The sequence below is a fragment of the Phascolarctos cinereus genome, unplaced genomic scaffold (assembly GCF_003287225.1).
Source record: "Phascolarctos cinereus isolate Bilbo 61053 unplaced genomic scaffold, phaCin_HiC Scaffold_4;HRSCAF=312, whole genome shotgun sequence".
In the NCBI taxonomy this organism is placed as follows: Eukaryota; Metazoa; Chordata; class Mammalia; order Diprotodontia; family Phascolarctidae; genus Phascolarctos; species Phascolarctos cinereus.
In genome coordinates this window covers 140,664,056-140,785,951 of record NW_027555847.1, presented here as the reverse complement: position 1 = coordinate 140,785,951, position 121,896 = coordinate 140,664,056, and the positions used below count along the sequence as shown (strand labels likewise).

Genomic DNA, 121,896 nt, shown 5'->3' with positions numbered 1-121,896 from the left:
GAGCAATTTGTTATTTTAAATTCTTTTGAGATTACAATGTTTATTTATTCATTCTATATATATTCATCAGGCACCTGTTGTGTGTTAGTGTTCCATGATTCATAGCAATATGGTGCCACTGGGAGAATACTGGTGCTGGAATGATGGGCTTTTGCAGTAGCAAATACTCAATAATTGAAAACACTTCAACATGTACAAACTATATCAGATTGCTTACTGTCTCAGTGAGTGGGAGAGGAAGGGAAGGAAGGAGGGAAAGAATTTGAACTCAAAACTACATAAAAAAGTTTTTTAAATGGTCTTAACATGCAAGTTGGGGGGGGAAAGAAAACATTGAAAAAAAAAAAAGGAAAACACTGTTCAGTTTTCCAAAAGCAATTCTGCTCAATTATGGGCCCAGATCATTGTCTTAGCTCCAGCACCTATCCAAGATAGACAAGTTGATGAACTAATTCAATCAGCTGCTTGTCATCGGATGGATAATGTGTAATTTCACTCACTTTCTTTTTCTATGTAGATGGTTAGGCCAGTCTTTTCATTACTGCAGATTTCACAGAGGTTTCCTAGGGTCTTGGGGCTTATTGTAATACTTCAGTGTCATCTGTGAATAAGAAAATGTGAAAAATCTCATTTATTCTAAAGACTCAGCACAGGATCTTCTAGAGAGGATAGAGAAGCCTTGCCCTTGTTTACATAGATTATTGCTGGGATTAACAACTCTAATCCAAAACTCCCATCATTGTTTGTTGAATTGTGGAGGCCATCAGAAAGTGAAGTAAAGAAGAGACCACACACTTTGGACCAGGTCCTTGATCTTTATCTATACAGTAGGAATAATAATACTTGCCCTGCATCTATCACAGATAGTGCTGTGGAGAGGTTCAAAACTTAGTTCAGGCCCTCATTTCTTCTTACCTAAATTATTACAATAAACTCATCCTTCACACAGCTATTCTAATAATTATTTTTTTCTGTAGTAATTTTCCTAAAGAACTGTTGTATTCGTGTTACCTCTATACTTAAAATTTTTCCTTGGCTCCTCATTGCAGGTAGAATAAAGTATAATCTCTTCATTCCAGCATTAGTAACTTTAACTTGGAGTCCAATCTGACTCCAAGTTACCCGTCCATCTTTATCACATATTACTCTCCTTCACTGCCCACTCTAGACCTCCACCTGCCAGACCGAGTAATCTGGATCAGCGATCTCTATCTGCACCATTGAAAGAAGTGGGGAGCTGGGTAGTTTCTCCTCATCCTCTACAACCTACCAATGAGCAGCAGGAATGTAAACTAGCAATATCTGCAGCCACTGAAGAGAGCCACACAGTTATCCCTTCCCTAAATAACCCTCATTGACTCAATGCCCCGTTCCCAACAGGTATAGGATACTCATGTCAGCTGGATACTGACTCCAAATCCCTACCTCTTCCATTTTAAATATGTTATCTCATTTGATCTCAGTGAGGTAGGTGCTATTATTATCATCCTTCTTTTGCAGAAGAGGAAATTGAGGCTGAGAGAAGCTAAATGATTTTCATAGGCTCACACTGGACTTTAATACTCCACTTTAATACTCAAATCTACTATCCCCTTAGTAGGAGATCATCTGCCTACCATTACTCCCCAGGATACTCTGAGCCTTGCCATCTTCCCTGCTACTATCTTTGTCTAAATATTCCCTGGTCTTTCAATCTGTCATGAACTCAACATAAAATATGAACCAATTTTTATGTGTTCTATTCCCTAATTAAAATGTGAGCTCCTTGAGATCAGGGTGTGTCTCAGCTTTCTATTTGTATCTGCAGAGTTTAGTATAGTGCTTGGCACATGGTACCTGTCTTTCCAGTGTGAGCCTATGCAAATCATTTAACTTCTCTCAGCCTCAATTTCCTCTTCTGCAAAAGAAGGATGATGATAATAACAGCACCTACCTCACTGAGATCAAATGAGATAACATATTTAAAGCACTTTGCAAACCTTAAAGTGTTGATAGAAATGTTATTCCTACCCTCTCCTGCCCCATTCCTTTGTTTGTATTTAGGCGTTGCCCATTTCCCATGCCTGGAATGGACACCATTTGAATGGACCCACTCCACTCCAGGCCCAGCTCATATCTTGCCAAAGCTCCTCTCTTCATTCAAGATGCCTCCTACTCCCATAAGCCTTTCTAGACCTTCCTCCCCTCCCTTTCGCACAAGTGCTATCTTCTTCTTACATCTTATAGCACTCTAGAGCCTTTACACTAAGCTGAATATCTCCTGTATCACAGTTATTCATGTCTTTGATCTATTAGTGTATAAGCAGGACAGCAGAGTTGGGGAGGGAGACTGGTGCAGAGTCCTGAATTAAAATCCTGCTTCAGATGCTTACTATATGAATCTGGCTAAGTTGCTAAAACTTTGTCTCAGATTTCTCATCTGTAAAACTGTGGTGATAAGAGCACTCATCTCATAAGATTATTGGGAAGTTTAGATGAGATAGGTGTGTGATGTATAGCCACATATAGTTATGATCTCTTACTATAATATATCTACCTCAATACAAGGCCTTTTACATAGTATAGATATTAATACCTATTTACTAGAACAAAATTCAAAGCACTTTCTAAATAGTAAAATACTATTACCAGCATGTTACATGTGAAATGTTGATGAAGTCAAACTTTAAATATTATGAATGCTCTACATAAGAAGGGCTGGGTGAAGAATTTCTACGTATTTTGACATTAAATGGACATGTAAATTATTTGTAAAAATCCACTGGTCACTTGTGGCTTTAAAAAAAATTCAGACACCTTTAAAGAAACACCACCAACCAACCAAGCAGCGCTTACAGGTGGGTCTCTAGGGAAAGCGACTTGTACTTTTTTTGTATATTTAAATACTCGCTAGAGTTATACAACTTCGGGACCCAACCACCCTTCTGGTGGCTTCTTACCAAGTAGAAGAAAAAAAGGGGAGAAATCAGTCGCTAGGCTGAAGAAGCGAAACTACAATTCCCAGAAGGCACAGGAGCAGAACCCTTGCGTCCAATTACCCCGTCCTAAGCGCCGTGCGTGGTTCTTGTCCAATAACCACCCCCGGAAAGCCCGTGTGAGGAGCAGCGGTCCAATGAGCACCTCAAAATAGGCAGGGTGAGGAGGAGCCAATGAGGGGGCCAGTTGCTGGCGGAGGAAGACGCCAAAGACCGACTTCGAAGCGCCCAGTCCGGGCCATCTCCTCTTTTCCACCTGCTTATCCAGGTGTGGGAGTCCATGTCCCCACCTGGGAGCGCGCCTCGGTGAGCGCGCCCTGAAGCCCACCCTGGAGTCTAATGCGGAAAACGAACCGGAGCCTCCCATGGCGTCCCGTAGCCTCCGGGAGCCCCCTGTCTCCAACACGGACAGCGACACGGGGGACGAGGGCGTGCGCGGCACCTGTGATGACGCCTCCCTATGCAAGAGGTGCCAAGGGGCCCGGGGTCCTGCCGGGCCTTCGGGGTGGGGGTGGGGAGCGTGGCGGCGGCGGGAGCGCGGGCGAATGTGGTGGGGGGGCGGGGCGGGGCGGGGCCGGGAAGGGGCGGGGCAGGGCAGGAGGGAGCTGTCCCGGGGCATCCTCGAACCCCGCGCACCTCGCAGGTGGCCCAGGGAGTCCTAGTCTGAAACTCCATTCTCTGCACTAGTCGCATTTTGTCGTCTGTAAAATGACGAATTGAACCCACGCCATGCAAGAACTGAGGATCACAGAATTTCCGAGAGGGAAGGGACCTCGGCTGCCGTTAGTCAAAGACATATCCGAGTGTAAATTCTCCATTATGAAGCACCATGCAGGAGATTATATGTAGCCCGAACACATCACCAATCTAGGCTATCCATTCCATCCTCGGTCTGCTCTAAATGCTGCTCTGTTTTCTGACTTCAAGTCTAAACTTGCTTCTTTTGCAACTTCTACCCATTGAACCTAGTACTTTGCCCTGGGAGCAAACAGAACAATTCTAATCCCCATCCTACATGACAGCCTTTCAGATGCTTGGAGAAACCTATCATCCCCTCAGCCTTTTCTACTCCGGGTTAAACACTCACAGCTTCTTCATCTTATTGTCATTTGACATGGACTCAGAGCCCTTGGCTTTCTTATCCTCCTTTGGAGCACTCCAGCTTATTTATCAGTGTCCTTTTTAAAATGTGGTGACTAGAACTGAATATATTATTTTAGATATGGTCTCATTTGGGCAGGGTACAGTGGGACTATTACTTTCTTATTCCTCAAATATATGTCTCTCAAGGTAGTTCAAGATTGCTTTAGCTTTCTTGGCTACTTTATCTTACTTTTGATTTAAAATGCATTTATAGTACACTAATAGTCCTGAGTCTTTTTCAAATGGTTTACCATTTAGCCACTCCTTTCCCATCTTTTAAAGTTAATATCTTGATTCCAAGTATGACTTCAGAGTTAAGTAGAAAATTTCATCTTAGAGTCAGCCCCGTTTTTTTTCATCTGTCAGTGGTTTTTTTTGCATGCTGACTGTCATCCAGTGTGTTAGCTCACCCTCTAGCTTTGTGTCATAGTGGTGTGACCCTGGGCATTATTTTACTTCTTAGCCTCAGTTTCCTCATCTGTAAAATTGGAATAATAATAATAATAATAATAATAATAATACTTCAAAGATTGTGAGAAAAAGATCAGATAATATATATCAAGTACTTTGCAAACCTTAAACTGTTGTATAAATTATAGCTTATGAGGGATAGAGCCTGGATTTGTGATTTATTTGTTTAGGGAGATTCCAGGTGAGGAAACTCCCTTTACCCATAGAGGTAAGCACCTTTTCTGCAACTTAGTGTTAGAGAGTGCCCTGGAACACTGAGAGGTTAAAGGACTTGGCCAGGGTCACACATTCAGTTTATGTCTGTGGTATTCTTGGCTTCAAGGCCAGTTCTCCGTCCATTACTTCATGCTGCTTCTTCCTCTCTCCTTAGCTATATTTATTATTGCTTTCTCTATTATCTGCAGATTGGATAAATACCATTTATCTGTTTATTCAAATAATTGATCAAAATGTTTAACAGTTGTGAACACAGCACTGGAGACTATCTTCCAACCTGATATGGAACCATGAATGACTGTTAACTGTTCTTTGGGTTCTGCCATTCAGTCAGTGGCCAAGGGACTTATCTTATTTTTTTTCATCTTAAGTATGTTTGGTATGCACTAACTCTTGATTAGCCATTTTTATTCTTCTCTTTCCTCTGTGAAGGTCATTTTCTTGGGCAGAGAAAACAGAAATACAGTAGGAATTAACAGCTCTGCCTCTGTCTTCTGTCACTTACTGTTCTTTCTTCCCCAAGCAGCAGTTCTGTCCCTTTTTTGATTCTCCTCTTTCCTCCAGCATAGTTAAAAACACACACACATTTTTGACTGTCCTTGGCTAGCTTCAATTCATTTTGAACTTTAAAAATCCTGACGTTCTTCTCTCTCTTTTTTTTTCATTCTTAAAAAAATTTTTGTTACTATGAAAGGACCAAATATGTTCATGCACAAAGAAAAATGGAAAAAGAATATGAAACTATGAATTTTTCATGCAACTTTTAAAAAAATATATAATTCAATGTTAGTTTTAAAGCTGTTTTGCTAGTCTGTCTCTCAATTTCCTTCTGTTTTCTGCCTTGACACAACATTCTACATAAAGAATTGCTGTGCTTTGTATTCTTTGTATATCTTCCTTTTCTTCTTTCTTCTGTATATATTCTTTTAAAATCTTGGTTGGTTTGTGAATTCTCTTTGAATTGATACTTTTAGAAAAATTCTGTTTTTCTTCTTCATTGTATTTCTTTTTATGTCTCCAGATTTTAATTTTGAACTTGTTGGACTTGATTGGACTTGTTGATTTGAAGGTCCTTTATAGCTCTAAAAGTTGTGGTTTTCTGCATCTGGCATTTGGCCATTGGACCATTCTATGAGTCTTGGTGATCCTTTTTAAAAAAATGAGATCCTCAGATACTGAATCTCTGGGTTAGGCTGATGAAGAGTTGAGAGGGCAGTAGAATCATAGAATCTCAGGAATCAGCTAATCTCATTTGTCTCTGAATAAGAATTTCTTTTTCTAAACCTTTAGCAAGAGGGTCATCCAATCGTCATTTGAAGGCCTTCAGTGATCAAGAAATCACTTTGCTGATGCATCCTATTATACTTTTGGATAGCTTTAGTTGGAAGATTTTCCATGTAATGTTGATCTGTAATGCCTACCTAGTATTCTTAATTCTGCCCTCTAGGGACAAAGCAATACAAATCTTTTTTTTTTTTTTAAGAATAGTTTTTTGTTTATTTCTTTTGTTTTTGCATAGACCAAAATTTCCCTTTGAGATCCTTCCCCCTCTATTCTCCCAGAGAGCTATTTAAAAAAAAAGGAAAAGAGGAAGAGAAAAAATACCAGCAAAGCCGATCAATATATTGGGAGAATGTTCCACATCTGTAGATCCTCCATCTCTGCAAAAGAGTGGCCAAGCCGAAAGAGGAACTTTGGCCCTTTACTTTGGGGCCAAGCTTGTTCTTTGTTATTTTGTAGCATCTTCTGATGCCAAGTCCAGTGCTTTTTTCACACTACCATGCTACCTTTCATTATAGGTAGGTTGCAAGTATGTAATACCTGTTTTTATAGTGAAATAAATTAAATCTTTATTTATCTCAATAATAGCATTTATATAGTGCTTTAAGAGCTGCAAAGTTCTTTACAAATATTATCTTTTATTCATTTATTTTTTGGGCTAGGCAGTGGGGTTAAGTGACTTGCCCAGGGTCATGCACTAGTGTTAAGTGTCTGAGGCCAGATTTGAACTTAGGTCCTCCTGATTCCAGGGCAGGTGCTCTGTCCACTGTACCACCTAGCTGTCCTTCTCTTTTTCATCTTCACAAAAACTATAGGAGGTAAGTGCTATTATTAGCCCCATTTTACAAATGGAGAAACTAAGGCAGGCAGACATTAAGTAACTTGCTTAGGGTCACATGGCTAGTAAGTGTCTGAAATAGTTCCAAGTCCTGTGCCTCTACAGTGTAAGTCATTGTGGGGAGAATGGGAGTAATAATAATAGCAACTACAATTTATATGTAATGCCTACCAGGTGCCAGGCACTGTACTAATAACTACTTTGTAAATATCTCATTTGATCCTCAACACAACTCTGGGACAGGTGCTATGTTATTATCTCTATTTTAAATTTGAGGAAACTGAAGAAAACAGAGATTACCCAAGGTCACACAGTTAGGAAGTATCTGAGACTGTATTGTATTGTGCTGTCTACTAGACAGCGGTCAGCTGGGTGGCACAGTGAATTGAATGCTGGGCCTGGAGTCAGGAAGACCTAAGTTTAAATCCAGCCTCAGATACTTACTAGTTGTGTGATCATGGCTAAGTCACTTAACCTTTTTTGCCGCAGTTTCTTCATCTGTAAGAAGAATGATAGCACCTACTTCTCAAGGATGTTACGAGGATCAGATGAAATAATAATTATAAAGTACTTACATTAATGCCTGGTATATAGTAAGTGATTTAGAAACATTCCATATTATTAGTAGTAGTATCATCATCATCATCATCGAATGTAGAATGCTAAGCTGGGGGTTTAGTAGAACTAAAGTCCTTAGGTAGGTAGAGGTGGGATTGATATCTGTCTGAGAAGTATGTATTTTGGCAGCTGCCTGCCTCACAGTTGACAAGTTGAGAATCCTGGTAGTAAGCTGGCATACCTAAGAGACTTGGTAAAACATGGACTGTCTTATTCATGGTAGATATACATTTGGAATCAAAAAGTATTGTTTGAGTATGTGTAAATGCTCTCAAAGTTCTTTCTAGTTCTAGATTTCATTGATATCTGTGGACTGGATGCTGCCTAGTGCTGTGAAACGTTCAAAAGAAATGATACAGAATAGTTTTTGTTTTTAAGGACCTAACATTCTAATGGGGCAGGCTGAACCTTTGTATATAAAACAAACATCAGCAAAAATTAAATGCTTACTGTGTACCAGGCACCATACCTGGAGATGGAATGTTAAATTGTGGTACCTACAGTAAATGAAGTAGAAGTTTCACAAAAGGAGAGCTCATTGATAACTAGAATAAACAGCTGTTGTTGAGTCACGTTCAATTTTTCTTGACCCTTCTATCCTCCACTATCTTCCAAAGTCTGTCCAAGCTAGAGTAGACAGAGAAGGCTTCAAAGAAGAGGTGAGATATGAGTTGAACCTTATGATATGATGCAGGTAGGATCTAGATAAAGGAGGCTTTTTAGGTGTGGGACACATTAGAGTCATGGAGAGAGTTTTCAGCATGACATGTGTAGCCTTTGGTTTGTGAGTGGATCTGGCTGGTCATACTCCTGTCCAGATTGTGTATTTGGAAGTAATAGAAAATAACGGTGAATAGAAAGGCTGGGCCAGATATAGAGAGCCTTGAAAGCTGAATAGAAGATTTTAAATTACTTGAAAGGAGAAGGCAATGACTATACAGACATAATCTATATGAAATTGCTTGCCTTTTCAAGGAGGGGAGCAGGAAGGGAGGGAGAGAATTTGTGTATACATATACACACACACACACACACACACATATATACACACACACATTCTCTCACACTCTCACCCTCTCATTCTCTCCCTCTGTCACACATACATGTACACACACACACACACACATGAATGAATTGGGGAAGAGGAAGATGAGGAACTAAAGTGCTATGATGTGCCAGGCAATTTGTTTAAGACAAAAGTGAAATGGTTGCTGCCTTGAAGCAGCCTCTGTGTGTGTGTGTGTTTGTGTGTGTACACATATATACTATATACAGAATGAGTACAAGGTCTTTTTGAGAGAGAATTTACTGGTGGAGAAAAAGGAGGCCAGGAAAGTATAGGAGGTAATCTTTGAGCCGAATCTTGGAGGAAGCCAGGGATTCTAAGATATGTAGTTAAGAAGGAGGTACTTTCCTGGCATGGGGCACTGTCAGTGCAAAAAACCAAGGAAAGAGGAGTGTTGGTGTGTATAACACTGAGTAAGTTAAATGTTTGAATCACAGTACACGGAGAGGGGAGGAGGAAGACTGCAAAGGTAGGAAGATTGAAGCAGTTTAAATGACAGAGAAATTTATGTTTGGTCTTAGAAGTAATAAGTATCCACTGGAGTTAGAGTAGGAAAATTACATGATCAGATCAGTCCTTTAAGAAAATCACTTCCTGTTCTGTGTGCTGTATTCTAGCCAAACTACTCATGATCTCCCTTTTATGTATCATTTGTTTCCCAAACCTGTAATGCCTTCCGCATCCAAATACCCTCCCCCCTTTTTGGGTTGGGAGACAGGCAGCCTTCACGGATTACTGGTTGACAGTGTCACTGCACATTGGTCAGAGGTTGCAGACTGTATAAAGACTATTGGATTTGGCAAGTTGGAAATTATTGGTTACACTTTGAAAGAACAGCTTCGGTATAGTGGTGGTAACTGAATTACAGCAGGTAAAGAAAGGAATGAGTATATAGGAAGCGGAGATAAATTCAAGGAGTTTGATAGGATACTTCAAAAGGTAAAGTCAAATAATAGCTATATATATATATATATATATTTATATAGTGTTTGCCAATTTTAAGGTTTGCAAAATGCTGTATATGTTATTTCATTTGAACCTTACAACAACCCAGTGAGGTAGGTGCTATTTTCATCTCTATTTTACAGATGGGGAAACTGAGACAGCAGTTAAAGTGATTTATCAAAGCTAGCAAATACCTGTGGTTGAAATTGAACTCAAGATTTCCGAGTCCAGCACTATTCACTGTACCACTAGCTGCCTCATTTAGTTTTTCCTTAAAGATTAGAGAGAATTGAATTTTAAAAGGTGAAAGGGGAAGGCTCTGCTGGCAAGGGAGAAATTGAAGGTGTTCAAGAGGGAGGTCTAATTTTGGGCATGAAGCTCTTAGAAGAAGTGGAAAGGAATGGGACTTAGAATACTAATATAGTAGTTTAGTTTTTATTTTCCATTTGAATAAATATTCATTGGGGTATAAGGAGTAACCACTATGTGACAATAGTTCAGGACTCACTTATCTAGAAATAGGGTATAGTTAGAACATTTCTGTGAATTTAATCATTTTTATTGTTGTTTAGTTGTTTAATCACGTCCCACTCTTCTGTGACCCCTTTTGGGGTTTTCTTGGCAGAGATGTTAGAGTGGTTTGCCATTTACTTCTCCAGATCATTTTACAGTTGAAGAAATGAGGAAAACAGGGCTAAGTGACTTGCCCAGGGTCACATACCTAGTAGGTGGCTGAGGCTGGATTTGAATGTAAGGAAATGAAACTTACTGACTCTAGACCAGGTGCACTATCCACTGTGCCACCTAGCTGCTTCACATTTAAGAACAGTTCAGACTGTATTTCATCTTTAAAATATTCTTTCTTCTAATAGGGGTTTTTAACCTTTTTTTGTGTCATAGAAACCTTTTAGTAGTCTAGGGAAGCCTATAGATTTATTCTCAGAAAAATGTTTTTAAATGTATAAGATAGAATACATATGGTTACAAAGGAATTCAAGTATATTGATTATGCTTTTATGAAAATATAAAAAAAGTTCACAGACCCACTAAGTTAAGAACTCCTATAAATCTAGTGTTAAATAAGTCCTCTAATTAGTCTTGAAAGAGTTAATTCAATGTCCAGAAATATCCACATTACTGAACATAGTGTTTGCATATGACAAAATCTGGTTCTAGAATATTTGTTCATATTAGATTGAGTTAGATCTAGGAAAGAGAAACAAATGTCTTACCAAAACTTAACATTAAACATCAGCATAAACCAACTATACTTGCTTAGTAACTATGCTTAAATTAATTTAAGAAGAGAAACCTCTTCCTTTGTGCCTGGGAGGTGGTGGAAAGGATATGTTTATAGTTATAAAGTATATACATGAAAAATTTCTTGCAGGATCATCTGAATTTAGTAATATTAGGGTAAGAATTGGAACATTTAGGAGAGAAGAGCAAGTCTGGATTAAGCAGACTTAGTGAGATAGAGATGGATGAGAGAGCTGAGGAGGAGAAAGGCTCTAAGAGCTAGTTTTGAATTTGTGGTCTTCCAGGTCAGTTTGGTTCTTCCTCCTTTTTGAGCAGTACTGTCTCTCATAAGGAAATGAGACTCCTGAGAAAGTACACTTACTGGTATTTTTTGTTTTCTGTTGTTACATAATTTTCCCTTGAGTGGCATTAGCTACATCCTAGACACCTCAAATTCTGACAGTAAAGTTTTAATTTTTTTTTTTTACTAAATCTGCTGCTTTTTGTCATCTCTTCCAGGTTTGCTGTAAGTGTCGGTTACTGGCATGACCCTTATATTCAACATTTTGTGAGGCTGTCAAAAGAAAGGAAGGCTCCTGAAATTAACAGAGGCAAGTTTACCCTTGTCGTCAGTCGTTTGTTAAGCTTCTTTTTGCTTTTGATATTATAAGCCCTGGATGGAGAACTTAAATAATGGCTAAGAAAGACTTCTGTTGTCAGGAGAAAGAAGGGGACAGCTAGCAAATGTTCTTTGAGATAAGTAATTAGTGTCTCATCAAACTTTTAGACACAAAGATGGTGTTCTTAGGACCTCACGTTGGGAGTGCTCTCTGGTTTGCAGAATATCTGTGTGAGTTTGACAGGTTGTTCTTTGCCAACTTTTCTGTAAACAGCATATTCCATATATGATGGAAATGCTTAGAGCATATAGTTTGAGGTAAAATAATTTGGTTAAATATTAATTTGTCTTAAACACTAATAACTAAAATACTTTATAGTAATTATCTTTAGGTTCACAAAGTAGTCTTAATTCCCGATACAGTATTTGTTTATTTTGGTTAGAATGTCTTTGGATGAAGATTAGGATTTTTATTCTGTTGTTTTCCTCCACAAACCCTTCAAATCTATTTCTGTCCCTGAAGAAAAATTCCTTAAGACAAAAACCTCTTGTCATTTTCCAGGTGTTTTGTGAATCTAATGTGTTTTGTTTGATGGTCGTTTTATGTAATTTTATTTCTTTGGAATTGTCATAGGGTACTTTGCTCGGGTTCATGGTGTCAATCAGCTGCTAAAGGCTTTCCTAAAGAAGACAGAATGCAATTGTCAAGTTATAAATCTTGGTGCTGGAATGGATACTACATTCTGGATATTAAAGGTGACTTAAGTATAAATGCTTCTCATGGTCCCTTTTAAAGTGACATGGTTCAGAGGTTTGCGAGGCTAAGTATAATAATAATGTACTTTATGCCTGGTTAGGATTGATTAACATTCTGTGGCTTTGAAAGCACTTTCATAGACATTATCGAGTTTGATCTTCATGCTGTCCCTGTCGTGAGATGCTTCTGTTGTGATGCCTGAAACAAAGTAGTTACTTCACGCCATAAATGTTCATTGAACGAATGAAACTCCCTTTCATGGGGAGGAAACTAAGACACCAAAGCTGATTGGCCTAAGAGTATGGATGAGCTTATTCTTTGTATCTTTCACAGTATGGTGCATGTGGAAAGTACTGAAATAGTCCATGAATGTTGACCTCTTGCCCAGGCTCACATGACTACTGGTGGTTCCCTGTTGGGTATATTTTCGTTATACCAGTTCCTCTGAAGAGACTCCTGTTTAATTTTTATCAAGATTTGAAAAATTTCCATTAAGTTTTCTTAGGCATATAAAACTAAAATTTCCAGTGCCTAAGTTCACCATAACATCGTAGACATAAAGATGAATTTTAATGCTTTTTAAAATTTATACTCCCTCATTAATTTAAAAAAAAACACTTTTTTTTGCTGTTATGTTTTCCTGTTACTTTCCTTTCCACAAATATACTTCCACCTTCCCTTTTCAGAGAACCATCCTCTGTAAAAAAAGAATTTTATAAAGGGGAAAAAAGGGATTCAACAGAATTAACCAGCTGAATCTAACATTATATGTAATGATCCACCCATATCCATGGTTTTCCCTATCTCTGCAAAGATTTTTCATTAATTTTAAAAGTTTTATTGATTTCTTTGTTTTTTACATTCCAATTTTTTTTTGGTGAGGCAATAGGGGTTAAGTGACTTGCTCAGGGTCACACAGCTAGTAAGTGTCAAGTGTGTGAGATGGGATTTGAACTCAGGTCCTCCTGACTCTAAGGCCAGAGCTCTATCCACTGCACCACCTAGCCGCCTCCAATTATTTCTTAATATACACTCCCCAACCACTTCATTTTTTGTAAAAAATGTCAAGTAAAGCCAACCAATACAGCAACCACATCTGTCTTTCATATTCAACATTTGGCATCAATAGTTCTTCCTCTCCTGTCCCCATACCTTCCACTTCTGCAACCACTTGAATTTTCTACTGAGAGGAGGGAAAAAATGGTTCATTATTTGTGCTCTGGACTGATCCTTGCTTTTAATCTGTTTCATCTGCCTTTTTGTGTGGCGGTTCATTTACATTATTATAGTTGTATGCATTATTCTTTCTGGTTCTTTCTTCATTCTGCATCAGTTCCTACAAGTTGTCTTGTGTCTGAATTCCACTTTCTTATTAATTTCATCTTCATCTTTGTCTGCATTCTGTAACTAATCAGGATACTAAACTAGAATTAGAATACCTGGATTCTGGTCCTGAATCTGTAAGTGACTTAACAGTTAATTCTATTTCCATTTATTGGCCTTAAGTTCCTGAGATATAAAATAAGGAAAACAATACTAGCTTAATTCAAGGTTGTTTTGTGGATCAGATGAAATAATATATGTTAAAATTTCTTGAAAAAAATAAAAGTTTTATAAAAATTTGAAGCATTAAGCTAAAATGTTCTCTGGTTGTCTGAGCTTCAGACCCCTTAAGACTATTCTTTACTAAGGAAAACAATGACTTCATCATTCCCTTAAGTGTTTTTAACCTTTGTCCCTTCCTACTGTTTAGATGTTCTGCTTTTTTGATCTGCCAAAAATATGCCCTTTCTTTAAATTATCTCTCTCTTGTAGATGCTTTTTTTCTAAGACAATGCTTTCAGTTCAGTTAAAATATCTATTTCAGGCTTACTATCTGTATGACCATGGGCAAGTAATTTTTCCTCTCAGTTCCCTAAATAACTTTCTAAAATTATGGTGTACAGACAGTTGCTGACCTGCAAAGGTGGAACATGTTTTTTAAGGGTTGGTACTGTGGTATCATCATGTTGTCAGGTATTACAGCAATTGTTGCTTCTAACATGAGTAATACTTTATATCTTTAGTGGGTCATACACACTTTACCTTTGTTGGTTTTAGCATGACAGCTGGGCTGGTTGCTTTGTTTTTAATTCTCTTTTCTGAATAGACTCAGAAGGAAAGAATTCCTTTAAAGCCTCCATTCATATCAAGAAGCAACATTGTTTAAATAATTAGAGTGAAAAGATTACTAAACTAGGAGTTGAGAGGCCTTAGTTTTGTCTCACCTCTGCTTCTAGCTATGTGTATTACAACATATAAATATATTAGGTAAGTCATAGATTCCTGTTTTTGGTTCAGTTGAAAGTATTGAGTCTGAAATAAAAATTTATTCTATATGTGAACATTGGATTCTGTTCGAGCAGCTTTGGAATTGACACAGTTCCCTACAAACTTCTAGGCTAAAATCAATTTGGGGTTTCATCTGTGAACAGGAGAATACTCAGCTGTAACGGGAGCAAGACTGAGGCTCCGTCTTGAAGAGAAGCGGTATGTGCTGCTTCCCTGGGAAGGAAGCCCATTGTTGCTTATTGGGGCTGCCCTGAAGTACAGCCGGCCTTCACTGTGCCTGGCCTCAGACTGTTTGCCCAAAGTCTTGTTGCCTTGGCACCTCCTTCCTGGGGCCTATTGCCCCCCCTCCCTTTCATAGGAAGAGCTCCTTCTGATACTTTAGTTGGGATCGCTTCTGTGTCCCCACTCCCATTCCAACTGTTTCTGTCCTAGGTAAAAGAATTTGTAGTAGTATAGACCTTAGGTATTGCCCTGGTCACCCCCAAGATAAGAATGCAAGGTTCTAAATCTAGAAATACTGTGGAATGCTACATAGCAACAGTACATTACAGCTCACAGGTAAACATTTGACAGTGGAAGCACTGAGACTTAGAGAAGGAAGTGTCTTGGACAAAGTTATGTAGCTGGGATATGGAAGAGCCTGGGCTTAACCCTGCCCTTCCAATTCCTAAGCCCATATGCTTTCTCCAGCATCACCCTGCCTCCCTAGGTGACTTCTAGAGTCCCTCCAGTTCTGAGGTTCTGTGGTTCATTTTTTTTTGTATGAGGCAATTGGGGTTAAGTGACTTGCCCAGAGTCACACAGCTAGTGAGTGTTATGTGTCTGAGTCTGGATTTGAACTTAGGTCCTCCTGACTCCAGGGCCAGTACTCTATCCACTGCACTACCTAGCTGCCCCTCTGTGTTTCATTTTTAAGATGAGGAAGCAGCACCGCGGAGATATTGATTACTTCTCCAAGTTTATAAAGTTGGGAGAGAATTTGGTTTAGAACAGGGGTGGGGAACCTGTGGCCTCAAGGCTACATGTGAGCCTCTAGGTCCTCAAGTGCAGCCCTTTGACTGAATCTGAACTTCACAGAACAAATTCCCTTGATAAAAAGATTTGTTCTGCAAAACTTGGACTCAGTCAGAAGACCACACACAAGGACCTAAAATACTATGTGTGGCCTTAAGGTCGCAGGTTTGCCATCCCTGGCTAGAACCTAGGTCTTGATCTTCATCCCAGTGCTCTTTTTACCACCTCTCACTTTTTAAAAAAAAATTTATTAATTTATTTTGATTTATTGATAATCACTTCCATATGCTTTTGAGTTTAAAATTTTTCTCCCCCTTCCTCCTCACCACCCTCCCCAAGATGGCACACAATCTGATATAGGCTATACATTTACATTCCTATTAAACATATTTTCACATTAGTGGTATTGTAAGTAAAAACTAAAACCAATAGGAGGAACCATCAGAAAGAGGAAACAAAACTCAACAGAAGAGAAAAAAAATAGCAATTCAACTTTCATAGTTCTTTCTTTGGATGTGGATAGCATTTTCCATCATGAGCCTCTGGAGATGTCTTAGATCCTTGTATTGCTGGAAAGGGTTAAGTTTATCAATATTAGTCATCACACAATTTGGCTGTTATTGTGTACAATGTTCTCTTGGTCCTGCTCATTTCACTCAGCATCAGACCATACAAGTCTTTCCAGGTTTTTCTGAAGTCAGCCTGTTCATCATTTCTTATAGCACAATGGTATTCCATTGTATTCATATACCACAACTTGCTCAGCCATTCCCCAATTTATGGGCATCCTCTCAATTTCCAATTCTTTGCCATACCACCTCTCACTTTAACTGATTATTTGCCAGTAAAAGCTTCTCAACTATGAAGTGTTGAGAAAAGATTTTGTGAAGAGAATATTAAACATTTGCTGTCTATGGTTACTAACACTAAGGGGCAAACAGAAGAGATTTAATCTGCACTAAGAAAACTCTTCTGCATACACAGATGATGCCATTTCATCTTGTCTTCTCTAGTAGATTTCCCCCTCTTTCATCCTCATTCTCAAATAATCTTCAATCTCTACCTGTCTATTGGCTGCTTCCCTTTTACCTTTAAATATGCCAATATCTTCTCCATCCTCAAAAAAACCCTCTTTTGATCCAGCCATCCCCAGTATCTATTGTTATATCTCCTACTTTTCCTTGCTAAACTCCTGGAGAAGGCCTTCTGCAACTGATACCTCCACTTCTCTTTTTCTCACTCTTTTCTTTCTTTCTTTATTTTTTAGGCAGTTGGGGTTAAGTGACTTGCCCAGTGTCACACAGCTAGTAAGTGTCAAGTGTTTGTTCTGAGGCCAGACTTGAACTCAGGTCCTCCTGACTTCAGGGCCAGTGTTCTATCCACTGCACCACCTAGCTACCCCCTCACTCTTTTCTTTAACTCTGCAGTCTAGCTTCTGACCTTATCATTCAACTGAGACAGCTGTTTCCAGAGTTACCAGTGATCTCTCAATTGTCAGATCTAATGGCCTTTCCTCAGTTCTCATCCATCCATCTTGACCTCTCTGCAGCCTTTGACACTTCTATCACTCCTTATTCATCCTCTCTTTTCTCTGTATTTCTCTGACTCTGCTCTTTTCTGGTTTTCTTACCTGTCTTGTCACTTCTCAGTCTCTCTTCTGGATCTTCATTTTTGTTGTTCTTTCTGATAGTAGATGTCCTTTAAGGCATGTCTTAGGCCCTCTTCTCTTCTCCCTCTATACCATCTCATTAACTGCCATGGGTTCATCTATCTTTCTCTAGATGATTCTCAGTTCCAGGTATCCTGCCTATTGGATATCTCAAAATAAATGTCCTGTAGCATCTTAAACCCCATGTAACCAAAATGAGCCCTCCCCATTCCTAACATCTCCTATTACTGTTGAGGGTACCACCAGTCTCCCCCAGTCACCCAGGCCTGGCATCCTTGATTCTTTACTCTGCCCTCCCCCATCCAGTCTATTGCCAAATCCTGTGAATTTTCCCTTTGTAACATCTTTCATAAGTGCCCCGCTTCTTTCCTTTGACGTTGCCACTACTGTGGTATAGTCCCTCATCCTTTCATGCTTGGACTATTGCAGTAGCCTATTTGTTGATCTCAGTGCCTCAAATCTCTACCAAATCAAGTCAATTCTTTACTCAGCTATAAAATTGATCTACTTAAAGTACAGATTTGACCATGTTACACCTTGTTCAGTCAACTCCATTAGTTCCTTATGACTTCCAGAATCAAATGTGAAATCCTCTGTTTGTCTTTTAAATCCTTCATAACCTGGCTCCTTCCTAACTTTCCATTATTTTCACACTTTTCTCCTCCCTCCCCCTTCCATGTACTCTGTGATCCAGTGACTTTGGCCTCTTTGCTGTTCCTCACTCAAGACCCTTCATTTCATGACTGCATTTTATTTTGACTGCCTCTCTCCCATGCCTGGAAGTCTCTCCCTTCTCATATCTGTTTGAATACTTCTTGGGATTAATTTGGGATCCAGCTAAACTCCTACCTTCTTGAAGGAGTCTCTCCTGATCCCCCTTAGTGCTAATGCCTTCCCTCTTAAGATTATTTCTAATTTATTCTCTTTCTTGTTTGAATAGAATTGTTTACATGTTGTCTTGCCCATCATACTGTGAAGCTTCTTGATGGCAGCAGTTGTCTTTTTTTTTCCCTCCAGCTGATGCTTTCCCTTATCCTAGTTTCTTTTTTTTTCTTTCTTTTTTCTTTTTTATTTTAGGCACTTGGGGTTAAGTGACTTGCCCAGGATCACACAGCTAGTAAGTGTCAAGTGTTTGGTCGGAGGCTGGATTTGAACTTGATCCTCCTGACTTCAGGGCTGGTGCTCTATCCACTGCGCCACCTGGCTGCCCCAGCAGTTGTCTTTTGACTTTCTTTGTATCCCCAGTGCTTTGCATGGTGCTTGGCATGTAGTAGTCACTTAATAAATGCTTGTTGTCTTGACTTGTATTAATAGTTTGCATTTTTGTAACATTTCACAGTTCATAGATTGTTTTTATCTATGTTTTATAGATAAGGAAAGTAATATTCAGACGGGTAAATCAGCTCTCATGTGGTCAGAGATAAGTGCCAGAACTGGAACTTTATTTCAAATTCATTGCTTTTGTCACTAGGTGACATCTGCCTCTGATGTACTTTTTGTCTGCCAGATGATGGTTTACCTTTGAAGTGAGCCACTAAAGGAAATTTTGAAGTCTTTCCATATAGACATTTTTTACTTGTTTTAAATGGCTTATTTATTCACTTACCTGAAGGCAGAGGCCAAGATTAGGTGGTTCTTTATATTTGTAGGAGTCTATGAATCTATAAAGTTCTGTGTTTCCAACTCTGAAAATTATTAAAACTAGCACTTAGCAGCTGAGTAAGATAATACAGTAAAAGTCCCTCCCACCCCAAACCCCAAAGTTTGAGCAGGTGCCTTGGGTTTGGGCCAGGTCATTTAAACATACCAGGGTTTTACCTGGAATAGTTTTGATTCTGCTGCTTTCCTCTTGAAATTGGAGCATATTTTCCTTAATTTAGTTCATTTCTTCTTGATACTTTGCTGTAATATGTTAAGATTCAGCTTAGTTCTAAAAATTTATTCTACTTAATCATTTGATGCACATTTTCCTTGTGATTGGGGAAAACAGTGACAAAGAAGGGAGTGGAAAGAAATCAGTTTGACCTTAAAAACTTGCGAGATCATAGATGACAGAAACAGAACTGACTTCTTATTTCACAGTTGTTTAAATTGTTTCTTTTGCACTGATAAAATTTACTTTTCTTTTCAGGATGAAAATCTTCTACCAAAAAAATATTTTGAAGTTGACTTTCCAATGATAGTCACAAGAAAACTATATAATATCAAGTAAGTTTGATTACAAGAAACAACAGTAATAACTCTCATTTGTATCTTAAGAGAATAACAGCTATGTAGAACAGTGGCCTACAAAACTTTTCCTAACCTAGTTCTACAGTGCTATCCAGAAATAGTTGCACAAGGTAGGTTTTAATAGTCATCAGATTGGGGCAGAGGGGAGGGAGGAGGACACACAAATAATTTGAACAATTATATACTAAATTGTATGATACTGGAAAGAGGCATGGACACTGTTGATCTGGGGAACAGAATCGAGGCATGGAGGAAACTAAGCAGCTGCTTGTTTAGGTGTCTCTGAATTCTCAAACTTTTATACATCTCCACTAAGAACAACTACAACAATAATAACAATAACAGCAACAGCAATCACATAATTAGCATTTATATAGTGCTTCAAGTTTTTCAGGGTGCTTTACAAGTTCTGTTTGATTCTTACAACCACCCTATGAGGTAGGTGCTATTAGTATCTTCCATTTTACAGGTGAAAAAATTGAGACAGAGAGAGGTTAGGACAGTAATTATTGTCTGGGTCAGTGGATCTGGGTCATACAGCTGGTGTCTGAAGCTGGGTTTGAATTTAGTTTTCCTGACTCCAGGTCCAGCATTCTATCAGCTGGACTCATTATATTGCCTATATCACTATAGAAAGTATAGTGGAGACAAATAGAACATTGGGAACTAGTCTTAGCTTGCCTGTTTCTTAATTTTCTTATCTGAGAAAAATTAGAATATCTTTAAAAGCATGTTGTAAAGCTAAGATGAAAGTGCTTTCAAAGTTAAATTTCATCATAAATGCAAGGTAGCAAGAGTTTAAGGGAGCCAATGAAGACTGAAGTGGGATTATGAGGTGTTTAGTTATGAGGCCTTCAAGCAAGAGGAGATTTTGGATTCATTATTCTGATTTAGCATAATTATTGGAATTAGACAAACTTATTTGCTAAGTTGTTAAATTTTAAATGATTTTAAATGTAGATTGAGGAAGCTATGAGGATAGAAGGTTGGAAAACAGTATTTTTTATGTTTTTAAACTTTTATTGAAATTTTAAAAATATGTTTATTTCCACATTTATTCTTCCCCAATCTTCTGCCCAGAGAATTGTCCTTTGTACCAAAGAATTTTTTTTTAAGGAAGGAAAAAAACATAGCAGAGCTAACAAGTGCATCATACAAGTTTAACAGAATATAGTCTTCTACTTCAGCAAAGAAGGGATAGAGATACATTTTTTATCCTTTCTTTGCTGCCAGGCTTGGTCGGTATAATTATATTAGTGAAAAAACTTTATTTTCAAGTAAATTTCTACAGTAGCTAAAAACAGATGAAAAACTGAAAATGGGGAATGTGAGATTTAAAAAAAAACTGTTGATATTTTTACATCAGTTTTATTTCTCAATATCTCTTTCCTCTCTCTCTGTTTCAGAGATTCTTCTCTTCTAGCAACAACAAAAGAGCAAAACACTGTTCAGTAAAACTAACCAACATGTTCAATAAATGTCATTATAGGCAGGGTTCCACACCTCTCGTCCTCCACCACTCTAAGGAAGGTGCATTCTCATATCTTTTCTTTGCAGCGAGCTTGGTCATCATTATAATTTCACAGCATTTAGGATACAAAGTCTTAATAAACAAAATATAAATATACAGTAACATCTCATTTATCCATAATTATTGGGAAATAAGATATTCTTAAAAAGCACATTTCCTTACTAAATTTATTTAGAATAATCTGAACAATTCACTTCAACATTTATTAAGTGCCTACCATATACTACATGCAGAGGACCCAAAAACAAAAAAATAGTTCCTTCTCTCAAGGAGCGTATAGTTATACTGGTGGGGAATACAATACATAAGGTAGTCTGTGTTCATGAATTCCTGTCATAGGATTGTGTCCCAGATCAAAATACTTTCCTGGTTTATCTAGAAATGAAACCATACTTAATGAGTATAAAAAACTATAAAAGTTCTCTTTCATACACACACATGCATGCATGTACACACACACATATGCACACACATATAACAAAATTATATTTACACATAATTTAATATTGCATATAATATAACATGCATAGTCTATACATATTCAAATGTGCATAATAATAGGATAGGGAAGATATGGCAAGATAACAGTTCATCTGGAAAAGATTTGAAGGTTTAATGGATTTTGATCCCAATATAAATCAACAGTGTGATATGGCAGGTGTAAAAGCTAATGTAATATTGAAATGAATGAAGTCTAATAATGATCAGAGTAAGGAAGCATTTCACTGTACATTGCCTAAGTCATGTATCATCTAGAGGTTTTTGTCCTTTTCTGTGTGCCACATTTTAAGTAGGGCATTGATAAGGTGGAGGAGGACCTGAATGTTGAAAGATCTTGAGATTCTACCATAAGACAATCTAGTGACAAAATTGGTAATGTTTAGCCTGGAAAGGAGATATTTTCTTCAAGTATTTAGAGGATGATCATGTGGAAGAGGGAATAGACTTACTCTGCTTATCTCCAGAGGGCTGAACTTGGACTAACAGGGGGATGTGGCAGAGGCAGAATTGTTCTTAGTATAAGGAAATACATGCTAATGATCAGAGCTATTCAGAAATGGAATTGGGGCAAGGGGGGGTGGGTAGTGGTAAGGTAATGAATTCCAGAGATATTGTGGAGGTAGAATCGATAATTGGCTACTGGTTGGATGTTGGAGAAAAAAAATCTGAGATATCTTGAGTTTTACAAAACTTGGCATCTGGAAAGATGGAGGGAACCCCAGCAAGAATAGGGAAATTTGGAAATGGGATGGATATATGGTAATTTAATCCATGAGATTTGATGAGATCACCAAGGGATAGAATATAGAGAATAGAATCCATGGCTAACCCTTGAGGAGGGGGAGATCCTTGTGCTTAGGAATTGGGAGATGGATGATTTTTCAGCAAAGGAGACTGAGAAGAATTGGTAATACAGGTGGGAAAGCCTGAAAGGAGCAGAATCATATAAGTTGAAAGGTAATAGGATTTCTAAGGGAAGTAGGAATAGGGAGAGGGTCAACAGTTTGATTTAACAATTATGAGGTTGTGGATAACCTGGAGTTTCAGTCATAATGTTGGAAACTAGATTTCCAGGAGGTGAGAATTGGGTGATCAGTGAAGAGTTACTAGGGCAGAACGTTAGTTGGTTCTTGAAGAGGACCAAAATGACATCATTATGCTATAGTCAAGTATCATTGTGTCTGACTACGACTGATCAGACCAATATGAGCTCAGGATGCTGTACCACAGGCTGGGCACAAATAGTCCTTGTGAACACTTGGGGTAGATTGTCTGACTTTGTGCATCCTGCATTTCCTTTGAGCTGTTCCAATTCTGCTTTGCCCAGAGAACACAGCACCTTCTCTGATGTGGACACACCATGCTGAGCAGTCCTGTGCCAGTGTCTCCCCTATCACACAATCAATTCCAAAGTTCTTAAGAGAGACCTTGAGAGTGTCCTTGTATTGCTTTTTCTGACCATCGTGTGAACGCTTGCCCTGTGTGAGTTCTCCATAAAATAGTCTTTTTGGTAAGTGTATGCCTTGCATTGGAACAACGTGGCCAGCCTATCGGAGTTGCACTCTCTGAAGCAGAGTTTGAATGCATGGCAGTTTAACTTATTGAGGACAGGGGCTGTTTCATTTTTGCCTTTGTTTCTATAGTGCTTGGCATAGTTTGGCTCTTAATAAACATTTTTTGGTTGATTTACTGAAACATAACCAACAAATAAAAACAACTTCTCAATAAATTTAACTGTAAAAAGAAGAAGAAAAAAACAAGACAGTAACCTCATGGTGAATGTTTAAGGACAAAATCAACCTAGGATGCTTATGAGCAACATGGAAGGAGCCAGGAGATAATTTCTCATTGGAAATGAGAAAGACAGAGAATGCTTAAAAGGCAGGCAGGTAGTCAGGCTTCCAGGAATGATGAAAGGGAATCTCAAGATGTAAGGGACTTTTAAAGACCATCTGATTCAACCCTTTCATTTTACAGAGGAGGAAATTGATGCTCACAGAGGTTAAGTGATTTGACTTTGGTCATACAACTTGTGTCAGAGGTGAGATTTGAAACCAGGACTTGACTCCAGGTTCAATATTTTATTCACTATACCATATTGTCTCTCAAGAGATAGAGTTGGGAAAGGATTGGATCAAGGGCACAAGTAGTAGAACTGGTCTTGCCAAAGAGAGGCAGTATGGAAGAGTGGATAGAATATATTACTTGAAGTTGGGAGAAACTGGGTTTAGATACCAACTCTGGGAGATAGTGGGTGAGTCACTTAGTTCGCTTCAGTCAGTGTTTAAGACACTGTGTTAGGTACTGGGATAATAAAGACACAAACAAAATAGCCCTTGTCATTAATAAAGAACTTATTCTACTGAAGAATCTACCCTGAAAACAAGTAAGTATGGTGGAAGGAAAATTGAGGCGAGAGAGCATTAACAAGAGGGTAACTCAGGGAGGACTTCCCAGAGGAGAGAGCGTCTCCTCTGAGCTGAACCATTAGGCAAGACAAGGATTTCAAGAGATAGGATAGGAAGAAGTGAATCCCAGGGACAGGGGATGATTTGTGCAAATGTTTGACTACAAGATGGCTCATGTGAATGTATAGACTAGAGAAATTGAATATTGAGTACCTCTCTGTGCCTCAACTTTCTCATCTGTATGATAATACTGGTGGTAAGTACTCATCCCAAAATGTTGTTGTAAGAATCTAATGAGAAGGATATAAGGGGCTTGGAAAATTTAAAGCCATATAACAGTTCTTTTATTCTTCAAGGACAGGAAAAAAGAGGTGAGGAAGGTTGGGGGGGGCATGTTTGAAGGATCTTGCTGTTCAAGTAAGGGTGTGAAGGAAGATCACTGCATATGGCCGTTATTTTCTCCATAGAGTACAGGTGGAGTTCTCTGCTGAGGAGATGGAGAAGTATTCATTCTGTGAATAAACTGTTTAGAACTATCTAAATTTCTTTTGTTGTTATTCAGTCGTTCAGTTGTATCTGACTCTACATGACCCCCATGCACAAAGTCCATGGGGTTTTCTTGGTAAAGATACTGGAGTGGCTTGCCATTTCCTTTTCCAGTGTGTCCCCATTTTACAGATGAGGAGCTGAGGCAAATAGGGGTTAAATGACTTGCCTTGGGTCACACAGCTAGCAAATGTCTGAGGTCAAATTTGAACTCAGATCTTCCTAACTCCAGGCCTGGTGCTCTATCCACTGCACCATTTACTTGCCCCACAAATCACTTTTAGTTAGAGCTAAATTGCCAAAGCTTTTTTTTTTTTAAACCATTTGGGATAGGAATCTTTAAAATGTGCTAGACATGTCCCTGTTTTACCTTTTCTTGGCCTACATTATCAAACTGTGATACTTTGTGGCATTTTGTTTGTTCTCAGTGCAAATCTTTAGTCTGCTGTCAGAATCTATTAGTCATTGTCAACACAGGTTAAAGTAATTCTTATGGAATACAAAATTAAATTAGTTCCTGACAGTTAAGTTGAATAAACTAGAGGGAAGGATAGTGTTAATAATATCCCCAAAATAAGATCTTTTTGAGAGGACAAAAAAATACATAGATGAATGTTAAAAAATAATTATGCAGGATTACTGTTTTATGTGTTGTGAAAGATCAGCAGAGATGAGGAACTGTCCAGAGGTCTGGGGAGAGGCATGGAAGTAGGGACCATGACCACCATTCACAGATTGGAATTTAGTTGGAGAGAAAAAGGACAGTGGGGATTGAATGTACTCCTGTTGACTGAACAGAAAGCAATCTGAGTTTAATGATTCCCTAGACTCACCTTTTACATAAGGCAGATGTGTTGGTGTGTGGTTTTTATTTTGTTTTGTTTTTTTGGTGGAGAGGTAAGTCAGCGGTGGGAACAGTATATGTTCAGATCAATTCAGGAAAGTCTTCTCCATATTTTATTCAGAGAGAAAGGAGAATGTTTAGAGAAATCCAAGAGAATTGACAGATAATTTTAAAGATGCAGCTTTCTTTAGATATGTAAAAGCTAGAAGTGATCTGAAAATCAAAAGTACAGTTAGAAAACACTTGCTAAAGTAATCGTGGGCTTCTTTAAGTATAAGCCCTTTGTGGTAATCAAGGTGTGATTCGTTATTCCGGTGTTATAAATGTTACTTAACCTAAGCAGGACCCTTTTCTGTGCTTTCTGAGAGCTAGAAGAAATGAGAGCCCTTTGGAGTGATCCCTGCTTTTTAATACAGTGAAGTTTTCCTTGCTTCCAGTAGAGGGCAACTTTTATACTTCAGTCTTTCTGTGTAAATAAGCCATTTCTTTTTCCCCTGTCCTTTTTTCCACAGAGCCAAATCTTCTCTATCAAAACCAATCCAGGAATTACATCCAGAAGAATCTTTTCTACTAGGCAAGTAAAAATACATTATAGTATTTGTTAAATTCATTTTTATTTTTTGAGGTTTGCTGTATTTGGATGGATGTCTTTTATTTTGGTATACTTTTTTATTTTGGCATATATGGTATACATCCACCTACCTAGCCTTTGTGCTTCTGGGTTCATAAAAGCTCTTTTCACAAGTTATCTTTGTATACAAGTATGGGTTATTATGTAAATGACAATATTCTTTTGATGATTTTGGGGGTTATAGAATCTGCTATTGAAACAGTCCCTTTTGTGCTCCTCTCCTCATGAAAACATTTTGCTTTTTTCTCGGCCTTATATACTTTAATCAGAGATTTAAAATCAAGGTAATGGAAAAATGTCACTATTAGTTTATATCTTAGTGTAAGCACTTTGTTGCCAGTGTGGTATAGAGTGAAACGTATAGGATTTGGAGTTGGAGTATATCGACTGGCCACTTATTATCTGTGTATCCTTGGACGAGTCACTTAAATTTTTTAGTTATCAGTTTCTTCATCTACAAAATGAAGGAGCTGTACTAGATGATCGCTGAGGTGCCTTCTGCCTATAAAAATTTATGATTTTTGTCCATTTCTTGTAGGAATGTTTAGTTAGGTATAGTCACAAAAACATACTATTAATCTAACGATTTCAGTGTGTGTTCTTCCCTCTTAATACCCCAAATGTAATGTGATATATGTATATATAAGTGTGTATAAAAACTGGCCTTGGATTGAAGCTGACTGGGTGTGTGTGTGTATGTATAGCTACATCTACATATGTCGCTCTCTGGGTCTTTCTGTCCATCTGTCTGTCTGTCTGTCTCTCTCTTAGAGAGCTTATCTCAGAGCCAGCAAGACCTGAGTTCACTTTTTTTTTCTGAGTTCACTTTCTACCCCTGACACCTATTGGCTGTGTGGCCCTGGCCACGTCGTGTAATTTCTCCATGTACTCGGCAAATCTCTAAGACTTGTCAGTTGCAGAGAAGGTGCCAGCCTGCATTGGTAGAAGGTGTTCCTTCCCAGCACTTAGCACAGAACCTGCCATGTAATAGGTGCTTCATTGTTGTTTGTTGACTGCCTGACTCATATCAATGAAACCAGAGGTCTGGTCCTGAACCCTCCCCCCCCCCAGCACCTCTCTTTCCCCCTTACATCCACATAATTAAAATCAAGTGTTACAGTAAGAAACATGAAGATGGCCAAAGTAGCCTTCATTTTAGGATTTCTGGGATTGAAAGTGGAGAAGATAAAGTTGAAATTTTCAGACAATCCTTAGAATCCATGTAAATGGATACCACAGTGCTCTTTGTATAGTTGATACTCATTAAATATTTTGATTTTATATATGTGTGTGTGTGTGTATGTGTGTGTGTGTATATACACACACACACACACACACACACATATATATATATATATATATATATATATATACACACACACATACACACACGTATATATAGTTGTACATTTAAAAACTCTGAATGGCCCAATTTTTACAGTTCTTAGAAGGCTTTGCTGTAAATAGATGAGTGAGAAACCCTTTTGGTTAATGTAAAACTGCAAGTCATTGACATTTGACATTCACCTTGTTCTCTTGTGTAAAAAGAACTGTTGCGGGGCAGCTAAATGGCGCAGTGGATAGAGTACCGGCCCTGGATTCAGAAGGATCTGAGTTCAAATCCAGCCTCAGACACATAACACTTACTAGCTGCATGACCCTGGGCAGGTCACTTAACCCCGTTGCCTAGCCAAAAAAAAAGGAACTGTTGCCACAGCGTTTGCAATGTTTTTTAGTCTTATATCTTTGTACTTCTGAATAATTAAATTATATTTAGCTTTCATCCAGTCTTCTAATGTTCTCATTTGTAGTTGTCTAGAGGTTCAGTGGGCTAATTCTTCTTTCACAACAAGAAACAGTTGCATAAGCTGGCTTTATACAATAATAGGACCTGATAACAGGGGAACCCAACTTAACATCACACAATCAGTGTTTTTCCTAATAAGTAACGATTCAGATAAACCTGCTCTTGAAGGCACATACTTTAATTCACAACTTTCTCAGTGATTGCACTCCCAAATGGACTTCTAGAGGTAGTACTTCCTGAGTTTTGGAGCAGATAGCCTTGAATATTAAACATAGCCAGCTTTGTGTAAAAGAACTACTCTTCATGCCTGGTTTCCCCAGACTTTTTACTTTACCTTAAAAAAATTTTTTTTAAACTGAATACTCATAAACAAAAACAAAACAAAAAGCACATGAAATGAACAATGAAATATTATGTAAAAACTTTGGTCTTTGACAAAGTAGAACAAAATTAACTTAACGTGCCAAAAATGCTTTTACTTTGTCTTTTACCAAGTCTCCTGAAAGTTCTTCTTTCTTTAACTTGTGTTTCTTCCTTTTAAAATACACTAGTAATCATGCTTATAATTCTGGGTCTATCAGTCTTGCTTTACATATCTTTAAATATTTTTTTAGTTGCTCTGTAATTTTTTTACAGCAGTATAATCTATTATATCAAAATTTAGATGTTCTTTAATTGTTGGTCATATAGGCTGTTTCCATTTTTAAAAAAATTACAAGTGGAATGGCCAAGAATATTTTTATACAAATACGTACTTTGCTTCTTTTTTATAGAATGGCTGGGTGTAAAGTCATGATCATTTCTGTGACTTTTACTGTTCTTCCATAATGTTTTTGAGGCAGGTAGATATGTTAGGGGCTACAATGCTATACTTAGGAATCAGTAAGTCCTGTGTTCAAATTCTCTTCCATATATCTACTAGTTGTGTGACCATGGTCAAGTCACTTAACCTTTCTCAGACCCAGTTTCTTTATCTGTAAAATGGGTCTTGAAAAAAAATAATCTGACATCTTCCTCTCCTCCCTGGGTTGTGAGGATAAAATTAGATGATATTAGTAAAGTGTTTTGCAAACCTTAACGCACAATTTAAATGCTAGCTATTTTAATTTGTTGGTTTGGTTTATGATATATTAGGACGTCTTTTTCCCTGCAGCCTTGTTGTCATTGCATTTTATCATGTTTCTTGCTATTTTTGCCATCCTAACCTTCATCATTTCTTATATTTCTTATATATGATATCTAATATTACCACATTTATATTTATTGTTTATGGCAAAAGAATATATTTTTGAAGAATTATACACTCATCTAATAGTATTTTTGTTTGCTGGTTTTCCCTTATCAGAAACCAAGTTCAAGCCCCCTCATTTCTGTAGACAAGTTGAATTTATGTCAGCAAAATTCTAGCCTCCTGAGGCTTCTTAGAGTGATTGTTTTTGAGGTTTTTTATTTAATTTGTTGAGTAAGTATCACTGTGGTTTTGAGATTCTTAGTGAAAGATATATATTTGAAGTGAATAAATGGTATAGAATATGTTTAATTTTTACTCAGTGTAGGATTTATGCCATGCCTGTAATTGTTACTGTTTTGTATTAAATATGCTATAGTATCTTTTATAGAAATGCCATTTTGAATAGGTCTTTTCTCTCAGATAGTTCATGATGTTATACTTAGAGTTGGAAGAATCTTTGGAGAACAACTATTTACCCCTCCTTCATTTTAAAGATGAGGAAACTGAGGCCCATAGAATTTCATTTTTGGCCCGAGGTCACACATCTGGTTAACTGTCAGAGTCAGGATTTAAACCTTTGTGTAACTAATTTAGTACTCATTTCCGTGGTAACACTCTTTAGTATCTGAATTTTAATTCAGAATTGAATTGAATACCTAGAATACCTAGAAATCAAATGAAATATTAGAGTTCTCCTTTTATTTGATTTTTCAGTTAACAAACATTTTTCTATTTCTCTTTTACCTCACCCGCTCCCATTTAAAAGAAAAAAGAAACAAAACCCTTGTAGTGTGTATGCATAGTCAAGCAAAACAAAATACCCCATCCCCCCAAATGTGTATCATTCTGTACCTTGAATCAGCCAACTTTCTCTCTGAAAGTGGTTAGCATAGTTTATCATCAGTCCTCTGGACTCATGATTGGTCATTGCATTGATCAGATTCTGCCATAAACATATAAAAGCACTGATGTGCTCATTAGGAAAAAATTGAGAGTTTTTATTAGGCTTGAATGCTAATGTCTTCTGTTGGCTTGTTTAGAAGGAAGAGATGAAGAAAAAATTTTCATATTCACAGGTAACAAATTTTTTCCTGGTTAGAAACATAGAACTGAGGGCTCATTAGGTTGCTAAGGAAAAATTTCTTAAAATAACCCTAAACTTGGTTGGTTGGCAGTTCTTGGTCTTTCCAGTGATAAAATGAAGTCTCTTAAAAAATAAAATATTTTTGGTTTTATAATTGCTTTTTTTCCTTTTAAAATTTGATTCATGTTGTAATATTTTGCTTTATTTGCAACTACTTGGAAGGGTCACATTGTAAGAATTTGCATGTGAAATGAGGAAGATGGACTAGGAATATTTTAATAACTACATCAGCTTTTGAAGTTATATGTAGACTATCTGAGTGTACGTTTTATTTTTTCTAAAAATAATCACACTAATTATCCTAGTGTTTTACAAGGTTGAAAACTATGTCTTCATGTTCTATTAATTGACTGCTCCTTTCTCTATTATATTCTCTCTGCCCTCAGGTTCTAGAGAAAGTGTCCTAGCCAGGTATCTGGCTGCCTGGGTATTGGATGAGGTGAAAAATGCTAATGCCTAGTAGGCAGCTAAGGACAAAAAATCTTTGTTGATTTGGGTTATGTCATTTGTCACTACTCTTATTGTCACCTTCCCCACTTCCCAAGTTTAGAGAATTTCAGAATGTTACACTTGAGAAAAATTTTAGAACTTGAGAATCTTGGAGCTAGCATGGAACATAGAGGTGGGTGATCTGGACCATGCCCTTAATCGTGCGAGTGGGAAAATGGAAGTGCAGAGAGAGAGAGAGAGAGAGAGAGAGAGAGAGAGAGAGAGAGAGAGGGGCTCAAGGTGATACAATTTAATAGTCCACTAGGTGGCATGGTGCTGAGAACACTGGAATGAGAGTCAGGAAGACATGGGTTTGGATCTTGTCTCATACACTTAAGGGCTTTGTGATCCCAGACAAGTCATTGAACCTGTCTGCCTCAGTTTCTTCATCTGTAAAATAGAGATAATACCTATTTTCCAGGGTTGTTGTGAGGATTATTTCATATACATATATAATCACTTTACAAACCTTAAAGTAATATATAAATATTTACTATTATTAGTGACAGGACTAGTTATAAGTTGCCTCCTGACGATCAGTCTGTTCCTTTTTCTACTATACCACAATTCAGTGCTCTCTCTCTTCTCTCTTTACATAAGCTTCTTTGAAGAAAATATTTGCCACTGAAATGCTTTCAGCCATAACCTGCATTCTAAAGGTGCCAGAATTCATATTTCCCTTTCATATTATTTTTTGTTCTCTACAAGTAGAATTCCATTTTAACAAATACGATTATATCCTTAAAATAATAACAGTTATCTATAATAGAAGTATTTCTACATCCATAATGGTAGTCTTTAGTGACACTGCTTTTTCTGATGTGAGTGTGATTAATTATATACTATAATATTAATGGATAATATTTTATTGCATAAGTAATAAAAATCATGTTATTTGAATTTTCATTAAAACTCTAAAGAACAATAAGTTTTTGCAGAGCTGGGCAGTTCTGATTGAGTATTCAAGTTGTCAGTAATGGGTACTCTCTCAGGGCAACCCCAAATAGACAGATTCCTGGTAGAGCTCCAGTATGAATTTCAGCTGTCATCACCCAGATTCAAAAGTTATGCAATTCTCTTCCAGATAGTCTGTATCTGGAAATTGTATTCTTTTCTCCTTCCTCTTTTCCTGATAGTGCCTTTTCTTGACTTTATCCATTATGGTGCAGCTTTACAGTTAGCTGTTGTTACATCTGCAACTTTTTTTTTTTTGCTACAGATGTATATATGCTACAGTATGGATCTTAATGTAAAAATTATATGCGGATTAAGTAATTTTCAAGTTACTTATTTGGTTTTTCTTAAACTTAAAGCTTTTAGCAGCTTGTTCTGAGAAGTCACTGTTTTAATCTCTTTCCAGTTTAACTTTTTCTGTTCTTTTATGGTACCATTGGTTGGTTCCTCCTTTAGTGTTCTTCTCTATTTTTGATCTTATCATCCTGTTAGATGGTATATGTCGTTTCTGAAATCCATTCCAGGTCATCCTAAGTACAACATATACTGAGAATAAGATTTGTTAGAGCATTTAGCTTGCTAAAGTTTTTGTTGATACCTTTTGTTTTTAGCCATAATTGTTAACCCTTAAACATTCTCTATGCTCATTGAAGCCTCTTGAAAATAAAACGGCTACCATTGTATACAGTATTCTACATTTGTAGTTCCCTGTCTCTTTATTAAGTGAAGAGAGGTATGTTTCAGAGTTGATGAGCACTTTTTTTTAAAATGAAGTTATTTTGATTTATCAGCAATAACTTCCATAAGCTTTTGAGTTTTAAATTTTTCTCCCCCCACTTCCCCAAGACTGCACGAAATCTGATATAGGCTATACATATACATTCCTATTAAACATATTTTCACATTGGTGATGTTGTAAGTAAGAATTAGAACCAATAGGAGGAAACACCAGAAAGAGAAAACAAAACACAACAGAAGACAAAAAAATAGCAAATAGTATGCTTCAATCTGCATTTAAACTCCATAGTTCTTTCTTTGGATGTGGATAGCATTTTCCATCATGAGGTCTTTGGAGATATCTGAGATCCTTGTGTTGCTGAGAAGGGTTAAGTCTGTCAATGTTAGTCATCACACAACGTGGCTGTTACTGTGTACAACATTCTCCTGGTTCTGCTCACTTCACTCAGCATCAGATCATACAAGTCTTTCCAGGTTTTTCTGAAGTCTGCCTGTTCATCATTTCTTATAGCACAATAGTATTCCGTTACATTCATATACCACAACTTGTTCAGCCATTTCCCAGTTGATGGGCATACTTTCAATTTCCAGTTCTTTGCCACCACAAAAAGAGCTGCTATAAGTATTTTTGTACAAGTGGCCCCTTTTCCCATTTGGATGATCTCTTTGGGATACAGCCCTGGAAGTGCTATTGCTGGGTCAGAGGGTATGCACATTTTTATAGCCCTTTGGGCATAGTTCCAAATTGTCCTCCAAAATGGTTGAATCATCTCACAACTCCACCAACAATGTATTAGTGTTCCAGTTTTCCCACATCTTCTCCAACATTTATCATTTTCTTGTTTTGTCATGTTGGCCAATCTGATGGGTGTGATGTGGTACCTCAGAGTTGTTTTGATCTGTATTTCTCTAATCAATAGTGATTTAGAGCATTGTTTCATATAACTAGAAATGGCTTTAATTTTTTCATCTGAGAACTGCCTGTTCATATCCTTTGACTGTTTATCAATTGAGGAATGACTTGTATTCTTATAAATTTGACTTAATTCTCTGTATATTTTAGAAGTGAGGCCCTTATCAGAGACACTGGTTGTAAAAATTCTTTCCCAGTTTTCTACTTTCCTTCTAATCTTGGTTGCATTAGCTTTGTTTGTGCAAAAACTTTTCAATTTAATGTAATCAAAGTTATCCATTTTGTGTTTCATAATGTTCCCTGTCTTCTGTTTGGTCACGAATTCTTCTGTTCTCCATAAATCTGACAGGTAAACTATTCCTTTCTCTCCCAGTTTGCTTACAGTATCAGCCTTTATATTGATGAGCACTTTCTCAGACACAAAGTATATCGTATAAGCACCCAAAATAAAATCTGCCTATAGGATTTTAAACCAAAAATGAGTATGTGTAAGAAACATGGAGAGGGGAGAAAATACCCAGCTAGAGCTATTATGGCAGATTTCTTAGAGGCAGCAGGTATGACATATCCTCTTTCCTTAGCTGTGTGATTCACACATGGTGAGCACTTAATTAATGCTTTTTTATTGCCACATGGCATGAAGCTAGGATGAATAGTCAATGCATTATAGGGCTTTTCCATTTTTGTGTCATGGACCCGTTTGGCAGTCTGGTAAAGCCTCTGGCCCACTTCTTAGCATCATGTTTTCGAGCAGTTGAAGGAAATACTAGATTTCAAGTAAAGATGTAATTTGTTTTCCTGTCCAGTTTCATGGATACCCTGAAAGTCCATGGGTCCCTGCTGTAAATGAAAGATTCAGAACTCAAAAAGATATAGATGGGCTATAGTGCGGATTGAAACAAGCAGGATCAAATTAGTTAGAGATAAGTATGAAGAAGACAATTTTGTAAGGACAGAAGGGGGTGACACCAGTCTAAATAGAAAGCAGTTCATGTGGTAAAGATGTTAGGGTTCTATGATGTAGTCATGAAAAACCCTAATGAAATCTTAGATTATGTTAAGTATAGTGCTTAAAGCATATTTTCACATTTTCCTGTTGCATGCTGGGCTGTAGTTGGAGTTTTGTGTTCTGAATGGAACATTTTGGAAGGGATGTTGGCAAACTGGAGAGCACAGAAAGAAGAATGAGGTTGGGATTTAGGGATTGTCACTCCTGTCCCTAAGACTCTTCACTGACTCCCTATTGCATTAAGGTTAAAACATAAACAACTTAGCTAAGACTTAAAAGCCTTTTAATATGGCTCCAGGCAGCCTTTATACATTTACCTCATATCAGTATTCTCCTTTTCAGCCAAACCAGACTGTATATTGTTTCCTAAACTGATCATTCCATATCCCATCTCCATGCCTTTGCACAGGTTTCACAGGTTTGTCTTCTGGGCTTGATTTCACTCCCTCTTCACATTTCTCCTTTCTGCCTGGAATTCACTCTTTCTTAGAGCAGCTTTCTTCAAGGCTCAGCTCCCGTTACCTCCTACAGGAAACCTTTCCTGACTCGCTCAGTTGTTAGTATTTTCTTATTCCTCAAATTATCTTATGTTTACTTAGCTGTTTTCCTTGTTTGTTTTTTATCCTCCAGTAGAATATAATCTCTTGGGGGCAGAGGCTGTTACTCCTTTCTATCTTTGTGTTTTCTGTGTACAACACAGTTTGCTTATTGCATATTGAATTGAATTAAGTTGATTAAAGGAGCTGGGGTCCCTTATCCTGTTGGAAGGGAAGGCTTAGGTGGTCAGTATAATAGTCTTCAAATATTTGAAGAACTTCCATATGGAAGAGTGATTAACCTTTTTTGGGGGTGGAGGGGGATTGGTCCCAAATGGCAGAATTAGGAGTGGTCCAAATTATACCATAAAATTAAACAGTCATTTTTTGAAAAGCAATAGTTGTTTAAAACAATTAAACATTAAAATTCCATCTTTATTTTTACTAACCTCTAATTTGAAGTGCAGATTCTCCTCAGTGTAATAAAACACTGATTAAAGATATCCGGGGATGAAATGGTTTTCTTGGATAGGAAAGGGCCATTACCTGAGGTCTTCAGGCAGAGGCTGGATGGTATTTGTTGGAAATATCATAGATTGGATTTATGATTTGACCAAGGGCTGACCTGTGAGCTTTCTTCCAATTCTAAGATTCAAGTATTGTTTGATTCTGTGAACCTCCACTGTTGAAGACATACAATTTGTGAATTAATATCTGGTTTCTAAAACTGTTCTGGGAAGCCCTATAGTGGTTTCTGCCTTATGTGAATAAAGTTTCTGTAAGAAAATGTTAAAGTTAATATTTCTTCTAAAATTTTAACTACAAAGTTAAGAGTTACGTGTAATGTTTTAAAACATTAAACAAGTTTATATCCCCTATTTTGCTATATACCCCCTTTCCCAGGGTATTTAGTTCTCCAAAACTAAAATTTATGTATTGTGTTAACTTTATTTGAAGGCAAATGTTTTCCATGGTCAAGTTAATTTAGAAAATGAAAAATTTCTGGTTTCATTCTGCTAAGCAGCGTATCTGTAGTCATTGGAATTTTTGTTGTCTATATGAATTAATGAAGATAATTATAACCATATGATACTAAGCAAATAAAGTACATCCATGGTATTTGGTGTTTTTAGCTATTGCCCTAAATTTTGTAAATCTTCATCAACTCAAACACATTTTCTAGGGTTAGCAGGTATTTTACATAATATAATAAGCCAATAAATAACTAATGAATTGGATTTTTTTAGGCTTAGTGTCAAAGTTCACAACAACTGGCTAACATGTATTTCTGCCTTTTAGCAACATTTGAGGCTGTGTAATTTTGTCTTTTCCAAATCACAGTCCAGCAAGATTTGGAAGAGAACTCATAGTCCATCTAGTCCAAACACATACCTGAACAAGAATTTGCTGTGTGACATAGCAGACAATTAGTCATTCAGCCTTTGCTTGATGACCTCTAGTGATAGGGAGCCCATTTCCTCCCTAGGCAATCCGTTGTATTGTTGGTTGGGTCTAATGCTCCAGTTATTCTGGTTTTGTCCTTTGGGATTAACCAGTACAAAACTGATCCTTCTTCCACATGATAGTCCTTAAGATACATGAAGAAAAGTATCACATTTCTCCCAAGACCCCTTTTCTCCATTTCTTTCAGTTGATCCCACATATGGATGATCTTGACACCCTATACTATCCTGGTTGCTCCTTCCAAAAATGCAGCACCCTGAACTGAAAACAGTCCTCCAGAGGTAGTCTGACGGGGGTAGAGGACAATTGTGTTTTCACCTCCAAGTCTTGGAGAGGGTGCCTCTCAATGTAGTCTGATTGCATAAGCTTTTTGGACTGTCACATCACATCAAATCATGTTGAGCTGGAAGTCTTTCTTCTAAAAATGCCTGCTCTTTTTTCAAGAAAACTGCTTTCTGTCTACACTTCTGCATTTTGTACTTAGGAAGTTGATTTTTTTGAACTTGAATTTAAGACTTTACATGTATTACTATTAAATTCCATCTGATTAGGTTCAGTCCAGTGTTCTAGTCTGTCAGGGTATTACGTTGTTCCTTAAGCATGCCATTTATTACTTTATGCAAGTCATGGAAAAAAATGATTAGTAGTTCAGAGTGAGACACAAATCCCTCGATGACTTAACACAGACTTAGGAGGGTTCAGAATCCCAAAGTCTTATACAAGAGAACATGGAATTCACACCTAGGCAGTAAAGCAAGCCAGCTTTATTGAGGGAGAGACTCTCAAAATGAAGGGCAGTCAGGGAAAATGGAAATTGGTCAGGTCTGGTAAGCCCCAAGGTAGAATTGGGAACTATGCTGGAGTCCTGGAGGGAATGGGGCACCTTTTCCTAGATGAATAAAGTCTGTAGGTTTTTATAGGATTCTTATCTGGGTTTAGCAAGACCCGGCATTGGGGGAAGATATGGAGGATCTTGGACCTGGAATCTAGTGCAGATTTATGCTAGTGAGGGAAAGGAAGTCTCCTAAGCAATTGGAAGCAAATTGATATTCAGACTCCCCACTAGCAGGGGAAAAGGGCTTTGGGCCATTGCTTATGGGCTTACCCTGATGGAATAATGCAACTCAGGGGTTTTTGAGCTGCATCATATAGTAGGTCAGGGAGGCTAGTATGTCCCTTATACTAGTCAAATCATTAATTACTTACTTTTTAAGTCTAAATATTTATCCAGTTCCAAATCCACCTTATTGTCATCTAGAGCCCATTTTTTTTGTTTAGTCCCAAGAATGACCTGAAAGATTTTGTTAAGTACTTTGGTGAAATCTAGATAAACTATATCTATTGCATTCTCTTGACCTCCCAGTCTACTCTGATTTCATTAGTTTAAGGAATATCTAGTAAGGAACTTGTTCTTAGAATGCAGATTCCATCTTTTTTTCCCCCCAATTTACAGTGTTAGAGAGTTAAGTGACTTGACCAGCTGTTACACAGTCATCATATGTCCAAAGTGGAGCTTAAACTCAGGTCTTTGTGACTCCTGGGCCAGTTCTCTATCCTCTAAGCTAGTGTTGTCAAACTCACCTTTACCAGGGAATGCAAGCCAGATTCATATTAAAGTATAATTGGGAAATGTTAAACAAAATAAATAAAAATAAAACACAGTGTAGAAAGTTTTGATTTGCGGTTTTCTAAGTCTGTTTCTATTTGAGTTTGACACCAGTGCTCATGCTACCTCTCTTACTATTTAGTGATAAGGACAAGGATAGTGTCTGGACTTGTGGTTTTATTGATATAGGAAACTCCCTCTAATGCAAGTCAGACCCTTTTTTGAGAACTTAAAGTCCTAGACAATTCTCTAGAGCAGTTGAGAGGGTACGCTGCCCAGGGTCACACAACCAACTGGTCTAATTACCCTGTCAAAACAAGAAATGAAATTAGTTTGACTCAAATCAGCGAGGTGGTGTCCTGGTTAGACTTCTGAACTTGGAAGCAGGAAGACCTGAGTTCGTATCCTCCCACAGAAACCTCTTCCTTCTCCTTCTCTTCTTCCTTTTCTTGATAATTTATTTTTTATGTTTTTATTTATATTTTATGTTTCTTACATCACCATACTATCCCATGTGTCCCTTCTCTCCCACAGAGCCATTCCCTATGACAGATAGTATTTTTTTGGAGAAGAGAAAAAAAGTCTGCACAACTGATCGATGTATTGAAAAAATCCAAAAAACTTGTACAATGTGTAACACTTGTGGAACCTTCCATCTCCACAAAGGAGTAGGTTGGGAGTATCTTCTCATATCTCTTCATTTGAGTCCCACTTGATCTTTATAATTTTGTTGCGTTTACTTTTGATTTTTTGGCGTGTTGTTCTTTCCATTTATATTGTTGTAGTCGCTGGAATATTATTTTCTTGGCTTAGCTCACTTTACTCTGCATCAGTTCATATACGTCTTTCCATGCTTCTTTGTATTTACCATGCACGTCATTTCTTACAGCACAGTGGTATTCCATTACATTCACGTACATCCATGAATGATTAGTTTAGCCATTCCCTAATTGATGGGCATCTAATTTATTTCCAATCCTTAGCTATCGCAAAAAGTGCTGCTATAAGTGTTACGGAGTATATGGGGATTTTTTTCTTTCTTGGGGGTATATGCCCAGTAATGGAGTCTCTGGTTTAAAGGATATGGACATTTTAGTAATTTTACTTGAATAATTCCAAATTGCCTGTCTTTCTACATCCTGTTGAACGTTTACTGTTACCATTTTTGGTAATTTTTGCCAATTTTCAGGGTGTGAGGTGAAACCTTGGGGTTCTTTAAGTTTGCATGTCTCTTTTATTAGTGATTTGTGGTATTTTTTCAAGTGTTTGTGAATACTTTGCAGTTCTTCTTTTGAGAATTCTTTGTTTGTATCTTTTGACTGTTAATTTGTTGGGGAGGATCATATAATTTAAAGCTGGAGCAATCTTAGAAATCACCTAGTCCAGCTTTTTCATTTCACAGTTGTGGAAGCTCAGATCCCTGACATGAATAACTTGGTCAAGGTCACACAGATAGTAGGTAGCAGAGGCCAGATTTGACTTCTCCTTCTCCACAGACTTCCAAGATCATATTTTTTCACAATAATATACTATAATATGCTTTGCAATCTTGGCGTGTCATTCTTCTAGATATATTGATTTGAACTTATTTGGCAGAGTCAAAAAAATCTGTTGTTATTTCCATACTGCCTAGAATTTAAAAAACTTCTTGTTATCCATTTTTGTTCTGTCCTGTTCCAAAAATCATTCTCTCTTAGTTTTTCGATAGATTTGTGATCTCTGCAGTGTTGGTAATCCCTCTTCTGGTACAGATTGAATGTATGCATGCCTTTTTATTCTCTTCTGCTCTCGTCTGTATCGTCACATAAATCAAAGGTGTACAGAACATTCTAGGGACCTTTCTCTGAATCTTTGGACATTATGTGGCTATCAGTGCAGATCTTTCCATATATTTATCCTTTATAGTCCTTTATGATTGGCCTATTTCATTTTCTGTTCATGTATCTTTTTGATGTATAATTTTGTTCTTTAGAGAAGCAGATTAGGGGAGCAACTCTAGTCTTCTAGTCTTCTATCATCCGATATCATTATCCCTTCTATCTCGAAGCAGCAGTTTTATTCCTTTTTTTTTCCTTTTGGGCGAGGCAATCAGGCTTAAGTGACTTGCCCAGGATCATGCAGCTTGTAAGTGTTAAGTGTCTGAGGCCGGATTTGAACTCAGGTCCTTTTGACTCCAGGGCCAGTGCTTTAATCACTGCACCACCTAGCTGCCCCAAATTTTATTCCTTCTTTCACCCTCTTTTCTCATAAAGTTTTAAGAAAGCCTTAACTTTTTATTGTCATTTGCTTTCTTTATCAACTTCAATTCATTATGAACTTCAGCATTTCTGACACTGTTTTGGTAGTACTGTGCTACACTTTTGTATTTATCTTCAGTCTTTCCCTGCACCCATCTTTTGTACATGCCTTTTATAAAGTTGAAGTTGGTGTGTGAGTTCCTTGTTCGTCTATATTTTTCTCTTTTGACTGCTTCATTTTTGGTTTGGTAGTTACTTTCTTTTTTTAATTTAACTTAATTTTATTTATTTTGATTTATCAACAATCACTTCCATATGCTTTTGAATTTAAAATTTTTCTCCCCCTTTCTCCCCAAGATGGCACACAATCTGATATAGGCTTTACATTCACATTCCCATTAAGCATATTTTCACATTAGTGAAGTTGTAAGTAAAAATTAAAACCGATAGGAGGAAACAAAACTCAACAGAAGAGAAAAAAAAAAGATAGCGATTCAACTTCCATAGTCTTTCTTTGGATGTGGATAGCATTTTCCATCATGAGTCCTCTGGAGATGTCTTAGATCCTTGTGATGCTGAGAAGGGTTCAGTTTATCAATATTAGTCATCGCACAACGTGGCTGTTATTGTGTACAACGCTCTCATGGTTCTGCTCATTTCACTCAGCGTCAGACCATATAAGTCTTCCCAGGTTTTTCTGAAGTCAGCCTGTTCATCATTTCTTATAGCACAATAGTATTCCATTACATTCATATACCACAACTTGCTCAACCATTCCGCAGTTGATGGGCATCCTCTCAATTTCCAGTTTTTTGCCATCACAAAAAGACCTGCTGTGAATATTTTTGTACATGTGGGTCCTTTTCCCATTTGTGTGATCTCTTTGGGATATAGCCCTAGAAGTCCTATTGCTGGGTCAAAGGGTATGCACATTTTTGTAGCCCTTTGGGCATAGTTCCAAATTGTTCTCCAAAATGGTTGGATCATTTCACAACTGGGAATTCCTTTCTTGATTCATTGGTATAGAGCATTGAGTCTTGTGTGTACAAGTATAGTATAGCTAGCCAAGTAGTTTTTTTTTCTTTCTCCTATTTAATTTTGGCTAGTGGACTTTAATTTTCTATGCAAGCAATATAATGCTATACTGATAAAATTTAAGTAATAATTCTTCAGTAACTCTTGTTTCACCATCTATAGAGCTAATATTGTGGTTAGTTTTCTAATAGAGGAGGCAGCTAGGTGGTATAGTAGATAGAACACCGGGCCTGGTGTCAGGAGGACCTGAGTTCAAACCTGGCCTCAGACACTTGTCACTTACTAGCTGTGTGACCCTGAGCAAGTCACTTAACCCCATTGCCTAGCCAAAAAAAAGAAAGAAAATTTTCTAATAGAACTAAAGTATTAAATTTGTTAGTGCTTCCCTTCTCTCCCACTTCTTATTAAAACAGCATCTGGAATGCAAATGATTAAAGGAAGAATTGTTAGGAGGCATGTAGGGGATCTTAGAATTTTCACAGGCTTCACTGAATTGTTTGAATAATTTTTTTATTCTTTTTGGTATAAGTATTAAGCAAACACTTTATTATCCCATCTGATTTGTCATATTTATAAAATAGGATCAGTAAATTGGGACAAATGCTAGTGATGTAGTTGACTTTTTTAGGGGTTTATTTTTTAAAATAATGCAGTTGTGATCCTTCTCATAGTACTTTGCTTAAGGCTTTGTTAGTGATTCAATGCCAGTATATCTGCACAGCTTTGCAAAGTCTTTTTTGAAACCTTAATTGAGCATGCTTTGCTCCTTTGGAAATGTGAAGGTCTGGCTTTTTTTTGAGCGGTTAACTTGATTCTATTTTTTTAAAAATTCAGCTCACGTACTTACATATTTTATGAGCTATCTCTGGATTATGATGTTGCAACCTTTAGAATAATGGTTGGAATGGATCTTAGGTATCATCTAATACTAGTTTAACCATCCACTGAAATGTAGCAGTCCCTTCTACAGCATCTCAGACAGTTTCCTAGTCTTTGCTTGAATAATTTTGTGTTATCAGGCCTGTTCCATAGCGAGATCAGCTCTAGTTGTTAGAAAGCTCTTCCATATAATAGAATTTAAAATTTTCTTTATTGGAGAAGCATGAGAGATCACTTTGTCTGGCCCTTTCATTTTTTATAATAAAATACAATTGCTTTATTTCCCAAAATCAGATACTACCAGCTATTATGAGTTTAATTCATGCACCATTAAAAACAAAAGGAAAATACATTGTAGTTCCTTCACCTTGCAGAGGAGATAATTGAGTCATAGAGAAGAGTACATGATTTGTTTAGGGTCATACAGTGCTTTAATGGCATTCTTTCTCTTACTTCAGACTTCGTTATATTGATCTGAAACTTGCTTCCTTTAAAGTCTATTCTTTCATTCATCATTTTTTTTTTTACTGAACAGATATTTATTGAATGCCTAATATAACTCCTAACCCTTTGGTCCTGCTTTCACCCTCTGGAATACCACAACTTAGGTCTACTCCTAATAGTTCTTCCATATGATAGTTATTCAAATATTTGAAAAGTGTCATTGTTTTTCTCTTAATCTTTGTTTCAGGCTAAAAATTATCAGATCATTCAGTGATTCCTTTGTAATATCATTTACACATTCCCCCACTCTTCACCACCACCACCACCATGGTTGCATGCATTTGGATATTCTCTCTTATTTGGGAGGAGAGAAAAGCAGGAATCATTCTTTGCCCCTAATTCTCTCTGATGAGATGTAATCTCATGTGTATAATGAGGGACATGATCTCTCTGATGTTCTTTATAGAGAGAATTCTAAATTATATGATATTGAAGAGCTTTCTAGAGCCTTCTAATAGGATAAAGTACAGGTTCATTGTAGAATCTGATTGCTGAATATTTGTATCTTCCATATTAACAATTTTAGTGTGTTATGTGCATGTGCACACATATACACAGATGTATGTGCATACATATACCTTAATACCTCAAGGATCTGGAATTTTGTCAGTAAGAGTTCCTTTAATTGATGCCATTTGGTAGTTCTATACCTTGGTAGTCAGTCTTTTAGTTCTGTGGCTAAAAAATTAAGCAGTCTGTGGCCAGCCTGGTGAGGTGCTTTCCCTCATCTTAGCTAGGTCCTTCAATGACAAGAATCTAGTGTGTTCCTGGTTCTGTTCTAAAAAGATCTGGCCAGAGCTTATGTTCTGCTGGCAGAGACTTCAAGAGCCCAGGATTGCCATCACACCATGATGTGGCATACAAAAAGGACTATACTGAAAGGTGGATGTGTTTATAAATGCCTGTGCTAGTAAGTTTTTATACCTCACTGTGACATGGAGGTCAATTGTGGTAGAGCCTATCAAGCTGGAAAAGATCTTCAGATTCTAGATCAGGAGTTGGAAGGGACTCCAGGAGTTATCTCACCTAGTCCCTGATTTTATGGAACAGGAGGACTAGGGGAATTCAGTGGCTAGTCCAGAGTCCTGCAGGCATTAAATTTTTTAAAAAAAATTAATTTATTTTGAATTACCAACAATCACTTCCATAAGCTTTTGAGTTTTAAATTTTTCTCCACTTCCCTCCCCAAGACGGCACACAATCTCATATAGACCATATAAATACATTCCTATTATACACATTAGTGATGTTGTAGGTAAGAATTAGAACCAATAGGAGGAACCATCAGGAAGATGAAACAAAACACGACAGAAGAAAAAAATAGCAAATATGCTTTGCTCTGCATTCAAACTCCATATTTTGTTCTTTGGATGTGGATAGCATTTTCCATCATGAGTCTTTTGGTGTTGTCTTAGATCCTGGCATTGCTGAGAAGAGTCAAGTCTATCAAAGTCAGTCATCACACAGTGTGACTATTACTGTGTACAACATTCTCCTGGTTCTGCTCACTTCACTCAGCATCAGACCATACAAGTCTTTCCAGGTTTTTCTGAAATCTGCCTGTTCATCATTTCTTATAGCACAATAGTATTCCATTACATTCATATACCACAGCTTGTTCAGCCATTCCCCAATTGAAGGGCATCCTCTCAATTTCCAATTCTTTCAGGCATTAAATGTTAAAGACAGGATTTGAACCTGGGTCCTCTGATTCCAGTGTACCAAGTTTTTTTGAGAATGGCCCTAGCGATGAACTCTTTTGTCTGAGGACCAGTATAACTAAGTGCAGAGAGCCTCATCGATAAAGGATTGGCCTAAAAAAAAAATAAAGCATTGGCCACCAGATCATCTTTTTTTTTTTTAATGCATAGCACCTCACATCACTGTTCCTGTTTAAGTGTGGCACTCAGAATTAAGCACAATACTCTGGATGTACTTGACCAGCAGAATGTAAAATGGAACTATTAAACCTGTTTCTTTGAATTTTATTTCAACTTTAGCCCAAGAGTGTGTTAGTATGATGAAACTGCTAAAAAGCTCTTTCTTTTAATCCAGAGAAATATAAAACTTCATTACTAATTTGTTCTATGAATATTGAATAGTGGTGCCTTTTAAAATGAAATGTAGCAGCTGCTTAAACAGCCAAAATCTGCCTGCAGTATGAGATGGAAGTTAGATCGTGACATGTAGCTTAGCCTGTAATTTTAACATTGCCTTTTTACAATCACTTAAATTGGAATGTCCCTTGCTTATTCTTATGTTCACCAGTACTCTGCTTGTTAAAAGTGCTCTAATATCTTTTAATGATTTCAAATTATTTGGTAGTAGTTCTTAGCAAAATGTCTTTTTTTCCCTTCCATCCAAGCCAAACCAGATTCTTTCGGAGCTTTATTTTGATTGAAAACCAGCATTTTAAAAATAGCCAGGATTTAGTAGTTTTCCATATCACTTCTAAATTCTTTACATTTACTGGTTAAGTGGTAGCAATATGGGGAATTTCAGTTTTTAGCTTAACATTGCATTTGAGAATCTTTTAGTTTTAAATTCTAAGGGCTATTTTGCAGTTTTACTATAAAGTTTATACTGATCATTTTAATTTGGGGGGTAAAAACTGAAACATTAATTGTGTTGTTTGTGGAACGTAATGTATACTGTACTAGGTTTTAGACATAGATTAAATAAGACATAAGAGAGCTTTCTAATAGGGAAAGAATAAGGCATGTACAGGCATGCATGAGACAAAAGTTGATATGTGTAAAAGAGTGTTCAGAACAAAGTATTTTGATCCTTTCCTCTTTGCAGAAGTGGGGGATGATGGGTGTGGGATATTTCATATACTTTTTTTTTTTTTGGTGAGACAACTGGGGTTAAGTGACTTGCCCAGAGACACACAGCTAGTGTCCACTGTTTGGTCTGAGGCCAGATTTGAACTCAGTTCCTACTGACTCCAGGGCCGGTGCTCTGTCCACTGTGCCACTTAGCTGCCCCGATATTTCATATACTTTCAAACACAATTAATATGTCATTTGACTTTGCTTTTTTTCTCTCTTGTTTGAATCTTTGTTTACTGAGTAGGAGGAGGAGTTTTATATTCAGAAATGTAGGTGATAAATAAACAAAAGATGTCCATAAAAATAAGATTAAAAAAGATCAAGTGTTAAGTGAAATTTGTGCAAGAACTCATTTGAAGTTGGGGGCATTGGTCAAAACTTTATGGAGATGGTATGAGTTGGGTCATGGAACAAGGTATTGTAATTTTAGCAGGCAGAGATGAGAATTGTCCATTTCAAGCATGGAAGGGTTAGGAGTGGGAAGTATGAATAAAGGCAAGAAGGTTGGAGAGGGCAAGACTAGAATGAAGGACAGTCTAGTTTGGCTGGAGTGCAGACTTATGTGAAGAAAAGGGTTAGGGTGACACATAAGATTGGTTGGAAGCAGATTACAGAGAGCCTGAAATGCCATGTTAAGGAATATATACTTTATTATGTACCCAGTGAGGAGCCTGTGATCTTACAGTATAAGGTTTTTAAATAGAGTGTGGTATGGTCAGTGTGGTGCTATGGAAAGACGGCTTGGGCAACAGGATGAAGGGTGGATTAAGGCAAGGAGAGGGCAAGAGCAGGAGGACTGGTTAGGAGATTATTAGCTTACTCTAGGGTGATGAGAGTCTGAAGGAAGATAGCTTCAGTGTGAATGAGAGCAGGGCAATGGATGCCACGGCAAGTATTGAAATAGACTTGATAGCACCTGGCACCTGGTTGGATGATGATAATTCTTTACCTTTATTTAGGACCTTAAAGTTTATCAGGCATTATATATTTCTTATCTCATTTGATCCTTATGACAGAACTATAAGAGAAGTCCAGTAGATATTACTATCTGCATTTTACAAATGAAGTGGCTGAAGCCCAGACAGGTTAAGTGACTTACTATATTTATGTCACTCCTACTACATGTAGTGAGACCCAGACTCATTTTTTTCCTGATTCCAAGTCCAACACTGTGATGTAGTGTTTGTTGGCATTCATGCTGCCTTGGATTGTAGAATTTGTGAAAGCAAAGTCAAAGATGATTGTGCCTTTTCAAGCCTGGCTGACTGGAAAGATACTGTGATAGACTAGGGACTGGGACGTGAGGGACTATGGAAGCTAAAAAGAAGGTCCTGGGAGAAAAGTAAAAGGAAGGTGAGTAGAATTCTGAACTGCTGAGTTTAATAAGGTTTAGTGGGACATAGAGATGGAGGTTTTTAGCTGGCAGCTGAAAATGCAAGAAGGGTTAGAGCTAGAGATAGAAATGATCACTTACATTGAAACCGTGTAAGAGACTGAGATCACCAAGGGAAGGAATATATATAGGAAAAAGAATATCAAAAACATTGCCCTTGGAGGAGGGATACTGTTACTTAAGGGGTATGAAGATGATTAGGCCCAGCAGAGAAGGCAGAAAAGAGAAGCAGGAAAACCATGAGTGTGGCATATCTAGAAGGAAGACTGGTCAACAGTGCTCGTGCTGCAGAGAGGTCAAGAAGGATGAACGATTAAAAAAAAAAAGACCTTTGAGTTTGGTGGCAGCCAGGTAATTGCTCAGCTTGGAGAGAACAGTTTTATTACAGTGGTGGGAGAGTCTACATTACAAAGGGATGAAGAATATGCAGGTGATTAGGCTTTCTACAGTCTGACCTCTTATCTCATGTTTCTTCTTTGCTTCTGGTACTATTTCTTATACTTAAAATGTTTGTTTCCTTCTTAGAATTCTTCCTCATCTTTAAAGGCCAGTTCCAATCCTAACTCATTCATGAAACTCCTGGATCTGTTTTCTCAGCTCTCTTTAATAACAAACTTCTTTTTATAATTTCTTATAGCACTTAGTTTTGTAGCTTTCTAACATACTTGTGTAATTTGTTGTATCATAGCAATCTGTGTGTGTGCCCTATCTCTTTACTAGTCTGTGAGCTCCATGGGGAGAGGGATGACGTCTTATTTAACTTTGTTAATGGTATACATTTAACACTAAATGTTTGTTGAAATGGAGATTTCTAGAAGTTTTATCTATAAAGGGGAAGCAAGAGAGGGGATGATAGTTTGAGAAGGGAAGTAGGGAATTTATGAGAGGATAGTTTTAGGAGAGGTTGGGGCTGAAGATATAAATTGGTGTTGTATAGATTGCATTATTATTAAAACCATGGAAATGGCTGAAATCACCAAGGGAGAAGAGAAGAGAAACAAAGACTTCCCTGAACATATTTGTAGACTGAGGGAAACGAGCCAACAAGGAGAAGTGGAAGATGCTTGAGAAAGGGGGAATGATTAATAGAACAAAACCCTGAAAGGGGATAAAGAGCACAAGTAGAGATATTAGTTTTGGCATGGAAAAGGTAGTATCTCTTTCCCAGAAACTGGAAGGAGGGACACCTCAAGGTCTAGCGTCAAGGAGGAAAGGCATAGAAGAAGCTCCTTTTTGTTAGGTGGCTTCTGTCTTTAAAATAAGAGGTGGTATCATCTAAAGGCGGTGAGTAGTTTGGAGGATTAAGAGAATAATAGAAAAAGGAATAAGAAATAAAAAAATAGGATTGCATTTTAATAGTGAATGCTTGGTTGAGTTTGGCTAGCATGAATTTGCAGTAGAGCCAGTGAGTATGGTTTTGTGATAGCTTCAGCAGATGGTGAGAGTTATCCAGGATGAATGATGACCAGGAAGGCCCATGGAACTGAATTGTTAATGCTACCACTAGTGTCCTTATATTGCTAAAGTAGAAAGAACCTAGGTGCTGTCTCATATTCAGCCTGAAATACTTCCATCAGCATCATTATAATAGTTTTTGAAAACATGCTGTATATTCTACATCAGATATTATTTCCTATAAAAGGTCTCTGCATGCCTCCCGCACCTTGTCTGACCTCTGCATTCAATACCCTCCATCATCTGACCCAGTCTATTCTCTTCCATTGCTCCCAATACACTGGCCAGATTGATGTCTTATGGAATCATGCTTTTGTCTTGCCCCACTTTCCTCTACCCATATTGTCAAATAACTTTTGCTTTTCCTGATCCCTCCTCCCTACTCTTTTTTTTAATTAGTTATCCTTTTATGTATATATGCCTAATTTTCTTAATAAGACTTTTGAGGGTAAGGATCATATATAATCTACTTTTAAAATAGCCCCTATAGCCCTAGCATATTACCTTATATAATAATGATAGTAATAGCTAACATTTATTTAGTGCTTGCTATATGCCAGTCACAGTGCTAAGTGCTTTACAGATGGAAAAACTGAGGCAGATAGAGCTTAAGTGACTTTCTTAGGGTCACACAACTGTTAAATGTCTGAAACCATATTTGAACACAAGTCTTCCTTACCCCAGGCCTGGTACTCTATTCACTGCACCACCTATGTATCCCTTCTGTGTCATAGACACTCAAATACTTGTTGGCCTTTATTACTAATTGAATGTCTAATTGTAAAGGAAGTATTTTGAGAGCCCTAAGGGAATATGTAGCAAAAAAATCTATCATCAACTTTTACAATAAAAGCTACAAATTTGTTTGAACCATTTTGGTTTGGTCCTTTTGTATGTTTGATCTGTGAAGAATCAAAACCAAACTTCTCATTCTAATAAAATGAGAAAGTCAGCTGATTCTAATATACAAGTTGGTATTTTTGCCATGGCCTGTCAACTAAGAGTCAAAAGTAGAGTTTATTATGGATACATTTCCAGGGAGACTCAAGTTAGCACGGGGATTTAGGATTAGTAGCTACAGAGATAGTTGTCATAAGTTTATCTGTTAAAGAGTGTTTTTTTTTCTTCTTCGAATTTGTTCCTATGAGTGGCAAATTTTAAACAACTATTAAGAACAAATCAATGAAATGTATTTTCATAGTTTTAAGAGTTTATATTCCTTTAGGTTATTTAGTTGTTTATTTATCAAACATTTATTAAGTTACTTTCTGCAGGGTGAAACACAAAGGTAAGATACTAGTTTGTGGGTAAAATATAAACATTGAATAAGACTAGGTCCCTTCCTCTATGTTTTTTTTGTTGGTTTTTTTGGGCAGTTGGGGTTAAGTGACTTGCCCAGGGTCACACAGCTATTAACTGTCAAGTGTTTGGTCTGAGGCTGGATTTGAACTCAGCTCCACCTGACTTCAGGGCCAGTGCTCTATCCACTGTGCCACCTAGTTGCCCCCTAAACTTTTTTTTTTTTTTTGCTTTTTGGTGAGGCAATTGGGGTTGAATGAGTTGCCCAAGGTCACACAGCTAGTAAGTGTCAAGTGTCTGAGGTCAGATTTGAACTCAGGTCCTCCCGACTCCGAGGCCGGAGCTCTATCCACTGTGCCACCTAGTTGCCCCCTAGGTCCCTTCCTCTAAAGAGCCTCTTGGAATTTTGTGTACACATGTCACAATTAAAATGTATATTTTGAAACTTTTGTAAGAAACAGAAAAATCTATTTCTAAATTCTCAAAGCACATTTATAATTAAAATGTATTTCTCTTAGTACAAGAAGTTTGGAATGAATGCACACACATACACATACATACATACATGCATACATGCATGCATACATACATACATATATACATATAGAGTTGCATAGGCCAGGACAGTATTGGATAGGTCATATATAGGCTGCAAATCCCATCCTTTTTTTGTTCAGTATAGATTCCTGTTATATTATGACACCAGTCTCCTCTTCCCCATCTTCCTACCACAAGGCTAGTTTGTAATGAATTTTTTTGCTTCACTCCTGATCCATACCCTGAAATCCCTTTGGAAGAAAGCAAATGATAATCTAGATTAAAAGGGAGACCTGTGAAACAAACAAAACCATTTCATACATCAGGTTCCTTGAACCCATGTAATGTCACTCCCACAGATGTTAATGTTGTATATTGTGTTGCTTCTCCTGGAGCTCTGTGTGGTTTGTGTTGCTTTCTGGTGGTTGAAATAGCTCTAGGGTAGTGATTGTGATGGTCTGAAATAACCATGGGATAAAAGAGGGTAGGGGTGGGGCAGTTAGGTGGTGCAGTGGATAGAGCACAGTCCCTGAAGTCAGGAGGACCTGAGTTCAAATCCAGCCTCAGACCAGACACTTGACACTTACTAGCTGTGTGACCCTGGGCAAGTCACTTAACCCCAGTTACCTAAAAAAAAATAAAATAAAGTGGGTAGGGGAAATTTTGAAGCAAAATAGAACATATAAGTCTATTTTTGTTTTAAAAAAATTGTGGCAAATAAATTATTTTTAACATATATATGATTTCACGAATTTTATAAGGAGAAGAATCCTAACATAGGTAATTTCTTATACAACCGTGGTTCACATTGGAGGGATTACCTGTTTACCATACAAGACTCTTGGAAAAGATATACGTTTAGGAGATTGAAGGGCTTTTAAAATTAAAAAATATATATCTTTTGAAAAATATCTCACTACTTTAGAGAAAAAGTTGCATTGTTATACCTTTTTCTGTTTGCAGATGGACATGTCTTGGATTCAAATAGATTTGCCATTGTGGGAGCAGATCTCAGAGACTTACACAGCCTGGAAGAGAAACTAAAGAAATGTAACATGAATACACAGTGAGACTTTTTCTTTAACCTCATATGTATTTTGTAGAGTTATGCTAAGAAGTAAAATTGGGAGTAGAAGTACAGTATGATTATGATGTCATGTTTTTATTTCAGTGATCACTATCACTGTTTTTAAGTGGAAGAATTTGAAACTTTAAGAATTAAAGAAATGACTTGAATTCAGAATATAGCACCTTCTTCAATATAGCCAACATTTTATCCTTATAGTTAGTAATACTTGCTGATTATTTTTATTTTGATTAGCCTGCCCTTTTCACTTTGATCAGATTACATCCACCTGAAACATTCTTACATTGCTTTTAATGATGTTACGGTTTATAAGTTATGTTTTCAAAAATTATTTATTTATTTTTAGTTTTCAACATTCACTTCCATAAGATTTTGAGTTTTAAATTTTCTCCCCCTCCCTCTTCTGCCCCCTCCCCAAGTTGGCATGCAATCTGATTTAGGCTCTACTAATTCATAGTAAGCATATTTTCCTGTTAGTCATGGTGTAAAGAAGAATTAGAACTAATGGGAGGAACCATGAGAATGAAGCAAAAAACCAAGACCACAAAAGAAAAGGAGAGCAAATAGTATGCTTTGATCTGCATTCAGACTCCATTGTTCTTTCTCTGGAATTGGATAGCATTGTGAGTCTTTTGGAGTTGTCTTAGATCCTTGCATTGCTGAGAAGAGCCAAGTCTGTCAGTGTTAGTCATCGCACAATGTGGCTGTTAACTGTGTACAACATTCTCCTGGTTCTGCTCGCTTCACTCAGCATCAGTCCATAAAAGTCTTTCCAGGTTTTTCTGAAGTCTGCCTGCTCACCATTTCTTATAGCACAATAGTATTCCATTACATTCATATACCACAACTTGTTCAGCCATTCCCCAGTTGATGGGTATCCCCTCAATTTCTAGTTCTTTGCCACCGCAGAAAGACTGCTATAAATATTTTTGTCCATGTGGGTCCTTTTCCCATTTTTATGATCTCTTCGGGATACAGACCTAGCAGTGGTAGGCAGTGGTAGTTTTTGGCCCTTTGGGCATAGTTCCAAATTGCTCTCCAAAATGGTTGAATCACCTCCACCAAGGGTAGAAGCTGTGTTTTTCATAGTTTATCTTGGTCATGCAACTTTAGACTTTAAAGAGACAATGACATAGAATTGTGGAGTCTTAGAGTTGGAAGGGACTTCAGAGTTTGTCTAGCTTAGTCCTACCTTGACTGTGACCTGACTCTGACACTTACTACCTATAACCAGTTCAGTTCATCAAAAGTTTGTTTAAACACCTGTTGTATGCCAAGAGAGAGGCGGTATGCTATAAGTGGTTAGAAAGCCAATCTCGCAGTCAGGAAGATCTGGCTTATATCTCTGATGTACACTGTTGTTGTGGCCCTGTGTGTGTCACTCATTGCCACTCAGTGCCCTGATCAGCTCTCTGAGATTCTGTGAATCACACAACAGTTGTCCATCCACACTAGTAGAGGGAGTTTCCTCTGTGGGAGTACCTTAAACCAGTAAAAGCATCAGTCCTGACCATGACATGCAAAGCACTATGCTAGGCACTAGGGATTCAAAGACAGAAATGAAACACTGATTTCCCCTGATATCTGGAGTGTTTTCTCTGTTTTGCCTTTCTAACACTTTTAAAGCCCATTTGAAATGCCCACTCCTCTGTGAAACTTTGATCAAGGACAAAAATGAAACAGTTGCTTCCCTCAGAGGATACATGCTTCTGAAGGATATATCATAGCCATAGATGAGTTTAGGAAGGAGAGAGTATAGCTGGGGGTGGGGTGGGGGTGGACATTAGGAAAGACTTGTTAGTGGAGACAGCACCTGAACTGAACTGTGAAGGAAAATAAGACAGGTTATGCAAAGGTGTGAATATGGGGGGTGGAATGCTAAATTCCAGCAACAGGTAGTAAGCATGCTTGGCTGAAACGTGTGCACTAAAATAAATCAATCAGCAGGTATTTACTGAGTGCTCTGTGTATAAAACACTGTGCCAGGTGCTAGGAATATAAAGACAAAAACAAAACCATCCCTGCACCCCAAGGAGGATCACATTTCATATGTGAAGCAGGCAATATAGATATGTAAAATCAATACTAAGTAATATAAAGGGGAAGACACTACAGGCTGAGGGGATCAGGAAGAGGCTTTATGTGGAGGAAGGTGGTGCTTGAACTAAGCCTATAAAGAATCTAGGGACTCTAAGAGTTAGAGGTGAGGGAGGTGGTACATTCCAGGGATGGGGAACAACCAGGACAAAGGGATTCAGGAGATGACATTTTATGTGTGAGGAATAAGGAGAAAGCCAGTTTGGCTGGATTGTAGGGTGCATGAAGGGGATAATGTGTCATAAGCCTGGAAAGAGGATAGGACTGAATTGGGAAAGACATTAGATGCCAAATAGAGGAATTTGGCATGTAAATACCACAAGTCCTCATTATCTCTCATCCCCCATATCCAATCTGTTGTAAAGGCTATTGATTTCACCTTTGTAACATGTCTTAGATATGTCCCCTTCTCTTCTGATATCACCATCACCTTGGTCCAAGTCCTCATCACCTCATGTCTGGACAGGCAGTAGCCCACTAGTTGGTCTGCCTGCCACAGGTCTCTACCCACTGCAGTCCATCCTCCATTCAGCCACTAAAATTCAGATCCGATTATGTCAGCACCACCCCTTCTGCCATGCAATAAATTGCAGTGGCTCCCTATCATTTCCAGAATGAAATTCAAAATCTTCTGTTTGGATCCCTTTATAACCAAGCCCTCTTCTCTCCCTATGCCCACACAGCTTCCGGTCTTCTTATACCTTATACCCCTCCGTGTTCTCCTCATTCCTCATGACATTGGCTTTCTTGCTGTTTCCTAAACAAGACACTCCATCTCTGGGCTTCTGGCATTTTCTCTGGCTGTCCTCCATGCCTGAAATGTTCTTCCTTCTCATCTTGACCTCATGGCTACCTTGGCTTCCTTTAAGTTCCAGCTAAAATCTCATCTTCTATGGGAGGGCTTTCCTAATCCCTCTTAACTCTAATGCATTTCCTTTATTAATCATTTTCCATTTATCTTCTTTATAACTGGTTTATGCATCATTGTTTGCATATTGTCTCTTCTATTGGATTGTGAGCTGCCTGAGGGCAGGCACTGGCTTGCCTTTCTTTGTACCCATGATGCTTATTGACTGAATTAATATTTGATTCTGAGAGGCTGCTTAGAGTGGTGAATAGAATGTTGGACTTGGAGTCAGGAAGACCTCAGTTTGAATTCAGCCTTAGACATTTGCTGTGTGACCCTGGGCTAGTTACTTAACCTCTCCGTTCTTCATTTTTCTCATCTGTAAATGACTTGATGACATATATGGTCCCTTCTAGCTCTAAATCTGTGATCCAATGATCCTGTAATAGGTAGTCACTAGAGTTTATGTAATAGGGGTTTGGCCCAGTCAGACCTGGGCAACTGACTGGAGAATGGATTGGAGAAGGGAGAGACTGGAGACAGGGAGAATAGAAGTAGGTTAGAGTGTAATTATAGAGTGCTTGAAATGCCAAGCTAAGGAGTTCATATTTTATTCTAGAGGCATTAGAGAACCACTGAAGTATTTGGGGCAAGTCAGTGAAATGTTTATGACCATGTGGTGATTATTTTGGAAGCAGTGTAGAGTATGGATTAGATTAGAACAAGACTAGAAGTAAGGAGATAATTAGAGTGTTCTTGTAGAAATCTAGGGGAGAGGTGATGACAGCCTGAGTGAGGGGAGTGGCCACATGAGTGGAGAGAAGGGACCCCTACAGGAGTTGTGAAAGCAGAATCAGCAAGGCTAGAAAACTGATGGAAGATCAGGGAAAAATGAAGAATGGCCATAAAACTAGAGGCTGGGTGATGCCTTTCAACAGGAACAGTAAAATTTGGAGGATAGATAGATTTGGAGGGGGCAGGGAGGAGGAGAGAAGATAAGTTCTGTTTCAGAAGTGTTGAGTTTGGGCTGCCAAGAGGATGCCATATGGAAGTACTAGCAGGCAATTGATGATGTGGGACTGGAGTTATGGAAAGAGATTGGTGCTAGATGGATAAGTTTGGGATTTATCTATAGTCAACCAGGTTTGTGATAAGCATTTATGAAGTACTCATTTTGATAAAAAGACAAAATTGAGATCCCTGTTTGCTGCATAAAAATGATCATTAAAACCACGGGAACTGATGAGGTTCCCAAAGAAGAGAGATTGAGTCTCAGGAAATTCCCATGCCTAGACTGTGAGAGATGGATAATAATTTAGTATGGGAGACTGAGACGGGGTGATAGGATAGGCAGTAGAACCTGTTGAGCACAGTATACTCAAGAGAGATGAGAGCGTTTCTAGGAAGAGGCGATGGTCAAAGGTGTTAAAACTGCAGAGGTTAAAGAAGAGGGGGACTGAGAAAAGACATTCAGGTTTAATTAAGAAATGATTTGTAATCTGAGAAATTTGAGTCAAGTTATAGAATCAGAAGCCATATTGCAAGCAATTGAAAGATGAGTAGGAAGTGAAAAAGGGGGCAGTGAGTGAAGAAATATGAGTTCAACTGTGAAAGGGAGGAAAGCTGTGTCTTGATATCTTGAAGGGATCATAGTATCAAGAAAAGACTTTTTAAGATGGGGGAAATCTAGGAGTATTTGTAGGCAGAGGCCAATAGATAAGGAAAGATTGAAGATGAAAAAGAACAAATTCCTAGAGATGGGAAGAGATAGGATCAAGGACACAGTTAGAGGTGTAGGCCTTGTCAAAGAGAAGGACTGTGTCCTCCTCCGAGATTGTAACAAAGGAGGAGAGAATAAAATAGGGGAGAAGAAGGAGTGCGTGGTTGGCCTTTTCTCAGTAAAGTTGGAACCTGGACTGATCTGAGGGATTTGAGGAGGGAATACCGTAGGAGATTTGGGGAAAGAGAATGTGCAAGCATTGTGATGGTTGCTCATGGGAGAATAAAAGGTTTGCCTTATTAGCAAGAAGGTTCTATCTGAGGTTATTCTTAAATAGCTCTATAATCTCATTAATGCAGATTAGTCCATCGAGCCCTTTTCATTTTATGTGATGTTGTCTGTGTTTTTCTATAACTTCTGAACGAAGGATAAACTAGAGCCACTGGTATCACAGTGGATTGAATGCTGGGCCTGGAGTCAAAAAACTGAACTCAAATATGGCCTCAGATACTCGCTGTGTAACTCTGACCAAGTTGTTTAACATTTGTCTCAATTACCTTAACAGTAAAATGGAAATAATAATAGCACCTGCCTCTCAGGGTTATTGTCAGACTCAAATAAAATAGTATTTGTAAAGCACTTAGCATGGTGCCTGGCACATAGTAGATGCTGTATAAATGCTATCATCATCATCATTATTATTATTATTATTATTATTATTATTATTATTATTATTATTACTACTATCTTAATGTTTTGGAGGCTTTCATCTAGGCTTTTTTAATATTTTATGGGCACAAGTCCTAGAGTACTTTGCCTTTTATCTCTTATTCTTAACGCATGCCTTGATCTACCTCCTTTTTGGATCATATATTTCTTCTATGATAATCTTTTTCATAAATTATTATGTGTAGATTATCATTGGAAATACAGTGTAGGCTTTGTGACCACCTTGTATCTATCTCTCTTGCTCATTGAGTGACTTGATACTTGAATTCTTTAAAAAATAAAATTAAAACTCTCCCTTGCAGCAAGGAAGCTTTGTTAAACAAACCAAAACCCTGTCAGTGTCTTAACAATGTTTATTCAGTTGTAGGCATCTCTTCTTTGCCAAGAGGAGGGACATTCTTTTACTATCAGTCTTCTGAAGTCAAGCTTGGTCCCTGCATTGATCAGAGTTGTGATGTCTTTCAGGCTTGTTTTCTCTTAAGTTTTGTGGCTATTCTATAAATTGTTCACTTAACCAGGGATGCTTACTTCATTCTCTGCTAGTTTATGCATATCTTCCAAGTTTCTCTGAATTATTAATATTTTTACTTTTAGTTTATTAATATTCCATTGCATTTAATAAACTAATTAACAGTTTTTAAGTACCTACTATGTGTCAGGCACTGTACTAGGCTCTGGGTATGTCAATTCAATGACTTAAAATAATTTTTACTTTCAAAAAGCCTGCTTCAACATTGAAGACAGCAAGTAGATATTTAAGTAGTTACAGAATAAGTATAAAGAAACTAAATACAGAGTAATTAAATACAAGATAGTTTGAGAAGGGAGGCAGCTAGGATGGCACAGTGGATAGAATGCCAGGCCCAGAGTCAGGAAGACCTATTTCAGATCTGGCCTCAGATACTTACTAGCTGTGTGACCCTGGACAAATCACTTAACCAGGTTGCCCCAGTTTCCTCATCTGCAAAATGAGCTGGAGAAGGGAATGGCAGACTACTACACTATTTTTGCCAAGAAAACCCCAAAAGACTTGGACATGACTAAAAAGGCTAACCAACACCACCACAAGACTGTGAATCCAGAACTCAGAAAATTCTACTTCAGGCGTCTGGGTGGCTTAGTAGATAGAGCAGTGGACCTGGAGTCAGGAAGACCCAAGGTGAAATTCAGCGTCGGATACTTGCTAGCTTTAAGTCACTCAGCTCCTGTTTTGCCTTAATCCACTGGAGAATGACATTGCAGCCCACTGCAGTGTCTTTGCCAAGAAAACCCCATGAACGGTATGGTTCTGTACAGTTGAGACCTTACTGTGAAGAACTTCAAAAGGTAAACAGAGGAATTTACGTTTGATCCTAGAGGCTCTCCAGAGCTGCTGGAGTAAATTGAGTAAGAAAGTGACACGATCAGATCTGCCAGATATCTTTGGCAGCAGGGGAGGGAGACCAATTAAGAGGCCACTGCAATAACGTAAGCAAGAGGTAATGAGGGTCTGAACTAAGTGTAGCTGTGAGTAAAAATAAGGACTTGTGTGCAGGAGATATTGTGGAAGAAGAAGCAACGAGATTTGGCAGCTGATCGGATATATGGGATGAAGGAAAGAGAGGAGCTGAGAATAATGCCGATGGTGTGTGATGAAAACTGGGTAGCACTGATGGGTTTAAATGGTGACTTGTTGAGCCAACAGCCAGCGTGGCATTGTTCAAAGCACTCTTCACTTCCCAGATGCGATATAAATTATTCTCTTCTTCCTGTTAATTTCTGGACCTTACTTGCTGTCCATTTATCGTACCTGCCTCAGATATATAAGGCTGGCTATTTAAATGCCTGTCATGAATTGTTTAGTTAATCATTAAGGATATGTTATATATTTTTAGGCTTGATACAATTGGTATAATTCTATTCCCAAACAGGAGCATCTGAAGAAGTTCACTGTTGGTAGGGAAATCTCACTATTTGGAACTTACGTAGGCTATCCGCTGTGAAAATGATAAACACCTTTGGTGAGCCTCGTTGGTCAGTTCAGGTATCTGGGCTGTTAAATATCTGGTAATGGAGTCCCCAGATGCTTCTTTAAAGTTTCATTTGATTCTATATCCTTTGCTTGATTTCAAAATGACAAGTGATAACAAAAATACCCCAGCAGATTAGTAACTGGAATGCACTTTCAGCTCAAGGTCAGACCTGGTCTCTAAGGTGCTGGTTCAGCTGGGGTTCTTGATAGTGAAAAACATGATGTTTATGTGTTTGATGATTATTTAGGACTGAGGTGGTGTTTCTCACACTCTTCAGTGAAACAGGGTGGATGGAATAGATACTGCTTACACACATGACAGTAGATTCTGGGTCAGGGATGCCTTCACATCAGATCTCTGAGAGGGCCTAGATTAGGGCCTCATCTTCTAAGGTTCAGGGATTTAGAAAGGATGAGTAGGAGCCTTGGTGGCATTTACAGCCCTCATCTCTGTGGGCCTTCTGTGATAATGAGTAGCTAAAGTAGTGGCATTTTTTCAAATGGTTTGATGACAGAGCATAGAGTTGGTCTTGCCTTCGCACGTGATGGTGTATTCTGGTGCAAGGAAATGTATAAACCTGTTCACTGTGAGGGACCAGGTGTAAGCCACCTAACCTTACCAGGCAAGTGATCTATAAGTTTGGGGAAATTATTTCTGTTCTTAGCACCTCATTTTCCTTACCTGTAAAGTGAGTGGATAGCACCAGATGTCCAGCTTTAAAATCCTTTATTCCTAATTTAGATGATAGCATCCCAAGGGGTTATCTGTTCTTTTCTTAATTGCTTCCATCTAGTTCAACTCTTTACAGATGAAAAAACTAAGAGAAGGGAAGTAATTACTTAAAGTAAAGTTTAGGGGAAGAACTCAAGTCTTCTGAACTCTTTTCGCTGTACCATGTTGTTTCTTTATGTCAGCTGAGGTTTTTCCAGCTGATAATTTAGATATCAAACTTCTTCCATGGCCCATTTGGGAAATAAGCAGTAGCAAATGATTCATATCTTTTCTGAAGTATCTGTAATACTCCCATGTGTGGTTCTAAGACTGGAGGAAAACAAAGAAATAAAAATAATACATAGTTTTCTGTGTGCCCATCTTTCTACCATCAGCTGGTCCCATCATTTTTTTCTTTCTCTGCCATTTTGCTAAATGGCAGTTAACCTCAGTTATTTTGACTTGCATTTCTTACTGTTAGTGATTTGAAACATTCTTCATATGGTTGTTGATTGTTGTTTTTTTTTTTGAGAACTCTTTTAACTGCTTACTTATCAGGATATAATTTTTGATTTATTGCTATCCTTTGTTTTTATGTTGCTTAGATTTTACTCTGGGTTCTCTCTTCCCCCCTCTCCCTCACCTCTTGTAACAAAGAACTTTTTTATAAAGAAAGACAAAGAGGAAGGAAAGAAAAAAAAATCAGCAAAATTGATCTAACACATCCAAAAAAATCTGGCGTCACGTGCAGTATTCTGTACCCTTGGGCCTCCTCATCCTCTTCAAAGGAGGGGGTAGGGGAGTGTATTTTCATATCTCTTCTCTGGAATCAAGCTTATTTTTTATGATTTTGAAACATTCAGTTTTGTTTGTTTTGTGGTAATTGTTTTCATTCACATTGTCATCGGCTTATTGTTTTCCTGGCTCCACTTCTTTAGATCAATTTATGTAAGTTTTCCCATGCTTCTTCATATTCATCATGCTCATTATTTCCTGTAGAACAGAAATATTCCATTACATTCATGTAACACAATTTCTTTAGCCAGGGGTGGGGAAGCTGTGGCCTTGAGGCCAGTGTGTTCTAGGTCGTTGGGTGCAGCCCTCTAACTGAGTCCAAGTTTTACAGAACAAATCCTCTTTTTAAGGGGATTTGTTCTGTGAAGTTTGGATTCAGTCAAAGGGCCACACTTGAGGGCCTTGACGGCCACATGTGGCCTTGAGGTCACAGATTCCTCACCCCTGCTGTAGCCCTTCCATGATCATCTACTTTGTTTCCAGTTTTTTGATATCACAAAAAATATTGCTGTGAGCATTTGGCATATAGGGAGTCTGTCTTTTTATTATTGGGCTCTTTAAGGTTTGTGCCCAGCATTGGGATATCAGGTTTTAAAAGTTAGGGGCATTTTAATCACCTTATTTCTGTAATTCCAAATTGCTTTTCAGAATGGTTGTAAGAACTCTCAGCTTTTTCAACTTTAAAGTGTGCCTGTCTTGTGAGATCTCCTTCAATGTTCTTGTTTTTTCATAATCTTAGCCAATTTATTGGTTGAGGTGAAACTTCTTAGTTGTTTTGATTTGTGTTTCTGTTATTATTAGTGATTTGCAGCATTCTTTAATGTCATTAATAGTTTGTATGTCTTTTGAGAACTTGTTATTCACGTTCTTTGATCACTTCTTTTTAGGTGAATGGTTTTTGGTTTTACATGTTTGTCAGTTGCATATACATCTTGGATATCACACCTTTGTATTTGTAATAAAAAAATTTTCACAGTCAGTTACTTCCCTTCTTAATCTATTTGCCATAATTTTGCTTGTGTTAAAGCTTTTCAGTTTCATGTATACTAGGGCCATATAGGAGGAGCCTTGCAGTCCACTGAACCAGAGCCTTCCTATAGTACATGCAGAGTGATACGCCTGTTCCTTTGATGGAACTTTAAAGGGAATTAGGTGAATAAAAGTAATTTTTTGTGAAATATTTTAGTATCATAATAGAAGAGAATTAATAAGAATTTACTTTTGTGTTTGCTAATATATATCTCACTTATGTGTTCTTTCTCCACAATTAGTACTGTTTAAAAAATTTTTTATTTATTTGTTTTTAGTTTTCAGCATTCACTTCTATAATATTTTGATTCTAAATTTTCTCCCCCTTCCTCTGTTTAGATATTTTTTACCTTCTGTCTTACTCTGCAGCTATTAGTCCTTTGTGTCAGAGTCCTGGATGTGAAAAAGGAGAGGAACACAACAGACTAACCTGGATGGATGTCTCACTCCTGCAGCAACTTACCATAGAGCCCCTGTTTTGTCCCCTCATCACTTTTCTCCCTTCTGACCCCATTGTTTATCTGTCATTATCCATATCTCCCATCTGACCCCATTATTCCATCAGTGACTTGAGACTCAATCGTCACATTTCTGCTTGTTGTCCAGAAGGGGGAGGCATGTCCCTTATTCCCCAGTTGGAATTCTGAATGTATTTTATGTTTACTGAATGTAGAAATATTGAAACATGGTGATAAGACTTTGGGTATTTTGTATGTCAGAGATTTTTTGGAATGTGGTGAGCGACCTTTGAGGACGACGTACAGCACCGTTTCTGTGGGAACGTGAGTTTGGAAGGAATTCCAAATAACATAGTTATGTTGTTCATTCCGTTAGTAAGTTGGAGGATTGTCTCTAATCTTACAGTCTGTAACTTTTTTCCTTTAAAAATTTATTGGTCTCTTTTGTTTTTATATCACCTAAATTAAAAAAAATTTTTTTCAGCTATCTAACAAGCACTTATTTTCTTCCCTACTGAAAAAAAAAACAAAACAAAACCCCTGCAACAAATATACATAATCATGCAAAATAAATTCTCATATTGGCCATGTCCAGAAATGTGTCTCATTCTGCATATTTAGTCACTTACCTTTCTGTCAAGAGGTAGATAGTATTCTTTATTTAAAAATTTTTTATTATTTTTATTCTGAACTTGACAAACACCAATAAGCACAAACAATAATAATAGCTAACATTTATATAGCGCTTTAAAGTTTGCAAAGTGCTTTACAAATATTATCTCATTTAATCTTCACAACAGCCGTCGAAGGTTGGTGCTATTATTATCCTCATTTTAAAAATGAGTAAACTGAGGCTGAGAAAACTTAAACGACTTGCTTAAGATCAGATAGTTAAGTGTCTGAGGCTGGATTTGAATTCAAGGCTTTTTGACTCCTGGGCCAGTGCTCTATCCACTGCACCACCTAGCTGCCTATTGTACTTTATATACTTTATGCAAAGAATAAAAAAGTATTGTATAGAAACCATGAATCTCATTACATACTTTGGTTTTTTAAAGTATATATTAAATTCAGCACATTACTTCCAAACTCTTTCCTGATTATCTAAAATTCCTTCTGTGCATTTAAAAAACAATGCTTCATTGCCATGATTGCTTTCATTTCCGATTATATCCCTATTTTCTTCTACCCAGTGAGCCACTTGTAACAAAGATTAAAAAAGAAATGAAGAAAAAAGCAATTCAGCCAAACCATGTAACACATCTACTGAATCTGACAGCATATCAGCATATGCACAATAACGTTTTTTCCAAACATAAAACCATAACTAATTATAGGAGAAATGCTTAGAATCCAAGGAAGAGGATTCAAGAGTCTACTAAATAAGTGCCTTGGATTCATTATACCAAGATATCTAAGCTGAAGATAAGCTCTAGAATTTCCACATTGCAAAGTGCAATAATACCTATGTAAAAGAGGCAGTGTGTAACGGATGGAGAGCCAGGAGGGAAGCTGTTAGTGGGAGACCTAGATTCAGCTGCCATCTCTTTGTCAGTTCATGCAAGTTGCTTAAACTCTCGTTCTCTAGGCCGCTCTCAGACTGTAAGCTGCGGAGGTACTGGCCTGCATTGGTAGACGGAATTTCCCTGTTAGGGAGTTCTATGTATTAGTGAAATTGCAGATTCAGTCCCTAAGCATTTAAAATTCAAAGTTTCAAAATGAACGATAAGAGTAGGTCTTTAGTGTAGGTATAGTTTTTACAGATTTTTAAAAAACTGATTTTGAATCATTGCTTAATATTTAATTAAATTCAGCAGATGTTAATTAGGAAGCTACTATGTACTGGGCATTGGAAATACAAAGACAAAATGAAACCTTAGTCACTTCATTCTTAAAAAGGAAAACTAGCCCTATTTATTTCATAAGCTGTTAGGTTCAGGTAAGATAATAGATAGGAAACTGTTTTGAAAATTACAAAATCCTATATAGATATTATGTATTTGAATCACAAGTCCTTATTTGCAGCTTTGACCTCTCTCTTGAATTCTAGTCTTGCATTTTCAAGTGTCCGTTAGACATTTACATTTGGCTATCCTGTCACTATAAAATTGAATTTATCACCTTCCCCTCTTGACTCCTGTATTTAATGCTTCTTTGTAGTACCTGCAACATCTTATAAATACCTATTCTCAATATTTATTGATTGATCTTTGTGTTTAATATGTTGATAAAAAAAATTTCTTAACAGTAATTCCAGAGCCTTATAGGCAGCAAATATGACTTTAAGAGACAAGGCATCCAGTCTCAGGATCGTAGGATCTTAGACCTAGACTCGAAGAGACCTAAGATGACTTAAGACCTAAGAGACCAAGTCTGATGCCTTGGAAAGACCTCGATTATGTAAAGGAGCCGTAAATGTCTGTACCCAGATAAATATTGGGGTTTCTTCAATCAGATCATAGGGGAAATCACTGAGTTCGTTATTGCCCTCTTTCCTACGTATTCCCTCTGGAGCAAATGTGTAATCTGGGTGGAAGAGCTAACACTTACCATTCTCTCACTCTTCTGCATTGTCACCTGTTCAAATTGAGAGATGACATGAATTGGTCTTCTATGGTTTTTTGTAACCAGCTCTCTCACTGTTCTTTGTGTGGTTAAAACAAAAAACTGGAAGAAAGGAGAGTGGCATGTGATTGTTTAATGTAGTACTTAATTAAATTAGCTTTCTTCCTCGGTTTCTACAGTAAAATGAGACTTTTTACATTTTAAGTCTTTTGTTTGTGTGAACATGCATACCTTGTATTGTTTAATATTAGGTTAAATTTTGGATATGTAATAACCATAAATGTATTCATTAGATTATGCTGTGATGTACTTCATTACAGAAGGAGGAGCACTGGGTTTGAAACAAAAGACAGAACACCTGGCTTCTAATCCTAGCATTGCTACTTAATACCTGTGTGACGTTGGACAAGTTACTTCATTTTTTGGGCCTCAGTTTCCTCATCTGTAAAATTAGAGGGTTGACCAAATAGCCTCTAAAGACCTTTGGGCATTAAATCCTATGAGTCTATGCATATTTTCATCTAAAAATGGGAAGATTTTTATGGTTCTTATTCCTAATGAGCAACTTGGGCCAATTGGGCCAACCAACCTTGGTTTGTTGAACTGTGTCTGTTGATGCTGATCTCCACTCCATATTGCACCTGCAATTTTTTTTTTATTGTGAGGCAGTGGGGTGAGGTGACTTGCCTAGGGTCACACAACTAGTAAGTGTGAAGTGTCTGAGGCCAAATTTGAACTCAGATCTTCCTGAATCCAGGGCCAGTGCTCTACCCACTATACCATCTAGCTGACCCTTGCATCTGCAATTTCTAACAGAATCGTGACACTTCTAGGGAAATGTTCAAAACTGGTTAAGGTGGAATAAACATACTTGATGACTTCAGTATTTCAGGGATCCATGATTTTATCCATATGTGCACTGCCTTCCCCAGTGTAAAGCAAAACCCCTCCGTGCCATAGTAGATAGTTTTATGGGAAGCTATAACCAAAACCAAACAGAAATATTCTTGGATGGCTAACCTGCAACAGAGATGGGTTTCTCTAGACTCGGCTAGGTTCGCTCTCTGTTAATAGATATAAACCCGAAAGCTAGAAGACTTTACAACCTAGTAGAACTTGCCATAACTTGTGTTCTGCTGACAATAAAATTGAGCATCCAGGGTCACTAACATAATTAGATAATAGAATGAGATTTTACTGGCAATTAAGGGCCAAGTTGGCCCAAGCAATTTCAGGATATGAGCTATCCCAATGTTATTCTGGAAGATTGGTCCTAAGGTCAAGGATCAAAGACAGTTCAGAAGGTGGAGAGAAGATCTGAAGCTGATACAAGCAGAGTTCAGTCCAGTAGGCATTTAAATACCTATTAAATACGTGATAATATGCCTAGAAGAAAGTACTAGAAAGAATAGTCATTTCCTTCACAATTACATGTAAAGTGATAAGAGCAGGGAAATAGTAGAGGAGCATGTTTTGTCTACCAAGTACCTGATCATTCTTGTCTTGCTCTTTGTATTTTAATTTGACCATCTGAAAGCTTGTTTTTCAAGTCACTTCTTTTTTATCCCTTGAAGTTTTTTAGTCCATTGTCAAATCTTACCATTTCTACCTTCACATCATCCCTTGTATATCATGCTTCAGGTTCTGATCACCTCTCTAGTTTCCCTTCCTCAAGTTGTTTCACAATCCCACCCATTCTGCACTCAGTTGCCTAAGTGTTTTTCTTTTTATTCTTTAACAAAATTTTTTATTCTGAACTTTAAATACCAAAAACACTTTCTTCTTTCCATATAAACAGCTACATGAAACCATGCATCTCTGTTTCACATTCCTTTTTTAAAGTATATAATAAATTTTACGTATTACTTTCAAAACTGTCCTGCTTGTCTATGATTCCTTCTAAACATCTGTTCTCTTCTGTTTACTTTTTAAAATATCTTTTTTTGCATCATTATTGCTAGCCTCTCTGACCCTTAGTGCCTCACCCCCACTAAAAACCAATAAAAAGAGAAAGAAAAACAAAACCTTATAGACGTAGTCGAGCAAAATGAATCCACACAATGGCCTGTCTGAAAATGTATGTCTTTGCACCTTGTACCTGTTATCTCTGTAAGGAAGAAGCTACCAAGCTTCATCAGAAGTCCTCTGGAGACATGATTGGTTATATTGATCAAAATTCTTTTTCAAAGTTGTTTTTCTTTTCAGTGTTGCCCTCGGATAAATTGTTCTCCTGGTTCTGCTTTTTTTCATTCTTCAGCTGTTCACACCACCTAGATTTCTCTGAAATTGTGTCATCGTTTCTTGTAGTCCAATATTCTGTAACATTCACATGCTGCAGTTGTATTCCTTAGTTGTCTAAGAGTCAATCTAAGACATTCTCTTAGGTTTTTTCTTTTTTTATTTTTCCTTTCAGAATCAGGAATTTTGTTTTGCTTATTTCTGTTTTTTTTCCCCACCTCATTCTTAATGTTCTCTTCCTTATTCCACACCTCTGCCATCATTGCTTATTTGCTGAGTTTTATGTATTTCTACACACATGCCATGTGTGTTTTCAGCCCTCCTCTGTCCGTTTCAGATAAGGGTTGGGTTCATCTGGTGTCCACCTATTGCCTTCTTCCATGTTTGTACACTCTTCTTCTAACAACCCAAATTATAAAGAATAGCAAATTCCACTCTTTCCTTCCTCCTTTCCACACTAGCATATTTATTTTATACTCCTTTCACTTTTCCCTACTCCTCAGGACTCCTGGTTTTTTTTTTCCCCCTTGTTTAACTCCTTCAATACCTTTTGAAGACTTAAGGTTCTGAAGAGACACTTGTTTCTTTTGTACCTTTTAGAATGTTAGCACGACTCTGTCATATAGCACCTTCCAATTGATCAAAAATTTTTACTTTTTTAGGCTTTTTTTGGGCTCTTGTGTCTTTATTTCAAAGTTCTTACTCAGCTTTGGTCTTTTCAGGAGAAATGCTTGAAAGTCCTCTATTCCATTAAAGGTCCATTTCCCCCCTTAGCTTTGTCATGTTAATTATTTGTAAGCCTGTCTCTTTGGCCTTTTGAAATATTGTATTTCAAGATCTCTTTTATAGTATCAGCTGCCAGGTCTTGTATTACTCTAACTGCTTTTGAACTGCTTCTTTCCATATGCTTGCACTATTTTTTCCTAAATGTGGTATGGCTGTGGGACATTTCTTTTTTAGATTCCTTTCAGGAAGTGATCATTGGATTCTTTCTATGTCTTTTGACCTTCTAGTTCCAGTAAATTTGAGCAGTTTTTGTTATTTCTTGAAATATAATGTCTAAGCTTTTATTTTTAATCATGATTTTGAGGGAGTTCAGTGATTTGTAATTGATCTCTCCCTGACCTGTATATCAGATATAGTGTATCTTTTAAAAAGATATTTTTCAGTGTTTTAATTTTTGTTCCAGTATTTCTTGCTGTCTCATAGAGTCATTGATTTTTCTTTGGTCTTTTCTGGTTTTCAGTGAGTTCATTTCCTGGGTAACATTTATCACTTTCTCTTCTAAGCCATTTATTCTCCTTTTATTTCTTCCCTAATGATCTTTTCTTGCTCTCCCTCTCTTCCTTCCTTCCTTCCTTTTGTTCTTTCTCTCTCTCTTTCTTTCTTTCTTTCTTTCTTTCTTTCTTTCTTTCTTTCTTTCTTTCTTTCTTTCTTTCTTTCTTTCTTTCTTTCTTTCTTTCTTTCTTTCTTTCTTTCTTTTATTCATGTGTTCTTTGTGGGAAGTCTGTTTTTTCCTTCAAGTCTGCTTACAGTTTGTTAAAGAGTCATTTTTGCTTTCTTTTTGGAGATTGCTAAATTTACAATAATTTTTTATACTGGTTGGCATTTTCTTTGATTTAGTCATTTCTCCAGCTTTTGTTCCCTAAATGGGGCTTTGTCCCAGGACCAGACTCTGCACTCCGCTATGCCCTGAGTCCCTGGGATTCCTGTATTAACCTTCGTTTTTAAGGGTTAGAACAAGGATCACCCTGCATCTTTGAGGTTTAGGATCTTCAGGGTTCTCTCTGCCGTTGCTGGACGGTGTTAGCCAGCCCCTGGCCCTGGGCTGTCTCTGAGCACTGAGGGTCTGAGTGTTGCAGCTCTGCACTTGGTTTATTGTAGCTTCCACCTTCTGACAACCTTGGGGAAGTGAATGAATTTTTTGTCTACAGGAAGTCTCAAAGATTGTTTACTGAGTAGTATAAGGGGGTTCCTTTCTTCACTGATAGCAGGAAGCATCCACACAATTTCCTTGGGGAGAACTTGCGTTCTTGCTGCCACTGGATACAGAATCTTCTAGACTACAAGTATTCTGTCTCTGATTATGCTGGGATGCCATCCTACCCTAATGCTGTTGGAGAGGGCCCCTTCCTATTGCCCATGAGCTTCTGTCTGACATTTTATAAAATTCGGATGTGGGAAAAGTCACTTGCTATAGTTTGGCAGTGGATTTTTTGGTCATTATTCATTCTGGTGTAGATGTCGGGATTTTGCTTTTTGAGGGCTTCGTATTCTCATTCCTGATCAAGCCCTAACATGTAGGTCTGAGTGTTTTACCCACCTGTTCTTTGAGCTTCAATGTCCTCACCTCCAGCATTGAATGCAAAGTCTTCTGTTTGACATTTAAACGTTTTCATAACATGACCTTTTCCTACATTTCTAACCTTCTTATACCTTTTTCCCTTCCATATATTCTATGCTTCATAAATGTGGCCTACTTGCATTTCCTTAAACATAACCCCATCTCCTGTCTCCATGTCTTTGCAGTGACTGTGGGTGCCCTGTGCCTGAAATGCCCAGCACCTTTACCTCTACTTCTTCATTTCCATGGCTTCTTCAAGGCTCAGATTAAACTTTCCTTTCTACAGCCTTTCCTCATCCTCAAGTTGCTCCTTCTTTGCCCTTTCAGATTTCCTTCATTTATTCTGTATAAATCTAGTATTCCCTACTGAATTACATGTCGTCATCTCCATTAGAATGCATAGTTCTTGAGGGCAAGATCTTTGCCTTTCTTTGCATCCCCAGCATGTGGAACAGTGTTTGACACAGAGTAGGTGTTTAATGAGTGCTTCTTGACTAAAGGACTGAGGGCATGGGATTCAGTGTAAAAGGGGCTGATGGACATTAATTTCTTTTTAGAATTTTCTTTTTGCTCTGAAATGCCAGAATTTCCTTGAATGGTTATTTGCTGACCTGAAATCTAGAGCAGAATCTAACCTTCTAACTGAAAACCTAAATGTTATTTACTTGATTTTCCAAGAAACCATTAACTAATAAGTTAAGTTTATAGTATTTTCATAGCTGAAAGAGGATGGCTTAAAGGGGTATAAAAGTCTTTGTCTTTGAAGTAATGACAAGCATGGTTAGGGTGAACATAGTTTACTAAATCTAGAATATTTGAAATAGCTTTGAGCTTAAGAGCTGTGTTTCGGGGACGACAAGATAAAAATATGCCATCATTCCTGCTGTGTCTTAGTGAGTGGTTCTTACCCTGCTTCTTTCTCTTGTGACAGTCATATCTTGTGTCATTTGAAATTCAAATTATAAACCTTATTGTGGTGTAGGTGATCTTGGGTCTTAAGGGTCATGTCAGTGCAATGCACAATTCCTGACTGGTCTTTCTAGGCTGGAAAAGCATCATGAGGACAAGCCTAGCTCAGCCAGATAGATTACAAGTTAATGAATTTTTTGTCTACAGGAAGTCTCAAAGACTATTTACTGAGTATTATAAGGGGGTTCCTTTCTTCACTGATAGCAGGAAGTATCCACACAATATCTACATATTGTTGAAATTATGTAATATAACATTTTAAAATTTATTTTTCAATTACTAAGCATTTATTTTCTCTCCTTCCCCTGCCCCCAATTTAAAAGGAAAACGAAACCTTTGTAACATAAGCATAGTCAAACACAAAAAATTCTCACATTGTCTATACCCTAAAATGTATGTCTCATTTTGCATCTGAAACTATCACCTCTCTTTTCAGGAACAGGAATAACATAAATTATCAGCCTTCTGAAATCATGATTGGTCATTACGTCTTGCAAAGACTAACTTTGTTTGCCTTTACAACTTTTTTGTTTTTGTACAAATTGTTCTTCTGAGTCTGGTCAGTTGACTCTGTATCAGTTCATGCTATCTTCCCAGGTTTCCCTGAATCCATTCCTTTTAGAATTTCTTATGGCAAAATAGTATTCTGTTACTTTCATGTACCATGATTTGTTCAGCCATTCTCCAGTTGATAGGCACCCCCTTAGTTTCCACTTCTTTTCCACTACAAAAAGAGTTGCTATTATATTGTTATATTTTATTTTACAGGTTATTTGCCTCTTTCCTGTCTTATCCCAACTAAAGTTCTTTTGCTAACTGAACTTGCTTCTTTTTAAAAGAGCTAAGTTATTGAAGGCTTTAAAATTGAACCTTGAATACAGAACAGGGAGTTTTAAAACAATTTATTCAGAAAGGGTAACAAAAACATAAAAACATTTTCTTCCCTTATACAAAACACGGTGTTTCTGTCCTTGGGATTTTCAGCATGCAGTACTTATATAGTTACCTTAGGAAAAACAAAAATTAAAGAAGTTGATGAAAGAGCAGCTAAAACAATCAAGGAGATTTCTGGAGGGGAGGGTCCCTGTTACAGCAGGATAAAATAAGCTGTGGAATCTGATATTTGGAGATGAAGGCTGAGAAGGTGTAAGACTGACATCTTATGCAATGATAAAGAATAAAGGGTGAGTATCAAATATTCATCAAATACAAAGGTATTTGAACTAGAGGGCATCCCTTGAACATGCAGAGGAATAAGGTTAGGAAAGTAAAAGGAGAAATTATTATAACCAGGGAATTGGAATTCATTACCCCTCCCCTATAGTTAGTACAGGCAGGAATTAAGAATATAATTGGAAAGAGTTACGTTCATAAATAACCCATATTGGGTTATTAAGAGAAATCAGAATGTTTTTATCTACACGCACACCCCCTTAACATTTGACTTTGGTTTCAAGATTCCTGTGCCCTTCCACAGTAAATGCCTTGGTGCTTCTTTCTTTGAGTATTTAAGCAATATGAGGTAGATATCAACAGCAGGCAGTTTTTGCAATATCTTTAGAAAGAATTGTGTTGTTATTACTATTCCACATTTACATTCTTCTGCATGTTAGTATGATATATTTACTAGAGGTCCTTCAAAAAGGAAAAAAGACAAAAATATAGTTGAAGGAATTTTTGTTGTGTTTTAGTTCCAAAGGAAGGATCTCATCTGTCTTAACTAGCTGTTTCTGTGCTTCAAAGATTCTGTTCTTCTGTATACCTTATTTTAACCCTTCTGCTGGGACTTTTTGAATTAAGTTGCTGGCATTTCTTGAAGTCACACATTTATTAGGGTTGCCTGCTTCTTCCCTTTCTCCTCTCCTTGTTCACTATAAACATTCACTGTTGGGAAACTAGAAGATTATTTTTATTCAGTCTTTTCATATTTCTGCTGAGAATCTGTTTTCAGTTAGTCGTACTGACTTGGCCTGAACTAAAAATGGTAACTTAGCTCCCAAAGCACTCAGATTTGACTCTGTAGTGAATGGAGGCTGTGTTTTGGAAACCATCAAGTTTTTAGAGTCTAGGAAACTCAGCTGCTCTTGGCTAACTCTCTTGCAGTGTAGCCTTAGTGTCTCTAATCGTGTTTCTTCATTTGTAAAATAGGATTCATAAACATTGCCTGTTAAAACAATAGTGAAGATCTGTGTGACAGAATCACAAACTCGTAATTAGGCTCTCCCAGGGCATCTCATCTTACTCTATCTTCCTTTGCTTGAAGATCTCTCGTTGGAGGTAGCCACTACCTTCCATAGAGACAAAAGGGGTGGTCTTTCCCATAATATAACAGTGGTAAAGATGGAGTGCTACTGGGGGGTCTAGTCAGCATTCCTACTGTGCAGGACTTGGAGCCTCAGACCTCTTACTTAGGTATATAAAGCGTGTCGCTTCTCTATGGATCTGGCTCACTCCTGCACCCTGCTCCTATACCCACAAGTTAAGTTCCCAGTGGTAGATCACCATCACCTCATGGTTACCTTCAAAGGTTCTAGGAGTAATCCTGTTGAGAAGGGAACATTTCTCCTACTCAGCACTCTAGATCTTGAACCCCGATCCAATCAATGGATGTCACATCCTTCCACCAATGCGCTCTATATCTGTGGTGAGGAGTGGGCACCCCCTTATAGGAACCTGGCAGGGAAACATAAGGAATGAAAACCCATGTGCTTAGTTAGGGCAACTCACAGTTCTACAGTCTTCAGTATTACTGATCCATTCAGGAACAACTACATCATATGAAGCTGCTTCTCTTTTCACTGCTTGACTGTTAATCCTCACCACTCTTCAGCTAGGGAAATCTTTGCTACTTGGATAAGCCCTTTTAATTAACCATCTACCCTTTAAGGAACATTTAGAAAGTGTTAGCTCTTAATAAGAAAAACGGTTCCCATTAAGTTAAAGAATTGCAAGGCTCGTAAAATCAGCTATCTCTGAGTTATAGTTATTCAGTTATCTGAATGCTGCATGGTCCACTCACAACTGTGTTCTCAGCAGCTCAGTTCAGGTTCATTCTTCAAACAAATTCACCAGGATAAGCATAGAAACAACAAAATCTCTTGCTGCTTTTCCTTCTCTATCCAGAGGTGGCATTAGAGAGCAGCTAGCCCTTAAAAAAGCTTCACCTTCTCCCAGTTCTGCGTAGCATAGCCGGCATTGGAACTTTGGGCTAGTGAAATCAGGTCTTTTTCTGACCAGTCAGGAGTCACTCAACTAAAGCCTTGTTTCAGTTGACTGGCTCAGAAGCTGGCTAGTCTACCCTGTACCTAAACAAGAATCCCTACCAGGTTTTGCTTAGAAGCCTTTTAGAGAGGCAGAACAGAACCTATTACTTTCCATGGCCACTCTTGGATAGTTCTGATTATTAGGAAGTTTTTCCTAAATAAAATCCTAAAACTTCTGCCTGTTGTAGTTCTGTTTCTTGGGCCCTAGCAGAACAACACTGATCTCTCTTCCACATGACGGCCTTTTATCATGTTTTTTTTCTTCACACTAACCATCCCTAGTCTTTTCAGGTTACCTTAAAATGGCATATTTTTGGAACCTACCATCTGACCACCTGCTTCTGAACCTAGTTTAGCTTATTAATGACCTCTGTAAAATGTGGTACCCAGAACTGGACAGTCTTCTAGACGGAGTCCAGCAGAACTGTGCTGGATGGCATGTGCATCTTAATGCAACCTAAGATTACCTGAATTTGGGGGGGGCTGCCATATCATTTGACTCATTTTGAATTAGTTCTTTTTTAGACAAAATTCTGTTTGTCCACACTTACTCTCGTATTACGGAAATTGATTTACTTGAACACATGTGTAAGACCTGATATTTATTCCTATTAGATTTCACCTTATTAAAATTAACCTGACATTTTAACCATCCTGGCTTTGTCATTCATTGTGTCAGCTATTTCTTCCAGATTTGTGCTAAGGATAGGAGATAGATACATATACATAGATACACATACATACATGCATGCATGCATGCACACGTGCATATACACACATTTACACACATGTGTGCCTTGGTTGATGATAAAGGTTCAGCAGCACAATGCTAACCACAGACCTCTGGTGTGCCCCATTAGAGGTCTCCTTCCAATTTGACATTGATCTATTAATGATTATTTATATTCCTTAGAAGTGTTTTCTGGATTTCTTGTCACAATGTCGTTTTGGCCTAGAGATGGGTAATTCTCAGATCGACAAGTCTTAGGAAATTCTGTCATGTTCTGTCATGCCCAAGGAAGATAGCAGACTTCTCTTGTTATCACAAAATGGCTGGTTGATTCAGTACCACTTAGTAGAGAATCCCTTACTACTACTATTTATCCCTTTATTTTCTGACTCTTATATGATCTGTTATTATTCAGAAGCTTCTGTGGAGCCTCACTGCCTTTCTTTGAAATTATACTTTTTTTCCCTTTCCTTCTTCTTCTTTGTCCTCGTCGTCATCATCGTCTTCTTCTTCTTCTTCTTCTTCTTCTTCTTCTTCTTCTTCTTCTTCTTCTTCTTCTTCTTCTTCTTCGGCAAAGCAATTGGGGTTAAGTGACTTTTCCAGGGTCACACAGCTAGTAAGTGTCAAGTGTCTGATCTGAGACTAGATTTGAACTTAGGTCCTCCTGACTCCAGGGCCTGTGCTCTATCCACTGAGCCACCCAGCTGTCCCTACTGCCTTTCTTTGAAAGACAAGTAGCTGTTTACTCCTTTCTTTTCTCTTGTATGTCACAAAATTTGTTTTTCTCCATTTTTTTTAGAAGCATCGTCTTTAGTCCTCTTTCTTCTACTAGTAACTCTTGTGGCCAGTTCCCCAGAAGAATGTATTTTCCCTATTTATAAAATGAGGAGATGGATGATGTCAATGCTTTCTTCCAGTGCATGTTGGAAAGAACCCATAATTTGAAATTAGAGGATTCAAACACAGGTTCTCTCACTTTTTTTTCTTTGTTTTTATATTGTTGTGCTGCCATTTTTAAAAGAAACATTTCTTTCTTTCTGATAACCTGTAAAGTATGGAGGTATTCCTCAAACCTTTTTATGTCTTTTCTTCTAGGAGGGAGGTTTACTTGGAACGTAGATGACAGAGCAAGGAAGACAAAGTTTGCTATGGTCCCATTATTTTTGGAAGCACTATCCTTAGTCCTTTCTCTTTTGCTAGTTCCTCTTTTACCACTTAGGTCGCCTAATTTCCCTGAGCCTTTTCCTCATCTGTAAAATGAGGGGATTCAGCACCATTGATGTTCCCTTACACTTTCAAATCTATTGTACTATGATTATAGCCTTTGGTTTTATATGTGGAAGGATTCCGCAAACTGAGGTATCAGGTAACATGTGATGAATCATTTCCATAGCTTATTATTTCCATATATTTCCACATAGTGGAAGCCAGGCACAACTGTTGACAGATGCTTTTACTTTCAATGATATTTATTTATTGTGATCAGATTTACTATCATACTTTGATGCTTGGCTAAATCCTACTAGTTTTCTTGTGATATGAACTGCCCTCTGTTGGTCAACATGTGTTAATCCGAATTGATTAAAATAGCTAAATTTTTTTTTTTCCCCTCTCTTAAGATTACCAACTCTGCTGATAGCAGAATGTGTACTGGTTTACATGACGCCGGAGCAGTCAGCAAGTCTTATAAAATGGGCAGCCAACACCTTTGAAACAGCGATGTTCATAAACTACGAACAGGTAACAATCTGCAACAGTACGGACTTTATGCAAGATGCCAGGGGGCATTTATCCCTTCCCTTCCTTGTTTCTCCTTTTCCATTTTCTCTATTTTCTCTATCAATATTCTTAGGTGTTTATCATCTTAAAAAGCTGCTTTCCTCATACTGTTGACTCTTCTGTTACAGTCAACACTAATCCCTTCTTGAAAACTTCTTGTTGTAGATTCCATGACACTTTCTTTTCTGATATCAGGTGATTCTTTATTTACTGCTCTGACCTTCTCTGTCTCCTTTACTGACTCTTACTCCTACCCTCTGTCTGTGCCTGTCCACTCAGATTGTTTCTCTTCTGCCCTTACTTTGTCACTGAGCATATCTGACTTATTTTATCCATCATCTTTTTGTTTACTTCCAAATCTATATCATTTGCTATGGCTTATGTTCCAGTCCTATATAGCCATGTACTACCTGGATTTTAATTCTGACTTTTCCAGTGATTAGCTGTTGGAAATTAGAGAAGTCAGTTAACTTTTTTTTATTGTTTGTAAATTGTGGAGGTTCACTTTGTATTCTTTAAGGTTCTTCTCAGCTCTAAAATTCTTTGTTTTGCTACCCAGAAGGCTTACCAGCACCTCAAATTTCACACATCTGAAATCAGATTTCCTCCTGTGACTACTCTACGCTTACCAGTTCTGACTTCTTTGCCTAATTTTCCCATTTCTGTCATTGGCAACATTATTCTTCTGGACTAGAAGCCTTTAAGTTATCTTTTAATCTCCTTCCTTCATCCTTAATATCTTCTGTGCTATATCTAGCTTTTTTCCAGGTCCTTTGAATTTTTTGCAGTAGCTCTAAGATTTTCTTTTTTATTCTCTTTTGCTGCAGCTCTAGATAAGATCATTATCTTCCTAACTGATCTCTCCTATTTAATCCTCCTAAAAGACTATTTTTATCGCATATCTTTTTTTGTATTTAAAGACCTATTGCCAAAAGAATCAAATCTAAAACTCCCCAGTTTGGCTTTCAAGACATTCTATAAATCATCCCCATCCTCTCCAGCTAACCTTATTTTCTACTAAATTCTTCTTGAGCACCTCCATTCCACTGAGGCTGCTTGCCTTATTGTTCTCTGTCCTTACTTTTGTGCTGTGGCTCAGATTGTTTCCCACTGCATGGACTGTCCTCTCTTCTCTGCTATCCAAATTCTACCAGTCCTTTAGAATTCAATTCCACCTCTTCTACCAAAGCCTTCTCTATTACTATATGTAATCTATACTGTATGTAATCTCTTACTATATGTAATCACTATACAATGTATGTTAACATATTGATTATTGTTTATAACTTTCAATTTAGGATTTTATTTTCTACTCCCTTGTGTCATATTATTGTCCAATTCCACAAATATATGTCTTGTCTGTCTAATTAAATTATAATCTTATAATCAGAGGCTTTTTATACCTCTCATGGACTGTAGCACAGTGTCTTCAAGCGTTAGGGGGCTCAGTAAATACATGATTGATCAACAGTTAGCTCTTTAAGGAACTTTTCTACTCTTTTTGTATTCCCCATAGTGCCTGGCACTGTGCTTAATAAATATTTGAGTAAATGCTGAATACTTCAGTAGTAGTTGCATGTTTTAAGGTTGGATTTCCTCAGGTTATAGTGTGTGCTTTTTAATCTGAGTTAGATTCAAGTACTTCACTGATAGAAACACTAGATTTATTAATCTGAATGGAAAATTTAAAAGTTGTGAAGTATAGGTGCATTATTTTGTAGGAAAATAATTTTCTAGTAGAAATTAAGAATTGTTACTTTAAATAGAAATAATCCTCTCATAGTGAATCCTTGGGAAAATATAATAAGGAGGAAAATGTTTTGAGTCTTTTGCCAAAATTTAATTATGTTTAAAGGTTTTGCTTCCTAATGACTTCTTAGTTAAATCTGAGTATTTTTGTTGGAGGACTTACAGTTTTAGGCAGTAGGTTTGGACACATCCAAGTGTGAAAAGTGAGAGCTCTGTTCATGGGTCTGAAATAAATATTCAATAAAAACAAATTGGAGTTTTTAAGCAGTTAGCGATATACCTGTAATGGTAATATGGGCTTTTGGTAATGATAGGTAGATGTGGGGTTTTTTTTTCAATGAATTTTGGATTAAGGTAGACAGTCATCTACTTGAGTGTCATGTCGATTAATAGTCTTCTTATTGAGAACCTCAGTAGAGGGGACTGTGGGTTGAAGAAGTTTAAGGCAACCATATTACTTCATTCATGGGAAATGCCAGTTTGTAATTTGTCTACCTAACATTTTCCACTATTCCTTAACTTAAAATCCTTTAAAATCCTTCTTGTAATGCCTTGATTTTCTCTCTTTCTAGGTTAATATGGATGATAAGTTTGGGCAGATCATGGTTGAGAACCTTCGAAGGCGACAGTGTGACCTGGCTGGAGTTGAAACCTGCAAATCTTTAGACTCTCAGGTTGGAACAACAAACATTAATATAGTTTTTGTTAACAAAGGCCAATTTCCCCTTCCCAGATAAAATAAATTTAGGAATTTCCTGAATACCTAATTTTCAGCGCAGTCTCACATCCATATAAACAAAAGAGTATATAGCATAGTAGCTGTTAACAATATTTTTCTGCAGTTAATTTCATATATTTCTAGCTAAGTCCTATAACCAGTGTACCTTTTATGGATAAAGACACAGTTAAATTTTCGTGGGAAATTTTAAAATTATTGTTATAGTGAAAATGTGGTGTAGTGAATGGAGAGCTGCCCTTAGAGCCAGGAAGACCCAAGTTCAGGTCCCACTTCTGACACATAATGGCTATGTGATGCTGGTTAAATTATTTCACCCTTCAGGGCTCTAGGCAAACTTCTTTAGACCATAAGTCACAAAGGAGGTGCTGACCTGCATTGCCGAGGGAAATTTGTAATCAGAGAGTTACTTCCCTATACTTCTGAAACCACAGGTCCATTCCCTATACCTCCCCTATAGTGAAAGTACCTTTGTGTGTGTATGAAAGATATACCTATTTTCTGTCTAAAAGCTTCATATACTTAGAAGAGTGCTATTTCATAGTGCTGAGCATGTGTAAAAGGACTGAGGAGGATGGGAGACTGGTTTCTAAGAACCAAATATGTGAAAGTCAGACACATAATGGGTTGGAGCTTTTTTCTGGGCTGTTGTTTGTTGAGATACTTTATTCATTAGACCCTCTCTTCTGCAAATAATCTATTTTACTATCAAATACTCTAGCCTATCTGAATTTTTATTCCCAACTCTCCACCCAGATAACTATGCTGGTTTCTTTTGCCTTCATTTATTGACAAGCCCAACTTGACGGCTATTCTTTCTCCCGTTCTTGGCAGCTACCTGGGAAATATGCCTTATGATATTTTTATCCTAGAGATATTCTCATCTGGAGGAAACCTTTCTTTGTGAGCGATTATTTCCAGATAGCAGCCCCCAAGACAGCCTTTTTAAAGGGAAATCATGTTAATGGTAAACATATTCCTCTTTTTAGGATGTATAGTTTCTAGTCCTGTCTACCACTATCCCTGCCCATAATCATGCCAATTTGCCCGTCACTTCTCAACCTATCCTAAAAAATATCTGCTTTAATTTTCAGACACCTATTCTAGAATTCCTTTGGATTTAAGACTTAAAACTTTCCTTAAGTTAAGTCCCTCTTGGATTTTCACCCTGTGTGTCCTTCTTCCTATCTTCCTGATAATCCACTTATTTTCAGTAGAATTACTACTTGGACATAAAAAAACATACCATTATCTTGAAACCATTGAATTAGAAAGGACTGTAAAGATTGGCTAGGCTAATCTTTTCATGTTACAGATGATGAAATTGAGACCATGATAGATGAAGTGATTTGCTTATGACACTGCTAGTGAGTTGGTGAACTGTCTAAAAGAAACTTTCAAAATTGTTTTGATTTTAAGGAAATTAACCATGGCCATGTCACTTTTAACATATTGAGAAATTTTGGTTGTATGATCAAGTATTATATCTTTGCTGTTACTACATCCTGGCCAAATTGCAGTTGTTTGATCATTGAATTGATTAGCAAGTATTTGACTTCCTCTATGTAACCATCAATTTGTAAAAAAATTATGGAAATGTTTTGAGAGATTTTTTTTACACCCTCAACTCTGACTGGATTGCATGAGGAATCTAATTTTCTGCTCCTATGCATTCCAAATCCTAATTTGCTTTGTCAAGAGTGCAAGGTCAGAACAAGACAGTCCTGCTCTTTGTCTTTGTCATGTAACTCAAGCTTCACTGTTGGAGGAAAAACCTCTACAGAACTGGTTGAGGCTTCACAATGCAGTGACAGGAACCAAGGTTCTCTGCTTAGCCAGGAATGGTTAGAGAGATGTGGGATTGGAAAAAAAGTTTCCTTGTGGGTTACAGAATTGTCGAAACATTGACAGGTGCCCACATACCTATGCGCTCCCCTCATTTTGTGTGATTGGCATAGATGAGTCTAATTTAATATTTCTCTTTGTCTTATGGGGAATCATGTCAATAAGTACTGAGAGTACTGATCAACAGAAGTTGGCACTACTGCCATGAGGGAATGTGAAGAAAAGATGTAGGTACACCTCTGAAAGGTTTAGATGATCTCTAATGTCCCTTTAAACTTGGATATTCTCTGCTTCGATGGAGGGTATATCTAGAGAATAATCATAGATCTCATTTATAGAGCACTTTAAGGTTTACAAAAATACTTCCCTTCCAATACCTCTGTGAGGTAGGTGTTTGAATTATGATCCTTATTTTAACAGTGAAGTATCTGAGTCTCACATAAATTAAATGACTGTCCCACCTAATTCATACAGCTAATCAGCTGAACCTGAGGCATTAATCCGGACAACAATATGAAGCAGTTTCTAATCAGGTATTAATTTGTATGGTATGAACATTGGGGACTGTTGGAATTCAGAAAGCAATGATCAGTAGGGGCTGGAGCAGATTCATGAAAGGAGGTAGTTTCTCAGGAAACTCATGATGATTTAAAAAACTATACATACTCTCAGTAGAATGCAAGCTCCTTGAGGTCAGGGAGTACTGAATTTTTGTCTTTGTATCACACCATCATCTATCACAATGCATGTAGTAGGTGCCTAAGAGTGTTTGAATCGAATTGATTTGTATGTTGGTTCTATTTTATCTGCACTTGCACATTCCAGAAACAGCGTCTGCTGTCAAATGGTTGGGAGAAAGCTTCTGCTGTTGACATGATGGAATTATATAGCAGTCTACCCCGAGCTGAAGTGAGCAGGTATTGACACCGTCTTTTTTTTGTAAGTGGAAATCTCTTCCAGATGGCATTTCTTTGGTAGTTCGTTGTGTATTTGTACTGTGTAAGTTTTCCTCTATTAGAATTTATGACTGTCAGCACTCCCCACTCCAACACACACCTTATTTCCTTGTTAAATCTTTTAATGTGAAAAGAACGAAGAAGATTGGTTTTAAAATTAGTAGCCTGTTAACTTAAAGGAAACTTCTCTAAATATCTCTAGAGAATTCATTAACTATTATTTGAGAGAAAGTTTCTGCCAACCAGACTTTTGTCGTTGTTTAGTTGTTTACAGTTGTTTCTGACTCTTTGTGACTCCTTTTGGGGTTTTCTGGGCAAAGATCCTGGAGTGGTTTGCCATTTCCTTCTCCAGCTCATTTTACAGATGAGGAGACTGAGGCAAATAGGGTTAAGCGTCTTGCTTGGGTCACACAGCTAGTGTCTGAGGCTGGAATTGCATTCAGGTCTTCCTCACTTCAGGCCTAGCACTCTATCTATCAACCAGATTATTTCAGTCAAAATAAACAGTCATACATGGAAATATCCCAAAGCAGTACTTCGAATGGACGTAATTAGTAAATCCCCTAACTTCTATAAAGTCACCAGTAGTTTTAGCTGAGTCAGTCAGTAGCCCTTTATTAACGGCTATATGTACATCATGTGCAAAGCACTCTATTAGGCTTTGGGGGTACAAAGCAGGGCAGATCAGCCCTTGCCCTTAAGGAGTTCACGTTCTAATCGGTATGAGCTCACAGTTTTGCCCTGAGTGTCACTAAGGAAAGAAAAAGAATTATAAAATCTCACAGTTAAAAGGGACCTTATGTATCAACTAGTTCACCCCTTGTTTGATCCAGTTGTGCCTTTTCAGCATTTTCAACAAGTTGTCATCCAGCCTTCACTTGAACACTTCCTGTCTCTACCTTCATGAGCAGCTGTTTACATTTTGGGACAGCTCTAGTTACTAGAAATATCTTCTTTTTTTCTTATATTGAACTAATGTATGCCTCCCTGCAATAGTTCTGCTTTCAGGGACGATGCAGAATAATTCTAATCCTTCTGAGTGACATCTCCTGTTATGTATTTGGAGATCACTCTCTTGTTTCTTCTTAAAGTCATGTCTTCTCTAGCTGAGTTCTTTGGAATATCCTCACCCTCCTGGTTGCTGCCTGTTTATCATTGTCCCTCTGAAAAGGAACACAGTGCTTCAGAAGTGGAGTGACCAAGGCACAGGACAGTGAGACTATCCTCTCCCTAATTCGAAGCACTCTACTTTTAAAATCTAGGGACTGGAGTCTATGGAGAGATTTTTAGTTTTATTACCTTTAGCAGATGTGTCCTGCTTTCTTTCTTCCTGCCTTTTTACCATGATGATTTAGGCATGAGGAAACTTGCTCCTTTTCCTTCAGCAAGTAATCTAGAAAAAATAGACTTTTCTACCTAAGATACCATTAAATACACATCTACTGATCTGTCTTTTGATTCTCTTCTTAGAAGTCTCTTTTCAATAATTTGAGTAGCATCCTTGGTTTATAAGAAGTTTATAGAATTAACTCTTTTCCTAGAGTACTTCCCCTCTCTCGCTTTCCCTCCTTTCATTCCCCCAAGTCAGCAATTGTTCTAGCCCCTGCTATATGTACAGGCCCATGCTAGGCACATTCCCAGTCTAGGTCCTAGATTCTCAAGTGTGAGGATGCAGCCAGGGGGCAGAGTGGATAATGTGCTGGGCTTGGAGTCCTAAGTTTGAATCCTGCCACAGACACTACTGTGTGACTCTGGACAAGTCACTTCACCTCTCATCCTTAGTTTCCTCATCTGTAAAAGAAGGATAATAATATCACCTATTTCACAGGGTTGTTGTGAAAATCATGTAAGATAATGGGTGTAATGTGCTTTGTTTATTTTAAGGCAATGCGTAAATGCTAGCTATTGGCTTTTATTTGCATGTGACTTTATAAAAAATGTTATATTGCTGCTCTTTTTCTCATACTGTTATCACCTCCTGTTGACTCATTCACCTCACCCATTAACACCCTCCCTTGTAGGCAAAGTACAGCTAAGCAAAACAAATATACGTATTCACTATGTCTATAGTACTTATAGAGCGGACCTGTTATTATTAAACGGTGAAATAACAGTAATCCTGAGATTAAAGCAAATGGTGATTTTTAAATGAAACATAAAAATAATAGTTCATATCGTGTATTAAGGCCTGGAGAGCATTTTGTTCACAATAGCTCTGTGAGGCATGTAATATAAGCCCCATTTTATAGATGGGAAAATCAAGGCTCACAGAAGTAAACTGACTTGGCTAAGATCCAATGGCTAGTAAGTATCAGGGCTGGGAGTCAAAAGTAGGCCTCCTCGATCTTGGTCTTATTTTCTCTCCGTTACCAGTGTGGCCTTTTTCCTTTGCTTTGCCCTTATGATGGAAATGCAGTAGTGCTTTTTGGACCCCTATGGATACTGTGTAGACAACTGGCTGGTTCTCACTTCTGGTAGAGAGCACATCATATCTCTTCCTTTATGCTGCCATATAACAGTCACTTTCTTCTAAATCTTGTGTTTTATATTCTTGCCTTTTGTGGGCTTAAGCTCAATTCCTGTCCACTCTACAGACCACAGATAAGGGTGAGAGCTTTAACAGGCAAGTGGTGAAAGAAGGGTCCAGGTTAGCAACTGCCTTTACATCTGGTGCCCTGGACTATGCAACCTTTCTGGTTCTCTGAGTTAAGTTGCTGCAGATGTTCTCATGTGCAAGTGGTGTTTCAGTTATGTCCTATCCAGTTCAGTGGCTTCACTAATCTCTCTTGTTAACTGCCTTGTGTGTTAAATTAGAAATTGTGTTAGAGATAATTCACGCGGCAACCTTATCTAAAAATACAGTAAGATTTGTTAGTGCGTTCAAGATAAAGAAAATGCCAAGTTAACCAAGGCTATTCAACTGAATTCTGCTTTCTAAACCTGAAAACAAATGTTAGGTATGCTTCTCTTCATCAAAATCTTTCTGGAATCTACAGTATCAAGGGGCAGAGATGCCATACCTTTTTATTTCTTTAAAGCTGTCATCTGTCTTTTGGTTCTACCTCCTGTGGCTTCATGTGTTCCTTGGGAACTGCCTTACCTCTTTTATGCTCCTCCCCCTGCTCCTCTGTGTGCCCTGTTAGGAAGCATCTTCCTGGATCCTGACGCCATTGCTGCTGTTGGTGTGTCCTGCTAATAATGCAGCCTCTTCTATAGCCTGATCCTGTTGATCAACCAGTCAATACAAGTTAGCCAGATTCAGTGGAAGAAGCAGTGTCTGGAGTCTGAAGACCTCAGTTCAAATCCTGGCTCTGCCGCCTGCTCCTTTTAGCAGGTCACTTTACTTACATCTTGGAGCCTTCTTGATTCCTCTATAATCAGAAGGTTGGATGAAACAGTCTTTGAGGTTCCTTGCAACTTTAAATCTGTGATCCTAAGTATTTATTTAAAACCTACTATGGAGTTCTGTGACCACACAGTACTGAAAGTTGTGGGAGATATAAAACGAGTATTAAAATCCTTACATTTCTCTAACTCCCTTAACAGCTAGTGGCATTCCCTAAGAACAGAAAAGTGACCATCATTGCCTTGGAAGCTTGCTATAACACTGTTTGCTCCATTGCTGCATTCAGTCTAAGATCTGTCTTGTACCACCTCTGACAGTGTTTAATGACTACCTAGAGGACTTTGTATTATGTTTCTTTATATGTCCTGCAGAATTGAGCTCATGGCTTCATGGTACACACTCAGTAAATATTTGCCATCTTAATGGGTAGTTTGTTAGTGTCTACCTTCAGGGACGGGGCTAGAGTATTTAAATTCCCATAGTAACTGGTCATTAAGAATTTTGGTTGGTAAATTTAAAAAAAATTTTCTTTGCATCCCAAATTGGAGAGAATATTATGAAATATTATCTAGAATATAGCTTTGTGAGACCCAGATTCTACTGTAAAAATAAAAAAAAAGTATTGACAGTTCCTAGAAAAGATACTGAGCTACAGGATTATGGTTAGATTTCTTCAAGTCTTATCACTGAATCAAGAAACAGGGCACCGAAATTGTGATGGTGTAGTAACAGCAGTAAAAATATCAATAAAAATAAGTAAAAAAAAATAATAGCAGTAAAAAATGCTTTTTATGGGCTTGATTTACATTTATTCCCATTTAATCCTGAGAATAACCATGTTATAATAGGTATTATGGGTCACTCAGCTTCTCTGTGCCTCAGTTTTTCTTATCCACAAAATGTACAAATTATAGAATCATGATTTTACAGAAGAGAAGCTCAAAACTTCAGAGGCATAGAGTGCGAAAATGGCCTTTTAAAGATCAGAATGCTAGTAATGCCTGAGCCAGGATTTGAACTCAGGCTTTGTGATTCCAAGTCTAGTGCTCATTTTCAGACTTTCTGCGAATATTTTGTTTTCAAAACAGTTGCATATATAGTTATAATAACTGAATTTGCTGCTAAGAAATTAAACACTTAAATTTACATCCTGTGTAGACAGACTCAGGAAATTAGTGTTACAGGACAGTGTTTAAGTTTAAAATCCTAACTGTCTTTTTCCTTATTAATACGCATTTATGAAAGAAAAAAAAATCCACATTTACATTGTGCAAATGCTTAGAAAAACATGTTGCATTTTAATATTTAGGTTTTTAACCTAAACATTTGTAACAAAAGCCCATTTCTATTTTCCATGTTTGTACTCCTGTAAACATACCCATGATGTAATTTTTTTAGAAAATAAAAGTTCCCTTTTCCCCCCTAATTACCTAGCTTGATATTTAAATAAATTTTGCTTTCAAATGGTACACATGCATGGAAAAAAAAAGTTTCACTCTTTGTAAATAAACAAATTGATAGCTTTAGACTTAGACTAAAAACAAAATTATCTTACAGGATAGAATCGCTTGAATTCCTTGATGAAATGGAGCTTCTTGAACAACTTATGCAGCATTACTGTCTTTGTTGGGCAACAAAAGGTGGAAACAACCTAGGTAAGTTATTATGAATAATAATAGCTATCGTTTACGTAGTGTTTTTTACTTTATAAACTGCTTCCTTCGCACCACCATCCTGTAAGGTACGTAGTATGAGTAATATCCTCTTTTACAGAAAGCAGCAAGGATTATAGCATTTTTTGTCTTTGTGTGTGCACTTCGTAGCACAGTGCCTCGAGCTTAGTTGGTGCTTGGTAAATGCTTGTTGATAAATTGGTTCATAGAGAAACTGAAGCTCTAAGAGGTTAAGAGACTGGCCAGTAATTGTACATCAAGTATGCCTTGGAATCAGGACTCAGATGGGGTCTTTGACTCTAACCCCAGTGCCCTTTGTACTAAACTAAACTACTGATGTTTGTTGACTTGACTATTCAAGGAGGCCAGACAAGTGGAATTTTCCTTTAAAGACTGCAAGCACTTGAAATACTCTAGCCATGAAAGAGTGTAAAATTCCATTATTTTGTCTTAAAGGACGCTGGAATGCTCTGTTCAGGAAAGTATAGGTATCCTATCAGAGACCTGCCTGATTTGGAGAATTAGTTGGTATAGCCTTTGCACCCTACATATCCTTGTGGCCCAGAAAGAGGGGAGCTCTTCAAATTGTCCCTAAAAAGGAAGATTTTCAGGTCCAATGCCCATGCTCATGTGTGGGCACTTCTCAAGTGGGAGGGCATAACCTTGGCAGTAATTAGAGACCTTTTATTGGGAACTCAGAGGAGGGATAAAGAGACTTCTTCTTGTCGTCACTTGATCACACAGATGCTAAGTGGCATTGAGGTCAAGTGGCAGTAACCGGAATGATGATATAAACACTTTATATGTCCCCTGAGAGAGCACTGACATCAGTGGAAAGGAAAACTCTATTATGTGTAATAATTAATGATGATGATGATGATGTTGTTAGGATAAGAGTCTGGACCTGTAATTTCAGTAATGTAGACTAGCAATGGTGTCAAACTCCTAAGAGGTATGAACCAGTTTAAAATGTATTTGGGAAATGATTAATAAAATAAATAAAAATATAATACAACATAGATAATGTTAATTTGTGGTTTTCTAAATCAGTATGCTGCCCTCAGGGATCCATTTCTACTTGAGTTGACATTACTGGTATAAAATTCCAAGATGAGGAAACACCTTCTACCAAAGAGGGTGGTACCTTTTGGTTTTTTTAATAGCAATTTATAGGATGAAGAGTGGCCTAGAGCACTGAGAGATTGACTGAGAGTCCCAGCGTCCCAGCAGACCCTCAAGAGCTGAAGTGAGACTTGAACTCAGGTCTTCCTGACTTTGAGGCCAGCTCTCTATTCACAATACCATACTGCCTCAATGTTGTTAGTATTACTGTAAAAAAAATTAAGCGCCTAATGGGATTGACATTGTTAATAACTGTCCAGGATTGTTTATATTACAGTAACAAAAGTAATAATAGCTGCTATTTATGTAGCACTTCATTGTTTACAAAGCCCTTTACCCATATATTACCTTCTGATTTGATCTTTACAGCAGGACTATGAGGTAGTTAAGCAAGTGCTATCATCTTCACTTTACACATGAGAAGGCATAAACAGCATGCCTTGCCCATGGTCACACAGCTGTTAGTTATGTCAAAGGCCGTAGGTCTTTCAGTCAGCCAGCATCTGTTAAGTGCTTACTAAGTGCCAGACATCATACAAGTGCTAGACCTACAAAGAAAAGCAAAAACAGGTTTTCTATTCAAGGGATTTACATTTTTATGGGTGGAGACAATATTCAAAAAATTATTTCCATACAAAAGTTTTATACACACAGAGCAAATGGGAGGTAATGTCAAAGGGAAAGCAGTGGAGAGGGGTAAGGTGGGAGGACTGGGAAAGGCCTCTTGCAGAAGGTGGGATTTGAGCTAAGTTGGTAAGTGGCACAGTGGTTAGCTCTCTGGGCCTGGAGTCAGGAAAGCCTGAGTTCAATTCCAGCCTCAGACACCCCTAGCTTTGGATATGGTCCACATAGTTTTGTGATTTTTCTTCAGCTCCATTCACCAGCATTCAAATAGGAGCCAAGACTAGAAGGTGGAACCTTGACAAGGCTTAATCAATGTTAGGAGTTAAGGGATTTGAGTGTCTAAGACAGTGTATAGTTGAGCTAGTTCTCTAAGGTATTGAAATAGGAAAAGGTGGGGAGTATAGTCATTGCAGGGGTGATGACCTGGGAAAGAATTGAGGGGTAGAGGAACTGGAAGTCATGGTGAGGACAGAGAACAGGGTTGGGTAGTAAGGCATAGGGAAAGATGGAATAATAAAAGGTTATGATCAAACAAAGGAGTTTTGGAGTTAATGAACATGGAAGTGTCATGTCAGACTTGTGGGTGATGGCATCATCAAGGGTATGACTATGTCTTAAGTATAGTTGAGGAGTGGGAGGTCATGGGAGGTATGTAGATCGAGGAACTTGGAAGTTAAGGTGTTTGAGAGAATATCAGTATATATGTTGAAGTCCCCTAGTGAGACGGGCACTGAACTTATTTAGGAAGGAGAGGAACATCCTCGGTGTCAGTACATCACAGCTGCTAGAATCTTAATTGGGTGATAAATTTGGATTGAGTGAACTTTAAAGGAGGAGAGATTGCTGAGTTATGGTGTCAATGAGACAGTTTGAAAGGGGCAATTTGGAGAGCAAAGTATTCTGATAACTCCCCAAGCAGCTCTGCGCAGTGCAAAGAGCATCACCGTGAGGTCAAACTAGTATTCATGTCCCGACTGTGCTGCCTGTGGAACCTTGTCCAAGTCACTTAACTTCGCTAGGTCTCAATCTGTGAGATCTATTCTAGCTCAAGAACTTAGCATTCAAGTCCCAATCTTTTTTTGCTCAGAGTCCTTTGCTCTTTCCACTCTGCAGTACTGCCAGTATGGATAACCATACAGGATGTAGCTTGGGCCCCAGGAACTTAGCATTTGAGGCAAAATCATCATGTGGATGGACCTGGGCAGTTTTGTTTTGTGTTCTGTTCAACAGAGTTGAATAAAAATGTTAGAAGAAGCATTTATTAAGTACTTAAAATATGCCAGACACTGTTCCAGGAGCTAGAGATACAAATAACAAGCAAAAGGAAAGTCACCACCTTGAAGGAGCCTCTCTATTCTAATGGCAGCTGATGACACATAAAGAGGAGTTGAAAAGTCAGAGAGTGGGGGTGGAGGAGGAAGGAAGGAGAGGAAAGTGCCAGTGCCAAAGTCTGAAGATTGAGGTAGGGAGTGGGAGTGGTCTGGATCTTTTCTCAAAATGGAAGTTTTGAGAGGAACACACCTGTGGAAGAGGGGGCAATAGGAGTGGTGGGAGAAGGCAGCTGAGGTGTGCTGGCCGAGTCCAAATTAGCTGTGAATGGATATTAAAGAATTAACATATATAGGCTATGGAAGTGTTTCCCCTTGGAGACATCATGGTTGTTGGGAACATAAATGGGAAATGAAATTATTTATTTTGCATTTACTGGGATTTATCACCAGCATGCATATCGCTGCAGAAACAAAGCCAGCAAGTGTTAACATGAGTGGTAACATGCTTGCTAAGCAGGGACATTTTCCCTTACTGGGTTCCTTCTTGGAAACACTGGTGAGGACAGTCTGAACTAGAGGACAAATGACAAACAGTGATTAAAACTGTAAACAGCAGGAATAGGAGGCCAAGTTTACTAAATCATAAAAATTTAGGTAACATATGGGTTAGGATAAAACTAAGAAGATGGACAGTAGTAATAATGGGCACTATATTACTGTTTATTTAAGAAGTCATACATCCTATCAAGGGGAAATTAGCAGTCTCTTAACCAAATTTATATTCTTACTGGACAAAAGAAAGAGTGAGGAGGAATGCTATTTCATAAACTGTCAAGAGTTTTAATACAAATTCATTACTTTGACTATATGGAATTCAAGCTATTAAAATTAGTATAATACTTATAGAATTAATAGAAATCACCTCTCTAAGTCCTCGTCTCTAATCTGTTTCTTCTTAAATAGCATTAATACAGTGCAAAAGCATATTTATCACTTTTATTTTTCAGCTTCTCTAGGTTCATCTAGGGCTAGGTTAAAGACTGTCCTTAATGTCCACATATGAAGTTTGGAAAAGAGAGTTTTTTCCCAACTGGAGCACAAAAGTCTTATGCTATTGAAAACAACTTCAAGCCTATGACATTATTGATTGTAGATTAGAAGCAAAATCTTTGTATCCAATGGATACTTTCTGTGACTAGAATCTGTTAACATTGGAAGTTGCATATGTATCTTAGAAGAAATCTCACCTATCTCTAGAGTATCCCTCAGTAGAAGTTTTGTATCTGTGAACGTGTATTGCACCTTACCCAGCATTGCTACAAAATACTGAATGTTTTCTTACTCCCTTTAAGAACCTGACAGATTTGCTTTGGCTCTATCAGCCAACTCCACATTTTAGGAGCCATTTAAAAGATTCTTTTTTTCCATTTAAAAGGAAAGAAAAATTCTGACAACAAATGAATTAGCCTTCCTTTCGCTTTGGTACTCATATACTGTCAGACCTGGAAGATAGATTTCCACACCCTTTGAGTGGATCTCCTCCAGAGGACTTCAGGTGGACATAAATAAGAGTTGCATAGTATAAGAAGGCAAGATGGATGGGTGTATTGTGCACCTTTACAGAGCTATTGACTGAACAAATTGATTAAACTGTCCCAAAAATCTTAGTGCAGTTTTAGGTTTTTAATAACTTCAGAAGTACAATTACTACAGACTTACAGAAAACATCATTTTAAAGCTTTTTGCACTTACTTGATTTAGTGAATTTTGAATAATTTTGATTTTTTATTTCAGTCCCTCTTAAAGCCAGGATTATAAATGCAATCCTTCCAGTCACTGAGTAGGAGTTGATGAAAGTTTTTACAAAGACTAGAGTGATGGATAGTCCAAGATGGTGGTTGTGTTGAATTTTAATAAGAAACATCAGTATCTTAAAATTTTAAATAACTTTTAAAATGTTGTAGTATTTATATTTACGATGCTATTAAAGCTTAAAATTCTACTAAGACTTTTGAGACTCTGTGTGTATGTGTGCACATGTGCATGTATGTATTTCATGTAGACATACATAAAAATCTATATAGTGAAAATCCCACTAGAAATACTATGTACCACAGTGCAAATGTTGCCATGGTGACCCAGCCCCTAGGTTTGTCAAATCACATTTTAGACTTTCTCTTGTTTCTGTCTGTAAAGCATGAATATTTAATACTGCATGGTTATAGTGGAAAAATGTGACCTAGAATTCAGAAGACCCTATTTGTATGACTAATCTTGCCATTAGTTATCTGTGTGACCTTGGGAAAAATTACCACATATCTTGTCTTCAGTTTCCTTCTGTGTAAAATGTGTTTTAGATTAGGTGACCTCAGAGGTCCCTTCCAGCTCTAACAATGAATTTGTGAATGACCTGCACAGTGCCATGTAGCATATTGTTGATAAAATACAAAACAGAATCCGAATCTCCTAAGTAGACATGCTTCTTGTTTTTAATCCTTAAATGATTTGTTTTTTTCTCCCCAAAGGTCTCAAGGATATCACCTACTAATAATTTCTTCAGGGAAGTTGTTGAACCAGAAGCCAAAGCTACCATCCCTTCCACGGAAGAAATGCTTTAGAGCTTTCTGCGGTGAAAGAACAGTGCATGTACACATCTCACTCTCTTCAGTGTCACCCACACTCCCAAAAGACTCAAGTAACCAGTGTTGCTGGGGATGTTTCCTGGTGTTTTATTGTGTTAATAAAACTCTCTCTTGCCTTTATGAGAAGATTTGGGCTTTTCTGTTGCTCCTTGCCAGAAGCTGGTGTTTGAAATTTTCAGACCCAGAGTCCCCATTAACAAAGGTTGCTTTATCAAAAGAGAACGATCAAGTTCATTAGCTGTTATTGCTCTTTCACTCTGAATCTGTGGATCTCTTTTAAATACATTTGAGCATAGCAGATTTATGAGCTATGCCTTGGGCTACATTTATAGCTAAATAACTGTTTGCCAAGGGGTCAGTGTTTTGTTCATTGGCTTACTGGTACAATATGGCATCTTGATTTCTCAGTCTATGAAATGATCCATCTAGAAGAAGGCTGCCAAAATTAAAACACGTTTTTGAATTTTTGGACCTGACTGCTTTCTGGTGTTGTTTTCTCTGAGGATATTAGATGGTCTCTGTGTCTTCACTTCAAATGTTTATTCTTCTTTTATTCCTTTCTCTCTGATATTTTCAGATTTCCCTTTCCATAGTACTGATTTTGTGTATGCTTTTTTTGCTGCTTAATCTCTCAGAAAGCCAGGTTATTCATTCAACAAACATTTACTGAGCATTTCTTTTGCTTAAGGTCTTGTGTGCAGTTCTGTTAGGGAATACCAAGGAGTATAAGGCATGTTTCTTACCCTCCAGGGACATATAATCTAATGAAGTCCGGTAGGAGCTAAGAAGGAGAAAGCTAAAATATATAATTTTTTAAACCATTGAAACCTTATCCCCAAAATGAAAGTGTTATTACATATAGGGGCTCAAAAACCTGACTGTGGCCCAGATTGACAGCTAAGAATCAGTTGCAAAGTATTTTACTGCCCAATTTATTTTTATTATAGCCCAGCCAATGGCTCAGTGAAGAAAAGAATATAAACAAATGACTAGTATCAGTTGACCTGGTTTTTTTGAGCGAGCTATTACTGGAGCTCTTTGCACTGAGTTCTATAATTCCTTTATCTAGTATTGCTTTAGCTTTTTGTAATCACAGTTCAGTTTGCACAATAATAGAATAAATTGGAAGGGATCTTAAAGGTCATATGGTCCAACTCATACCTCGAATTTAAAAAAAACAAACAAAAAACAAGTAGTCATTCAGCCTTTGTTTGAATTTCTCTGATGAGGAAGAACCCATCATCTCTTAAGGCAGATCATTCCACTTTTGAACAGCTCTAATTACTAGGAAATTTTTCCTTGTGTTGAGCCCAAATCTGCCTCTTGGCCACTTCTACCCATTGTTCCTAGCTTTGACTTCTGGGACCACTGCCCTCTGCTGGGAGATACAAAGATGAAGCAAGATATGGCCCTTGTCTTCAGGGGGTTTATAGCCTAATAGGAGGAATAAGGCAAATACACAGAAGTCTGTAATACAAATTATGCTATGAGAAATGCATGGAAAAGGTCCCAAAAAAGTATGAAATTCAGTAAGGGCTAGATCACTTCTTATATATGGAGATGTCAGGGAGGGCTTCTTTGAGGAAGGTACTTTTGAGCCAAGACTAAAAGAAAGGAAGTATTTCAGGAGCCAAGATGTGGGGGAGGGTCTTCTAAGCATGGGAGGGGTAGGTCACAGAAAGGCGTGACGTGATACTTGGCTTTGTCTTTTTCATCCCATTCAGATCAATGTGCACTTAATGTTACGCCTACTATAGGCAAAGCATTATATTACATACTGTTCAAGCAGAGAAGATTTGACAAAGACTTTTGTGGCCTCAGCATTTTCATATTCCTGTGGACAATCTTTCTGACACCCTAGCCAGGGATGGGGAACCTGTGGCCTCGAGGCCACATGTGACCTTCTAGGTCCTTGGGTGTGGCCTTTTGACCCAGTCCAAGTTTTACAGAACAAACCCCTTTATTAAGGGGATTTTTCCTATGAAGTTTAGATTCAGTCAAAGGGCCGTACTTGAGGACCTAGAGGGCCACAGGTGGCTTTGAAGCCACAGGTTCCCCACCCCTGCTAGTCTTTGGTGTTTTTATTTTTTTAGGCAATTGGGGTTAAGTGACTTGCCCAGGGTCACACTGCTAGTAAGTGTCAAGTGTCTGAGGCCGGATTTTTACTCAGTTCCTCCCTGACTCTAGGGCCGGTGCTCCATCCACTGTGCCACCTGGCTGCCCCACTCTACTAGTCTTATACTTTCTTGACAAGACGTAAGTATTGTTTTTAGTCAAGGGTGCCAGAAATTCAGAAGGAACCTGTGTTTTGTCCGTTCCCATTTTTCCCCCAAGAGAAAACTTATGCAAATTAAAAACAATAACATTTTCATATTTGTTATTTATATTGTATTTGTTATCATTTATTATATTTATTATTATTTTATATTTATAGCTTGGGTAGGAGTAGGTGGTACCTTTCAGTAGCACACAACAGCATAGTGGGAAGAGTATTAGATTTCTATAGAGCTTTCCCCCCACTGTTCTAGTACTCACCCAAGTTCTTTTCGCATTAATGTATACCAGCAAGACCCAGGTTCGTGATCACCATACAAATATTGTTATGTTTCTCCCATAGGACTGATATATTAATGCTTCTTGCTGTTAGGTCAATTGAGGAATTCTTCCTGGGACTTTGGAATTTAGTCAGGTAAGCATTGGATTTAGTCCAGTAACTTGGATTTGAGTTTTGATTCTTTACGTTTCCTTGCTGCTTGATCATCGTTTGAGTTACTGCTGGGCTCATACTCAGTCTTCTTAGCTTTCAAGACCTCATAGAGCAATGCTTGCTGTCTTAGCTTTTGAAAATTCAGGATAATTTCCCCCAATATGGTGAATTAGACTTTAGTGAATCCTTATTAGGGTTAAATCCTTCACTCATCCTGGCTCCCTTCCTGAAGTAACAAGTTTTCCAAGGCCACATTTACTAGGTAACTTTCCCAATATGATAAGATTTGGGAATAGGACTTCAGTGGAGGCTATTTTTCCTTATCAGGGAAAAAGAAATTATCTTTCACTTGCCTTGCCTCCCTTCTTGGAGACACAAGACTTCCAAAGCCATACTTAGTATCTATTCTTAATCTTTGTGGGCTTCCGGGCAAGAGCATGGCTAAGCTTGAAAGCTTACTGCTTTGACCTGCTCATGTGGCTTCAAGTGTCTTCAGTGAGGTACTCAAAGTGTATCAGAGAAACATCTGCTTCTCAAAACTGTCTTTTCTCTCTTAACATTCCCTGCTTTAAATTGCCTCTCAGGAGGCATTTATCTTTAAAGGAAGAGAAACTTCTTCCATTCCTCCAAATGGCTTGGCTGTCTTCCAAGTCCTTGTGTCCTTAGTCAGATGGAAAAGAGTGAGGAAAAACATCATGGAAGCATTCATGCAATGTGACATCTTGAGATGGTCTTAAATCATAGAATTTCAAAACTCAAGGGGTCCATAGTGATTACCTCCCTGATTATATAAATGAGAAAACAAGGCCAAGTGATTTGGCCCAGGTAACAACAGCTACCCAGGGCAAAGTTAAGACTAGAACCCAGATTTCCTGGCTCTGTGATCAGTATTCAGTTGGGCAGCGTGGCTTCAATATACCTTCATTTTTTGACATCCTGTTTCTCCTTAAAAGTATAGATATTAGCATATAGTAATTTTGTAACCAATTTTAGCATTTAGCATAAACCTGTCATACACCTTTTTGCATAATTACTTAAAAAAAAAAAAAGGAAGCGTAGAATCTGACCTCAGAGGCCATCCTAGGCCCCCCTTTAAAAAATTATTAGGTGCTCAACATTAAACAGTAATACAAACCATGTATAAATTGATTTCAAAGCATAAAGCATCCAACACTTTTTACTTTCTTCCTCTAAGTACCCTTCAAGATTCTTTGTCCATTCATTCTTTTTTTCCCTATGGTGTGTCTCTTTTTAGATTCAGCTTTTTTAATTTTTTTTCCACAATTATTTCACAAAGGTCTTATGTCTTTCATCTTAATTACTTTCATAGTATTCAACTACAGTTATGTACCACTGTTTAACTGTACCCCTATTATTGGACATTTATGAGTATTTTCCAATTTTTGTTTTTGAAGTTGCATATGTTACCATGAAAATATTTGGACTGACAGCTCCCCCCCCTCCATTGAATTATTGGATCAAAGAACAGGATTATTTTCTGTGCGTGCATTGCCAGATTTTTTTCAGAAAGATTATGCAATTTTGCAGTTCTCCTGGCAATGAATGAGTGTGCCAGTTTATACAGTGCTGCCAGAATTTTGTTACTTTTAATTGTTTTTGCCAATAACAACAACAAAAACTATTCAGATATTTGAAAATTCACCTAAAAGTATATAGAGTGTATATAAGGAGAACTGTAAAACTGTGGTAACCAAAATAAAGGAGGACCTAAATAACTAGAGGGACATTAAGTTGTTCACAGATGCTTTTGATTAATAGAATAAAAATGAAAATACTCATCAATGAATGTATATATTTAACATAATACCAATCAAAATACAAAGGGGCTTCTTTATTTAACTGGACAAAATTACAGTGAAATCTGAAAGGAGAAACAGGTGGGTAAGAATATGAAGGGAGACACTTAAAAGTCAATGTACTTCCTTGTACTGCAGATTTTTAAAAGAATTACAAAGTGAAAATTTAGTAATTATTGCACTTATGTAGCGATTTAAGGTTTACAAAGTGCTTTACAAATATCTCTTTATCGTCCCAACAATCCTGGAAGATAGGTGCTATTATTATCCTCATTTTGCAAATGAGGAAACTGAGGCAGGAAGAGGTTAAGTGACTTGAACCAGGGCCACGCAGCTGGCAAGTCTTTGAGACCAGATTTGAACATGGATTTTCCTGACTCCAGAACCAGTACTCTATCCACTGGGCCACTTATTTAAGAAAACTGCATAGTACTGGACAAAAACAAAACAAAAAACAACAACAAACCCAAAAAGATCAATGGAACGGAATAGAAGTAAAAGATGTTTACCCAAGTGTATAGTCAGCTCTTCTGTCATATGTGTTCCTAAAAATCACTGTGCTATGCAAAATTGTACAATAAAAGCCATGGGGTTTATAGGAGGGGAAAAAAATTCCATCAACAACGCATTAAAAAAAAGATAACCTAATAAAAATAACAGCATATTTTTATACACATTAAATGGTTAAGAAATAAATCCTACAATAAATAACGGCTGTGTCTATGACTTTTGGCTACTGTTCAGTAGGGCTTGGTGTGGCAGAGTCAAAGGCTACATACAGGTAAGAAAGCCTCCAGCAAAAGGGCCTAGCCATAGTGGAAGTGAAAGGGGCAGACAATGGATGGGTATGGACCATATCTTTGCATCAGAAGATATACAGTAAATCAATAAATAATACATTTGCTTGTGGAAGTGGGCATCAGAAGGGTTACAGCTTATGAGTTATTATGAAGTGATGATGGAAAGTTATAACCACCATGTGTGAATGGATATGGTTTATTGTCCTCTTGTTTCGCTGATGAAATTGCACATAGGCAAACCTAAAACTCTCTTTACATTCGTATTATTCCCTGATATGTCAATCATACTGAAACAAACTCACATTTTCAAAATAAGTGTGATAGCAGAACTGACTATATATAAGATTAGTGTTTGACAAGCTTTTAGATGATGCTAATTAGGTTAAAGTTTCTTTATTTAGCATGTGTACTTGGGAAAATTGGTTGTTGGTTTTGTAGGAAAGGCATAGAGAGCCACATCTGCAACATAAGGATACCACTTTCACCACCCACCTCATTCAAAGAAAGGATTTTGCTTTCTTTAAATATATATTTTTTGGAGTATAGCACTCAGTCCTGTCCTCATTAGGGACATGGAACAAGTAATTCATACCTTAAACTAATTCATACCCTAAACTCTCCTGACATTGTCTCAAAATAGCAACTGCCTGTTAGGTATCTTGAATTAGAAGCAGTCCTGTAGACCTCTTAAGCTCATTGAGACCAAAACTGAACTCACTATCTTTACCCTCAAGCCCTCTCCTCTTCCTGACTTCCCTACTACTGTTGAGGACACCATCATCCTCCTAGGTTAGGCTCCTAACTTAAGTATCATCCTCAACTGCTCACTTTTCATTGCTTCTACCTGCCACTATGTTGTTTGTTGCCAAATCTTGTTTATTTTACCTTCATAGCATCCCTTGTATATGTTTCCTTCTCTCCTCTGCCGCTGCCACTGTGTGTATGTGTGTGTGTTTTAGACAGTATTCTGTCTGGTATGTTTTTTTGATATTTTCAAAGCATCATCATTAATCAGATACTCTATTCACCACACCATTTGGGCAGCCAGATGCTCTGCTTTTTTGCAGATCGGTAAACTGAAGTATCCAAAAGCTCCTACTAGGTCATTGATGGAGCTGAAAGCAGAGCATGGAGGTTCCCATTTTCTCATCCTGTCGTCTTAGTCTCAGCTCTGTTCTTTGCTAAAGAGGTTCTGAGCCTTTGCAATATTATTTGTCTGAGGCATGATTGATTATTGTGGAACCATCATAGAAAAGATATGAAGTTACAAATTAAAGGCAGAAACAAAGCGTATTAGAAGCAGAAAGAATCTTAAAATATAGAATGCAGAATGTCAGAGCTGCTTATATTCCTATTCCCAGTGTTTAGCACAGTGCCTGGTACATAGTAAGCATGCTTGGAAATAGGTCTTTAGGGGTCATCCCATCAAGAATGTCTAGTTCTGATCCTGTGTACTATCCACTTCCAGGGAGATGTATGATTTGACCTCTTAATAAAAGGCACGTACAACCAAAGGCTTCTGGTTGGTCCTCACATGCCTTACCCATATGTATCAACAGGAGTTGGAGGGGCAGTGTTGAAGAGGAAGAGCTTCCTATGTAGCTTTGCCTGTAGGCTGAGTCTATAACAGGGGCGGGGAACCTGCAGCCTCGAGGCTACATGTGGCCCTCTAGGTCCTAAAGTGCAGCCCTGTGACTGAATCCAGACTTCAAAGAACAAATCCCCTTAATGTGGCTGCGAGACTGTGGGTTCCCCACCCCTTGCCTGTACAGTTGGAAATATGTGGCTAGCAGTTGCCTTTATCAGGACAGTTAATAAATTGCTAGTAAACCACAACATTATCTATGTGAGCAAAGAACTGCTGGTCAGTCAGGGAAATCTTATTTTCATATTGATTGGCCACCATCAAAGGAATTTCATTCCTTCTTTATCACCGAAGAGGTTCTCAGGTGTTGGTCACAGCTAGAAAAGAGACCTAGAAGATTGTGTACACCATATTGGAAACTGTCTTGGCTGCAGCCCTGAGTGTGAAGATCAGCAGAACTCTGTTACCTAAAATTCACTATCAGTAAAAGCCACTGAAATCTTGTAATGACTTTATAATAGAGTTCATCTTTCAGCTTAAGGTTCAGGCTGTGACTTCCCATGGAAGAAAACACTGCAGAGAAAGAGAACAGTGAATCCCTACTTGCATTTATGGTGAAGACACATAAACAAGAACTTTAACTAGCTTAGAGATTAAATGAAATCACAGAAAATCAGATCATGGGACCGTAGATTGAGAGTTGGAAGGAACCTTGGAACCTAGATTATAGAATATCAGTGTGAGAAGGCATGTTAGAACCCATCTAGTGTGTCTCTCATTTTACAGATGAGAAAACTGGGCCCTATGGTATGTAAGTGATTTACCCATGGTCGCACAGCTATTTAGTAGTGGTTGGATTAGAATCCAGCATGACCTAGGCTTTTCAGTGGATTGTAAATCCAACTGTATGGAGGCAACATGATGGAATAGCAGCCAAAAGGTTATTTCTGTCTTAGGGTACATTAAGTGGATGAGATAAAAGGAATAAGGGTGTGATAGTTGGTAATCAGACTGCCTCTGGAGTATTATGCATTGATAACATTTTCTCCCTCATTTTCTTAAGGTTTTAGGCATTTAGACAAAACAATAGATCAAATTTGTGTATTTCCCAGGTATCAAAGTTCACACTGAAACTTTGACAGATCTGGGACCTGGTTTGAGTAGGCTCAAGCCATGGATATGAGGAAGCATTGGGCAAAAAGATAATTAGCCGTGTCTAGAAGTGAAATAGGTTACTTCAGGAGCGGGTGGGTTCCTTTTCACTGGCAGCTTTTAAGCAAAGACTAGAAGGTCATAGGCATGTGGTAAAGGGAGTCTTTTTTCAGGTATGGGCATATCTGGGTGGTAGCCAAGATCCCTTCTGACTCTGAACTGTGATTCTGTCCCCGCCTTCAAGTTCGTTGCCCTTTCTGCTACCTAATTGCGAATAATACAAATTACATAGACAACACCCCAGCTCAACTTTCTGATTTTCATTGGTTCCTTATGTCTCTCTCGTCAGAAAATTCACTTAAAGCAATAACAATAGCTATGCTTAACATGGATGTATTTATGGCTATATAGTATCTTACATCACCTTATTTAATTTGATCCTTACAACAAATCTGTGAGGATAGATAGTGCAAGTTTTATCATCCTTTTCTTTTCAGAGAGGTGAAGTAACCAAAATGATATAGTGGTAAGTATCTAAGTGAGCACTCCAAGCTAAGGCTTCTGATTTATCCCTGGAATATGGTGGAAGGAGAGTGGAAATTAGAATCAGAGGGCCTGGGTTCAAATTATGGCTCTTGTACTTACTACCTATGTGACCTTGGGTGTCACTGAACATTTCTGGGCTTCAGTTTTCTCAACTGTAATATGAAGAGGTAAAATCAGATTTTTTTTTCCCCAGTTCTATATTTATGATTCCAAATTCCTAAGCAGCATATCACCTCCCAAGTAATATAATGCATTTCGATTGCACAAATTTAGTGTCTATAATAGGAAAAATATACTCCTCCAGTGCCTTGGAGGTCAGCTTGGGCTCTCTGGGGCAATACCAGTAGGGAAGGCTTTGACTGCTTGACTTAGTCTTGCTAAATTCTGAGGGATCCACCACTGAGTTGGTCCTAAGGAAATGAATGATTTTGCCTAGAGTCTTTCACAAAGATCATCTGCTACGGCATAAAGAGCTGCCTTGGGACCCTGAGAGTGACTTGGCCAGGGTCACATAGCCAGTATATGTCTGAGGAAGGACTTGAACCCAGGTCATGCTGACTCTGAAGTCAACTCTTTATCCATTGCACTCCAGATGTTACAAATGAGGAAACATGGGGAGCTGGGTTCAAATTCTGGCTCTGCTACTTACTATCTGTATGACCTTGGGAAAAATCACTTTGGGCCACTTTGGGCCTTGTGGTTGTGGTCTGCATTGGTGGAAGAAGTTCCTACACTGATGAAATGACAGATTCTTGAATACTGACCCATATCATGATATATATCTTTGATATGTTTTAGTGTACAAGGTAGGTTCTCAAATGCTTTGAATAAATGAATGAAAATGCATTTGTTCTTACTATGTACTTTGTGATAGGCACTGAGGATATAAATAGAAATATAAGACAATCTGTTTTCAAGGAGCACACATTTAAAAACAAAAGTCGTACGGAAAAGTCCCATGGTCCTTAGGGAGCAGTAACAAAGCACATGGCAATGCATCGTCTCTAACACTGATGATGGCACTTACTATGTGCCAGGCACTGTGAATAAGTGCTTCACCATGAATATCTCACCCTCACAACAACCCTGGCAAGTAGGTGCTATAATTATCCCCATTATACAAAAAAAAAAAAAAAGGAAACTAAAGCAAAAAGAGGTTAAGTGACTTGCCCAAGGTCACACAGCTAGTAAGTATCTGAGGCTGGATTTGATTTCAGGTCTTCCTGACTCCAGGCTCAGCATTCTAACCACTGTGTCATTTACCTGTTGTTTCCACTGATAAAATTATACCTGTCTCTGATGTTGAACCATTTGTTCAAAGACATTGTTGGTGAAAACTTTTTTTTTTTCCCCTTGGATCTCAGTAGTTGTGGCTGCAGCCCCTAGAAGCAGTTGCCAGGCTGAATCTCCATATTTCCCAGGATGATGGCTGCTGGGTCTCTGCTGGAAGCAGGGCTGGTGAACTGGAGGGCACTGATTCTCATTGGGTTCTTGGGTTTACTTGCCTGTTAGTTGTGGTTGGTATTGGTGGTGGAGAGGAAAGTGGGTCCCTTTCCCATTATGATTTCTCCCCTCAATGATGGTTGTGGAGCCCAGGTTGGAAGCAGGACCAGTGGCCTAGAGCAGGACTTTTTTTTTTTTAGTTTATTTATTTTTAATTTTCAATATTCACTTCCATAATATTTTGAGTTACAAATTTTCTCCCCATCTCTCCTCTCTCTCTACCCCAAGACAGTGTGCAATTTGATATAGGCTTTATATATACATTCATATTGAACCTATTTTCACATTCACGTTATAAAGAAGAATTAGAACCAATGAGAGAAACCAGGAGAAAGAAGAAACAAAAAAAAGGAAAAAAAAGTGCAAATAATATGCTTCAATCTGCATTCAGACTCCATAGTTCTTTTTCTGGATGTGGACTGCATTTTCCATCATGAATCCTTTGGAGTTGTCTTGGATCCTTGCATTGTAGAGCAGGGCTTCTTAAACTTTTTCCACTCCAACCTGCTTTTCCTGTTTTGTTTTTTTGTCAACTTTTGTTGGTGTTGTGTGGCCTGAGGGCATGCACAGTACAAAGTGTGCATGCTTTGTGCTCAGAACCAAGGCTGCAGTGAAGTTGCATGATGCAACACAGAAAATCACTGCCAGAAACACCCTGGATTCTTTATGTGTTTGATTTTTTAATTAATTTTTGGTCATTGCGCATTCAGAAACCTTTTACTGTTGCCAGATTTTGCAATTTAAGAAGTACTGGCCTAGAGAGTAGTATTATTCCCAAAGCCCTTAGATTCAGTGTCCTGGGCTATCACTGTTGAGGTCTGAGTTAGATGATGGTCAAGGTGGTGGTGAAGGTGGTTCGACTTGCCTGGCACAAGCCATCTTTTGTCTTTCCCCCAGGTTGCCCCAGTGTTTTAGCTGGGCTTCTTGAGGCAATTGGTCAGTAGCTGGTTGGGATAGCTGGCCCCTTCTCTAAAGAAGTCATCGTCTTGGGTAATGGATGTGAGGGCTGTGCTAGATGTAGGCCTGGAGCACTGCCATTCCCAAGACGCTTAGGTTCATGGCATAGGTATCAGGAGACGTTGGAGATGAGTTGATATTCAAGGTAACATTCAACTTTTTATTAGTGTAGCAGAATTTAATAGGAAGAACTCTGAACTGGGAGTGGGGAGATATGGATTTGAGGTGCTGCTTCAGTATCTACAAGTTAAATATTTAATCTTGGGCAAATGCTCCCTCAGCCGGAGTCTTTTGTAAAGACTCTCCTAGAGCTAAACTTCTTTGTTCTATTATCTAAAATCACTTCCAGGTCTGACACTACATTTCATCCAATATTCATTCCATAAGCATTTATTAAGTATCTGCTCTATACCAAGGACTAAAGATACAGAGTGAAATATGACACAGTCCCTTGCTTTCAAGTTTACAACACATGTTGTATACAAGATCTCTTCTGGCTTGGATACTCTGTTCCAAGGTCTCTTATGACTTTGAAATTCTATGCCTTAAGTCCTGTTGAAGTCTCAATATTCACTGTATCTCAGATTCTATGGCTGATTGATTTTTATGTGTTTACTTGAGGTATATGTGTTTTAAGGACCAAGTTTTCTTGAATCTCATAGTGGCAAGGAAAAAAAATCTTTGGTATCCAGCCAAGGAAAAAAGATAGGGGTAGTGTGAAAATGAGCATTTTGAAGTAACTATGTGCCAGGCATTGTGCTAAGCAATATACAAGCAGCTCATTTGATTCTCACAGCAACCCTGTGAGGTTGGTGCTGTTATTATCTCCATTTTATAGGTGAGGAAATTGAGGCAGAAAGAAAATTAGTTACCAGAGGACTAGTTACTAAACTTATCTAGAGTCACATAGCTAGTAAGTGTCTGAGATCAAATTTGAACCCAGATCTTCCTGACTCCAAGCCCAGAACTCTTAATCCACTGTGGCTCCTTGCTGGCTCTAGGAGGGAGAACAGGGACTTGGTCTAAATTAGGAGATTAACAACTCTGCTGGTCACATACTTATTTCACTACTAGCTCTGTCTCATCTTACCCCTAATTCTACCTACATCATTAGCTCAATGGTGACACTTTGTTTTAAAAGATAATGAGCAAGACTCTACTTTGAGCACCATTTTTTATTTGAGTATCACCTGTACTCTTTTGAAAATAATCAAAGGTCAGGAAGGCAGGCAGCTGGCAAGGATAGGAATCAAAGAAAGCTTTTTAAAAAAATGTTTTATTGATGGTCCTTAAGAAATTATCACCTCCCAATGACTCTCTACTCCACATCCCCAGTGGAACCCTCCTTTGTAATAAAGAAGTATTTAAGTGAACAAATCAACACTTTTGCTATGTCTGACAACGTATGTTATATTCTAAACCTATAATCTACCAGTGAGGAATAGTGGATAGAATTCTGGGTTTGGAACCATGAAGACCAGGGTTCAATTCCTACCTCAGATACTTGCTAGCTATATGACCATTAGTAAATCACTTAACATGTGTGAGCCTCTGTTTCCTTATCTATAAAATGAGAGGATTGAATCGAAGTCCCTGCCAGTTCTTGATCTATGAACCTAGCTCTATGCCAAGAGGCAAGAAGTACATTTCTGAAATCACCATTGGTCACTGTGCTAATCAGAGTCAGTGTTATTTTCCCTTACAGTAGGGTAGTTGCCATGTAAATTATTCTTGGGGGAATTGTTGCTGAGAGGGAACTTCAGAAATTATCAAGCCAATAATGTTTGAATGCTGTAAAGGATGTTATATTAACAGATCTGTCTAATTTGATCAGGCCAGCTGCTCCATTTAGCACAGCAGCTTGCCCCTAAGAGGCGCAGAAGTGGTAACATAAAGACCAACATGCATGTGGCACTATATTGTTTACAAAGCACTTTAATTTATTTCTCATTGGATCCTCAAAATTAGCCTGTGAGGTATGCAGGATACAGACAAGTAAAATGGTCAGAGTCCAAAGTCCAAGGCACAGTCCAAAATGAACAGGGAGTCTTTATACACGCTGAGGTCCTATCACCTCCATTTTCTATATGAAAAAACTGAGGCTGAGAGGTTAAACAACTTGTCAAAAATTCCACAGCTAATAAGTGATGGAACTGGGACTGAAACCCTGAGTCAGTTCTCTTTCCACTAGACTTCAGCAGCCTCTCTGACAGATAAATTATTATTATTATATCTTATAGTTCCTATTCTCTGACTTCATAATATATATGTACATGTATTATATATATATATATATATATATATATATATATATATATATATATTTTTTTTTTTTTTTCTTGCCTTTTCCCAAAAGCATTCTAGTGTAATGGAAAGAACACTGGACTCTAAATCAGAATTCAAATCCTGATTCTGTTCCTGTGCAATCTTTGGCAAATCACACAACTTCTCTAGACCTCAGTTATGTGATTGCGAAAGACTGCACAGTTGCAGAATCAGAATTTGAATCCTGAACCTAGTTCTTAATTATTAAATTGTAAATTAATTATTTATAATGACTAATTATATAAATTAAGTATTAAATAATAAAAGAGATTAGACCAGAGGATCTCTAAGATCCCACCCAGCTCAAAATTGAGGTTATTAAGAACAGCTTACATTTCTATAGTGCTCCAAGATTTTATGAAGGGTTTTAAGTTCATTATCTCATCTGATCTGCAAGAATCATGGTGCTTATTGCAGCAGGACATGTTTATCTCCATGACTGGGGACATTGTAGTAATAGTTTACCTCTCCCCTGGGAATACCTGAGGAATGAGTCATCATGGAAAACTTGGGGCAAGTGGAAAGAGTTAGCAGTCTAAGCAGGTGGACTTGATTGTTTGTTGGCTTTGGATCCAGTTAGCCATCACTTCTCTGAAAGTTAACTGAGAGCTGGCATTGTTTCTCGGATGGGAAATAGGAATTAAATGCACAGAAGAAATGAGACCACAGGCTGTGAACCAGGAAAAAAAAAAAGAACCATTCTCTCTGAACAGTCAAAGGAAGCTAGTGTCCCATAGAAAGACTCCTGGTAAAGATGGCACCCACCACTGGAGGCGACAGGCCCACTTGGGGTATTAGGATAAGATGTAATATTATAGCAATAAGGGAAGGGTTGAGTTTTATAGATGACTAGGACTATCATAGTTATCTGTAGGTTTGTATTCTACCTTTTACTAAATTATATGTTCTTTGAGGACAGTTACTATGCCATCTCTTCATCTTTGTTTCTCCAAGTTGGCACTGTCCTGCTCATATAGTAGGAAAAGGTTCCACATAAAGTTGGAATAGTATAGTGAAAGTTTAAGAAACATTTGTTGAATTTAATTTGTTTAATTTAAAGTAGCCTTAATAATTGGCTATTGATTATGAATCAAAGAAACTGAAAAGGATAAAAGCAAATCAGAAGTGCAGTTTAATAAACATTAATTGAGATACACATTATGTTTAACAAAGTCCTACTCTAATGTCTTCTTGTGGAATGGAGGGACCTAAGGTTCTTGAAGGCTACCGGCAGAACATAAAATTTGGAAAATTCTTCCATGTTGGGAAGACTTTCAACAGACAGTGTCTGCTCTCTGAGGACAGACCTAACTAAATTACAGAGATGCTTATCTCCAGCAGGATGGCCAATTGGTGATGAATGAAGAATTCCATAGGTTGTCATAGCAACCAATGAAACAAAGAAAAATTAAAATGATCCACAATCCTGTGTGGGGCCCTTTTCTCCTTCTGTTGTGACAGTGGCAGAGTCATAGGAAAGGGGCAGAGTGCTAAGAATCACACTTTTTGAAATGTCTACAAACAGTCACTTAGCTGTTAGTACTCTAAATGTGAGATCCTCGTCCAGTAATGAGTGGATAGACTATAAGAAAACTGTCATATCAACAGTGACATTTTTGCTATAAATGAAACCAGAAAATATGAGCTGCCTTAAAAGTTCTCCTATAAGGTATCTCTCATGCATATGTCAAAATCATGTAAGATCTCTCAAAAGATAAGACCATGGTGACAACTTTGTTCAATAACCCTCTACTTATTAAAAATCAAGCACAAGGAGAGGTGTGCTTGCCAAATGTGTGTGCTGCTGCCATGTTGGATTTCCAAGGCAGAGTGCAAATTGAAGAGAGGTTCCTTATATCTTCTGAGGTCCTTCAACCACTTCCATTGGCAGATGATGTTTGCCGGCTAATATCTCAAGTGGACTTATGGCCTTCGGTGACAGATCATCATCTTTACTAGCAGCCCACCAGCTCTCTTTGTCAGGAAAGCATTTCTCTTTTTTGCCTGGTTCATATCCTGGGGTCTCATTTCTCCTATGTGCTCAGTTCTATTTCCTTCCTGAGAGACAATACCAGCTTTCAGGCAGAGACAATACCAGGTCAAGCAGCATTTCAGAGATGCCCAAATGAGATCTGTAATCCATCAGAAAAATTCAACCTGACATGGGCAAAACTAAATGAGTGAAAAGTGCCTCTTGATCTGGCTATGATTTGTGTTTGGAGAGGTAACACATGGAATGTAGGGCCACCACACCTTGGACAGGCCATGCAGATGGACAATGAGCTGGGCCCAGAATTAACAGGAGGAGGAGGATGAGATAGATTGCTTTTGTGAAATGAACCTATGATCCTCAGTTATAATATATGTATATATATATATACACATACACACACACATACATACACATACACATGTATCCATATCTATATCTATATCTATATCTATATAGCATGTTCTCTTTTCAGTTTGAAGATCTGAACTGGAGACAATAAATTGTGTCTGCCCAAAGGGTGCATGATGATGGGTGGAACTGGGCTCTGGCAGATACTGAAGAAGTCAGTAAAGTTGGATGAGAAGAGAGAGGTGGTAATTGAGAAGAGACTTGGGAGGCTTTTTTTCCCTTACGTCACATCGGTAAGATGGTTCAGAAAAATGAAATAACCCGTTGTCTTGACTGAGAAACTGGTGGATGGGCTGAGAGTGCTAAAAAGATGGCAACATCATGAGGAATGTCTGGAAGGTAGAGAGTGATCATAACCATGTCCCCACCCCTCCGCTTTTGACCTAAATGGGGCAGCAGACTGTAAGTGACTCTGGATTCTTCTGTTCCTTTGAAACTGATGACTACTCATTTAAGGAATTCCATTTCATTTTCCTCCTTTTAATAAAACTTTCTTCAATAATATTATGAACTGCATGCTCATGCACTTAAGGGCAAGAATCTGGTCTAGTGCATCGAGGAGCTGTAATGAATATTTGGATAGAGATTATGACCTAAGAGAATGAGAAAATTCTTTGAAAAATACCTGGAAATTTTAATTCAGGAGACAGTCTCTGATACAAGGATTGCATGAGTGTTTAGGAAAGGGCCTAACAAAGTGGTAGGAGAGATTCTAAGAAGGAGATATCACTTATAGATGAGGATACCGGGGAGTGCTTCATAAGAAGGTAGGCCTGGACTACATCTTGACTGTATGGGTAGGGAGCCATAGAAGTGGTAACTATATGGCCCTTCTCCATAGTACCCAGCCAAACTTAAACTGTCTCTTTTGTTGGCCTGTCTTACGCATCTTATGTCAAAGCCTTCTCTCAGCTAGATGTCACTTGGAAGCAACCTGATAAATTAACAAAGACCAAATTTGTATTACCCTAGACTACTGGTCATGGTCTTGGGGAGGAGCTCAGTATTCTAGCCTATTTTTGAATCCTGATTCTATCATCCAGTGCATTAGCTATTCCTCCCAGCTAGTAAGAGTGTAAGGCTAGATTTGAACTCAGGAAGATGAGTCTTCCTGACTCCAGGCCAGGCACTTAATCCACTGAGCCACCTAGTTGCCTTTAGACAATAATTACAACTTATAAATTGAATTTCCATTTCAAGGCTTCCCATTTTTCATATGGATGGAGCTATAGATTGCAGATCTTCAGGGAATCCAGCATCTCTATTTCTGCATATTAATTTAATTCAGCAAATATTTATGAAAAGCTTGTGCTATCTTACAAGGAACTGTTCTCAGTGCTGGGAATTAAAAAATGAAACGAGACACAGTCACTTCCTCTAGGAGCCCCCTATTTGTTGGGGAATGACTGTAATACAAGACATGCTGTCAGGGAGACAATATGGTGTAGTGGATAGAGTCCTGGACTCAGAATCATGAAGACCTGGGTTCAGGAATGCCGAAGTTAACTCCAACCACTTCTCCCCTTATAAGAGTTGACTTAAATTTTCAGCGTGATCATCTGTTTACACCTCAGAAACTGCCAAATGCTACAAATCAAGGCTTGATTTATTATTTTGTTGCTTGTTTCTACTTTTTACCAGCATCTCCCTGCCTGGTTTCAAATCCCAGCTCCAAGATTGATTAGTTTTGTGACCTTGAGCAAATTACTTCACCTTTCCAGATCCTCAATGTCTCCATCTGTTAAATGGAGATAATAATACCTGTAGTGTGTGCCTTGCTGGCACTAAATAAGAGAATGTATATGAAGTGCTTTTCAGATGTTAAAGGGCTGGGCAAGTGTGAGTGATCAGTGAGTACACAGGGGAGATCTCTCCTAGCTGGTGGGAACAGGGAATCAGGGAAGGCTCTATGTAGGTCATAACACTGGATCTGGCAGAAGAAAGAGTGGCAGATTTGGAATCAGAGGACCTGGGTTCAAATCTTAGCTCTGCCACCTAATATCTACATGACCTTTAAGAAGGTCAGGTCTTTAAATCTCTTGAGCTTGAGTTTCCTCACATATAAAATGGGGGGTGGGGTGGAACCAAAAGACATTTGATGTCCTTTCTGTCTCTAATTCTGTCTATAATCCTATGAACAGACAAAAATTTCAGAAGAGATCACTGTAGGCATAAGGGATGACCTGTGAGAAGGCAGGATAATATTGGGGAATGGCTAGTATTCCAGTTTGGCTGGAATGGAACTCCATGAAAGACAGAAAGGTAGCTTGGAGCCAGAATGAGCGTTGAGAAGGTTATTTTGTAGGTATAGAGAGGCAGCCTGATACAGGAAATGGAGAGATGGCCTTGGAGTAGAAGACCAGACTTTTGGGAGACCTTGGACAAATCATTTTACTTCTCAGGGTCCCTTGGATCTCTTTAAATCTAAGTGGCAGAGTAGGATCCAGGCTGCATTAACCCGCTGTGGTGACATGAATTTGCTCACCAAGAAGTTCCCTGGACCAATGAAATCGTGTCTGGTCCAAAACAAAACAAAACAAAAAAGAAAAAGGACTTTTAGGATAATAAGATTTAGAATTCAAAGGAATTGCATCTATATGGAATACCCATTGGTGGAGGAGGGGCTGAGAAGAGGCAGGGAAACTAATTAGAAGGCTAATGATAATAATGATAGGGAGATAGATATATAAAGTATTGTTCATTATTTATTTATAAATTATTATTTATATGTTTACATATATTCATGTACCACCTCTCTCTCTCCTCCCTCTCTCTTCTATGTGCTAGGCACTGTACTAAGTGCTAGGAATATAAGTACCAGCATAAAGAAGACAGTCCCTGCCCTCAAGGAGTTTACATTTTAATGGAGGAAGAAGCATAAAAGGGAGCTAGGAAGATGGGAAGGTGGCCCGGTGTCCCCATGGATTGGTCCAGGATTGAAGAGAGCATGATGGCTTTCATGGGTGCTTCTTCAAATGGAGGTCCAAGGAGGAACCCAACAAGCAGAAGAAAGGGCAGTAGGGATGGAGAAGTGGGAGAATACCACTGGGGCAGAGGTAGAAAGGCGGTCTGGGAAGCCATGGGCCAACATTTAGGTAATATTTTAAGGTTTACAAAATGCTTTACATGCATGATCTCATTTGATCCTTACAACAGCTGTGCACTATTATTATCCCAATTTTACAGGTGAGAAAACTGAGGCTACAAAAGGTTAAATTACTTGGCTGGGGTCACACAGTAAGTATCCAAGGTAGAATTCAAACCCAGGTCTTCCTAACTCCAAGCCCAGCACTTATGCAACTATATCTCTCCTAAAAGTAGATTGAATGAAAGATAACATGAGTCTACAATTGAATAATGGCATTGACAATGGAAAGGAAGGCACTGATGCAAAACAAACTGTGGAGGCAGAATTTATAAGACTTGGTGACTAATAGTGCAAGCTGTCTTCATATTGGTAGTGGAAAGTGGGCTTTAATGTAGGTATAGGTAAAGATAGGTAGGTTGTAATTAGAAACTTCTGTTCTTATTTAGAAGCTTTTCTTTAATAAAATGAAGTGTAATGATTGGATATGGGATTTAAGGATGGTGGTGGCTTCAGGCATGGGTGATAGCAATAGAAAAGGAGAAGTTCGCAGAAGGAGTAGATTTTTTTGAGAGAAGATGATGAATTCTGTTTTATGCATGATGAGTATTGGCTGCCAGGAGGACATCCAGGTGGGAGGTGGTGGTGATATTCACTAGGAAATTGGAAATGTGGTATTGGCGCTCCAAAGAGATGTTGCAGCTAGGAATATAGGCTCCTAGATTTAGAGGTGGAGAGGACCTTAGAGGTCATCTTGTCCAACCTTCTTCTCTACAGATGAAGAAACTGAAGACCAGAGAGATCAAGTTCTTTGTCCAATGTCACACAGATTCTCTAACTCCAAAGTCTTTGCTCTTTCCACTGTACTTATGCTTTGAGAATATCTACAGGAGTGTTGATAATTGAAGCCATGGGATTGGGTGAGTTGGGCAAAACAGAAAGTAGAGAGAGAAAAGACATGGTGGCTTTGAGGGATACAAAAAACAAATATTTAGGTACTAGGAGAAGGAAAAGAATCCAGTGAAGGGGAGTGATTGTGGAGCAAGGAGAGATTATTGGTGAGCAGTAAAAACCAGTTCAAAGCAGTCAAGGAAGATGAGGACTCAGAAAAGAAGACCAGCAGATTTTTGCATAATCAGATCATTAATGACTTTGGAGAGTGTTGTTTCAGTACAGCTAAGGAAAGAAAAAGCAGATATGTAGGGAGACATGTAGATACAGATATTAAAGAATGAGTGGGTGGTGCGGAAGTAGGAGCACAATATGTACACTGTTCTTTCTAAAAGTCTGGCAGTGAATGGGAGGGGAGAGAGAGGATGATAACAGGGCCATGGGAAAGATTCCACTTGTCCCTCCCTCTCTCCCTCCCTTCCCTCCTCGTTTGAGAGATGTGACCAGTTTGTTACAGTGAGAGCCTTGGAGTCAGGGAAACCTAGCTTCAAGTCTTGCCTCTGATACAGACTGGCCGTGTGGCTCTGGGGCCAGTCTCTTAACCTCTCAATGCCTCAAACAACTCTCTAAGGCTAAAAGTCATAGGACAGTTGTTGATTTGCATTGATAGAGAGAGTTTCCTCACAGAATTCCCTACGTTAATGAAATCATGGTGGCCCCACCCCCAAGTGAATATGTTGATAAGTAGAGGGGAAGGTGCCAAAAGAGAGGGAGAAAATGAAAATGAGAGTGCGGATGTTTGAAGGAGCAAGGTCTGAAAGGATGGGGTAATATCAAAGCTGATGGGCTTACTTTTAACAAGGGAGAAGACTAGCTCTTTCCCTGAGGTTTGAGGGAAGGAAGACTGGATGGGTAAGGACAGAGAGGTTTTAAGGCTAAAGGAAGGGAATTAAGGAACTCACAGTAGATGTTTCTGCTAAAATGGAAAGTATGGCTGTCTGTGGTGACAGACTGAGAAAGAGGAAGAGATGATATCCAAGTTGGGTTCTCTGAGAGAGGTAGGGATGCGAGGTCTGAGGAGAGAGGGGAATGTTTGGAATGACTGTTGTTTGGAAGGTGATAAAGTCAGGTAGAAAGGAATAAAAGGATTGCTCGGTAGTAGTGAGAGCCCAGTTGCGGCTAGATAGGAGTGGACTCAGTAAGGATAACTTCATTAATCTCTCTAGTTGTGCTCCCCAGCTTAGGAATAGAAGCAGAGAAAGCAGATGGTGGGTGGTATTGAGACGCAGAGGATAACTTGGGGGGGAAAGGAACTTTGGGCATTAGAGTAAAACCAAAGGAAGGTACTGTTTCTGGATCTGGTGTCCTCAGTGCCGAGCATGTAAGCAAGGTGATCATTTTCAGAAAAAGAAATCAAAGAAGAAGAAGGAGTAAAAATAGGTGGCTCAGTATCACTAAATATAGCTTTTACTACATGGATTTTTCTAATTCAGAGTATCAGAGTAGGATCTCAGAGATCAGCTCCTCTATTTCACCACGAGTCAGGTTCAGAGCCCATTTTTGACTAATCATATCTCATTAATAGAGCAGTTAATCCATTACTAAGTATTTTCTTTAAAAAAATTTTTTCTGTCCACTGTCAGGGAAATGAGAAAAACTGTTATTGAACATAACTGTAACAGAAAATTGAAGGAAGGCTGATATGATATGGGTGAGATTCTAGAATGTCAGAAATATAAGGGACCTTGGAAAATAGACTATCTTATGCTGGAGCTAGAAAGGATAAAATAAATAAAGTTGTTGTTCAGTTACTTCAGTCATGTCCAACTCTGTGATACCATTTGGAGTTTTCTTGGCAGGAATACTGGAGTGGTTTGCCATTTCCTCCTCCAGCTCATTTTACAGATGAGGAAACTGAGGCAAACAGGGTTAAGTGACTTGGCCAGCATCACATAGCTAGTGTCTGAGGTCATGAAGATGACTTCCTGACTCCACACGGGCCACTCTATCCACTGTGCCACCTAGCTGCCCCTACAATAAACAGTACATTCACACAATAAAATAAATATTAGTCAAACATGAAATGTGTTCAGAAGTCTGTGCTTTGTAAAGGGAGAGATAAAGTCTTAGATAAGAAGAATGCAAACATTGAGTGAGCTTTCAGTCAAGGAGAAGGATTTAGGCACTAGACACAGACAGCTGCAGGAGGAGTATAAGATAGTACATTGGAAAGTTACACTGAATGTAGTATATGAGCCTTGTCAGAGAGGATTGAGATTTAAGAGAGGGGGGATCCATGGTGTGTGTGTGTGTGTGTGTGTGTGTATAAGAGGGAATCAGGGAAGCTTTTCTTGAGCAAATGACATCTGAAATAGGGTTTAAAGAGGGAGAATTAGAGAAGCAAGCATTTATTAAGTGCCTACTGTGTGCCAGGCACTTTGCTAAGCACCTTACAAGTATTATCTCATTTTTAATCATCAAGATAACCTTATGAAGCAGGTGCTGTTTTTATGCTCATTTTACAATTGAGGAAACTGAGACAAACAGAAGTTAACCAACTTGCCTAGAGTCACATAGCTAGTAAGTGTCTGAGGCCAGATTTGAACTAAGGTCTTCCTGACTCTAAGCTTTCAGCTCTATCCATCACACCACCTCAACGCCTAGGTGTAGAGCCACACCTGGGCCACCTGTGAAGTTGTTGTTTTTTTTTAGCACATATTTAAGACTTCCCTTCTATTCCTATTACATTTAATCTTATTAGATTCAGCCTATTCTAGTCTCTTAAGAACTTTTGGGATATTAACTGTCATACCACATGCTAATTCTCATAGCTTCATGTCATCTGCAAATATTATAAACATAGTTTCTAGGGTTTCATCCAAGTCATTGGTTGTCTTCTGAGAACAGGGTAGCTATTAAGAGTTCTTTGATCATTCCTCTCTCCCTCCTCTTCCCCCAGCTAGGAACGATCTTTTCCTCATTGAATTCTGTATCCCTCTTTGACCTGATCTGTGCACTTATTCTCATATACTTCATTTTGAGGCAACTAGGTGATATGGTGAATACAGCTCTGGATCTGGAGTTAGGAAAATCTGAGTTCACATCCAGTCTCAATTTCTATTTCTGTCATCCAACATGTTAGTTATCTATCCTGGTTTTGTTGTCGTTTGCATATTTGATAAGCATGTGAACTACGTTTTTATCCAAGTCATTGATGAAAATTTTGAACAGAACATTCTACTATGATTTTTCCCTCCAGTGTAACATTGATTAAAAAATTAACCACTTTTTAGGACTGGTTGTTTAATCAATTTTGGCTCCAATTAACTGTATTATTTTTCAGTTTATTCTCTCAGACTAAAGAAAATCATGGATATGTCAAATGCTTTGGTTAAATCCAAGGATCTTACAATGATCTCTTCCACATCGCAGGGGTTAGGGGCATGGTGCCCCCACTATCTGGAAAATCTGCATAAAATTTTTTCATCCTCCCTTTGGACCAGAGAAGAAGTATGAATTTTTTTCTTTATCTTTTATGGCTTGTTCACAGTACTTCATTGTAAAATTTGGGTTAAGTATTTGGTCATAGGCTGTGTGTCATCTGCCGGCCTTTGCATGTCATGTGTGGTTTCCGCAAAATTCCCCCCAAATTCCCATTTAATTTCTTATGCTGACCTGTGACACATTGTAACCACGATGGGGAAAGTTGCAATGTGAAAGGGATAATTGTATAGATATGGCATTTGCCTGCTCTACTGGTCTAGTAACTCCTTCAAAGAAGAAAATGAGGCTTATCTGGCATGAATTGTTCTTTTAAGACAAATGTTATTATTATTTTTTTGCTTGTTAATATGTTATATTCTTGAATGAGATTAAATTTTTCTTTCTTCAGTTTCTTTGAGATATATTTATCTTGTGAACAACTTCCTCTTCTGGTTTAGGAATAATCTGTTCCTTTTCAGTATGGATCATCTTGATATGGAAAGATGAAATCATAGATAGGTTGCTTTGACCATAAACTCTAATTTTGCTTACACTTTTGGGAAGCTCTATTGATCTGGATATTCCCAATGATGAGAGAATCCACATTCAAATCCTTCAGTCTTCATTCCTCCCTGAACTTTTGATCCTATGACTTCTTTATAGGTCAATGACCCTGGGTTCTGCTCCACTCCTTAGCTTAGGCATACTTGACAACTCCGCCATTGTATCAAAGGTAGGGGAAGTATATTATTCTTTAAATGAAATATCTTTTTAAATACTTAGTAGCTTTTCAGATTTTCATACCCTTGATAGGCTGGGTACTTTCATGGTTGATCTCAAATTGGGTTCAGGCTTTCAAATTCCTTGATTTCATGATTTTATGAGGTTCTTGAGGCCATTTTTGGATATTATCTCTGGCTGCTCTTGGAGACAGCCATAACTTTAAAAAAATGATTTTTTTTTAAAAAAAGACTGGGTTTCTCCTTCTTTCCCAAGCTGGAAATGAAGTGACTACTCATGGGCCCAGTCACACCACACATCTGTATGGGAACTTAGACCTGCTCAAATTCTAACCTGGGCCAACTCAACCCCCTGCCCAGGCAGCTCAGTCATCTGCCACTTCCTCTCCTCAACTCCCAAGGACTCACCACACTGATGCTGCCTGCACTTAGTGAAGTCACCTGATCAACATAGCCTACTGCAGCTCAGAACTCTCAAGCTGCAAAGATGCACTAGTCTCAGCTTCCCCAGTGGCAGGAATTGCAAGTGTTTATCACCACACCTAGCTCAGAAATTGTTTTTTAAAAAGTTTTATTGATTCATTTTGGTTTTACATAAACAGTCTTTTCTGGAAATACTTCTCTCTCTCCATTCCTCCTTTCCTTAAACTTAAATGTTTTCTTGTAATAACTGCCCCCCCAAAAAAACTGTTAAGCAAAAACAGCTGCTAGAAGGGTAGCACTTGTAAGATTCAGCCCTAGTAGTCAGATCCCTGTCTCTATAAAAAGTAGGCAGTTACATTTCATCATTTTTTCTCTGGAATAATTGTTATTATTTAGTTAGGCTTCCTTTTAGTTATCTTTTCACTTCATCATTGTTACCATTGGATAGCATAACTTGTGAAAAAAGACATTGTTTTTGTAATATTTTTGCAAATCTCTTTGATACCTAGCTTAATAAAAGGCAGCTAGTTTCTTACATCTGTTGCAATATATGTTTTGGTTGAAGGACTGTATATGGAAAAAATCCAACCTTACACAGATTTGTGGCTGGTACAGGGAAAAGGGAAGAGTAAATAAACATCTTAATATTATTATGAGAATAGTTTTGACCTTGCAGACCCTCTGAAAGGGTCTCAGGAACCTCCAGAGACAATAATGCTGTTGACCACACTAATTTCTCCTTTCTCTGAGTTCTTATTATGTTTATAACAGTGCCATGCAGCACCATCTCTCTTTCCTTCTCTTTAGAATAGGAATGTTAGCCTAAATCATCTGAAATGGCTCTTCCAGCTCTAACATTCTGTGTGTTTATATTTCTGTACTTAAAAAAAAAAAACAACTATGATTTTACCAGTGTGGGTACTCCCTCCAGTAATGCACATCTCAACCTTTCCACACCGTAGCAGATTATCTTTGTGACTTATTGTGACCAAAAAGTTTCATCATCCAGTGAACAACCTTTAGGATGCTGACTTATCTCTACAGTTAGCTAAGCTTGTTGTCTGATGGCAGTCTTAGTTCCTTCAGAGTAGGGACTGATTTATTTTTGTTTTTGTGTCCTCAGTCCCTAGCACAGTACTTAGTAGTAGGTGCCTAATAAATCCTTGTTGAGTGATTGCTTGGACCAATGCTGGACCCATACTTTGGGTCTTTCCAGCTTGGTGTAGGACCTGCCAGAGTCTGTGCTCCATTGGTATAGTCTTTGACAACACAGTGCCACCTCTATTCCATGATGAGTGATCAGAAGAAGACTTTATTTATAAAAAAATTATTGATATTTTTTGTTTTGGGGCTTTTGTATTATCAAAATTTCTTCCAATGTCCCTCTCCCTGCCGTGAAACCCACCCCCAAGAGCCAGAAGGACTGGAGTCTAAGAATACATGGAAGGACCAAGTTGAGTCAATTGAAAGTGCATTTCTTTTAATCCATAAGACAAAGAAAATAGTGATAGTAGTACAAAATTTTTTTCAAAGTTCAGTTGTCATTTTTTGATATCAATTGATTCAACTGGTACTTCCAATGTTAAATCTTTTAAAAGGAGAAGAGGAAAAAAATCAGTAAAACTGGTCCACATATTGAAAAAAGTGTAAAAATATGTGCAATGTATCACACACATAGCTGTCCCATCTCTGCAAAGCAGGGGGTGGGGGTGTCTTCTCATATTTCTTCTTTGGAGTCTTGCTTATTCTTTGTAATTTTGCACCACTCACTTTTGATTGTTTCACCATTGTTCTTTCTGTTTACATTTGTAGGCACTGTATATATATTGTTTAATTCACTCTGCATTAGATCATGTAAATCTTTCCATGCTTCTCTTTACAGCCATGATATTTTTCATTTCTTACAGCACAGTAGTATTCAATTATATTCATGTTCCATTCAGAGGAAGGCTTAAATGGAAGCTATGAGTCTACCTGCAGGGACAGGGGCCTTCAGAATATTATGAGGAATATTGAGCTATTTTTTTTTTACACTAAAATTAGGGTTTTTAGTGTGTGCATGTGTGTGTGTGTGTGTGTGTGTGTGTGTGTGTGTGTGTGTGATAAATTTCTTTGGCAGTCTGGTGAAGTTTATGTATTCCTTCTCAGAATAATGTTTTTAAATTATTTAATGAAATGCTAAATTTCAGTTAGAGGTTAGTGAAAGTAAAGATGTCATTTTTTTCCTATACAAATTCATGGACCTCCTGAAATCCATCCATAAGAGCTGGACCCCAAGTGGACTCAAAGTTAAGACCCCCTGAATTAAAGAGATCTTAGATTGCCCATTTTCTGTCTTCAGTAAATGATTCACTCCTAACAAGTTAACTTTTCTGCTGGAGGAGTATTTCTGCCTTAAGCTACTTGGTAATCATTGTTGTCTCTCAGGTGGCATCAAAGGACTCTGTTTACCTAGTATTATAGCCAGGGTCAATAAGGGTGTGTGCCCTAACTCTGGTAGTAATGAGAGTGAGTATTATTGCTTTGGGAGAGAAGTAAGTAGCAGCCACCACCCTTATTCCTCTTTGAGGGGCAGAATACTAAAGTTGATAGACTCCTGGACTTGAAGTCAAGAAGGCATGAGTTCATATCCTATCTTAGTCACTTCCTAGCTTTGGTGCCCTGTTTCAATTACTTATCTTCTCTAGGCTTTCATTTACTCATCTTTGCCATGCAAATAATAACACCTATTTTGTTGGGCTGCTGTGGGAAAAAATAGGATCATGAACATTTGCAAAGTCTCAACTGGTACTAGTCTAGAGGAGGGATATTTGGAGAACTTTTTGATTCAGAATACTAGTGAATGACAAGTGATAGGATGAAAAAATGTTATGAAGGCCTCAAGTTTAGGGCTTATGTGGGGGACAGGGCAGAGAGGAGGACCATTTGGCTTGGCATCCAAGCTCAAGGGTGGGGTGTGTGAACTTTAGTAGGTAAAGAGCTATCACCATTTAGGTATAGGATAAGAGCTGTGGAAAAGCCTTGCCAAGATTAATGTCATCTGTGACACTATAGGAAAGGCAGATTTTCCCCTCCATCATTAGTGCATTGGGACTGAAAAAGTACAAAAAAGGATTTTTAAAAGATATGTATCTCTATCTATACAGACATAGACATACATACATACATACATATATAGACATACACACATACTTATATACACACACACACACACACATATATATATATTTATATATGTATACATATAAATATATATATATGTCCCCAAGTTACAGCTCCCTTTTTCTTGAAGGGGAGAGAAGGAATATTTTATTTTCATGTACCTTCTTTAACTTCAAAAGCTATTGGGAGGGGCAGCTAGGTGGAACAGTGGATAGAGTACTGGCCCTGAAGTCAGGAGGACCTGAGTTCAAATCCAGCCTGAGACCAAACACTTGATACCTACTAGCTGTGTGACCCTGGGCAAGTCACTTAACCTCAATTGCCTAAAAAGGAAGAAAAAAAGAGAAAAGCTATTGAGGGGCCTGCAATACTAGAAGTGGCCCAAGCTGATTCTGGCCTGTATGATTCTGGTTAGTTTATTTTGTCCTTTTTCTTGTTCCTTTTCAGTGAATAAACCAAAATTCTAAATTGAATGGAGAAAGTCATAGAACTAATGAACTGGAAAAGCCTTTAGAAAATAGAATATCCAAGCTTGAAGGAACTGGAAAGATTTACACGAACTGATACAAAGTGAAGTGAGCAGAACAAGAAGAACATTGACTCTAGTAACAGCAATGTTGTAAGATGAAAAACTGTGCATGACTTAGCTATTCTCAGCAATACAGTGATCCAAGACAATTCCAAAGGACTCATGATGAAAAATGCTACCTGGCTCCAGAGAAAGAATTGGTGGAATTTGAATGCAGATCTAAGCATGCTATTTTTCACTTTATTTTTTTTTGTAGCTTTTTTTTTTTTGGTCTATGTTTCCTTTCACAAAATGATTAATATGGAAATATGTTTTGCATGATTGCATATGCAGTCATGGGGAGGGGAAGGGAGGGAGAGAGAGAATTTGGAACTCAAATTCTTTTTAAAAAAGAATGTTAAAGTTTGTTTTTACATGTAATTGGGAAAGATAAGATATTATTAAAAGAAAAGAGGTCATCTAGTTCAAAACTTTAACTTTTGCAAATGAGAAAACTGTGGGCAAAAGAGGGTGACTGTCTCACCGAAGGTCATATGACTATGCAAGGACTCTAGTCCCAGGTGTCCTGACTCTTAAATATGATAACATGGACAAACCCAGCTTATTATAAATATTTTTGTTTCCCACCTAACCTTAGACCTTTAAAGGTGCTAAAAGTTACATATAGCAAGTATTTATGCCTCACAAATACCTTGCCTAATTTTTTTTATAGAACCATTGAAACAGGAGAGACCTATTGAAGTGTATATTAGCTGTAACAGCCAGACATCCCTGGGAGCTCATAGGCCAGTTTACAAAATGGGCAATACCTTATTGGCTTAATATTGGAATTAGACTTTCCAATGTTACAGAATACAAAGCTTTTTTTTTTCTTTTTGCACGGGGGAATGAGAGAAGCTTTGGCCCAGGAATTGGCCTGTTGTTGGAAGCATTCATATACATTCAGGAAACAAACTAACTCGTGAAATTTGGTTCTAACTCAGGGAAAAATAGACCTTCAGTTTTCAGAAGTCAGGGAAGATAATAAAAAGGAAGAATAAGAAAAAAGCAAAAACTACATCTCAGACACTGAGATAGTAGGTAATGTCCAGTGTCTCTTTCTCTGTTGTAATATTTATTCTAGCTCTTAAATTCTGTGTTCTAAGGTCCCTTCCAGCTCTAACAGTCCATGTTCTAGGGTCCAGCTTAAATAATCTGTGTACTTTGTTCTAAAATCCCTTCTAGTGCTAATCTTCTGTGTTCTAAGGTCCTTTCCAGCTTTAACAATCCATGTTCTAGAGTCTAGCTTAAATATTCTGTGTACTTTGTTCTAAGATCCCTTCTAGCACTAACCTTCTGTGTTCTAAGGTCCTTTCCAGCTCTAATGTTTCATAATTCCTTAACAATGAGACATTGGGAGGATTATTTCTTTGGAGCTTGATAACAGCAGTCATACTTTGGGGAAGGCACTGAACCTCCCTCAGGCTTGGTTTCTTTAACTTTCAAATGGAGATGAGCTTATAAGGCTGTCTGTCAATAGAATCAAATAAGATGAGGTGCGTAAAGCATTTCACACTTGTAAAGTACCATTTAACTGTAAATTATCAATAAGTAACAACAATAATAAATTAAAATGAATATAAAATAGTAATAGTCATATTTCTATAGCACTTTAAGGTTCATGAAATGCTTTCCTCCCAATAATCCCATAAAACAATTAGCAGAGGTATTATGATTGCTATTACAAGGATGAGGAAACTGAGGCTGTGAGTGATAAGTGATGGCCTCTACACAACTAACAGATATCTGAAGTGGGATTTGAGCTCTGGTCTCCTTCCTCTGGAGCCAACATTCTTTCTGTTACATCCCATTGCCTCTTCTTTTTAAAGACACGTGACAGTCTTAGGGCTACCCTTTTTAGAAACAGGTGAATGGCTTCGATTTTCTTGGCTTTTCTGAGTGCCTCTGTTCCCCCCTCTACAGGCTCCCGTGATCATGTACAATCTCACAGAGGACTCTGGGCACATCACACAGCAGAAGTTGTATTTTCTTCTGTTGGCAGAGAGCTTAGTGATCCTTGAACTCTAGCCTTGTTGAGATAAGGGGAGTTTCCCCTTCTCTCTCCTGGAAGAGCCCCCTCCTTTATTTTATGACTGTCTCAGCACCAGGGTAAATCCTCCAGCCTCTTAAAATCTCAGGCTTTAGGGGGAGGCAAGCAGAGCCGCTGAGACATCGATTCCTAGGAGATACCTCCAGCACGGGCTTGTATTGAACTTCCTCAGTCTACAGAAGCCGTTAGGCTATTCACTTTCAGCTTTCTGAGACAAGGGGGCCTACAGGAAAACGTAAGTTCATCAATGTTATCGTCTTTTTAATTCTGACAATCTTCTTAAATTTTTCTTTGAATTGGAAACCAAATGAGTCTGTTGGCAGCCTATGGGAAGTCCTCTTGATCCCATGGGAGAGTTTCTCTATAAGGGTTGAACCCTGGAGTATGGAAGTCCAGGGTTCCATTTCTAGTGGATTAAAAAAAAATTT

At 38.0% G+C, this 121,896-nt stretch overlaps 2 protein-coding genes across 3 annotated transcripts in view; both read left to right on the top strand.

The window, feature by feature from the left end:
• Window positions 1-3,121: 3,121 nt before the first annotated feature.
• On the top strand, window positions 3,122-91,393 carry LCMT1 (leucine carboxyl methyltransferase 1). Of its 2 annotated transcripts, XM_020995556.2 has the most exons (11): window positions 3,125-3,444; window positions 11,312-11,403; window positions 12,046-12,167; window positions 19,314-19,390; window positions 25,757-25,818; window positions 50,900-51,002; window positions 75,150-75,270; window positions 77,631-77,732; window positions 80,465-80,556; window positions 85,499-85,596; window positions 91,157-91,393. In XM_020995556.2, exons 1-11 carry the CDS (start codon window positions 3,341-3,343, stop codon window positions 91,177-91,179), a joined length of 996 nt encoding a protein of 331 aa, XP_020851215.1. In that variant the 5' UTR covers window positions 3,125-3,340; the 3' UTR covers window positions 91,180-91,393. The 2 variants fall into 2 exon arrangements, with proteins under 2 accessions (XP_020851217.1, XP_020851215.1); XM_020995558.2 differs by lacking the exon at window positions 91,157-91,393 and having other exon boundaries at window positions 3,122-3,444; window positions 80,465-80,578; window positions 85,499-85,585.
• A 29,951-nt stretch (window positions 91,394-121,344) lies between these two features.
• AQP8 (aquaporin 8) overlaps window positions 121,345-121,896 on the top strand; it is a 10,530-nt gene continuing 9,978 nt past the window's right edge. The window contains exon 1 of the mRNA XM_020995691.2: window positions 121,345-121,703. The gene's annotated coding sequence lies outside the window, so the exon portion shown is untranslated. The remainder of the gene's footprint in view (window positions 121,704-121,896) is intronic.

Coding starts and splice junctions, on each gene's coding strand:
- LCMT1 (XM_020995556.2), top strand. CDS start 3,341: ATGGCGTCCCGTAGCCTCCGGGAGCCCCCTGTCTCCAACACGGACAGC. Junction 12,168..19,313: donor CTACATTCTGGATATTAAAG/GTGACTTAAGTA, acceptor TTTTCTTTTCAG/GATGAAAATCTTCTACCAAA. Junction 77,733..80,464: donor GCAAATCTTTAGACTCTCAG/GTTGGAACAACA, acceptor TGCACATTCCAG/AAACAGCGTCTGCTGTCAAA.